Below are 121,896 nucleotides of genomic sequence, written 5' to 3'. Positions count from 1 at the left end.
ACTCCTCAGCACTCATTGCAACTGAACTAGGTTTGATTTTAACAGAAGTTTCCAGAAAGATCCAGTGGTAAGGAAGGACCTTGGAGAGAGTGAAGGCTCATACTCCAGCTGGTGTTGAGGCGGGCCAACCAACCCCACCTGGAGGAGCGATCGCTATCAGCCTGTATAAATTAGCCCAGGATTAGCTCCAGTAGCCCAGGATTGCTGTGGAGGAATCATCCAACTGTCTACTTAGATTGTCCAGGTGATTCCCAACGTTTTTAACACACATACACATATATATCAGGGTACATGTAAAAGTAACATTTTATATAAATATGTTTGTGTTCATACACATGTTTATGCATGTTTAAGCATAATTTTCCTGAGTAACTAGAGCTAACAAAATAAAGAAAAAAGGGGAAGGAGTAAGTATAAAAGAGAAGAAAAATCCTTGTAAGATACATAACATTTTCTGATATAATATTTCATGGTTTTATTCAAGTGACTACAATTTTGAGAAAACAGTGTAACTGTACTTAATGTTCCAGTGGAGCTCTGAGACATTCAGTTAATTATTGAGCTACCCTGGTTAAGTTGGTCACGCAAATTCAGATAAGGTCAGCTCTTTACTCGGTGCACATGTTACTGCCATGTGCACAAAGAGAGAAAAGCAATTGCATCTTTTAATCTGCATCTTTGAGCTCCTTGTTTTTCATTGCCATTTAATACTGAAAATGTAATCTAATCACTGAAAAATGGAATTTCAACTTTGATTTTTTATCTTTGGATGCTTTCACGTGTTCAGACAAGAAAGATTAGGGTCAAATATATACAGGGAGTAAAACTGTTTCTGAAGTCCTGAACTGTATTTTGAAAGCGCTGTTTGCTATTGGAACAGTCAGCTTGTTTTTGTCAGTTGTTTTTTTTTTTTTTTTTTTTTTTTACATCTCAAATTTCATTGAAACTAATAATTTGCATATAAAAATTTAATATGATTGAAGAAGTATTCATGGAAAAAACATCACTTTGAGTTAATTCCTTTCTGCAGTCTGCTTCAGCTATGAATCAAGTTTCAGAAAATGTGCAATTCCTCTTAAAAGGATCCTCTCTGGGTTGAGATAAATGAGAATGAATTAACCTCAATACTTTCAGTGATATATTTTCTCATGAAGTTGCCTAGTCAGTGGGAATTTTCCCTACAAACGGAAGATAGGATTAATCTGCGAGTCTATCCTAGGTTTCTTGTGAAGTGTCACCATATTTCAGAATATCTGTCATTGGAAAAAATAGTATTTAAAGAAACAAAATTATTTTCTCATAAAGATAATATTGGACACTCCTTAATCACTCTAAAGCCGAGTATCATGTGTTACAATGAAACATGAGGAGGTAATGCAAGGGGACATCGTATAATCAAGCTGTTTTTAGGACTGGTAAAATCATTGGCAGTCCTAGTGGAGAGGATGACTAGAATTAAACTGGTGTGTTTCTCTTAGCTGTCTTGTCACTTCAAGGTGGGGATTAATCAGTGGGGGTATAAATGAGCATCTCTGTTACAAATTTTGCCTTTATTTCTGTGCTAACAGCATGTACAGATGTGGTCACCGCACCAACAGGTATCTTTTGTCTTTTCTAACCAATTTTTGAATGAGGCTCAAAAGGATCAGGTTCTTTGCTTCTGGCTGCTGAGTGATGCTGACAATCTCTCCCTGTTAAGATGAATGCTGTCAAATGAAAACAAATACATACATGTGATGTGCTTATTTATGTATTCTTTTGCTATTTGCTTTATGTTTTATTTCTTAATTTGTATAGCTGTATTGCTTTGTTATTCACGGCATTGTAGGCTGCTTATAAGTAGATTATTACTTCTGCATATCACAAGATTAAAGACCATAATGGTATTGTAAAATGGAGGACACTAGCTATACAAACAAAAAGACTGCATTTCATCTTTATTAAACTTTTTTTTTTTTTTTTTTTTAAATAAAAGGATTGTGCTATTTAAACTGTTAGTAAATAGCAAAATTTACCACATCAATCAGCTTAGGACAAGCATTCATTTAGAACCGGATCTTTTACGACGACGTTTACATGAAGATAAGTGGTACAATGCCAAATATATTTAAATGTTTTTATTGAGTCTACAGAGATTTCATTGAATTCCAGTCAACTTTTCTCATTATATTAAATTTGGAGGGAGTTATTAGAAACATAAGTCTAAGTTATTTTTTCTAGTGTGTCACTGAATGGCGTCTTCATAGGTTGGGTTTAAAAAAAATCCCAAACACACTAGATAAATTTCCGTAACAGTGTCACTAATGGAAAGATATTTTTTGAGTACTGAGATTATCAGTCAACATTTCGGTTACAAAATATGGGGCAAAATGTTTATCCAGCCTGATTTAGAATCATTTTTATTTATACAAAAGGATATAATTTCCATACGTATACCTCAGGCTGAAATAACAGCTTTTACTTATGTTTCAGAATCCTGAAGCTTCCTACTGACTCAATGGAAATGTTAGACATTTGTATTCCTTGGGGCTTTCAGCGTATGTGAATACAAGCTAAGTTGGAATAAAAAATAAACTGTACCAGGCTTAAATGAAATATATACTAATTTGCTTTAACAGATACTGAGGGAAATGTATTGAAAAATAAATGAAATACAGCATATTTGGATTTTAGACATGTACAATATGATTTTAATTGCTGTCTAGAAATGCTTTTGCATGTTTGTGAAGGTGACATACTGTAGAAATATGGCCACTGAAGACGTGCAGAAAAAAATGGCAGTATTTTACAAAGTCGTTTCAAATAGATTGTTTAAGTAGTTTAACTAGACTGATTAAGTAGTTCAACTAGTCTCTTAGACCAAATCAGGTCTATGTTATTTACACTAGCAGAGTGTTTTGAAGCATTATGGGTGGTTAGCGCTTACAAGAATAGTCAGGAATAGTCAGCATGGATTCACCACGGGGAAAATAATGCTTGAGCAGTTTGATGGCCTTCTATGATGAGATGACTGGCTGGGTAGATGAGGCGAGAGCTGTGGATGTGGTCTACCTTGACTTCAGCAAGGCTTTTGACGCTGTCTCCCATAACACCCTCATAGACAAGCTCAGGAAGTGTGGCCTAGATGAATGGGCAGTGAGCTGGGTCGGCAATTGGCCTTACAACAGGGCTGAGAGAGTTGTGCTTAGTGGCGCAGCGCCTAGTTGAGGCCTGTAGCTAGCGGTGTCCCCCAGGGGTCAGTGCTGGGTCCAGTCTCGTTCAACTTTTTCATCAACAACCTGGAAGATGGAACAGAGCGCACCCTCAGCAAGTTTGCTGTCACAAAGCTCGGAGGGGTGGCTGGCACCCCAGAGGGCTGTGCTGCCATTCAGAGGGACCTCGACAGGCTGCAGGGTTGAGCCAAGAGGAACCTCATGCAGTTCAACAAGGACAAGTGCAGGGTCCTGCACCTAGGGAGGAATAACCCCAAGCACCACTACAGGCTGGGGGCTGACCTGATGGAGAGCAGCTCTGCAGAGAGAGACTTGTGAGTCCTGGAGCACAGCATGCTGGCCATGAGTCAGCAATGTGCCCTTGTGGCCAAGGAGGCCAAAGGTACCCTGGGCTGCATGCAGGAGAGTGCTGCCAGCAGGTCAAGAGAGGTGATCCTGCCCCTCTGCTCAGCTCTGGTGAAGCCACGCTTGCAGTACTGTGTCCAGTTCTGGGCTCCCCAGTACGAGAGGGACACGGAGCTAATGCAGCAAGTCCAGAGGAGGGCTACAAAGCTGATGAGAGGACTGGAGCGCCTGTCGTATGAGGACAGGCTGAGAGAGCTGGGCCTGGTTAGCCTGGAAGAGAGGAGACTGAGGGGAGACCTCATCAATGTGTACAAATATCTGAGGGGAGGGTGTCAAGAGAATGAAGTTGGGTCTCTTTTCAGTTGTGCCCAGTGAAAGGATGAGAGGAAAGGGGCACAAACGGAAGCACAGGAGGTTCCGGCTCGATATGAGGGGGCACTTCTTTGCTGTGAGGGTGACAGAGCCCTGGGACAGGTTGTGGAGTTGCCTTCTCTGGAGATACTCAAAACCCGCCTGGGTGCCATCCTGTGCAGTGTGCTCTAGGTGGTCCTGCTTGCTGGGGGGTTGGACCAGATGATCTTCAGAGGTCTCTTCCAACCTTGGCCATTCTGTGATTGTGTGATTCTGTAATGCTTCCTTTTCTGAAGTTATTATTCAAAAAAAGCTATGAATTTTGTGGAAAGCCTGCATTTTATGATTGAGGCCATATAGGCATTATGGCACATGAGCTATAGATACAAAGGTGGTTGTACCACCACTTCTAGGTCAGTACATGAAGCTTATGTGCCTCCCTTGTGTTAGTACAAGATTTCCTAGTCTTCTGCTCTACTGGACAAGTGTGATGAGAGGAAACAATTTGTTCCTTGATCTGTTTTACTATGCCCATTTGGGTGCCGGCCCAAGAGCTTCATCTTTGAAGCTCCATGGTAATTTTATGAGCTTATATTTAAAGTATTTGGGTTGAGGAAATACCTGCCACTGAGAAATACTGTGCCTGAGAAAAGGGAAGGTAACTGAGAAGTGGGGAACGTAAGAAGGCCTCAGTGAGCCTGTAATATAATTTCTGTTAATTTTGGGAGGGAAAAGAAGTTGGAGGGAATTTCAGTGGGAACAGTAAAGTTGTTCTATTGAACAAAGTAGAGGGAAGTCAAATCTGTGCTAAGGCTGCTGAGGTTTACATTAATGCTCAGAAACTGAGAAGGACCAAAGAAAGGATGACTGTGTGGTCACAGCAAGGACGCCTGACTCGGGAAAGCTGAGCTCACTTCCTGGCTGCGCTATCTCTGTAGCCTTGTGCGAGAGATTTAATCTCTCTCCATTTTTATTTATTTTCCCTTCCTGTACCACAGGGGAGTGATTACAACACGCACACCCAGCCGGGAGGCTGCACGCAATGGGTGCCTATGGCAGGGCTGTCACTGCTCCCCCCCAGCACGGCTCCCTCAGGGCGCTGCTGCAGGAGGCGGGCTGGGGCCGCCCGCGCTGACGTCGGGCTGAGGCGAGGGGCGCGGCGGGGAGGTGCCGAGCATGCGCAGAGGGGCGGCGCGCCCCGGCGGCGGGGAGGGGCGGGGCGGGCGGTACCTGAGGGCGCCGCGCTGAGGCGCTGAGGGGCGGGGGGGGGCGGCTCGGGCCCGGCGCGGTGCGGCGCGGTGCGGCGGGGCGGTGAGTGCGGCGCGGCCCGGCCGGGGCCGGGGGAGGGTGCGGGGAGCCCCGAGCGAGGCAGGGCAGGCAGGGGGCTGAGGGCGTGAGGCTGGGGGCTGGGGAGCGCTCCCCCCGCAGCTCCGGGCCATGAGGCGGCGGCGGCCCGGCCCCGCGGGCACGGGGGCAGGAGGTAAGGGGCGGCGGCCGCGGGGGGCTGCTGCGGCCGGGAGCCGCTGGGAATTGCGTTTTTGGGGGTAAAATGCTTTGTCACGGCAGGCAGCTGCGTGTGGGGATGCGGAGCCCCGGGGCTGGGCTGCGCCCGCGGGCTGAGGAGGCCAGCGCCAAGCGCTACCCCTGGAGCTGCGTGAGCATCCCGCTCCTGGAGACAGGGCGCCTCCAGAGCAGAGCTGCGATCCAGGGCTGAGAGCAGAGCTGCGATCCGTGCCTGCAGCTGGCACCTCGCTGCTTGGGCGCCAAGAGGTGCCGAGTGCGGTCTGCTCATCGCAAGGCTGCAGGAATGCTGCACGAATACATCTCTACCTTGCGCCTTATTGCTCGTGGCACCTCGTGTTTCTGCGTTTAGGCAATTAATAATGCATACGAATGTGTGGGAATATGAATAGTGATGATCTCCGTGCGCATAATGTGCTCGTTTAGCATAGTGTTGTACTAATGGGTAATCCTATTTAATGGAACTGCTGGTGTAAAAGCGTGCGAGAGTAAAACCTATTACTTTTGGACCTGATCATCCCTTAAGATGGATTGGTCACTTGCAATAAACCCGTTACGTAGAAGAGTTGGCACAGCCTCTCTATCTGGAGAGCCGTCAGGCCTTCTGTCCTCAAATGAGCATCGCTTGCCTGAAGTTGTTGGCAGGATGCAGCTCTGTGAAAATGGAGACAGGGCAAAAGGTACCAGTTATGGCAGCGATCGTGGTATTGCCTTTTTGCCACTGTTTGGAAACGTAAGCAGCAGTGCCCTCTTCCTAGTTAGAAGCTTTCAAGCCCGGTTAAATTCCTTGCCAATAGGGATGCTAAGAAGATCAAAATACTAATGGTGCTTGTGATAATTAGGTTTAAAATCCTGTGTTGTGTTTCAGTTGAAGCAATAAAAAACCTTATGTAAATCTCTGTATACCTGAATACATGGATGTTTGAGTAAAGTCAAGACAGTGTTATAATAACTATTCCAAAGACGCTTAGCTAGGCAGCGTGGGTCTTTGTGTTTCTTCCTATCTCTGGGACACAGACTGAAACTCACTTCTAAACTTCAGTCAAATTAGATGCATTTTTGAAGGCATTCTGAGAATATTGTATCCTCCTTAGTCCAAAGTTACTCCGTTTCCAGAGCTGCAGAGATCTGGGCTTCGCTTGCTAGCTATCCTCTCTCCTAGAGGGGAGGATTCAGCTGGAACAGTTCTGTGGATTGTCTCCTCTAGTAAGTGAAGCAAGAAAGTCTCCTTGAGTTGGGGGATGCTTATCTCTGGTCACATGGGGAATTGGTGTCACGAGTTGTCAGTGAAATGCCTTTCCCACTGGAAAGATTGCTGGGATTTTCGTGAGCACTTAGCCCGTGATGACTCGAGGTAGTGTTCTGTGGAGTGCGTTGTAATGGCTCTGATTGAAGCAGAAGTATGGCTAATGTTGGCAAGGTTCAGCCTGCACAAAATGTCCTAGTCTCTTAGCCAGAGGAAAATAGCTGATAAAGGTTTACTTTTATGTGGTGGATGAGCAAGTTTTCGGTCTCGAATAACCCTTAAATTGCAAATGACTTCTGAAATGCATAAGAACTCCTGTGTTTTTAGCCTAGGTGGCTTGTGACACACACAGCACAAGTTCAGTGTCATGGGAGGATGTCCTGAACACCCTGTGTTCTCTTGACTCAAATATTGTGTATGCTTTGAGCTGGAGACTCAGGCTCTACATTGATGCAGAGATTCTCCCTAGAGTCTGAATCAGTGTGATACACAGTTTATTTTTGTGAATCATATTAAAGATAGAAAATCAGGTCTAAGTAAATCCTCATCTTTTATCATATTATTACATAGGCATGTGAATCTGTATCTTTGATGATTTGGAGGAAGCTATGACTTTCAACTGACCTGCATCCCAGCAAGGCAAGCTTGCATAGGTTTAAGCTTTGCAAGGCCTGAGCTACAGCTGTTAGTAGCAGGAGGCCTGAGGAAAGCAGCAGAAGCTTGCATCCTGCACAGCTTGTCCATCAGACATATAAAAAGCAAACCCAAACCAAACAACGACAAAACAGAATGCCCCAATCTGTGTAAATCTGTTCGTTGTGGAAGTGCTCTGAAATGGTAATGTATAAAAATAGTGCTTTACCATGAATAAGTTTGAGATACTGAGTAAACAAAACAAATTGTACGCATCACCTTCCTTTAATTTCAAACAATGCGTGAGCACAGATGACCACGGCTGCATAATTTAATAAGATAATGTGGGAGAAACAGGTACTGTGGGGAAACTGTCACGAGTCATTAATGTTCTACAGGTCAGTTTCTTTCAATTTCTTAGAGAAACTGTTTCACACGCAAATTATTATATAATCAGTATCTGTGGCTCCAGCATTTTAAAAGGCTGGCCTTGATGGGTACATACAAATCTAACTGCTAATCAGAAAGTCAGTCAGAAGATACAAAATACTCAAGGAAGTTTTGTCAGTCTGTAGTTATAAATATGTTTATTTGTTATGCTGTGGCGGACTTGCCAAGTTACTTGGTACTACAGTATTCTTCCAGAGTTGGGTGTTCTGATAGGAAATTGATCTGTAGGAATCGAATCACAGACAGAAGCTGTAAGCGTCCAGCACTAACGAAATGGAATTCCATAGCAAGAGAGTGGTACGTCGAAGCTGTGGTTCAAAAATAAGCAAGCTTCAGCTGAAAGCTATTATATGCTTTTATGTGGCTGCAGTGATTTTGGTTAAGGCTGGATGTTGAAGAAAAGTCAAATTTAACTTCAGAGAATACAAGCAACCTAGTATCTTCTTGAAAGCACAGATATGGAACAGATTGATCCATGTAACTGGTTTGTTTGGTAGTTAGGAAGGCAGAAATCAGTAGCCAGTTCTTGTAAGGTGGGGCATTTACAAGTAGTGTTCCACAGGAGCGTGTGCAAGGACTCCTGTATCCCAAATGACCTGGCAAACGAGGTGAATGATGAGCTGACATGAGCAGCGTTCTTCAAAGTGTTGAAAAGATTATGTGGTAGAAAGACCTGCAGCAAAACCTTATTGCTTCTGCTGGTTGTTTGCATATAAAGTGGCATGTAAAACCAATCATAAACATTGAGATACGTCTGTGGGAGAGAAGAACAATCCTAGCTTTGTGCATAAACAAATAGGGTATGGGTTGGGTTTTGTCACTCTGGGATGAGATTTGTGGGATTATAATATATAGCTAAAAAAATAAACTCATTGGTCCGTGTCAGTTAGAAAAAAAAAAACAACACTCAAGTATCATTATGTATCGTTATGCCATTCCATAAATTCGTTTGTGCCCATGCTTGGAGATGGGAACTGTAGGCATTCATGGTTCCTGTTCCAAAGTCTGTGTGCTAATTAATATATGTAAGAGAGAGTGTTTTGAACCCAGAAGTGTAAAAAGATGGTTTGAGGAGGTATGATGTCCTCCTAGGACTTGCAACCTTGGAAAAAAGTGATGATCCAAAACCCGAGAAATATGATTTGTTTAATACTTCAAGCTTATGCAGGGTTTGCTTTGTTTCGTGAGAGAAGTTTAAGATTTGCTCTGTCACTCCATTTTCAAGTCTCTCTTTAATCCAGCAGTAGCTGATTTAAGAATATAATTTTCTCTGTCTGTAGCTGAGGTTTGACATTCTTTTCTTAATATCATGGTCTTCTGACAAGAAATGAGCCAAGTTAAAATAGCACTGGCAGCATATAGAAAGGGAATTCCTACAGTTTTCTTCCCTCTACCTACCTATCGTCTTGTCTGGTCTCGTTCAGTTGTTACCTGTGAACCTCTGAGGCTTATCTCAGTAGCAGTGTCTAGGAATTGTGTGCTGTCTCCTTGAGTTATCTGTACTTGTCCTCCTGCTTAACCTGGAACTAAACTGCTTACCTATTCACCAGGAAGAATGGGTGTGTGTGAGCTGGGGGGAGGAAAAATCTGACACGTGACTGGTAAGAACAGCCAAGCTGCGGATAGAAACTGATGGGAAATCTTGATTTTAAGATACCTACGTGGATAAAGTGCTCAAATGTGGTTTGTGCAGGTAGCGCTGCTTCCATCATTAGTTGTTGTACAGTCAATAAAACAATGTATTAAACAATATCTGCTTGTGCAATCGGAAGGGGTTTTAGCTCAAGGCAATTTGGTGTCCCTGTTTGGAGACCTTGCCTCAGATGAATAAATGAACTGGAGGGGAAGGATGGACAAGGTGAGAGGACAAGAAGGGCTGTTTCCATTTGTAATCAGTTACATTCCGTGCTTCATTTGGCTTCCAGCCTGCCTGGTCTTATCAGCAAGAAAATCCTGCTCCAGGTAGCATCACTAAATAGTGAACAGAAAACAGTAGCCAGCAGCTGGCTCTTTGGGTTGTTACTGAAGCAGTGGTGAAGTAAATCTCTCGGGGTAGAGCTACAGACAAGAGTGGGTGTGTTTGAATCCTTGGGTGGCAGTGGGTAGGTTTGAGGGAAACGGCACGCTCATCTTCACGAGTGTTCAACTGCGCAATGGGGAATGGTTCTTCTGTAAATGCATGTGTTTTGGACTTAAACCTTTGGTTTTAAGGTAACAGATTCCAGTGTGTTCATGGTGTATCTGTGAGTGAAGCATTTGCTAGACAACAGCGAATAAATCCCACTTGTTTGCAGAATGGCATCGCTCTGCCTCTTGAGTTCTGACATAGAAGCGATTTGTCTCAAGAATAAATTCAGGAAGATTGAAGTGACCAACATGAAACGTTGCTGGGGGAGTAACACCATCTGTGAGCAGAGCAGAACACAGCCTGTTCCTGGTATCGGTTGCTTTGATGCTGACATGATCACCACAGTCTTCGAGAGGAGGGGCCGAGACCTGCTGTTTCACTTCTACTCTTGTGTTCTGGCCTGTAGTCCCTGGGATTATTCAGTCAATCTTAGCTATAGAATAAAACTTAATTAGCCTTCATGACATTGATGGTGATGTCAGCTTTAAAACTTCTCTGAAAGGCTTTTGCCGACATCTAATGAGGAAGATAAATGTGTCACTCCTTCCCCTCCCTCCCCCGATTATTTACTTTCCAGGATAGAAGTCTTGCCAAACAGCGACGTGTGATGAGACTGCACAAAAGAGTAACTTAGATACAGATGTGCCTCATAGCTACGGTACCTGGGGGGTGTGCTTGCAGAGCAGGACAGCTCGGCTCTTCCCCTCTGTGTAGCAACAGGGCTGTGTCTGTAGGTTGTGGGGCACTGGAGCTGTGTGGCAGGCAGATGGGGTATGTCTCTCCCCAATTTGGATTTCCCTCTTTCTTTTTACCGTCCTTGTGAATTTGGTAACAATCTAAACCGAATAACGTCATCAAAGAATTGAAGCAAATAAAGACTCTTTGTATCTCCTCACCAAGGATTTTGAAAACAATACGTATTTCGCAAGCTAAGTGTTTAAGCCACCCTGCTGAAGCTGGTCGGTGTGACTCACTTTCTAAGGCTGAATCTGTTGTGCCCTGGGAGGCTGTTCTTTGTTGTGTAACAAATGAAGCAGTCTACCTAATCTAACTGTTTGTAGCATGTGTGTTTCCACTGGAGCCAGGTGTATCAGTCACGATTATGTCAATCGCTTCTGATTTATTACAGTGCATCTCATCCTCCTCTTGTAATGCTTTGAAACGTGTTCTTGCAGTCAGCACGCTTACTGTAGCACGCTTATCAGCTCTGCCTTGTTCTCTGGGTTTCTAGAGAAAGCTGTGCTGGTTTGGATCTTCCGTTTTGAGGAGCTGGTTATGCAGGAAGCACGTGGTGTTTCCAGCTGCAGGTACAGAGTTGACACTGCTAGTTCAAACTGAACAGGACGTGGCTCTGCTACATTCTGGTGAAGGATCAGAGGAATGCAGGAAAGTGAATTTAAGGAAAGCCTTATGTCCATCGGTGTCTCAGTCACCTTCAGTTCTTACTAAAGGAGTTTTCCAGAGATTTGCCAGAAGCCTGATCACACCTATGTTTCACCTCAGCTGTGGCCAGAAGAGTAAGCTTGTTGGAGAAGGGTGGAATTGGTGGCTCTCTGAAGATGCCTCAGAGAGCTGGCAGCTTCAGAGGCACGGTGTGTGCCTCTGCAACACTTCACTCGCTGCCAGCTGACCCCTGCCCCTGAGAACAGGCTGCCAGCCAGGAATGCAGGAAATAGCAAATACCATTGGATTTCACTTCTCGTTTATGAATGAACTGTAATGTTTGTACTATTTAAGAGGAATGTGATGGGAATTTAAGCAAAACGCAAGAATTTCAGGTTTATTCTTTCTGCAGGCTCTGAAATTTTCTTTTCGTTGGCGTAAAATATCGACAGCTCTTTGCAGTATCATCTTCCTTCTGTCCTTTCTTTGTCCTGAAGCTGCTCCCTTGTTGCAGCTGGCTCAGCCTCTAGGTGTTGACTGCCACGTGCCTCAACAGTCTGTTGTAAGAACAGTGAAAATCAGTGCAGGTTTACTTCTATGAGAAACCTTAGCAGAGGTTTCGCTTTTCATGGAAATTCATATGATTTTCAATAAAATTTTAAAGTATTTATGACAACTCTAATTCTGTTTGTTGTTCTTGTTTTCTTTTTTCCTATTTTTCAGGGTTCTTTTCTATGCCCTTGTGTAGTGCTGTGACTGAGTTTTCACTAGAGGAGATAGTTCAGGTTTCTGCGGGAGGAATGTTTTCACCCTCCTGTCCATGTTGTTTACATGCATACAAAAGTGCTTTTGCTTTCCAGTGAAAAACCTTTTAGTAAGGTTTCGTAGGAAATTTTGGCTTTGAAAAAGTATAGTCTCCATTTGACCGTTGTGTAAAGCTCAGGAGGGCAAACTATTACAGAGCAGAAATGTCTAGCAGATAGCAAGTAGCTCCCCCCTTCCCTTGAGGTGCCTGATACTCAATGTAAGTAGCATTAATGGTGGAGTGAACTGTGAATGTGGCCCTAAGGGACATGAATTAAGTTTTTGACTCTGAAAGTATTCTAGTAGCTTTCCTCTACAAAAATAGAGCTGCATTTTCCTGTTACTTCATCTTCAGTAAGCACTTATGTCCTCTAGCCGTACAAAACATTAAGAATCCATATTCTGATGAGTAACAACAATGCTTATTTTTAAACTGCAAGGAAAGCCACATCTTTCTGTTGTGTTGACCGAATATGTTGCTCAGGCATACAAGAATCCCGGTCTCTTTGTGATGTCTGTATTCTTTCCTCTTTCCATCTCCATTCATTATCATCCTCTGCTTTTGTTCCCTGACCTAGTGTGTGCTGACGGTATCCTAGTTCAGCACAAGAGCAGCTTGGGTGGCTGCTGTGCTTGGTGTCAGATACAACAAATTCACATGTGAGTAGAACATCTCCACGCCTACAGGTGAGGGAGGACGAACAGAAAAGGACTTCCCTCTAGGCTCTTGAGTCTGGGAAAGGAATCCTACAGCTTCGAACACAGAAGTTAAATAAAGTAGCATTATTAAGTGCCTTGCGATTTCATGCCGTACTTTGACCATTGTACTCTCAAAGGATGAGCTGTCAGGGATGCTGGGGTGAGTCACTGTGCAGCTTGCGCATAATAAAGAGGTGCACTGAGGAATTCGTAGGTGCCTTCATGAAGCATCAGTAACAGATTCAAGAACAGAGGTGTTTCAGAGACACTGAGGACAGGGGAAGGAAGGCAAGCTTGGAGGGTGTCACTGCAAAGCAGGTTAATCTTACTGGACCTTGAATTTTATAGAAGTTTATTTTGTCTATGCTGGAGCCAGTCTGCAGGGTAAATAATACAAAAGAACAAGCGACACCCATAAATACTCAGTTCAATCTTTCAACCATCAAAACTTTTAATGGTGTTCTAATTCATGCAATTGCACAGTTTCCTCAGGATGTCTCTCTTTTGATTCCTTTCAGATCAGGACTTGTCCTGCTCAGAGCTTGTTTGCTGAAACATACTTACACTAAAACTCACAAAGGCCATGTGATATATCTATGTCCAGCAAATTACAAGTAAAATACAATCTTTTTTGTTTTTTTTTACATTGATCATTGTGTATTTTGTGTGTGTGTAAGGCATCACAGAGTGAAAACCACTGGGATGTTAGGAGCAGTTGTCCTGAAGGCTTTTTGCAGCCTCTTGAATACCTGGTCTTGTGTCTGTGTGCAGCAGGGCAAACATCCTGCTGTAAGCGTGGTGCAGGAAGCAGGATGTAGCAGTGGCTGACGGGGGTGGATTCTGCCTGCCTGCAGACATCCATTCACTGCCTGCCAGTCTCCTTTCGGTTCTGAAGGCTGTGCATCACTTGTTTTTCATGCTTCTTGGATGTTCCTTACCAGTTCTTTTCTATGCCCTAGTGCAATGCTGTGGCTGAGTAGGTTTTTAGCTAGAGGAGATGGTTTAGGTTTCTGTGGGAGGAATGTTTTTGCCTTCCTATCCATGTTGTGTGCATGGATAGAAATGTGCTTTCGTTTTCTAGGGAAAAGAATGAAGGTCCCTGGAAACCAACGTGTCAAGTTTGTGTTGCTAAAAATGTGTGTAAAATGGGTAAACTGCTGCTTCAGATCACCTGCCACCGAGCCAAACAAGTAGAATTAGACAGTCTCTTACTTCTTGGTCTTTCTGGGGAAGGCAAATAATAAGACTATGAGGTTTGGCTTGGCAAGTGTGGTTACTGAACTTGGTCTTAAGTAACATCCAACATATGATAGCAGAAATGTGCATAACGGGGCTGAGCTCTGTGCTCGTTGCTCTGTCAGTCTGACACCACACCAAATACCGAACCGCCTTGACGGATTAATAATGGGTGCTTGCTGCTAAATGGATGCTGGTGGACCTAATATTTCTGGATGGATAAGCAAGCTCGTGTCCTGTGGCAGCTGCCAGCTTCCTGTACACCTTCAGGAAGGCACTGTTCCTGTTTCCCAGAAGTAATGAGGAGGTGGTGACTACCTTGGGTTTTCAGCACCGCCGTGAAACTTCTGTTTCTGGACAAACTTTCGTGAACTTCTGTTTGTCTCTAGCATCAAGAAGATATCCTTCGTGTGGGGAACAAATTTGCTCAAAGAAAAGCATCTAAAGATTGCTGCTTGGTAATTCTCATTATTGAAGTCTGCTTAAAATTGAGAAGATGAACGAAGGATGCATTACAAAACTGTTGGCATAGCAATAGTTCTGCAGAGCTGCTCATCTGTCACCTGTCTACTGGGTGTGTTCCATCTGGCAGCTGTTTGCTCCACGCTGCCATGAGAGTAAGAGGGGGTTTGGTCCCTCAAATAGCAACTTGTTTGGAGCTTCAGGCTGCTGTTAGCTCTCTGACCTGGGCCATAGGGGTAGTGATATTTTAAGGGTGCCCAAACGTGAAATGTGTGACCTTTCAGCTGTCTCGTGCTATAAGAATCCTTCCACAACACGTAGGGCAGTTTCAGGTGCAAAACTACGCTGAGATGATGATACAGGAAACTGCTTTCCTGATGGTGTTGAAACAGACTGTGAATGGCGTGTTTGCTACTTGGAACTAGTGTTGGAAGACTTGTCTGCGTGTGCATAAGCCTATATGGAAAGTACAAGGGAGAGTGAAAATGAATATCCTTCTTATCACCAGCATCTCAAATGTCCTTGAAGGGATGTAGGACCTTTTCTGTTCAGGTTGCACTTCAGAGGGTTTCTAAGTCTTAATTCCTTTTCCTTGGATTATCATGTGTAAAGTCTAGGCCCTTTAGTTTAATTCCCATTTAGACTTGTGTGCACTTGATAATGCATTTCCTGGGGCAGAATGTGTAAAGCTTGTTCTCCCAAATGTCTGTTTAAAAAAATCCATGGATTGCTCAGGTTTAAAAGTACTTTGAATTTTTTATAATACAGAAAAATACAATTCAAATTATACTGAACCTGAGTTTTGTGGAATGCATAACTTGCAGGTACTGTGTTTCTTGGTAATGAAATTTCACTGTTAAAACGTCATTTTTAATAGAAAGTGTTTGCTGAAATTCAGGAAGTTTGAGAGAACTTCATGAGAAAGTTTCTGGATTTGGGGCAAAATTATTATCTGCCAGACATGGTAGTGTGAAGTTTTTTGACAGCATTTGTACTTCAACCAAATGAATGCAACTTAGAATTGAAAATGCGACACAGTAGCTACAGCTCATAAAACATAGTCAAGTTTTTGTTGTAAGCAGTTTTTTAATTTAATTATCTGAAGCGTTTTAAGCAATCAGTGCAGTTTTCTTGAAGATAACATTTTGTCTTTCCCTAATTAAGGATAAATGAGCAAGCACCCTTCCTAGAGGACTGAATGGTCGTCCTTTCAAGTTTAATTTGCAGTGCTTGTTGGAGGATTAAAGTAATCTCATTAAATGGCCTCATTTAAATTTTGCGGTCACCTAAGAGATGGTAGACAGATATGAAAAGGGATTTATCCATAAAGCACGAAAGCTAAATTAGCAGCTTTCTAATTTAACTTTTTTCTTAGTTTTGAAGACTTCACAAGAGTTGAGCATTTTTTGCTAGCTTTGGGATATCTTTGGCTCTATAGTATGGTGCTTGCCATGACTGAATTCATCATAGTGTTCAAGCCATTTTTATGCATTGAGTATATAAAAAAAAAATAAATTAATACAACGTACCTAAATATATTTGACATAAGGTAATGTCGAACGTCAACCTCAAAGACATTATAAATGAAAAAATCTCTTATTCAGGTACACTGTGGGCAAGTTTCTTTTTTATAGGTACAGACACACAAATATGTTGCTTTAAGTACATTTTCTTAGCAGAAAACATTGGTCGTAGTCTTTTTTGAGATGATTAGGCACCTAAATTCACATACAGGCACTTACGTAAGGTCAAAGCAAACTGCGGAGTGCTCAGCATTTCTGTGCAGCTGGCAGGTAGGGGTCTGAACTGTGGGTTTAGGCGCTTCACTGCAGCAGTCTCCAGTCGGAGATGCAGCAGGGACAGTGGGCTCCCGACTGAATTTAGGAATCTCTTTGTGGTTTAGAGACAGTAGAGGTGCCAAGTTACTCAGCTCTGTGGGGACTGAGATCTTTTTTCAGCTCAGAAACAGAGTTTATGCTTGAAAATATTAATTCCAAAATTACAGTTCTAATTTTTTTGATCTGATTGTAAATCATCATGTAGTTCATGTGAAATTGTTTTAAATCTAGCTGGGATGATTTCTGCAGAGATCTAAGTGGAAGAGAACGTGTACGTTATGTCCCTGTCTTTGCTGTAGTATAGGGGGATATTAATGCATTCCAGCCAATAAAAATACTTGCAACTGCACAGCAGAAACTCTATAAAGAAGCGTGGGCTGCTACTTGTTTGCCAGCTGTATTGCAAAGTCAGCAAGCTGAGTAGTGCGATGGTTGTAAGCTCATTGCATCTTTTCCAAAAAAAAAAAAAAAAAAAAAAGCATATGATAATCATTGTGACTTTAGGTAATTATTGCTAAATTTGATAGATTTTTCTTCTCTTTTTTGTTTAAAGCTTTATTTCAAATATAGCTAACCAACAAACTTTGCATAGTGCATGCCTCTTCTCTGTTTTAAGTTTGCATAAGGAAGTATTTCAAGCACTTCTCAGCTGTAGCAAGCTAGGAACATCTGCATCATTAGTTACTAAGGCACAGTTAATGAGTGGTGATGTACTTGTGAGTGGCTCTCCATATGTTTTCCTTGACTAGATAGAAAACAATTTTATGTCGATTAATGGATGTTCTAAGGTACAAACTGGTGAGTCTTATACCAGCTACTACGGTTCCGTAGTATGGCAGCCTTTTATCATGTGCGACAGTATTGAGCACATCCAGCAATACATGCTGTTCTTACTAGCTGATCATCTTGTTATGACTCTAACTTACGTTCCTCAGTATAAAAATAAGAAACCACTGCTGAGAATGAAATGCGTACAGCTCTGGGGGCTACATCTCCAATGTGCACGCATTCACTTACACTCAGTATTTTGGAACTGTGGATTTGTGTTTCTAAATGGAATTGTGCTCTACCAGTTGCAGAATGTGGATCCTGATATTTTCACTGCATTAGGAGCCCCTAAAAAGCCGTCTTTCTGAGTGATTCTCTTTTTAATGTAGACCTATTTTCAGAAGTACAGCTCTGGGGCATCCTATTCATTTACGAAATCCTAAGGGTGCTTCAGTTTGCATGAGTTTTATGCCACTTTGATTTTATCTTAAATGTTTCTTAGTGAGGTCTTGCAGCTTGGGGAGTGACTCACTTTGGGTAGTGTTTGCTTTGGTTACACAGGGTGTTTCCTGTACCTCGAATGAGGATAATGATACTTGCTGTATCTTACCTCTCATCATCCTGCTTCTCGTGGTCCATGATTGCCATGGTTTAAAAGCTTTCAGGGTGCTTTTCAGTCCTGCTAGCTGTGTGTAGTAGGTCTGCGATGAAGGAAATACAGATATAAGTATCAGGGAATAACGTATGAACTAGTGAAATTAATTGTCTTGGCACCATTACAAGACCAGTGTGTGAAACTGACTGATGAATAAAATCTAGCATAACAAAGGTATCCTTTCACATCTGTATTGGTAAAAAGAGAAACCTCATCTTGCAAATAAAGAAATTAGTGTTGGAGTAAACCTTTTCTTTATATACAGTGTTGAATATACAACTTAGGAACTTGAAAGCCCTTATTATCTGAATTATTAGTCTTTGCTAATAGCATTTAGATAAATTCTTTGTATTGTATTGCCAGAAAAACAACAGATGAAGTGCTGTGCAAAAGGATGATGCAGACATCTGTAAAAAAAAAAAAATAAAATAATAGGATGAATATGTGGATAAGTGTGGAAGAAACAAAGAGATGGGGATTCTTAAGGCAGGAATTGAGGCAGAGATACGTCTGTAAAGCAGATGTGGCTTTATAAAATAAAAGCATGACACCAAAATGACATAAGTTCAGATGGAACAGATCTTTAGTGAAGGTGGCAGTGTAATGTTCCCAACTGGGGGTGGGGAATGAAAATTCACAGATGTAAGGAAATGAATAAGTACTGTAATTATCTTTTTAACTCAGAATCTGGGTCTAGGGCTGTGTTCACATACTACAGCACAAAAGTAAAGCTTTTAAATTCACCTTTGCTAAGAGTTTTATTAACTTGAATGCTGTAGGCAGCTGCTGCCATGTTCTTCAGATCTTGTACGCGAATAAAAAGATAACCAAAATTGACCATAGTTTCCATGGAAAGAGGAAGAATGGCCAGGATTTTTCATCCTGAATGGGGATATCCTTTAGATGTGGAAAAACAAGATGCTGAGGTGAAGGTCAATGATGAGTGATTATTTTGTGTCTAATAACATATAAATTGGGGACACCAAATTAAATGATCAGCTATTGAGTTTTAAACAAATCAAAGCAAACAGTTGTACCACAAAGTATGGAGTTCTGGAGCTCTAAGACTATTTGAAAAATAGAATAGATGATTCAAAGAATTAGTGAAGAAAAGCCTGTACTGAAGCACAGTTAAACAGGAGGCTATGAACTCAGCTCCTTGCTTGGGAAGTTCTGAGATGAGTGGAGTCTGGGAGGATGTAGTGGGCAAGTATCCCTGTTGGAATGAGGAGAAGATGCTTGCTGTGAGCATCTGCTAGGACGCATCTCTTGCCTTCGCAGTATGACCAGCTGACAAAAATAGTGAATTTTTGGATTCTGAATTCTATTGATGATGCTTATTATAAGTAGCTCTCTTCAGTAATAGGTTTCTTTCAGAAGTTGGTTATCATACTCATATGGTCTGTGCATTTGCTACTTTTACACTTGCTGGATTTCCTATACACTGTGCTGGTTCTGCTAGCAGAAACCTGATCCGCTAGTGTTAAAAACAAAACACCCCTGAATGTCTCAGTTTCCTCAAATCTTGTGCATGAAGATGCACAAGAAATTGCTTGAGAAATTCCCAAGGCAGTGAATAATTTGGAAACTTATTTTCAGTTGTTTTTCAAAAATGTTTCTTCTACTGCTATTTTGTATTTGTTCATACTTAAGGGTTATGTGTCGTGGTGTCTGTCACAATCTCCTTTCATGCAGGGGCTGTGGCAGGTCAGTGTGAACGTTTTGGCAAGGAAAAGTAATTTTGGAAAAAAAAAAAAAAGCTTTTGGTCAGGTTTTATATTAAAGATTTGCAAGTCCTATGCTGCTGACAGCAGACTTGTGCTATGTTCCTTTTTAAATATGAAGTCTTAAGTATATAGTTGAATAATTGTAGTACAATTGAAAAATTCAGTTTGCTGCTCAAAATAGGTAAAGGAAAAATATGCACCCTTTTTAAAGCTTATTTTAATGCTGTAAAGAAGGCAAAAAGTGCAGTTTATCTAGACAATGAAAATGTTGGGGGTGGAGAGTGACACTTGAATAATATTACTGCTAAATTGCTGCTGTTGATTAATATTTCTCAGGAGTTCACAGAATGCGTGAGTTACTTTATATAATTGTGGTATAGTCATCTACACAGATGGAAATGTGCATTAAAGAATATTGTTTAATGTGTGGTTATTTAAGGTCTAATATGTTCTTTCTTTTCCTTAGATTCAAGCACTCTTTAAGGACTAATGTACCCTGTAGCTCATGGAAGAAAAAAATCAAACCAGGACATCCTTGGTTTCCAGGCTACCGAAATATGGAACGAAAACTTTAGGAAGCGTCTTGCAACCTATGCCAAATGGCTCGGCTGTTAATTTAGCAGGCAATAACAGTGGCAAAAATTTCAGCAAGCACAATGGCACTGTGCGTATGTCTTCCTTTTCTTTCAACTGGAGAAAATCAAATAAACATCAACTTCATGATCAAAATGGGAGAGACATTGATTCCAAACATAATTGTAATGAAAAACTAATCGATTCTGAGAAGTATTCTTCATCTCAAGGAGCACTGAGTAACGATGTGCTCAGGGCGGGTTTGAACAGCACTGCTTCAGTTGCATCAAAAACAGTAAAGCAAAACAATATGTTTGTATCTTCTACAGAGGAATTAAATCCAAAGTCTTTGCCTGGACTTTCTAGTTCAGCAAAATTCGCCAAAGGTACCCTGTCAGGAAGGACCTCATATTCTGGACTCAATGCTCCAAAATCACACTTAAATGGATTTTATGGAAATAGGCCAATGGTAGGTTTGCAAAGACCTAGAGCTAATTCCAGTGCCACAAGGACAAGTTCAGGAGAAAGCCTTGCACAATCTACAGACAATAACAAGCCTTTTTCCTGTGAAAAAATGGTAAGATCACAAAGTTTTTCACATTCCATTCAGAATTCCTTCCTCCCCACTGCATCTTTAACCAGGTCACATTCCTTTAATAAAGCTGTGGATCTTACAAGGCCTTATAGTCAAAATCTATCTGTTAGGACATCTCAGAGGTCGTCTCTGCTGTCAAGAAATGCACGACAGTTGGATGTACCCAATGGAAACGAACCTATGAAGTACGGATTTACCAGGCCGTACTCCGGTATATCAGCTCCTGCTTCAAAGAAGCCCCCACTGTCAAATGGGTCTGGGCCCGCACCTTCTTTTGGATACAGATTAAGTCGACCTTCTTTGCTGAAGCCTACTAGGCAGCGATTTGCTGGAAATATCATTGTGGATGATGGCAAAACTACAACTCCTGACATGTGTATAGTGGAGAACTCTGAACTTGCAACAAATATTAATCGAGCAATTGACAAAAACAGCATTCTAGAGTGTGATGCTCGAAGAGCAGAATCTGTCGATGGCCATGAAAGCATGGGAAAACATGGGTCAAATGTCATGTGCATGAGTGATGACGGAGATGAAATATCTATATCTTCTTTGTCATCCTCGGAGAAAAATGACTTGAGTGAAGACTTCAGTGATGACTTCATAGATATAGAGGATCCAAATAGAACTATGCAACTACAGCAAAAGGAGAGCCGCGTTCAAGAGTTAGAGCATGGGAGCATAACGTCAATAGAGCCGTTCACTTCTCTCAAGGAAAGTGGAGGATCTTGCTGTAATGCTGATGACTGGCTCGATATAAATATGTCGGGTAAATACTTTGCATTCTGTGTGATATTTTACGTACTCTGTCAAGATTCTGTAATTGCAGTTAAGTTACGTTTAACCATTCTGATTTTTTTCAGAGTGGAACTATGCTGGCCAATTTATTTTCTCACAGTGCTTTTTTTTTTTTTTTCTTGCATGATAGTAAACATTTTCAAGCATGTTTTTTTTTTGTAAGAGCTCTTATTTCATTGGAATAAGAAATAGTGGTATCTCCTTTAGCCAAACTTGTTATAGGATTGTAGAATTCCTCTTAGCCTTACTTGGCATTCATTTCTTTTGGGCTAGTGATCTCTGCATATCCTCCTCTGTAGGCAGAGAACATCTGTAACTGCTTAAAGTAGCAGCAATAAATGTAGGGTGTCCTCTTTAATTAATTTTATAAATTGTCATGTTACTGTTTTTTTCCAAAAGCATGTTGTATTAATTCTTAAAAAAAAATAAAAAAAAAAAATCAGTGGAAGAGATGGAAGATGCTTTAAAAGCGAAGTTGCACTTTCAAGTCTGATGTATTTTTTTCTTAGTATATATTTACTTTGAGAGATGTTGATTGGATCCAAAGGTGGAAACGTATTTTATTAAAAAGATACAGAATTCTAAAATGTGTCTTTCTTGACAGATGAATTGCTGTGTTGTATAAAGCTAGGAAAGATGTAGTTTAAAAGGATACTTAATTGTAATGGCCAGTCCAGCCTGAGCTTTTTACCTCCTAGGATGAGTGTTCTTAATATTGTAGAATGCTTTCAGATATTTCTGTTAGAACACAGTTTATTATTGAGACTTTAATGTTTTTACACATCTTAATTTGTATTTTTTTTTAAATATTGTGTTGTTTTTTAGAATCTTGACTGTTTCTGTTTTCTTTAAGCAGTGGATGACAACAGTGAAAGTACAAAGAATACTGGTGAGAGTGTGATTTCTCCAGAGATAAATTACAGAGCTGGGTCCTCTTTTGAGCTTTCTCCATCTGATAGCTCTGATGGCACATACATGTGGGATGAAGAAGGGCTGGAACCTATTGGAAGTGTCCATCCATGTGGAAGTTACGAGTCTTCAGAAATGAACAGCATAGTATGTATTTATATGCATCATCTGAATCTCTGTAGTTTCTTTTTCATTTTATTGCTGATGTATATTTTAAAAATAATTAATGTGTTTTTTTCACTTGATAACTGTTTCTTCTTTCCTCTGTAGTTGACAGCTTTCTGAAAGAAACTTCTTGTTAAGGAGTTCCTCTTTCTGGACAGATGGCCTTGAATTAGGCTGCTTACATGCATTTTTTCCCCATTCTAAAGCTGGGACAACACAGCTTCTTCCTTATGCAATCTCATGATGGCATTCAACAATAAAGAAATTACTTCAGCAAATAAGTAAAATATCTCCTACCAGTCTTTAAACCTAGGAGTAACAACAAGAAAACAGTTGGTCCTTATCTGACTTCCATTGATTTGTTTCTATCCTATATCTGCACAGGACCCTTTTCAAAATGAATTTATTTTCATTTGTCTGTTCAAGCATAGCATCTTTAAAGTAGGTAGCTGACTAGCTCATCAGATGAACTGGACTCTTTATGTCTGGAAAACAGAAAGCAAGATAAGTAATAGCCATATTCTTACCACTAAACACAAATGACTTGCATCAAACGTTCTGTCTGGAGTAGACGGAGAGTAGTTGCAGCGCTCTAACCCTTCAGCTGAGGTCAGTTAGCCAGCCTCTGGGTTCTGGTAGGCTTGATGTAAGTTGTCTGTCTGTCCTTCGTTCTTTTCCACAGAAACACTGTTCTAACTTATTTGGGTTGCTTAATTAAAAGACGGCTCAGATTATATTAACACGATATTATTCATTCAGAACTTCCAAGAAAAATTAGGTATAATCAATCAATGTCTCCAGCTTCTTAAATTTGAGAAGTGCTAAGTATTATGTCATCAGTGCCATTATCAGTAGTGTAGATGCTGTTTTCTGCCTTTGAAAGGGCCTTGTGGCTCTAAGTCAGATTTTAATTTTTAGTTTTGTTAGGGTTGTCTAGCCCAACAGCAGAACAGCATAGATGTTTTTCTGAAACTGGGGCATAGCTACATAATTATATTGTTATATGTAACTACATAAGAGGAATTCCTGATATATTTTCAGCTGCCTGTGGTGCTGTTCATTTTCTGTCTTAAATTACAATCTTGGGATGTGGTGCTTAAAAGTAAGCTTAGAAATAGTTATTAACTTCTCTTGGTAATTATGGCCAGTTTGGAAAAGCATTTTGAGATTTCTTTTTCCAGTATGGACTTTGTAGTTATACTGATGTTTACAGGAAAAAATTTAACATAGGGCACTGCAAAAATAAACACCCTTCTCCCTGTCACATGCATGCATATACCAGGAAAAGTTCTTAAACTTTCTCCTTGATAAACCTGAAATTGATATTTCTGATATATACAGTGCAGTTGATCAAAACAAAAGGCACTGCTTTCATGGGCTTTTGGGCTATGTACCTTGTATTTGATGTGCATATCCTCCATGCGTTAATTTACGCATTTATATGAATTGAAGGTGTTGATTTCAGAACATTGATGTTCTGATTGATAGAAGCTGTTGTAAGCATAAAAGAGCAGAGGTTTGTTAGAAGCTTATGATATTTTTGTTCAATGTTTTGGTTAATTTCTTTATTGAAAGTAAATAGCTGCTAGAGAGGTCTTAAAAGTGGAAGAATAAACTTATTTGGTTTAGATGTAGTGGAGAAAGAAGGAGGGGTGTAAGACTTAATGCTGAATCTTAAAAATAAATAAATAAATAAATAAAATCGTGCTTTCCACTCATTTTGATTTTTATTCCATTATTTCTTTTCCAGAGTTGTAGTGCAGTAAGCACTATATTTTCATCTGAATTTTCATCCTAAGTAAGGGAAACATGAATAATACATCTTGTGTTCATACTTGTTTTTTAAGAGAGGCTGCACTCTGAAATGTTTGTTGAATTGCATTTTAGTGGGAGTCCTGTTTTTTTTTTTTTTTTTCCTATGCTTGTTACTGTTGGCAGAAAGAATGAGATTTAGAGGCTTTTTTTTTTTTTTTTTTTTAGCCTACAAATTAAACACTCATCACGTTTAGTCTTCAGATGTAGAAGAATTTCTGATACAGTTCTTAGTTCCGAAGAATCGTGATGTTGGGTGGGTTAGTATAAGCTTTTGTTCTCTGTTGTTGCTGCTTCTGTCTGAAGGCACTGAGTATAAAGGCAGCTTAAAAAAACCCTGAAGGTCGTGAGAATAATTATTGTGATTAGGCAGCATATGTTGATGTTTTGATTGCTAGGAGGTGTATGATCAAATTGTGCTTTTTCTGTCCTCTAGTATTGTGAAGGTGAAAGCAGTAAATCTTTGTCAAAATCCAACTGATAAGAGTCTTTTAAGCTAATATCAGCCTGACTGCCCCTGGGAAGTATTGCTTCTGGGGAAGTCTGAAGCAGATAGGTGGTTCTGGAGTTTCCCTGGCTTTAGGCTGGTGTGAGTAGGAGCAGTGTGAGCCTTTGTGATGCTTGGGATTCCAGCAGTACATCTGAATTACTCATAATAAGATGGTAAATATTGGCAGTGTTTAGTCATCTGTTTGCCATCTATAGCATCAACAAATGTATAGATGGCAGTGTAGACCTTGTTGGGTAGTCAAATGAGAAGTGGTTTGGCCTATTTGCCTAGGGTGGTGTTAATTAGGTCTGTGGAATGATAATGAGAGTGGTAAGACTTCATTTCATATACAGTAGTCTGCTTGACTACATGAACCTTGCTGAATTTTTTGCTTTCATTTATTTTTGTCTGGAAATAATATACATATAAACAGAATGGATGAAAACATGGGTCCTACCTGGAGTCTAATCGCCCCCTTCCTTAACAGAAAACAAAGTACTGTTTTGCTGTAGCAAGGCTTGTTTGAGTTGTTCTGTGCTATCCATTGTATTAACTAGACACATGAGAAACATAATCTTTAGTATGTGTTTGTTTGAGTAAAGCTTTGTTGTTTGTTTGTTTGTTTGTTTGTTTTTTTTGAAGTTTAAAGCTCTTATTTACATTGAGAATAGGATAGATAATCCAAGCAAGGGTCCCTGTATTATTATGAGGTATTACTACTTTTAAAAGATGCTACAATATTCTACCATACAGGGGTCTGCAAGAAGTAAAAATTCAAGATGAAAATTTTTCAATTAGCATTTTTAATGCCTCTAGAGAGTAAGTTGTTTCTTTTTTTCCTCTTTCAAAGAAATTTCATTTGCACTAATAGGTTTAGAAAACTTGTGTTTTCTTTATTATCAGGTTGTATGAAGACCCTCTCTTAGACAGAGATCCAATCCTCTGGCCTTTTGTTATTAGAGGCTTTAGTAACTGTGTATGTCTCTGCTATCTGAATTTTTACTGAACTAAAGCTGGTATTTGGGGTATACACCAAGTGAGCATCAATTTAGTGACAAGGATATAGGATTATGGAACAATAATTGAAATCCGTCTTGAAGAGACAGATGGGTTTTAGCTGCTTTGCTTAGAATTTAATTGCTCTTGGGATGAAATCTAGATCTCAGTGGAAAGAATCTGCTTTGTCATTTATCAGTGTGGCTAGAGTTTCAGCCACAGAGTCTGAAATGGTTACATTTTTCTCAGCTTCCTAGCATTTTTGAAATCTCATGACGCTTTTTTTTTTTTTTTTCCTCTGTGATGGCGAATTTGGAAAGGGAGATTCTGAACTAGTTTCTGAGATTGTGGCATGGCTTATTGTTCTAGAGGCACAGATACTCACTGAAATATGCTGTTCAAATGCATATACTTCTTAACTACAGAAAAGATGAGCTTGCTAAAATGACATTGTGTAATGTTCAGTCTGTGGTACTTGCTATTTTCTTACAGTAGTTTTAGTTACTTAAAAGTAATTGAGTTTTTAAAATCATTTCCTTCTCTCAATGACTAAACTTTAAATGACAGTCTGATGTACCAGATGAGTACTTTGTTATATAGGAATTGAGACTTGTAGTATGCATACTTCCAACGCGTTCGCTATTAAAGAGCCAAGTGTTCGAAGTATTGTCTTCTACCCGTTTCTGCTTTTAGTTGTACATCCTTTCTAATGGGATAGTGCCAAATCCATAGCTGCTGTTCTGGACTTTGGATTTTGGATTACTTTGCTACAGCTGCAAGCTTACTTGTGCTTGTATTTTTATTAAGGTAGTGTACTAGTATGGAATAAAAAGGCTATTCAGATAGACAAGAGTTCTTTAAGTAGTATTTGGATGGCTTCAATGAGGTTTGAACCCCATAAACTTTACCATGTGCGAGAAAGTGTTTTTTTTCCTCAGTGTGTGGTGTTTGTTTTATTTTTTTTATTTGGATATATGTCATACTAATATAGAATTACTGAATTATTCTAAACACTACCAATTTTTAATGCTTATTCCAAATAGGTGAATAACGAGTCTCCATACCGTGCTAGCAGCGCTGTGTAAGATCCATTGGAAGAATTTTCAAGACAGAGACCTTCTGAACTAATAGTGATGTTTACAGACTTAAATGCAATTTAAATAGTATGCTGAAAGTGAGAAGTGGTTGCATCGTGATATTTTTCATCAGAAGCAGTTGTTGAAATAATGAAGCATTCAGTACAGAGTATTCAGAAATTCTTGTGCTTCATTTTCACTTTTTAACAGGAGATAATGGAACTAAATATCTATATTTTCTTCATATATAGACACTTGTTTTTTGAGATGCTTTAGAAAGAAGATCTTTTGAAATGAGGCCTTGAGGGGCAAACTAGTTATAAGAAGCACACGAGCAGATTCCGTCTAATGATCTAATTTAAACTTGGTTCCTTTTTCTGCTTTTCATGCTGCAAGTGAAGTGTCTAAGATCTTAGGAAGCTGAAGGTAAATTTAAAAAAACCTTTGAAATTAACTGCTTCAATGTAAAAACTGTGTTCATAGGAAAGAATACATACATATTTTTTATTGAAACAAAGACTCTTAAATGTGTTTAGATTTTTGTGGTATCTTCATGTAAGCCATTACTGAAATCTGTAGATTTATAAAATCTGAAGCTTTTATCTCCCATTCCTGTATTTGCTTTTCTGTGTGCAAATTGGTGTTAAAATGCTCCATCTCTGTTATCAGAGATGTTCCAGTTAGGAAATACTTACGCACCACTCAGCTCTTCCCCTACTCCCCCATGTAAGAGACAGGATCAACCAAAAAATTTTGTCCACTGATACATTGAGCATCCTTGCAGGTAGTATATAAAATAGCTAGCTTTGTGACCTGGAAGTAGAGGAACTCCAGCCACTGATCTGCAACACTTCCTGACCTTAAATAAGTCTCACGGAGCCTTCATCTTATTTTTCTTTCTATGGGATGATGGATGAATTAAAAATGAATAATTTTACTTAACATTATCATCGGTGTATATTACATTATCAATGTATTTGTACTTCCTGCTCAGGTTCAGGTGGATCAAGAGGAAGGGTTTCTTATGATTTATTCCCAGTGTTTCACAGCTCTGATTTAAGCTGTGGGGGAATGTGCTGGTGTGGCCTCTTCCTGGACCCCATCCTGTCTCTTTGCTTTACTATAGTAGTATCGTTTGGGTTTTGAAGGAGACAGTCCTTTTTGTCACCAAAAGATGCTGCCTAACATGGCTATGAGCTCCCAGTCATTTTGGTCTTTGCTGCTGCTGCCAATTTATCTGGCCACTGTCGTGGTACAACTGGACCATGGAGGAGGAAATCAAGCAACTTTGCTCTGTAGCAATTCAAATAAAAATTAGGCTTCATTGCATCAGTGTAATGAGACTGCAAGTATAATGCCAGCATACTGGTACTATAGGTAGTGCTGGATACTTGGCAATATGCTGTACTTCTTTCTACTGTTTCCCTCTGGGCCCAGCACACTGGAGGCAGTTCTTGTGGAGAGAATTGTAGTGTGTGTAGCATCACTAATGTGGAATGGCAGTTTGGAGTTTTATATCTTCTGCTTCTGCTCAGGGAATTTTCGATTGTTGCATTTAGCACCAAAGAAATCCTGTCTTGCAAGGCAGATTAGGTAATCCATTGGTCTTTCATGCTGCTTTACCCAAAAGCATGACTGTTGGGTTTCTAGGTCAAGATATTTATTTATTTATTTATTTTTTTGACAGAGACATCAGAGTAGCCTGGGAAGTCTTTTATGAGATTTTAGCTTTTACTAATGTATTTTAGGTAATGACAAACACCGTGTCTGAATTTTACTTCTGATAGAAAAATGTTTCTTGGAAATACCTTACCTTGATAAGCTGGTATTTCTGCTTAGAGCGTCGTTATGAAAGAGCTTCAGCAGTTTTACTTAAATGCATAGTGGTTCAGACCTCCTGCTCAGAAACACAGAGAATCAGGGATTGGGATATCATACAAATGTCAGCCTGGGAAGGCATTTTTCACTGGCATGTGTTTGTGTGCCACAAATGTGAAGCTGGTGTTGCTGTTAACCTCACCACCTTAAGCAGAGGTTACATGTATATCTGAGCTCTTCTGGAACTGAGGATTCTCTTGAATTGTCATGTTCTAACTTTATAACTTTAATTAGATTGATATAATTGATATTTGGAGAAGACTCAAGCGTACAGCTTTCTGATCTCAGAAGATTCAGAAAGGCTAGAGAAGTGTCACCTTCTTTGCATTTAGTTTCAATTTGAGAAGATAGCGCTTCTGGACATAGTAAATCAGGGTGAGAGCATCCTTCATCAATGTGTCCCCAGTTAAGCTTTTAGTAAACTGTGCAAGTGCGATGTAAAATTGCTGGTAATACAGATTTAAGAGTACCTGCTTGTTTCAGTGCGTTTTGCTAGCAGTGATCCTTGCCCACTTGTTCAGGTGTGTTTGCTGACAGTCAGTTTTCTGCTTGTGGCGTAGATAAATGTCATGGAGGTAGGGACTGACTTCAGAGGCGCTGCCTTCTGAGAGAAAATAGCTGCTGTCTGCCCTCCCACCACCACTCCAGTCTTCAGCTTCAGAGCTTAATTGTTACAGCAACGGGAGGTAGTGAGAAACTGCACTGCTTACTGAGATGGCATTTCTGTCTGTGTCTTGGGTGATGTGCATGTCCCTGCTGTCAAATGTTATTAAGAGGTTATATGATTGTATTACAGTGCACAAATCTCTTGTGGTGTTGCTTTGAGAGGTATGACATTTTGTGAACAAGCTTTTATGGCAAATTACCTTTTTTTTCCTTTGGGATAAAAAGGTATATATGGCTTTGAGAGCTGTATGATGCAGAATTGACACAGTAAATCTTCTCATCCTGTTTTGGTTGGTGAAATCAAGGAAGGCAACTTCTCTCATGCTCCTGTCTTTCATTTATGGTGGCCATTAATGACAGCTTTGATTTTGTATGGTGGGGAGAGAGAGCAGCAGATGTGTTGAGTGCAATATAATAATAAATACTGGTAGAAATTAGTACTACTTTTAATTCATAAGCTTAAAGTGAGGTTTCCAGTATGAGTTTGCAGCTGCATATGCAGTGTAGTATTTTTAGTTAGTTTACAGCAATTCCTTTTTGATGTTTTTCTTTGTTCTACCAACCGGCATCAGTTTTCTATAAGGGAACTTCAGAAGTACTCTAGTGTGCTTCAGTTAATTGTGTTGCTGTCTTTTTTTCAAGTATCACACATTGTTTTCATTGCTCCTAGGAAATCTTGAAACAGGTAGGCATGTGCTCAAAGAACAGTAGAGTCTTAATTTTGGTGTACCTCTGGTGTTTTTTGTCAGTGCAAACAAGAAAATCACTTAAGAGTATACCAAATGAATTGACAGGAATCTAACTGGGTTTCTGAATGCTGACAGATAACTTGATAGAAAACACATGGATTGGCACACAGTTTCCTTTTTTTTTTTTTTTTTTTTTTTAACCTGAAGCTGTGTCCTAGTAAGTTATAAGAACACTGGTGTTGAATCTTTTTGTGACTGACTTTCAGTTACAAACCATCAGAAACTTTGAGGAAGGGCTGTATCTTCTATGTATTAGGGTCAATTATGTTTGTAGTATGTACAAATCTGGTCTCTCTGGATGAAATGTGCACACCCATTTCCAGGCTTACTGTCTCCACAGTTCTAAAGACATGATGCACAGTTCATTTAAAGACTGGTCAAAATAGGTTTAATAACAAATATTTGAGGTTTTTGTTCCTTTTTTTTTTTTTTTTTAATTAGAAACAACTGTATTAAGTAACCTGTATAAGAACACACAAATGCTGTGTAAAAAGTCATATTCAGTTCACATGGAAATTCTAGCTAGGGCATAACTAAAACTCAGTATACAGAAGAAACTTAATTGATCTCCTGGTAGCTACCTTGCCCATGGTATTCTTCTAAATTCAGATTGTTTTGATTTCATTATCGACTGGGAGTTGTTTGAAGCCTGAAGTTATTTTTATATAGCTCTTCTATTATAACTGAATTGCCAAATTAAACTGGATCGTTCTTGGTATTTCATGTTATGTGTTTTTCAAGTTCACCGCTGATGGTTGTACCTAAGAAAAGGCAGTAAAACCAAGTTCAAAAGCATTTGGAGAGCTGAAGCATATTGGTGTGTCTCTACTGATCCCTAGAAAAGAGCAGTAGACCCATCATACAGGATGTCTGGTAACCTGGAAGTCCTGAGGTAACAAACTACTTAAATTGTAGTTCCTCCTGATTCTCAAGGCCTTCTGCTCACCATACTCGTGTAGGCTGAACCTCGCAGCTCTAATGCAAGTTTAAGTCAGTGGCGAGAACATCATCATTCATAGTGGCTTTTGCCCTTTAAGAGTTTAAGTAAAAAATACATATTGCATCATGATGTAAAACGGTCCATTATTTGTACATTAACTGCAAGTAACTTAAGAAGTAAAGCTGAACTTCTGCTATTGGCAGACTTTTCTGGAAGCAGAAGCAATGAGTAGAAAGGATCAGATATGGCGTATGTTCATTACACTTAATGTTGATGTCTTTCTGTTACTGTGCTCTAAAGTGAATCAAACCAAAACTGGAATTACAAAACATTCTTAACCGTTGTTGGAATTCTGCAGAGAGAAGGTCAGACTGTTTTTCCCTCCTGGTGTGTTTTTGTAGATTCATTACTGGGGGCTAGATGGCAGTAAAGGAACGCTTTTTGTGGCTGTGGGATTTCACTTGTGCTGCATGCTTGGTTAGCGCTATTGCTTATTAATTGGTAAAATCTCAACAGAACAGTTAATATTTCAGGTTTTCTTTTTCTTTCCCTTTGTGCTCTTGAACTTTTTCTTTTTTTTATATGTTCTAGCATATAATTAAAATAATTAAGCAGCGAGCCTAGCTGCTCTTTGAGAAATAGTGGATAGTAACTTAACCTAATAATTATTTCCTGTCTGCGTTCTGTAAACCTAGATAGAACATACAATGCCCTTATAAAAATGTTTTCAAAGAGGAATATATCATTATTTAAGACTAATATCCAATAGTTAAAATGTCTTGGGTATTCAGAACAAAGGTCCTGTTGCATTTGTTGTCTTGGCAACACTCCCTAATGGAGCATGAACAAAATGATAAAACACTTGTTTGGATGTTGGGCTTAATTATCCCTAATATGACTTGCAGCATACTACATTTAAAATAGCTCCTTTCCTACCCTGTTCTTGGTATCTTGCAGAATTCTAGCCTTTCTCTCTGGCATACCGGAAGGATTACTGATATATTTTTAAAAAAAATGTGTATATATATTTGTATACGGTCTTGCATGTAATGAATAAGTAATGTTAGAAAAACTGAGGTATTATATGTAAAAGAAAATCTACTCTATATTTTTGTTTAAGGAAAAGAATACTTTTCACTTTCTTTAGTGATGCTTGCTGTCACCAAGAATTCAAATTGGAGGAATGATTGCAAAGGCTTCAGTTCACCTTCTCTGTTAAGGTTTTTGGAGCTAAAACTAAATTTTGCTATTTGCAAAATAGCAAAATATAGTTCTGTTTTGATGCTGCAAATGTGAAGACTCCCATTTCTGGATGAATTAAACGAATAACTGACTTGAAACAATTACTTACTTCTTAGAGCCTTATACATTAGACTGGAAATTTAGTTTCCTGTCCCAGAATCCTTCTACATTATCTGTTGTTTCAAGAGTGTTTTTTGAGAACTTTGATTACTGTTTCCTCCTGTGTGATATGAAGCAAAATCAATATTACTGAATTTGTAGTAATGTATCCATTGCTACAGGATCAGACTCATGTTAAAACCCATATTGTGTAGCACCTGTATTGTTCGCTGTTCTGCTAACACAGACACCGATGTTTCTATTTAAATAGTCTCTCTTTGGTCGTAGACAAAGAATGGAGTTGACGTCTGACCAGGATATCTGACTTCTCTTTCTTTTGTGGAATGTGACAAGTGCACCTGTTTGCTTTAAATGATTTAGGGACTTTGGCAAGCTGCTTTTTTGAAGTTTACGGGGAAGTACATTGTAATGCTAACAGGTGTTAGTTGTTTAGCTTTTTTTTTTTTTTTGTAAGATTTGGTTGGCGTCCTGCATGTGAAATTTTTAAAGATGTTTTCCTTATACTGTTCTGTCTTTTAAGTAATTAATAACTCCAGTATTTTGAGGGTTATGGTAGAAATTTGTTCAGAGGACTTTTTAATTTACGCAGTTTGTATGTCTTCATAGGTTGTAACATCTTGAGAATCTAGTCTTGTGAAATTTAAAAAAAAAAAAAAAAAGTTCAGTGGGAAGGGATCTCTGAAGGTCAGAGACCAGCTGCCTGACCACTTTGGGGCTCACCAAAAGTTACAGCCTCTTGAATGCTGATAGGCATGGGGCACCAACCACCTCTCTGGGCAGCCTGTTCTGGTGTCAGTCTAACCTCTCGTAAGTTTTTCCTGATGTTCACTCTGAGCCTTCCCTGGCACCGCTTTGAACCATTCCTGTGCGTCCTGTCACTGGATACCAGGGAGAAAAGAGGAGCGCCTCCCTCTCCACTTCCCATCCTCGGGGAGTTGCAGAGAGCAACAAGGTCACCTTTCAGCCTCCTTTTCTCCAGGCTAGTCAACCTGAGTGCCCATCCTCTCCTTACAGGAGATGCCCTCCAGCCCTTTTACCAGCTTTGCCCTCCTCTGGATGCTTTTTAGGACCTTAATGTCCTTTTTAAATTGTGGAGCCCAGAACCGCGTGCAGTATTCCAGGTGAGGCTGCACCCAGGCTAAACAGAGCAGGAGAATCGCCTCTTTTGACCAGCTGCTATCCACCTTTATAATGCATTATTCTTCTCAATGATACAAACCAAGTAGGATTATTCCCTTAATGGAACTCTTAGTACTTGCTAAAACATGTAATAATCTATAGGGTTGTAGCTGGTGTAGTTTGGAGAATTTCTACATCCTGTTCAAGGCAGAACTTGATGCTAGCAGCTGTTGAGCACTCTCAGCAACGTTACTGCCTTGTAGTTAAATTCCTTACACAGCAGTGAGAATAACCGAAGCCTGTAAATGGAGGTTTATATGTGCAAACTTGCTGATGAAACCTGAAGTGTATCTTGTAACTATTTCAAGATGACATTAATAGCAGTTCATCTCCTGTTATCTTTCCTACCTAGATAACAGTCGGAAATGCTCAAAGGGAACTCACATGGGGTCCAGATACTGCGAAGACTTCATAGTCAGATTTTGTTTTCTAGCGTGGAGTTGCCTCGGTGCGGTTCAGGAATGTATAATTAGGGAAACATAATGAAATGTGCTGTTGACAGAGAAGTATGTTTGGCATCTCAAATGCTGACCTTTTCTGACATCATTAGACTTCTGAAGCTCTGGTACAGGGATAGCAAAGTGGCTTATCTGGGTTTATTAGTTAACACTCTGACATACTATGTTTTTTTATTGTACTTTAAAATGCATTTGCATGGTAATGGCAATGTTTTCAACTTTCTTAAGCATTTGTGGCCACTGCTCAACTAATTTGTCATGTTCATTAAGGTTCCCACAGTAGGGAAAAATGGTGCTTCTTCGTACTAATTTTGAAGATCAAAGCATGGCATAGAAGCAATTTATCAACTAACAAACTGAATTTGCCTCTCCAACACCTACATTTTACGAAATTGCTTAAAAAATACACGTTGCTTAAAAACATTTGAGTTCCTGGAAAAATGTAAATTAATGGATGTAAAAATAAGTGAACATCTGCAGTCTGTTCCCCTGAACGGTAAATCTGCATTTTGTTTAAATTACTTGCAATTTCTGAAAGCTTTTCTCTAGTAATTTATTATTCAGTCTAGTAATTTATTATTCAGTGTCCTGATATTCTGTGCTTTTCTTCTCTTCTTTTTCTGTAAGTACTTAGAATGACACATGTAAGCAGTATTATTCAGGTAGGACTTCTAGAATATAACAAAACGAGGTGGTTTTGTCTCAAGTATTCAACTGTCCCTTGATATTGCTCATGTTTTATGAAGTGAATGTTAACTTTTTGTTTCATATCCTCTCTCCAATGTCAAGAAATGCATTTCCCTGCAGAAATGGAGAATGTTTATTGTTCTGTCAAGAAAAAAATCTTAAAATATCCTTAGCTTTTTCCACCATTTGTAATAAAATAGAGGAGTACATTGTGAACACTATAGGAATACTGAAGAAGAACAGTTGGGTCAACAGGTTAGCGATGCTTGTCAATGTTACTCGTTTCTGACATCTCTGACAGAGCAAATCTAACATGATTAGCTGGCGAAGGGATAGCTTTCCAATTGAATACAGTTTTTGCGGTGTATTGATAGTCTGTGTACTAGTATGCAGTTAAGTGTTTACTGATATCTGCAACACCCAGTGAGAAGTAATTAGCAAAACACTACCTTAATAGTTTTCACTATAGGTCCTGTGAATCATCTTTAGATGTAGCTGCTAAAGCTAAGAAAAATCTGCAGTTCTGTGCTTGGAAAAGAAGCAGATGTGAAACGTCTGAATCTAATCCTAGGCCTTAAAGCTATGACTTCTATTTGTGGGATTTCAGAAAATACAGATCAAGAGCTTTAGAGCTGTGTAACCATTAACAATTTCCTTAGACCTGCTTTGTATTATGATCACTTGGTACTAATAAGTTTATCTGTCTTTGAACAATCAAGTGAGAGAGGCTGTGTTCTCTAATCAAGTACCGCATTTTGTCTGACATAGCTTTCCAGCAGCATGTTGCTAGCAGCATCTGGCTACTCCAACAGAATATTCTGCAGCCTTGACCTCTTGAGTTTTTTTTGTACTGTTGGTGTTCTTAAAGGAAGAGAGGTTAGTTAATCTCTGTCTCTTTCACTATCAGTTGACTTTGCTGTCACTGCAGTTGTTTTCCTCTAATATACCTGACTAATTTTTTGAATGGAGTATTGGTACTAATGTTACTGCATTTTTGTGTTATTATCTTTCTTACAAACAAAACATCGTGTTGTGTAACTTTAGAAACAGCTTTATATAAGCACATTTTTAAAGACAAAAGGCAGCAGCACTTGGTACTGATAATTACATATTTTAAATTTTGTTGGCCGAAAAAGCTGCTGGGAGCTGTAAGTTCTTGTCAGAACCTTGGGACTATTCCAATCTCTGGCTGACAAAACATGTTAAGGGATATAGGTGTTCTCCTCCTTCTGTTCCACACTGAAACATGCTTAAAAGCCAGAAGCATGATTAGGTACTATTTCTCAGCTCGTTAAACAGTTAAGTTTCTTGTTTTTTTCTGAAGTGCTAGGTGCCTTTGGTAACATTAAGAATGGAGAGGCCTCTAGGCCTCTATATTCCTTCGTTTTAGAGGGGCAGTATTTGTCCTGAGTCTGGCTTTGGCTATTATTTATGCTGAAATATAGCAACAAAGTAAATCTGAATCTGAAAATATAGGTCCCTAACCCACCCTTTTCATTTCCATGACATGATGATCTTTTGATCAGTGTGACGTGAGAGCTGAAACAAGGTGATTTAACATCTTCTCACAAACTTGTCTTTGAATCCTAAGTAAAATAATTTAGTTTTACAATGGAGGCAGAATATTAATAAGTAAGAAAATCTTGGGAGCATTCCATAGGTACAAAGCAGAAAATTGTTTAAATCCATCCGTTACTGTACCAGATCAGTAGGAAGGTTGTTAGTTTGTGTAGACAGTCTCAGGTAAGGCTGATCTTGTCTCAAAAGAGAAGAAGCTGCTGACAACATCAGATATGCATACAGAAGAGATGTAACAAAGCTTTGCAATCAACTCTTTATGGCACTGGAATAAATGAGGTATCATGAAAACAGCTCCATCTGCCATTTTCTTTCTTGTAGGATATCTTGAATAATCTTGATTCATGTGATCTTGAAGATGATGATCTCATGCTTGATGTGGACCTGCCTGAGGACCCACCTCATGACAAAGGTTAGTAAAGTAGCCAAGCAATCTTACTGTGAAACTACGTTATGGGTTTAAGATATTTCTGGATTTCGTTGTTCTAACTTCTGCCTTAATAAGATGCACGCTTTCAATTGGTTTTTATTTAGGCAACTTTCTTTTCTGAAATGTAGAAATTAATACAACTCCTACACTTGAATTCTAATGTTAGAAATTTACTGCCTTTTTATTAAAAAGGAAAAGCAAAACCAACCCAAACTAAACAAACGTTGTTGCAGACTGTTTCTTTAAACTGTGTGTACAATAAGCTTTAAAATTGAAGGTTAGTACTTTGGTTTCATTTTCAGATATAGCTGAAGTATGTTGCTGGAGTGATATTTTCAGCTTTGACAGCATAATTCTTCTTGAGATGGTTGTCATTTTGTGGAAGAAAGAATTATCTCCTAATATATTTTGTATGCTTTAGGGTAACAGCAGCCTTAAGTCTTAAGATGCAGTATTTTGAGGAGTCTATTATGCGCTCGTTGTCTGTGAGAATGCTGTCAACCTTTTCATGGGGAAGACAGATGCCACTAACATAATAAAAATTCATAATAGAAATTTAGACCAGGATTAACTGGGTCAGGCAAATTAATGCCACACTTCTTCAAATTCTAACCTCCTTTGAGGCATTTGGTTTTGGTCATTCCAACTTAATAACAATTGTCACTGGCTGTGAGAATTGTGTCAATATCTTCAGATGAACGGAAAGTTGGATGTGGACCACAGTCATGTCCTACCCTGTCCAAACAGGCACTGAAAGAAAAAAGCTTTGCCTGTTTTGTGTACTGTTCAACTATGTGATGAAGTAAGGGGTAATTCAGTTGCTTTGACAGTATGTTTGAGTTCTTTGGATGAAGATTCATACAGGTATGATAGCTATGAAGCCAAATTAACAATAAAATAAATAGTCTGCCACCTATAAAAGCAGTGGCATATATGAAGTGCAATACTTAACCTTTTAAATCTCAGTAATCTTTCCAAAGGACTTGTGTGAAAGGTGCTTATTGATGACTATTACTGCTGTGCTGGTAGTCAACTTTTCAACTCAGACATTTAAGTTTCTTTTTAATTTCCTGGACTGAATAACAAACCAAGCATATGTGATAACTCACAGTGCTTGTGGTCACGCACTAAGCATTCTTTCAATAATGGTAATTGGTATCCTGTTGGAAAAACTAAGAAACAATTGTAAGGGATAGATCAATTTTTTTAAGTGTTTTTTTTTTTTTTTTTTTTTTAAGAGCCACGTAGTGTATCTGCATCAGTAATTTCATTTCAAACTAATTTAAAAAATGTTCAAAATACGTGCATTTTAAAGGTGAATGTTTGCCTCACAAAAAAAAGTTAGCTTGCTATTTAATCTGGCTATGGGTGAAATACTGTGTTTACTTCAGTGCTTTCTGAATTGCATCAGTATAATCTGTACTCACATTGCTACAGCAAGTATCTGTAGTGTTCACATAGCTGGAGTGTGTCTTGTGACTGCAGCAATCCGTGCTGTTTAAGCTGGTGGTTCAGGTGGAGAAACTATTGCTGTTCGGGATCGATTTCAGATAATTACTTCTGTTCTAGGCATTTTTTTCCATAGGTTTCCATATAAAATTAATGTGGAATGAATTGGGTATCTCTGCTATAATCACCTCACTGATAAAAATCCAGTGATTTCAAAATTAGTTCTGAAAAGAGGAAATCAGGCGTCATCTCATGCTTCCCCTTAAGCAAACATGACTAACCACCAGTGAAGTTTGTTCTTTGCTAGTATCCGTATGGTTTTCATTCCGTGTCTCAATTTATTTTCCAAAGCTGTGTATCATAACTACCAACAAACTTACTGAGGGCTTATTTCGAGCTGACCCGTTTGAGCTTTCATGCAGTGTGAGCTGTGGAAATATGCCTCTAAAGGAAAACAAATCTTTTGTTATTTTAGCTGTACAAGTTATTTTCTTACATCAACATTCGGTTATTGAACTAGTTGATTAAAACTGGAATCGGAGATATGAGTATTATAATACCTAGCAGCACTTTTTGCCAACCTTATTTCCGCACTTGTGTGCAGCTTCACTGATGTCAGCCTTTTAAGACTTTCCCAGGTCCGCGGAAACTCTCCTTGTTTCGTTTTGGAGTGGAGGATGCCGCTTGGACACTATTTATAGCAGCAGTTCTAGTTCAACAAGTATGCAGTGAGTGAGGATGGCAGTCTTAAATCACAGGGTAAAACTGGGCTGCCTTCCCACCAACACGCAGGCTGGGAGCTCGGCAGGAAGGAAGGCCTGTTTATGAGCGTCTCATGCGCAGCTATGTCTGAGTAGGCAGCCGAGCAAAACAATGTCCTCTTGTATAGGTTTATTCTTCTAGCCAAGGGCTGACAATGTGAGGAAAAGCTGGTTGGGTAAGTGAAGGGGACGGTGCGATGGCAGAATAGCAGTTTAGGACTTTTTCACCGTGCCTGACTGCACGGGCAGCAGTTGTTTTGGCTTTGTTTCTAGTGGTTTATAAGCTGTTGCCAAATATAGCACTTGTTTGCTTCAGAAGTTTGTGGAATTTGCTTTGCTTTACAGAAGTTAGTGTTTTAAAGAGATTTTGTTTGCTTGTTTTATGTTTTTTTGTCCAGGTAAATAAAGATTAAAATTCTTTGAAGTTTGATCACAAGACAGATGACTAGAGTGAGAGGGATATGTAATTTAAGTACTGAAACTAGTCTTTTTTTGTAATGAAGTTCTGGCATTTTTCTAAAATACAATCTTTGTGTTTGTTTTGTTCTAACTTTTTAAAATCCTGAAGATACTAAGAAAGAAAAGAACATGTTACTTTTATTCTGTTTTCTTTCCCTATAGCCTTGTCTCTTCCAAGTGATTTTCTTCTTAGACCTGAAATATTGTTAAGGCTGAGCTCTGTAGTTTCTGCTTCAGGTTACTTTTATTCTTGTAAGAAGTTTTATATGCTAGTAAAAACCTGAGTTCATTGCAGCAGTCTGCTGGATACTTCTAAAAATGCTGTCTTTTTTTTTTTTTTCTTTTTTTGGCTGTTTTAGAAAAAAAAAACAGAACTCATTTTATATTGCATTATCAGCACATAGTAAATATTGTTCCCAAGACCATGTAATACAATTTTTTTTATTTTTTTACTTTACATTCTGTAGAGGAATGTGAAAATATGAGCCGTTATGATAGACAAGACAGAAATGCTAGACAACATCCGGAAGGATTCTGGAAAAGAGCACCACAACAACGATGGAATGCACAGGATCACTATCATCTCGGCCATACTGAGCACTATATTCATGGCAAAAATGATTTGAACAGGTAAAGACTTTAGCTGCCTTTACCCCCATTAAAATACTATGATGGGAAATCCCTTTCATATCAAAGGTGTCAAGTGATAATAAGACGTTTGCAGAGTAGTTGTATGTTATCGAATAGCATGTCTGAGTGGGAGCATCCCTCGGATTTGTAATGATTTCTTTGTAAAACTATTTTGTCGTGGGTTTTTAATTAAAATACAAGTGTTTTGCCTTGAGCTGGAACGTACTTGGAAATGTTCTGATTTAATAGTTGTCTTTATAGGATACTGTAAATGGCTTGCTTATGTTACTGTATGTATTCCATGGGGAAATAATAATGTCTTATTACTTGCATGTTTGAAATTTGCAGGTTTTTTCCTTACCAATTTGTTTTTAAAATACATGTGATCTTGTACCTTGTACAGGCTATAGCTTGCATGGCTGAGTTTAGAAACCATGATGAGCAAACTGATTTTAGGGTACTGTAGATGCTGGTCTGTGGATTTGTGCAAGTGGGAAGGAAAGTGAAATAGCATTGGCATTTTCTGATTTATTTTCCTCTGTATACCACAGTATGTAACTATAGGCTACGTTATATAATAATTTATTTTACTAAATGCTTCCTAGCTCTAATTTGTCATCCCTGTGTGTGAGTATGCATGTAGATACATATATGTATATATTTTTTAATCAGGGGATCAAACTCCCTAGAGTCTCCTGTTGGTCACTTTGAAAGCTATGGGGCACCCAATTGTTACCAGGCTCCTAGACAGCTGGTGGGCTTACCGGAGAATACTGTGATGCTCGATGAAGTGACGCTTCGGCACATGGTCCAAGACTGTACAGCTGTGAAAACTCAGTTATTGAAATTGGAAAGATTACTACACCAGGTAAGCTGTTTAAATGGAACAAAAGCCAAAAAGTATGTTGGGGAGTTGTCTCAGTTGGTTTGTCATCTGGCCTTATTAAACTGTTTTCATTTTCTTCATATATTGATTTAGTATTTAAGAGTGCACTTTTTGCTATGTAAAATAGTAATTTTTTGCCTTTTCAGCACTTTACTGAATGCAAAAACATTACGTATTAGTATTCTGTTCCTCCGTGGTAATAATGGTAAACTAAATCAGTGGATGTGAAGACAGGCTTTTATTTAATCAAGTCCTAGAAGGCTAGGAGTAATGAATAAATAAAAATCTATCACATTGAACAAGCTTGCATTCAGCAAGTCAATGGCTATAGCTTCTTCCTTTTAAAACAAACAAACAAAAATAATAATAAAAAAAACCTTTCCCCTCCTTTTCATCATTTATTGGTGTTTCAGCAAGAAGCTTAGCACATCCTGCTAGGTCATCTCTATTGGAAGTACTAGAACTTAACCTTTCCAGTGTGTTGTCATAAGCTTTTAAGGAGCCTTTTCAATTTAACCTCAAAAATCGGCAAATTGTTGGGAGTTTATAAACTGCTGGATCATTCTGCAAAAGTATAAGATATCAGCTGCAAAAATTCCTTAGTCTTTAAATACATGGAAATCTATAGGACTTCCTCTTTGGATGCATTTACAGATCAGCATGTAAAAGTGTGCATGATGTTTTCTTTAATATTAGGTTTATGGTTGTTGTTTCCTAACAGCATAATGTAATAGAAACAACTTTGTGCCTTAGAAGTAAGACACTAAGACAAAGCACGACAAAACAGAAAGCATATCAGTCTTGGGGCTATTTGAAGGATATGACTCTGCCTTTTAGAAATGTGAATATTTGCTTCCTATGGTAACAGAACACTGGAGATGTTTTTCCACTGACAAAATCAGAAATACTATTGTACAAAGTGTCACAGAGGGAGGATGTGTTCTTAAAGCCTAAGTGGGAGCAGTAGGCTGCATACGCTGTGCCTCCCCAACAGCCTTGAGCGAGTGATTAGTACCTGAGATAACAGGGAACTTCTTGGCCAGAGCTCTTAATGCATTTAACACAAGGGCAATTAAATAACTAGACAAATGATCTGTATGCTTGTAGCTCATTGTGTAAAGGTGTGCAAGTTATAGCCAAAGAGCATGTGGCCTTGCAGAATGTTGCATTTTAAATGTTGTCCTAGTTTATAATAGTCAGAGTTCTCTGAAAAGTGTTAAAAGATGAGCCTTGCATCAAGCCTTGTTTTTTTTTTTAAAAAAAAAAAAAAAAAATTACAAAAGAGACAAGTAGCTACTCCTAAGGTGTATGTTCTTTAAAATTATTTGCTTCTCTAGTTAAAAACTTGGTTTGTTTTGTAATAATGTCAATGAATAAAAATATTTCATTTTTTTGCTTCATTAAGAAAAACAAATATAACTTTGAAAACATTACATGAACTTTAGCAGTCTCAACACTGAACTAGGACTTGATCTCAGTCAGGCTCATATAACAGGCTGCTTCTTAAAATATGTGAAAAGGCAAGATGCAGAGTGAGAGCTTCTTTCAAACACTAGCTTTAGTAAAGGAAGCAGAAGTTATTTCTTTGCTTCACCTATATTTACACAAGTGAAATACGTATTTAATGTATATTATGTATTAATGAAATATATACATTTAAATATATATAAATGTTACCTTTTTTGAGTTATTTCAGCAGTAGTTCTCATTTGGGTGAGAGTAGAAGCGTAGCCAGGTTTCAGGTGTGAGGAGTAGTTGTGTGTTTTTTTTGTTGTTTTTTTTTTTTTTTTTTAAGGCAAGATGTAAATAGACTCAGACGTTTATCTAACCAACTGTGGCATGCCATGCTACAGCACGCAGCACATAATGAATGTATACCTAGCAGTCTCCTGGGGAGACTGGAGGTGCTGTACTGGATTCACTGCTGCGGCTGTAGCTGACATAACTCTGTCGAAAGTATTGTCAAGTAACAGCTGCAGCAGCATGGGATTTGTGTTGAATTTGGAGTTCTACCTAGAAAAATAACTACTTATTAGAGTAGTCTGGCCTTCTCTGAACTCTGTGAGCAGGATAACAATGCCAGCAGTACACATGCTGTCTACTTGCTTCTCACATACTGCCATCATTGTGTCTTAAATCAAACAGTGAAATAGAGAATAAGGGTCTATCTCATGCAGGAGTTTGGAAATTTTCACCATGGTAAGCGTAAACTTCTGATTCTCCAGTAATGTTATACCAGCTTGTATGGAGAATACACCTTCTTTTTGCACTACATGTGATTGTAATTATTTATGGAGAGATGCTGAGATACTGGTGCATGTTTTCACTTAAAATTTAACCGAAACACTTTTTTGTTGTAAGCAGTCTTTAATTAACGTCTAAATGTTAATGCCTATTAAATATTGATTAAGAGTTCATCTGCATGCTTAATAGTAAATGTTTTATTTTGATCTTAAAGATTACTTCCTTCCTCATCTTCCTCCTCAATTTCTTTAATTTGTTGCTCTAGTTTGAGCGAAACTCATGTGTTAGAGCTTCCTTACTTAAATAAGGATTGTATTATTTAAGAAGCACTGGAGCCTTTGATCTAAGGAAGGACTGGCCTTGCTCTGTAGTAATTCCTCTCAAGAGTGGCATCAAAGATTGCTACTCAACTTGTCTTATCTCAAATAAGCACTTATGTTTTAAGGAGGACTAAAACATGAAGCAGGCTACAGAACTGTAAGATCTGTGAAGCCCTTTTCTGGAGTAGGCAAGGCTTATAAAAATGTTTCTTTCCAAATTAATTTCCTTTCTATTCAGGAAAGCTGTTTTTCAAGCACAGATCTTCATTGTAGCATCAGATATGACTATCTGAAGCATATGAAGAAGCATGAATGGAAAGATAAAATCTGTAGTGCAAAACTGTTAAATGTGTCTATATTTTTGCTGAGGGATAAGTTTCATATGTCACGTGAGTTCCTTTGAAATGTGTTGCTCTTTTCTCTTTACATCTGCAATTACTTATATGTTTTTCTTAACCCTGAAGTACTTCATCTCATTGATTTAACTTTTTGACAATTGCATGTATGTCAGCAACTGATTGGACTGTTCCTGAAAATGCATGTAAAAGATGTTTTTTCTTGGAAGCACTTTTTTTTTTTTTTTTTTTTTTTTTTAGGAATCTTGTGACCTCTGAACATCACTTGTGTGATGGCTTCGTGATTATTCTGAAATGTTAACATCTTAACCATTATCTGAATTTAGGAATTTTTACTTTTTATAAAAGCAATAATTGTCTAGTTAAAAGATAGTCATGAGGTTAAAAAAATTATATATATATATATATATATATATATATATAAATATTTCTCTGTTAAAATGGTTTATAGGAACTTAGTTAATATGACATACCAGATCTTCCAAAGAATCTTAAAAAGATGTTTAGATGGAGTTTGGAATTTTAAGATGATCATTAATGGATTTTGTGTCAACTTGAGAAAAAAAACCAAGTAGTTCATTAATATTTTGCTATACTTTGGCTGTTCTCCGAAATAAATTCCTAGCTGGAACATGCTACTGTCATGGAAACGTGGGGATTACTTCCCTGTTACTATTCAGCAGGGGAACTGCAGAACTTACTGGAGCCTGTCATTCTTTGCCTTCTGTGTGTATTTTGAAACTGTAAGCTTTTCTAAGAGACATGAAAAAAACGTATGGGGCACTGGTAATATCTGCTCGTTACTGCTCTAGGCTTGTGCGTATAGGGAACTGGTGATGATTACCATTTATATACCCTGCAGCCTCTTATTGCTAATATGCATGGAACATAAACAGTTATGTCTAGTCACTAGAAATGACAACGGAAAAAATGTAGGATTGTTTTGAGACCTTTGTTACATTTGCAGAAACCTTGCGCTCAAATCTGTTTCAGGATGCATAGTCTGTATCACATAGCAGACTTTCCATTTGCCAAGTGAATTTTAAAGGATCCATCCAAATGCTTGTCTGCTAACTCTTCTCTGAAGTCATTGCTTTCTATGGTACAGGAAAATAGATTACAAACAGCATTGATAGAACAAGACCTTCATCTAACTCCAAACATTTTGTCAATATAGTACTCTGTAGGGAAAAAAAAAGTGCTGATTGGAATTCGCAGGATTTAGAACACAGCCCAAAATGTAGCATTGCTAATTTTATTTTTATTACTCTTTTCTGGGGGCACGATGGAAGCATGGGCGGAAGAGTAATTGTCAGAGCTTTCAGCTTCTTCACAGCAGGGACTGAATTGAAAACAAAGAAAATAAATGCAGGGAGCTGAGGTTTGAGAAACTAATGCAAGGCATACTCCAAAGCCTCAAGTAATTCTAAATACGCTTAATCATGCTATATTATGATAAAGTGTAGTGCGAAGGTGATCAATAAGCTGAATAATAGTAGACGGTTAGGCAGACTGGTTTAAATGAAACCAAGTCTAGCCTGGGTTCAGCCTGTTGAAGGAATAAACTGAAATTTGGTCAGGGGCCACTCAAAGAGAAATGAAATAGAATATATTAGGAGTCTGTGAGAATTGGTGGCCAACCAGAGAGTGAAGATGATGGGGCAGATTATGTATGTTGTTGTAAGAAATACTTGTGTTTCCTGAACTGCCAATGGAAGAAGGAACTGCTTTGCTTTCATGGTTAAAATGAGGTTGCACCAAGTAAGATGTGCCCTAGGTTGACAAGGTCTGAACAAACTTCAGAAAGCTGTGGCTAAGGCCAGTTCACCAGTTTAATAAAAGTACCATACTAAATGATTAGGAGTCTGTCTTGAAGTAGGCACGGGTGCAGTTTTGGGAATTACAGGCTGCTGCCCTTCAGGCAGATATGAAGCTTGTTGAAGCGGTTTAAATGCAGCGTGCTCTAACTCAGGGCGCTGACGGGTGGGAATTCACAAGCCCTGTTGGGTGAAGTGATTCCTTGTAACCTGTTCGAATTTTGTCAGTAGATGAAGGAGAATGAATTGTTTGCTTACACTTGAAGAAAATTTTACGACCAGTTTCCTTTCCTAAGCACAATTTCTATTTCTGGATGTGTCTCCCACCATCTCCTGCATGCCCTGAATCACCTGTAGCTCCGGCCAAAACACAACTTGCAGGCTTGTGTGGGGCTTCACCAGTGCTAGAAAGAGACTGGGTGGATTTGTCAAAGAGGAGACAATTGTCTATTTCTGTGTGCTGCATTGGCCAAGAGCTGCCTTTCTCACCCACTTCCTACTCTGTTAAATAACTGGTGGTAAGTTGTGGGATTTGGAGTAAGGGTTCATGCTGCTGCTGACTTGTGCAGTTAGAATGCCCTTTAGGGGAAGGGCAAGTGTAGTGCTTCGGAGGCTTGTTTGGTGGCCTTTACTGAAACTGCTTGAAAGAAACAAAACCAAAGTAGTATTCAAGGTAGCAAATAAAGAAATGGTATATCTTAGGCTTAAACTGTTGGTTGTTAGCTGTTGGGCTGTCGTTATAACAGTGTTTGACAGTGGAAATGGAAACTGTGACGTTCATGGTTATATTTCAATACGACTACAGTCAAACACACAGGAAAATGTTAAGTAGTTAGTCGGTGAATAGCACCCTCTACTTGCTGAACACTTGGTGTGTTTTCTGCTTGCACCTTTGCAAAAATGCTCAACTGGCAAATGAGGCTCTTCAAGTGAGCAATTTGTAGTGTAGAGAACTTGGAATCATCCCTACTCCTTGTAGGAATTAAAGGCTAGAACTTGATTAAAGCTTTAAAAAATATTCATTACTTTTCAGCTTCTTCATGAATTTTAGCTGTTGGAACATTCAGTTCTCAAGATGAAATTATTACATCATTGGTAGCATGTTATCTTAAAATCCTGCATGTTAAAACATAGCTTGTGTTGTTAAGATCCACAAGACAATCACTGAAAATGCGCTTGATTGGATTTATTTTTAATAGAAGAATCTAAAATACGTTAGTATACTGAAAACAACTATTCTCTTTAAACGTGGAGCTCATTTTCCTGTAATGCAATATGGAAGACTTCTTCTGAGAGGATCTCCTTTGCCCTCTCACCTCTGCTCTTTTAGAAGTTCCATGTTTTCTGCACTTTGCATGTGCATTTAACTAAAAACAAACCTGCAAGTAACATCATGCAGAGAAATACAAAAATATTGTTAAAGAGGCTGTAACATTTATTTGTACTTGTTTTCGAAAAGTTAGCGGTCAAGGTTTTTTCAGAACAACCTTTTAGTCTGAATATTCTTAATGCTTGAAGGAAATTTGTGTGTTTATTCCACCACTTTTACGCGTTTAGTTTAAGTAGTTATTAATGAATTAAGGATTTTTTAAAAATCTTGCTGTTGAATTTTATAAACCACTTAAAATATATCTTGAAGCATGCGATGACCCCCAGTTTATGACATAGGGACCAAACAAAAATGGCCACAAGCTGCAGTGTGTGCTGTTGACCCAAGTCCAGCAGAAAGTGTTGAGTAAACATGATTGAACTAAAAATCATAAAAATCAGTATAGAAAGGTAGTGATTCAAATGCATTGCTGATATACAGCATCAAGAAAAGGAGGCTAAACTGATGAGTCACTGCAACGTTATGTGGTAGATACTTAAAAGAGAGCACACCTGATTGAGCAGTGCATGCAAATACACGCATAAATTTATATCAGGTTCAAAAATGAATCTCTAACTAAAGACCTGTTCCTACATAGCTATTTAAATGTGAATATTACAGCATTATTTCTCTGTCAATTTACACACTAAAGGCTATTTTCACACCTGAAGTGACAGTAATGTTTAAAACCAACTGTAACAGGAAAGCCAAAATGTATGTATTTTGTTGGTGTGTTGCAATGTTTAAAATTTAGGAAATAGTTACAAACATTACCATTTTGTCCTTCTAATGCTGCAGCTTTACAAAAGCAGTCGTGTGCTGAAGAAATAAAAATGCTTTATTTTTGCTTATATTTTCAAACAACTTATTTTTTAATGCCTTTGGTAAGCATTTGTTCTTGATATGTTGCTGGATTTGCAAGCATCTTTTATATTTGCACAAATGAGACCAGTCCAACTGTTTTAAATGTATGTTTATGGTATAATTATGTATTGTGTTGTTGGAGGGGGGAAAAACCAAAAAACAACACGAGCCAGTAGCTTTCTATATTGGTAATTGCAATGTGGTGATAAGCTTTTTAAAAAGTTCGTCATCATAATTTTACCTAGGGGTTAAAATTATATGCTCTCTCCAAGTTTTCTAAAGTTGATGTCTTAATGGGTTATTTCTAGGCTACCAAAAATAACGTGCATATAACCAGTTGCGTTGTTTTGCAAATCCTGCTTTGTTCTAATTTCTTTTTTTCTTTGTATATGGATAGCCTTGTTCATGCTGTTTTTTTCCCCCATCTCATTTTAGCAATGCAATTATGAAAAAAACAGCAAAACCAAAGATTTGTACCTTAGTACTAGCATATGTTCACAAAAGGGTACTTAAATTTCCATTGATGGTGTTAGATCTGTGTTGTGTTTTTTTTTTTTTAGTTGTACTGTGTTAATTGTATATAATAAGATAATTAAAACAACGGTAAGGAAATTAGTGCAGATGAACATAGCTTTTTCTTTGGTTATCAGGTACAGCACAGGGCTTGAGTATTCTAATTTAATTGCCAGGAAATTATTGTCTTGCTTTCTTTGCAATAAGGTCATAGCCTACTGCTGTGAATGTCTTATTTCTCCGGTTTTGTGCATTTTATTTGTATAGCAGAGGTATCAGTTGGAAGTAGTAAGTTTGTTTTGGTTTGTATTTTTCCCTCCACATGATTCCTGTCACAGATGTAACTGTGACAGTCTGATGCACCTTTCCTTCTGAGTGCTTGGATTTGAGTAGTTATAATAAATATATGAGTAGTTAAAACAAAAAAAAGTTGATGAAAACTGTTGGTTGCTGATCCTTTCCTTTAGCATTTTAGAAATGTTTGGGTTTAAATGGTTCTTATCTTGGTTCTTATCTCTAATGCATAGTGGGGCAGCATAATTCAAAATATTTCCAAACAGTATTAGAACTATAGACTGCAAATTGCTGCTTCATCAGCCTGTCACGGGCTGGCAATCTGCCTGGGATGGACAAACAGCTACTTGGGAATTGACCTAAACTATGTGTTGGACAGTGTAAGCTGAGATACCTGTTATGGACTCAGAAGCCTTCAACAACAAAGCTGGATAGTCTTGCTCAAAACAACCCCCCCCCCCCCCCCCCAAAAAAAAAGACCAAGATGGTTTAAAATATAGATTTAAGTAATAGAAATTAAGTTAACTGTCTTTAGCATGATGGAAGCATTTTGGAACTGTATGCTTGTTCTCAGTATTTTTGTCTCTAAGTTTGGTGATGGTTTTGCATATTTTGGCTGCAAATAATCAGTGCCTCTAGAAAAAAGTAAAGATTAAATGGTTAAAAATCACAAAATTCATTTTTTACTTTTTACATCCAATCAAACTCTTTAACGTTTAATTAAAAATTTTTAAGAATTTTATTAAAGAATCAAAAAAAAAAAAAAAAATCAGATATATTCCTCGTGTATATAAAGGACATAAATAGGGCTATCTTTTTTTCCCCTCAGGTGATTTTTAGCATTTGAGCTGCAGTTTTACCCTTGTGATTTTTTGGGACTTGCTGGCTCAGGCTTGTGGTTTTAGACAGGTTTTGAGACATGTTGACCTCATATATATGTTTCAATATGTTCTACAAGTGCAATCCTAGGCTGTAAGGTCTTTGAGTAAAGACTTTTTGTCATGGCAGTGTAGGTGTTTAAGGACATACCTAAGCAGTTATCCTGTAGTGTCATTGCTGGTTCTTTCTGTTTCTCCTTGCTCTGATTAATTTCAGGATTTATGGCTGTCATTATAGGGGTGAAGAACACCCTTCCACAGTTCCAGTTCTCGTAATCGATATTCAGTTCTTATGGCTGTGAAATAATTTAGTCTTAAACTGTACACTGGAAATTCTTAACTAGAAAAGCAATATTTACAAGTTGAAGTATACTTTCAAATAAAATATTCAGTACCCATTTTAGAATGGGTACTGAAGGAAATGAAGCTTTTAAAATTATGTAGTATTACTATTCCTTCCCGATTCAAACAAACAAAAAACATAATGGCCAATATTTGCACAAAATCAATACGTTTTGACATAGCTACCTGGACAGCTTCATGAGGAGAGAGAGGCTGTTTGTGGCCCTTGTTTGTGCAGTGTACACGTGCTGCAAGGCACACATTCAAATCAGATGAAAACAACAGCAAGAAAGAAAAACTCAGTGAGATGAGTCAGACGCTGTTGCAGGTTCTGCAGGGTTGATGTGTCTGTCTACATGTATATCCTTGAAAGAAAGTTGGGAAGAGTATGTTTTTTTTTCCCCCCAATGAGTAATTTGGTGATTTCTTCTTACTCTCTTAGAATGATGAGAATGTGTCACTCCAGGACATCACACTCTCAATTCCACCCAGTCCAGAACCACAAGAACCTGAGACAACTTACAGTAAGGTAAATGACACTGATTTACTCTCCAGAATAGATACAAACTTGCTTGTAAAAGGAAAATTAATTTTTATCACTGAAGTAATGTTTTTTGCATCTATTCAAATCTATTCTGTCAAATCAAATGTTGTTCAAATGAAAGGATTTATTTGACCTTCTGAAATACTGACTAATACTAATACCAGTACAGTTTAAATAATAACTTCTGATACTTGTAGCAGTTATGGCAGACTGAGTAACATAGAGTAACATCTTTCAAGATTTTTCTCAATTTGATAACTGTTAGAATTTGAAAAGACAGTTTTTGCTGGCAACAATTTTTGCTTTGAAGTATAATCATACCATAAGTTTTGTTACATGCTTTATTTCATGAGACTTTATGTTGACTTCTGCTGCGGTTTAAAATATCATTCCTCTAAAGCCAGTTTTTCCTGAAATACTGCAGGTATAGCAAACGCAAGAACTTAAAAATTAACAGAATTAACCCTGCAAAATCGAAGTTGACTTACTGTTTTAGATTGGGTATTAAAGAGAGAAGCACTCACAATGGTTATTCCAGAACGGATCATCTTTTGTGGTCACAGGATTGTGCTTTCTACAGTGTTGAAGTTTTGTGGAATTACTGGAGGCTCTTACTGTAAAGTCAATAGAGAAAGAGATCACCAATCCTACGCTACAGTAGGAGAATAATACTTGTTGAGGAGATAATGAAGTTGAAAATATATTTTGAAAGGGAAGAACACTTACAATCTGATTTCTGTTTGAAAGTCACTTGTCCAAATCCTGATTTCAGGGTTTAAGAGGTTTGCCAAAACCATAGATCTATATACGTGATCCTTTTAACAATCCTGACTTCAACATTATTAACATTTCATATAGGACTTATTTTCTCTTGAATTGTTTGTCTGATACATTAGTTGAGCTTGTACTTCAACAGCTGTCTCCCTCACAGTCTTAGTTTTAAATTCTAAAGCAAAATATGTTGGTTTTCAACTTCACAGCAAAAAACAAAAGCTAGGTTTAGCTGACACTTTGAATTGTCATTTCCTTAATTGAAGTTAGCATATGGTTTAGAAAAACTGCATAAGAAATCCATCTGGATGCTGTCCTAAAGCAGTAACTAATAACATCTAGTCAAAATAAAAGAAGATGAATGATACTGAATGAAAGAACACCCCTCAATGTATGGCCTTGCTATAATGGCAGAGCTGTGAAGTACGTTCAGATTACCATGTGATGAGAAAAAAATAATAAATCAAACTTGCATATATATATTTTATATATATATATTTTTAAGATTTCTGAACTTTACATGGTTTAAAGTTGTCAGTTTCTAGTAGGATGAATTCAAATCAATTCTGCTGTTTGCATTCTGGGGGCCCCAGAGCTGCATGCAGTACTTCAGGTGGGGTCTCATAAGAGTAGGGTAGAGGGACAGAGAATCATGTCCATCGACCTGCTGGCCACGCTGTTTTTGATGCAGCCCAGGATGCAATTGACTTTCTTGCCTGCAAGCACACATGGCCAGCTCACATTTGGGCTTTCATTCATCAATATCCCGAAGTCTTCCTCGGCAGGGCTGCTCTCTATCTACTCATGACACAGCCTGTTACTGATGTTTGAGATTGCCCTGACCAAGCGCAGGACCTTATGCTTAGCGTTGTTGAACTTCATGAGGTTTACACGAGCCAACCTCTCGAGCCTGTCAAAGTTCCTCTGGATGGCATCCTTTCCATCCAAAGCGTCAACACCACCACAGAGCCTGGTGTCGCTGGCAAACATGCTGAGGGTGCTCTCAATCCAACTGACCATGTTGACAACAAAGATGTTAGAAATATTTGGACTGGTATTATTTAATGTTGCTCACAGAAATACTACTAGAGGCAGTATTTAATGGTTACATTTTTTTGACACTCCATGACACCAGTTTCTTGACTGACAGATGAATCCATATTGAAATTGCAGCAGATTTACTTACACATTGTGAATGTAGGGAGTTGGTTAAACTCTCTTTAAAAGAGACTTCTAGTCAAGTTTCTTTGTTCTTAGTTGTATTCATCAGCCCACTTCACCAGGTGAAAAAAAATAAGGAAAGCATGTGCTAGTATTACTGCTAGGACACAACGAACACCTGAAGGAGCATGTCCTGTAGAGGCGTAGAGTTAGGTTGTGCAGCCCATATGGAAAACTTAGTATTGCCCAATGTTCTGTTGCAGACAGAAGATTTGGTGAATGAGATCAGGAAGCTTAAAGATGAACTGAAGAAAAAGGATGAAACAATCAACCGATTAGAGCATCAACTTGTAAGTATAATGTTAAATGCTTAACAAAATCCCAAGTACGTACTGCAGAGTACAGGTTTAATAGGTAATTCTTACAAAGAATTTAAGAGAGCTAAACTTCTGACTTCAAGTATTTTTGTGGGTTATCTTTAATTCAGTAGGGCCAGTCATGATTTTTTGTTTAATGTTAAGTTGACCAAAGAAAAGTTATGTCTCTGAAACTAGGGGACGCTTATCATAAATAGTGTCCAGATAAACACAGATACCCTGAGGCAAAATTATTTTATGCCTATTCACTTTTTGTTCCTGTTCAAAGTAAACTAAACTTTGGGTTTTGCCATGTATGTTTCTGCATTTGGTTCCGCCAAACTAGTCTGGTATGACAATTCTTGCAAAATAGTCCTATGTTCTCAAGCCATTTTCCGAAGCTATTTTAGATAAATTGCTTTTTGTATTTACTTGAAACTCATTGATTGATCTTATCTCAACCAAAACCACAAAGTAACATGGAGGGGAGGGTATGATGTCACCTAAATGTATTTTGGGCTTTAGAAGAACATTCCTAATAGATTTCTGTGATGGGAATAATTTTTTCTTTGTGATTTCCTGTGCAGTCCATACCATATTCCATGGCTAATGAGACTATTTATAACTGCTTTCATAACCCTTTTTAAATTAATGGTAGTGAAACTTAATTCACACTATGGGATGTGTTACTGGATATGAAATCTCATGCACCTTCCTTTTGTTAAATGGTAGTAACATTTATGTTTCAATTTCTTCTTGATACATACTGAGTAAAGCTTTTGAACATACTGTTACCTACCTGTTCATCTTGATTAATTGCATATATTTGCAATTACTGCATTTTTTTGCATATGCATATGTATGATGGACATCTTTCAAGTACTCTCCTGAGAGGGAGACAGTCCTGGAGAATTAATTGTTAGATAAGCAATTAACACTAGACCAATACTCTATTTGTATCAATACAAAATAAACATGGTATTGACTTCTGGGCCTCAGTGGTGCTTTACAAGAATCTTACCTAGTCGTTTTCTAACAAATTCTCCTTTCTCTTCGGGGGTTAAGGCCACTAGATGCAACTGCCAGAGAGACAACCAAAAACCTTCAGGGGCAACGTCTGTGTGTGCTGATAAATTTACGCAAACCTCCTGGAGAAGGAGTTCTGTGAGTAAAACTTGCCATTCCTTCTTGGTTATTACTTTGTGATTCACTCCCCAGTTTTATTCTTAATTTTATTATACAAGTTGGCTGGCCTTATTTAAGAGATTATACTCTTAAATGAGTGTTTTATTCATACATCCTTACTCCTGTGCCTACCGTACACATTCTTTTGCTGACCTTTTCTTATTTATAAGTTTAATACCAACTTCTATTTTAAAATGTATAATAAAATTTTAGAATTCTGTGCTTAATCATATTTCGCACTACTTATGTTACAGGCAGCCCAAGCTGTATATCTAAGCATACATTAAGACATTTTCCTATCTGATTTTCAAGTCATAGGTATTCATATCTGTTTTTTGTTGTTGAAGTTTCATTGCTGCTGTGCACATGTTTGTAGAAAATTGTGTGTTCTAACTCTCAGTCCCTAAATATAAAAGACAACAGCAACAACAGCAAAGTTAATATTTTTTTCAATAATTCACTTGAAGAGTTTAGCTTATTCAAAAACTTATTGGGTGAAAATCACTCTGACAAAAGACGTGTTCATTCCCATATGTTGTTGCATGGATCATATTTGCTTGTTATACAACATTGTTAAATTCTTCAAGGATCAGTAATAGAATACTTAAGATGATGTGAGGGGAGGCAACACTTCTAAAAAATAATGAAATGTCTTTGAACGAGGCTTTTATCAGTCACCAGCAAATAGTCTTCAGATCATAATCTCGTAGCTACTGCTTCAAGAGAGAGAATCCAGAGAGACTTCTTTGAAAGATGAAAAATGGATTAGAATTCTTGTTTCCTTTTACCCTGCCCCTAGTTACTTGATGTCAGATCGTAGTAAAGATGAATTGCCCCTGCCGGCCCTCTAAAACTATTCTTTTAAGTATATAGTGCTAGGATAGAAGTATGATTAGCAGTTGATAGCGAACACTTTTTTCCTGTTGAGACCTAGCTTTTCAACATTTTCTCTAGAAAGCACCTGAAATAAAGAGAACATAATCTTAACTGTCTCTTAGTTTGCTCTGGCACTTCTGTTCCAGTAAGTAAATGTAATGTCCTTGATGTTTGTTCCATTCTGTTATCCTATGTCTTTGGAGCTCTTGTACTATTTCTTTTTCCCAGATTTTAATTTAATCTGTGACATTCATATAACATTTTTCTACACTGATACTGTGCCTGAGTTAGTGGTTACTGTTGGTGGTCCTTTCTTCCAATCTCATTTTCAGTGTAAATTCAGAGACAGATTAGTAACAGTTAATTTTTAACTGCTGACTGCAGAAGCTTCAGTTTGAGCAACCTGTATTACTAATTTGTAAGACAAAGATATTGGAGGAGATGGAGAAAGGGAGGAAACTAAGACCTTAAATCTCAGGTAAAGGATTCATTTAACCCCATTATCTCTTTCTTCAGGATGAAGTACGCTACTTTGAACTTATTCAGTACTTCTGCTTGAGAATACACTATTGTCATACGGAAATTTATTCAGGTTAAGGGAGAATACCTTTTTAAATAAAAAAAAAGGACTTACAGCTTTGTTCCTGGTTGGGTGTGTCTTTATATACGTATATGTATACGCATAATAAACCTCTCAGTATTTTTGTCTTTATATGTGAAATTTCTCAAGACCATTGATAGTGGAACTGGAAAATGCAAAGTATTGACAAATGTTCAAAACAAACTGCTTTTCAGGAACTGTTATTTGTAAATATTAGCTCAAAACATTTTTGGGCAGAATGCTTATAGAATGACTCCATGAAACTTAAATAAGAAGACATTAAAAACAAACAAAACCCCAAACAAACAAATGGACAGTAGTTTAAGGCAGGACTTCTTAAAGGGCAGCAGTTTTGCTGCTGTAGCCAAGATCCAGTTCTAATAATCAGACCTCAGTTTTCTGGTTTAAGAGTTCCTCTGCTGTATGCTTTATTGCATGGTTTAATATAAGTAGAATAAATATAGATAAAGCCTTGACATTGTCATTGTCAATCTGGAACCCAATAACAAAATGTCACTTGCAGTGGAAAGCAGAAGTAAGCTACATTTTCTTGAGGGATCTACTTTATTCTAACAGTTCACAAATTCTAGTAGAACTGTTAACTGTGTGTTAATTTGTGAAGCATAAATAAGTCATAATTGAACATACTAAGTAACTTTTTCAATAAATGCTTCCAGAAACGTGCTTAAACTTCGTTAATGTAGTGGTATATAACAAATAGTTGCTGGAATAAGCTAGAAAATAGTGAGAGTGGAAATCAGCTGTTAGAAGATCTCAGAAATTTAAGACCATGTTAATTGCAGTAATTTTTTGCAACATTACAATCTACTTAAAATAGCTGATATTCATGATTGCTTATGGTTTTCCTAGTGAATAGACACGTAAGTATCATTAAATGTATTCTTTCAAAAATTTTATATTATCAGTTTGTTTCTTTATTACCAGATACAGTTCTACAAAATGGCCAATGTAGATGTGAAAATAAATTTGGGGTTATTCTTAATAGAGACTGCAAATTTTTTGAAAGTACTTCTATGGGGTGCAAGGGTTATATTTAAAGGTAAATATGTACATAAATATGAACTGTGTAACTTTAGGTTAATTGTTCAAACCTGTTTTGAAATGTTTTGAAAACTGGGCATATTAAAATTTAATAGCTACTTATTGCCCAGTCACACTCCAGTTGTTACATAGTACATCCCGTGTCCTGCAAGTATGCTAAAAATGACAATTTAGAGGCAACCATTCTTTTTGGTTAGCCATCCACAGAATAAAGTCTTGTGCAGGTATTGAGTGCCAGGGTAGAGCATGACATGTCTAGACGGATTTTATATACATCTCTTATAGTGAATTCACTTCTAGTCAGTCTATTCCTTCTGTTTAACTATCATGAGAATAATAAAAGTAAAAACTTGATGGAAATCTTGAATACAAAGTTACCTGAGGAATTTAATGTTGATGGAGAAAGCTTATAGGGAGAAAAATATGAGCATCTGTTACCACAATTGTCTTGCATGTTTTGCAGCATTGTTTGTGTAATACAAAATAGTGAAAGATACTGAGATTGTAAAGGTACTAACAGGGGTTAGATGTCTTCAATTTCTATTGTCAAGTTATTTGATGTCGTGAACTAGAAAGGTTGTTTGCAGATGCTGAGAAGTAAAGTACATTAAGCTAACTATAAACCCCTGAATTTGGATGAACATGCCTGTAAAAAAAATTCTGGCCCTGAGGTCCAGTTCCTTAGCAGAACATGATTCAAGTGCTCTCCTGTGCCTTGAAACAGTAAATAGGAACAGTAAGAGCTGACTTTCTCCACTGTCTCAGAATAGCAAGTAGTGATGAGATTTATTTTGCTTCTTAAAGGTTATATATAATTGCACTCTTGTCTCTGGTAAAACAATAGAAAAACTCAGTGTGCACAGGAGCATGCATATTCTTGTTCTTTGCTACACCTCTTTTCTACTTCTGTGCTGAGATACTCTTTACCTTCCATTAGTGTATTGTTCCAGCTGCTTGTTCCAAGGCCTTGCACATCAATTGTTTTGGTCAACCTTCATAATGCTTTGGTTGTCTTTGTATTGTTGTCTTCGAGTATTTTCTTCCCTGAGCTATAAATCTTCAGTATGCTTTGACTCTGCAACTTCAAATTTCCAGGTATTGAAGCCTAGTTGCTATGTAAGTGTTTATCTTCACATCTGACGTAGGTTTCTCCCGTTGTCCAGCACTTCTCTGCTGTGCTGTTCACTTGCTGATCTGTTTTAACATACTAAAAAAAAATACTACTAATGCATGTACTTTCTTGGCAACAAAGTACCGTGACTGGACTAGATATTCTTGTTGTGCAGCTGCTTCTTGCTTTGTTCCAGTGATGCTGCATGACACGTAGGCATGTGCAGAGCACAAGTCCTTTAAATCTTACACAGCGGTTCTTGTTTGTTCAGTCTACAACCAGCACATAAAACTCGGTGTTCTGTACTTCCAAAAATACCATTGCATGTCAGAGCTGCTCATTTATAATCTTCCTGGGTGGTAGGCTAGCAAAAGGAAGCAGCTGCAAAAACATTTTGTTTTCATTGATACTTGGAGTATGTCATTGTAAATTTGTTCATGAGGTAGTGCTCTGAGTTTGTGTGAGGCAGCTGGCAAGGCTAGGTGAGACAGCAAAGATAGACGTGGATAAAAGTGGCTTTTTCCTGCATTTGTTCCTGTAACAGGAAAGACATTCTAAAGCAAAGCAGTAGTGGTTTTGGATATTGGTGTATCCTTGGAAAAATAGCCGCAATGTTTGGCTGTTGGTCTAAGATTACTGTGCAGCAGTACCTTAGTACTATTTCTCTTGTCCTGCTCTGGCAAAAGCAGTTGCTTTTATTCATGTGATCGCTTATTCTAAGGTTGAGGTCTTTTCCTAGCAATGGAAAACTCTGGCCTTAATATCTTTGTAGTAGCAGTTTTCTAAAAACGAATCCTCCTGGCCCCCACCAGGTTTTGCAGTGCAGTGAAGGTCAAAACTTCAGGGTCAAATGTTTTAGCTGCAATTGTACAGTTCCTCAGGTTCTGTGAAAAACATTCATCACTTTATTCTGGTTTGTAGGCTGCTTGATGATCTCAATTGCTCTCGTTTTTCCACGGTTTTCCTGAGTATTTTGCCTGGTACTAAATTCTGAATCAGTTTCCCGTTGAAATGTTTTTGTTGTTTCACAATTTCGGTATCTGGGAAATGAGAGGAATGGGACTTCGGTGTTTAGGGCCCAGATGCACATAACAGCTGAGGGGAGGAACTGTGGGGACTGCTGGCTAACAGTAAAGTGCAGGTGTAAAGACCTGCATCACACTAAGGTTCAGGATCCAGAAGAATATTATTGGTTTTTGCACTTTTGCATAATCAATTTTTTTAAATAAACACTTAGATAAGTTGTGTTCTCATCTTTCAATCCTACCATTGTTTGCTTATTATATTTAGAGGCTCTTTAATAGTCAAGCAAAAAAAAATATTGTTTTTCACATTTCTTCCCTATATTCATTAGGAAACTACTATTTTTTGTGTGTTTTAAATATATGCCATAATCTAGGAGACACGCTTATTTGTGTGTATGTGTTTTTTTCCTGTTCTTTGGATTTCTTGGGAGCATCAGCATATGTCTGCCTAATGGGGGAGTGAATGTGAGTCATTCTAGAACGAAGAGCTTTGTAGATCTCTTTGCTGAAGTTCTGTAAAATACTATTAAAAGTAATCTTTTCTTAAGCCAGCCTTACTGTCAGATACCTCTCTTAATGTAATGTACTTGAGGATCAGTACAGTCTTTATCATTTAAAAAACAAAACAAACAAACAAACAAAAAAAAACAATTTAAAATACCCACACTAATAAATTCCCAACACTGTATTTCTTGTTCTTTATTTGGTTCCACTGATGTTGATTTTTAATTACTTTATTTAATGTACATTTAGGCAATGCTATTATGATTTCTACAAAGGAGAAATTTAGCTTTTATTTGAGATTACATTGCTCCATGCAGGCCAATCTCTGAAGACTGCTGTCGGAGGAATAGCTGGTTCTGCTTCTCAGCTTATAGAATGTTCTCTGGCATCAGTGCGAAGGGAACTGAACCATGCCTGGCGAGCGGTTTAGTTTAGCAGGCAAAACACTGGAAGAAGTTATTTGCCTTTTCTTCATTTCCTTCTCCAGTCAATAAGTAATGATTAAATACCATGAAGAATTATGGAGAAGACTGTATTTGGGGCTGTGCTTTGAAGTGCTAATATGAATGCTTAAAAAGTACTGGAATGTATCAAGACATCTAAATACATCTAAATACTTTTATAATAATATCATAACTTTTGTAGGTCAGCTGGCTTGTACTTGTCTTAATCTCTTCCTTTAAAGGAAGGAAGAGGATATCGAATTTTCACTACTCCTCTTTATTTAACGCCTTAATGTCAAAGAAATCTAACAGGAAAAATACCAAACACCACTAATGACAAAAAAACACCACCACACGTTGCCACGTTGAAGAGGCCTTTAGAAGATGAGACCTGTACCTGATGATACTGGGCTTTCTACAGTCTGGAGATTGTGTTTTATTTAGATGTTTAGAGAATGGAAAGAGTTTGTTGTTGTTGTTCTTCCACCCTGACAGGATAAAATGTGAGCAAACCTACTACAGCTGGCCTGAAAAATGTAGTTGTCTTTTGTACAGTGATCATTTCATCTTGTTTCTAGGAATATTTCTGTTTTAAAGACAATATATTACATTGTTTTGTAATACCGCTTGACTGAAACTAGTTATGTTCTTTCATGCAGCAGTCTGAAAATTGTGTGAATGTTGATGACTACTGATGGAGGACTGTAAGAACATGTTAAATAATCAATATCTCCATCTAGAGATAATTGGATAAAAAAAAAAATCCTTGCAATTTCTTTCAAGTAATTGTTCTGTCTCAGCTTCTGAAGAATCAAGTAGTCTTCTCAACTTTTTCCTTTATTTCCTGTTCTAGTTTGTGTTCTACCTAAAAAAAAAGTCCAAGACTTGATTTAAATGGGTTGCATTAAGTTATGTTTTAACAGGAATGAAACTTGGAGTAATGATGGGTAAAATCTAATTAGATGAAGACAAGTGGTAGCTTAAACTTCTGCTGGGATAAAGAAAAATATTTTTGTAGAAATAATTTGATGCTTAATAGTCTTTTAAAAGAAGCATGGAAATAAAATATTGCTGAATTATTTGTCCAGCCTTGGACAAAGGGCAATCTGATGTGCAACTGATAGGCCAGCAGAGAAACAAGAGGAGTGGGGCAGATGGTGTTCCTGTCACTTCTGATTGAGATGCTTGTTCAGATGTATTATACCTGCTGTGTAAGGGAATGCCACAAATGCTTGCTCTTGCTCTTTGGTGGTTACTGGTAGGCAGGAGGCAGTGGCAGTCCTTATTCTCAGCACCAGTATTCCAGAGTGTGCTGAAACAGATGTTTTCAATTGGTAAGTAAAGGGATAGTAAAGACTTAAACCTGTCTTACTGAAATAAGAAACCAAGATTGTCTAACTTAAAAGGGTAATTCCAACTTGGGTAGGTTTCCTTTAAAGGGAAAAATCATAAACTACATAAAGCGACTTTTCCTTGGGTCACTTCAGTTACCTGAAACATCTGACAGCCAAGCCTTGCGTGTCATTGACTTACATAGTCACAGTTCGCTGATCCTGTAGAAGAAAGCTCAAGCTCTTAAAACGAAACACAAGGAAAACATTTAAATGCCACCTCTCCTCTTTCACATTAAATAATACTATCAAAATGCACCAGGCTTTGCTAGGAAATGTATTTTGAGATAGAATCTTTTTGTTGTAAACTGAAGCTGGTTGTTTTCCTAGTGGCTTGGTATTGTTCACCAATGTACTAATCAGGGAGACATTTTAAAAACATTTCTGAAAGCTATGAAAATAACAATTGTAGCAGCCATTTTAACACGAAAAGTTCAGCTCCTATATTTCTCCATTAAAATAACAGAAATGTTACATACCTATTGAATTCAAATGGATGTGTATAAGACTTCTGGCTAGTTTAGGGTATTGTAATGTGGACTTTAAGGCTGCCTTAAAGTGGCAAAACTGTGAATATAATGATGCCTTTCTGGGGGAAAACAGAAAAGGTTGGTGTGGCTTTTTGGTGTCTTGTTTTTCCCTGTTCTCTTTTTTTATTATACTTCTCCCCCTCTCTCTTTCTGCACAGGGTGGGTATTCTGCTCCCTCCTTCTCTCCCTGGCAGGGCTCATTCCAGGGCATCCCTCGGACTGTTCCACCGCACCGCAGACAGAGTGAGTCTGTACCTCTCACTCATCTCCCTCACTGTGTTCCAGTAGAAGCTTTCCCTTTGCACGCACTGTTCATCTCGTAGTATCCTCCTTTTCAGGCAGATTTACAGGCATACACAACAGTCTGTGGCTAACCAAATTGCTTCCTTCACCCAGCATATAAGCAGCTACAACTTAGAGCTTTATAACAGATATTAAACGCTGATTTACTTCAGCATTTCCTCAGGCAAAACCAAATAGGCCCCCGTTTCCCGTCTCGTCTTAACATAATTCTTGCTTGCTGCATTTTTCCCTTTTTCATGGCCGTAATATACTCTCCTATTTGTGTGTTCTGTTTGCTCATGAGTCTGCATGTATGCATATGTGGATGTATTTACATAAATGTGTTGTGAAAGTACATAAAAATATTGGTGAGAAAAGTAATTGTCATTGCCTCTCACAAGAAGTTTTCTTAACTTACAGAAGAGCTTTCCTGAAACTAGTGTTTTTTTCCTCATGATGTTCATTGTAAAAAGACTTCTAATACACTGAAGTGGCTGTTGCAAAACCTGCATGATTTGCTAACATTGCTTTTGTGCTAGCTATAAGACGGGCTGTTTTGAGATGCTTTTGTTCTCTTGGCTTGGATCTGCAAAACAAGACAATTGCTGATTTTAAAAATGTGTGCTTACATAATCATAGAGAACTGGTAAGTCTTATTTTGTGCTTGGGTATTGCATTGTAAACGGTTAATTGTTCAGAGAAATATAACTGGTTAATAAAGCTAAAGTTATATTTTTAAAACTTACTGTAATTTGAAAATTACAGTGTTTGCTTAGCAATGTCTAAGAGTGTATTTGGACAGGAAATGCAGTAAAATTATGGAAACACTAAGATTTCCAGGCCCAGCAGAGATCTGAAGAATAAGCTGCACCTTGGAAAACTAAGCTTACATCTATTTCGTTATTTGAAATAACACTAAGATTATTTCAAATGCAAGAAAAAAAATCTTGTAAAATATCTCAAATTGTATTTCAAATACTCTCTTGACGTTTCTGTGACAGTATTCATTCAATCAACTCACCAGGAATGCACTCCGTGTCTCATAGGCTTTTCTCTATGCCATAGAGGGATTTGCTTTGTTTCTGTGTGTGCATATGTGTAAGTGTAATGAATGTAGAAGCCCAAAAGAATGTAGAACCCCAAAAGCTGATCATTGTGTGGTCTGGTTCTGGCTAGAGGGCAAGCCGTAGCACAGCATAGCTAGGTTGCTGTCCTGTCAGCAGAGAAATACTTTGTAAAGAGAGGTATTAGATCTGAGGAACATATAAATACCATGTTTTGGGAGCTTACCAATCATAGTCAGAATGGGATGGTGGTGTCCAAGCTGCCAGATGTGTGCATCTGTTGCCACATTATTCACACCGACTGTTTTACAAAGAAGAAAACTTTGCTCATCTCTTCCCTGTTCTGAGCCCTGACTTTGTTCTTCCAACAGCAGCAGCCTCTTTTTCAGGAACTCCATAGCGAACTTCCATTACTAAAGTTGGTTGGATTTTTTTAGTATACATCATATGTATTAAATTGTATGAATTGATAGTAATGGAAATAAAGTAGGTTAAAATTGATATGATTAACCTAACTGGTTATCAACCTAAACTCTAATTGCTGCTCAGGAAAATGTTTTTTTTAATAATTGTTTCTAGCATTTTTCTTTGTCGAAGTATTTATCTTTTTGATCAAGGCTGAGAAAAAATTAAATATAAATTGAGAGTTAGGTTGGAAATTCATCTGATACTCACAAGGTCAGTGACTTTTTTTTTTTTAGAGCAGGATCCCATGAAGTAGCATACTACTAGAATTATCATTAGCATCCTTCTGTCCCCACACTACATCTTCCCTTGGTTTTGTGGTTTTAAGTCTCCTGTCTTTTGAGTTGGCAGGGAATGCCAAAGGTGGGGTTTTGAGGCAAGTGGTGAGCTGGGAGTCACCACTAAGAACAGGAAAAGCTTACAGTCAAATTAATGTTGTTTTGCGATAATATAGAGAAGGTGTTGGGACCACAAAGGAATCTCAGTTTTGTTTGGCCATTTTTTTTTTGTCTGGAGATGCTGGAATTCAGGCACTTCTGTAAATTCTGCCCGAAGTCTGCATGAACTGGAGCACCAGACGTTCTGTCTCAACACCAGGGAGCATTTCCTTACTGCACAGGTGATGGAGCGCTGCCACGGGCTGCCCAGACAGGTGGTAGACTCCTCTTTAGGGATCTTCAAAAGCCACCTGGATGTGGTGCTGGGCACCCTGCTCTGGGAGGCCCTGAGCAGGGGGTTTGGCCCACATGGCCTCCGGAGGTCCCTGCCAACCCCGACCATTCTGGGAGACACTGAAATTCAGGATTCCAAACCTAAAGTAGCGTCTGCACTTGTGAATGATGTAGGTTTCTTTGCTGTCTTGTTGATAGGTGATGGATACATAAAACACTTGCAAACACAGTAGATTGAGGGTATAAATCTCTAAATTGTTCCTATTTAGTTTACAGCAGCCATAAAAGTATAGCATATACAGGACAGGTACTATCTCCCTGCTATGTAATATTATAATACTGTCATGTATACAGTTTAGTTAGCACCAGTTACAGGGTCACCATCCCTACTGCTTAAGTTGTCCTAAGAGCCTGCCATAACACCTTGTTACTGTGCTTTGGAATTGGATACTGTGTTTTGTAATTTCAATGAGAACTATTTTTGTAGTACTTTAACTTCCTGTTGTTTCAACAGCCTGAGAAACAATTCAGCATTTTATATTTCATAACCATTTCCCAATAATACAATTTCATTCTTAAAAAAAAAAAAAAAAAAAAAAAGAAATCAATGTACGGTTTTTATTCATATAATTCGTGTTGAACTCGGCTCTTATGCTGTGTTCCTTTTTTTTCTTGGTAATAGGATATATATCTTGATGACATAGCAAGCTTTCCTCAATGCCACTTGAAACTTTTGTGTTTGTATTCTGGAGCTTTACTGATGCAGCTCTAGAAATGCAGCATGTAGAATACACATTTTCAATGAACTGCCTATAAACTATTAAAATGAAAATATTATACCAGTTTCAGTAGACACCTAACCTCAAGTTCTTCTCCATGCAAAAACAGATGAAAACTGTTTTGTTGCTCACCTCAAGAATTGCAGTTCACATCTGTTTACTATGTACTTTGTGGGGAGATTTAGAGCTTCTGTATTAAAGCATTACAAATAAAGGTAATTTAATTCTAGCAGGTGATATGTAGGTTTTTATCACCAACAAGAAAGCTGCTGTATGCATGTTGACTATAAATCAGGTGCGTGCTTTACTTTTTCTCGCATTTTTTTAAAGCGGGGTATATTGCTTTACATTATCATGTGTTTCTGTGATTAATCTACGACTTTATTGACCAATTCAAGTTCTTGGTATGGGGTGCGAAGTGTTCATGTTAGGAGGACAAATTTGCCTCAGAAAACTGCCTTGGAAGTTTTATGACCCTCATGTGAAGTGACAAATATTAAAAATGTCCTGGAATGATTATATTATTGTCCTTTATACATAACGTGTTTGTGCTGTGGGAGATTAGTGTGCAGCTTGGACTACAGTGGAAATGTTTCTTGTACCTAATTGGTTGTGTTTGCAGACAAAACTCAATTTTATTTGTGGTCATAATTTTGTTTGTTGCACATATATCAGAGTTTATGGATGAAATACCTGCCTTGATATTGCTATATATAATTTCCAGTCATTTTTCTTTAAGACAATATTTTTCTTGTAGGAAGTTGTTTTTATATCCAGACTACACAGAAAAAAGTCCGTGCTATGTCATATTACTAATTATTGTACTACCCTGTACAAGGGGGAATGATGGTTTGGAGAAGGAAAAAAAAAACACAACACAATCAAGCCCAATAAGAAAATATTGGGCTTGTTTTGTATTGTAGTTTGAGGTAATACAACATGCTGTAGAATACTGTTTCATGATTTTGAAATACAGGTGTGGTACAGCTAGATGGAAGAGAATGGGGGAAAAAAAAATCCACAATGAAAGTATTGACAAATGCTACAGATTTAAGGTGCAAAATCTTGGATTTTGCCATGGCAGTGAGATAAGGATGTCAGATTGATCAGAAACTGAAACACTTACGGGGCAAGAAGGTTTGTCTTCTTCCTTGCTCCTTACCCCTTTCCAAAAAGAAGAAACTGATAGCTTGGAGTCTTCTCAGGCTCATGAGTGAGTTGCAAGCAAGATGGGTAAAGGCAGCGAGGTCAAAATATGTAATACAGTTTATCTTATGACGTTGCTATTCGTTAGATACCTAACGATGTGTATATACGTGGATGCAGACATTTCTGTTGTATACATTTTTAATCATACACAAATTCTATTTACTATTCTTAATGGTATTTGAAGTGCAAGAGATGAAATATGTTAAAGACTTCAAGTTTGAAGAACAAAGGTGTTCTGTGCAAGTCTTGCTATAAATATTGTTCGTACTGCATTACTACTACTGCAACACTACTGCTATTTTTGTTTCTTGAAGATGGATTAAAAACAAGTGGGGGATGTGCTAATTGCAATTTAAATGATGAAAAGTTGCAGTTCTGTCATGGCAATTGCTCAGTGTTTTGTCTTGGTCCTCTGACATCATTGTCCTTGTCTTTTTCTTGTCTCTGCTTTCCCATTATGCCATTGGCAAGGAGTTGAGAAGTTAGTCCATTACTTCTGTGATAAAGCGTGGTACAGTACAACTTCAGATTTTTTCCCATCTCCTCCTCATGCATTTTCACTTTTTTTGCCCTGTGCATGATGCATGTCTATTGGAGATGTGCATGCAGTTCTGATTTCCCATTGCTTCGCTTCCTTCGTTCCTCAAAATACCACAGGGAGAAAATGTCTATAGTTCATTCTGCAGAGTTATTGTATGGGGAACTGAGATGGGTATCCAGATTAGAGATAAAGAATAACCAAAGCAAAACTGAAGGGAATTTTATAGTAAGGATACTGCAACGACTATTACTGTTATGGCCACACTGATACAACTACTTTCAGTATAAAATATTTGTATCTTTATTGGCTTTTGGATAGTTTGGAAAACTATCTCAGTGGTTCAGTACTGAATATTAATGGTAAACCTCTTTGCAGATGTGTTGTCACTTTTCTCTGGATGATGAGAGAAACAAAAGAATCTTAGCCTAATGCGATAGGAACTGTAATTTAGTCTTTTTGATGCATCAGTATATCCAAGTCTTTAAAGCTCTTGCCGTTACAGAAAAGACTGTTCCCTCGTCTTACAAAAAAGAAATGCTTGCACGAAGCATTTTGTTTAATGTACTTTCGTTTTGGGGAGAATTAATTTTCCTCAGTTGCGTGGTACTAGAAATGTTTTAGAGTTCAGTTTCAGATTTCAGGAGTACCACAAAGGCATGCAGGTGTTTTCTGTCTCCCTGAATAGTTTACTTCTATTTTTGTCCAATAAACACTCCTAGAATGACAGTCTACACCAAGTCATAGTCTGTACCTCCCTGAAATATCCAAACAGTATTTAGAGCAAGGCAGATGACAAACTTGTTTAAGACTTCCATGAAATAAAATCTCCTTAGAAGGTGGAATGCTTCTTCCTATTCCCCCCCTCCTTCTCATGGTGGATTTCACCAAGTGCTTATCCTTCTGCTGGTGCTTTCATTACTACCTAGTCATAATTTAAGCCTCCCTGATACAAAGAAAATGTATGTATAAGGCAAAGATGTAAGCTGCGGATGAAGATAATGCAATCTTCAGTGTTGAATACTGTGTAAACATTTACTTGCATATTTTGGAAGTGTTTCTGCTTTCACTGTAATCTTGAGTGGTAATGTGTAGCAAACCGGATGGACTTAGACTAAATAGAAACTCAGTGTTAGGAAACAGTACGGTATTTAAAGCAACTTAGAGAAAGATGATACCATAGCTGTAGTGCCCTCCTCATGATTCTGTGCATGTAGCTGTTTTCTACTTTTGAATTGCTAACTTCATGAAAATTATACTGCTTAGACCCTTTTAGGTTATGAAAGATAATGAAGAAAGTACATAATTGGCTATTTTTCTATGTAAAGCATTAAATGCAAAATTGTCAAAATGGAAAAGCTCAAATATCTCTTATCAAAAATATCATTGAAATATCATTATAGAAACCTTGCTTCTTTGTTGTATTGCATTTTTCTGTTAACTTCTTGTAGAAGTTTAATTTTTTCTATAACTTAAATTTTTTATTTCGCTGATTAGTATAACTGGCATTATTTGATATAAAGCTAGGATTTATAGAATCAGATAAAATTATTTTATCTGTATTTTTTTTTAAGACTGGTGTTTAGAAACCCTTTCTAGGTGAGGGGAAAAAGTTTTTTGACAATTATTTTTATGTATTTGGATTTGACACAATACTGCTTGCTATAAATTTACTAATTTTTGCCTTTATTCAGATTAGAAAATCTGAATTACTTAAGTATTTATACAGTAATCAGGTATGTATTGCTTTGGTTTCTGCTCTCATTTTTAGCAGTTCTGTTATTGCAAGCATGGTCTCAAAACAATGAATCATTATGGCTAACATTTGTCTTTCAACTCCTAAGGTGGAAGGATAATGATTTCTGTAAACCATTACAGGAATACTGAAATTAGGAAAATGTCAGGAGGATTCTTTTTTTAAGCTGTAACTCTTAAAATATAGAACTGCTTCTTGTGCTTATTGCTTCCCTTCTGTAGGATTGTTTGCTTAAGAAGGATAGTTCTTCATTTGACAGCACTCACAGAAATAAGGTAGTTTTGGCTAAGTAAGGAAAAACACATTACTTCTGGAGTAATGTTTTGATATTCATCTGACACTTTTAAAAAAATAAATAATAAAATCTTCTTTACTTCTTTCCAAAACAATTTGTATTCAGACTGCTCAACATGTTTGCACTTACTTGTCTATCGCTTGCTGTTATCACCGGTCCAACTTAGATGTTGCCTTTCCTTACAGGCAGAACTGGTTATACTAAGTAGGAAACGCTCCAGTAAATCTGAATTAGATCAAGAAACCTTGGTATTTCTCTCATTACTATTAAACTTTTCTCTTGATGATGAACTTCTGAGGATTTGATTTTCTGCAGTAATCCTGCTGGGTGAAAGATGAAAATCTAAAGAATATTGAGATACTCTCTCTTCCTAGAATCGACTTTGGCACGCACAATTATCACATTCTCTCTGCTAATTCTAGTAGCTAAAAAGACTACAGTTGGCTTTCCCATTTACAAGTTGAGGATAATTCAAGAGGATGACTGAGGTGACATAATCCCTAAAGATAAACATTATTGCTTTGTCATAGAACTGTATTTCACTCGTAAACAAATGTTATAAATCTGTCTACTATGTCCGTACTATCACTTAATAAGAATTCAGGTAGTTTCAGAAAACTTCAGGGATAGGAATAGCTTGTTGTAGTTGAGTGTCTTCCCTTTATGAGGAAAATAAGAAAATAATTCAAACCTGAAACTTGCTAAAAATTATAGTTTAAAGTTTACTAGGTTTGGGGGTTTGCCATGCATTGATTTTTTATTTTTTTTTAAATAATTCTTCCAAGATCTGTGTACAAGTTTAAGGTCCAAGATGTGTTTGTGTACACATTTAGTTTTTTTTTTAGAGGGAAGAGCAAAAAAAATAAATGTAGAAGTGACCCAGAAAGAGGTATTGGCAATTCTCGTCTGATTCTAGAATGCCTCTTCTGGCAAAATGTAAAGGCTTCATCAAGTTATCTTTATCTCCTTGGTTATTAGGGTGGCAGTATGTGATCTGTAGCTTCACATGTACTTTGTACTGTTTTGTTGAAGATGGTTTCTTTATCAGTCCATTTGAATTCATTTCAGTATCAAACGGTTGCCTAAATCTGTTCAGTGACCTAAATTACAGCATATCTGTATCCAATTTTCTGACCTTGGTTAGGTGAAGAAAACGCACCACAAATTCATGTGGTCCATTGAACTCCTTTCATGCCTGTATAGTGTGTAGCACTGATGAAAGTTTTGGGACAGCTAATTTGAGTGTGCAGTGAATAGAAATTAAAAGATGGATACAGTCTGATAGCTGTTGCAGTTGTTTAAGAACTTAAGTCAGAATTTGATCGGTATTTGTCATTCGTAGGGTGTACTGCAGACTAGGGCAAAGCCATCAACCAAGCCTTCTTCATGTTCTTACTTTAAGCTAATACATTTTTTTTCTGGTCTTTATGTTGCTGTGTATTTCAGTGATGGTTTAACTTTGCACCTAAGTTACAAATCATGTTTGTACATGTCCCATGAACCATCCTGTTTTATCAAGTCAAAGTTTTGATTTTAAAAAAGATATACAGCTGTTATCAAGCATCCAATCAGCATACTTTGGGTTCAGAATGTTATCTGGAGTTTCCTGTGCCTAATGTGTTATTGCATTCTTCTCTCTTGAACAGCCTCAAGTACTACAGCCTTCCAGCAGCCTTCCCAGTTCCACAGACCTCGCCCAGGGAAAACTAGTAAAAATGCCACATATCGAGGCCCACAGTGAATATTCTAAATATGGTGTGCATGAAAATGGCAATCATGAGAATCAAAATGCTGCAAGTGTGTCTCTTACAAATAGCCTGAATGATGTAAACACTTCAATGAACATACAATTAAACATAAAAGATGAGAGTACATCGTATTTAGAAAATATGAAAAATAAAAACACTGAAGACCCTGGAGAGGTGGCTAGTAATAAGGAAGGGACGTTATCATCTCGTTCTTGTTTTCAGACCTCTGCACGAGGTGATGCTAGAGAGGTGCAGACTGAGTTAGCTGTGAAAGGTCAACCCTCATTCACATACCAGGCTTCTCGGCCAAAGACTTTAAGAATTACAAAGCCCCCAAATGCTTTAGTGCCTCCTACAGCGGCCGTACTCGCACGATCTGCAAATCATTCCGCTGCTTCCAAGGAACCTGAGCTTCTACCATCAAGTAGTTCGACTCAGCTACAGCCAACATCTGGTCCAGATGATCTAAAGGGTAAACAGAGTCAGAAGGTGTCCAAACTTCGCCCACCAACTATGTCCTTTGTTAAATCTAAGCAAACGAGCAGCCAGAAATCCACACCGGTGTCTCAAGAGCCTCAAAACACCTGTCTGAAGACGAACATCCCAAAGCCACCAGTACAGAGAAAGGAAAATGTGCAAACACAGAATACCGTTGTGCATTCTGGGGACAGTTTGCTCTCTAATCGGTATTCCCGCCTCCCTAAACCAAAGACACATTGAGAACATACCTACATCTCATTGAATGGTATCTCATGTTAAATTACTTCCTATATATCAACTGCCATCGAGGTTGCTTTATCTACAGCCTACAAATCCGGAGTGAACAGCAAAAAGAGCATCTTCCTTTTGTGTTCGCGTATGCTATTGTTATGTTCTGAAGATCATGTTATGAGCAGTGCAGCAGTTCCTGAGTGTTAAATTGTATTGTAATTCTGTATTAATGATTGTATTGCACAGTGATCTTAATCATGTACTGAAGTCCAGTGACCATGAATACCGGAGTGCTGCACTGTGTATCCAGGAAGGCAGAAATCATTTCTTACCTCTGTTAACTTGATTAATTAGCTAATGAAATTACTATTTGGTTTAACTTCTTGGTTCTGAGTACTCGTTAGGCTGGAGTGGTAGAAAATTAGACTTATTAGTGGATGTTTTATTGGCCATAATTCTGACTCTGTATTCCAGAGGCCTATGCAAAAATCCTTGTATTTATCATTATCTCAAGACTGACATATTTAATGTTATTTAATCTGACAGGTTGGGTGGTTTGTGTTGTTTTGTTTTGCTGTAATATGAAGTTGCTCTGTTCTTTATTTATCTCATTTTCACTCTTCACAGACAGTAAGCAGATTTCACAGGGTGAAACGGATCTTCTCTCTTAAACATCATCATTTGTTAAGATACTGTGGTATGTTTGTATTGTGTTCAATAGACACGTTACTGGCTAGATTCTTGAAATGCAGTGCTAGGGATACTTGTGCAAAACCTTATACAGGCTCTTATGAATTGGTGAATAAGGGGTCCATAACACCTATGTTGAGGTTGCACAACATGCATTTTAATTAATATATTTTAACTTTTATTGTACTACTTCTATTTATTGATTTCTGTTTAATATTGAAAGACTCTGAAGTACCTGACTTGAAATGTTTGCACAAACTTTGCCATATGGGTAAGGATTTGAAACTATTTTACGTAATAAAACTTGTATTAAAAAAAAACTGCTATTTTTAAATAATGATGATAATGAATTAACCCCACTTACTTGCTTTGAGCAATCCTATTGTGTCCTAATCCAGAGCTGGTACTCTAAGAGTTTTTCAGAGATGTGTATTTTGTTTTTGGAGTTTTTTGTAAATTTTTTTTTTGTAATTTCTGAAGAAATGCATGGTAACTGGGAAGGAGCACTTTGGGGAAATAAAATAACAACAACAAAATGTTCTTCTGCTCTCGAGGAGAAGTTTTTTTTTTTTTTTTCTGAAAGTGGTCTGGAAATATGTGCCCATTGTGGTGCAACTATGGGACCGTAACATATGAGCTGTGAGCTGAATATATGCATATCCATTGAGGAGTTCTGAGAATTTAACATTATGTCCCATCTCCTATTCTTCACTTCTTTCCCATCGCTGAATCTTAGATGTTACTGCTATTTTTTCTACTCTTGAATTGATTTTTAAAGTGAGCAGCTGAAGGCTGTTAAAATTATTTCACTCCAAATCTGTTCCCATATGTCATATAATGACAAAAAAATGAAATATAGTAATAGTTTGTTCTAGTCTTTGCCTACAGGACACTGACATATTACAGTATTTTCTTTGAAACAATAAAGCATAATGGGTATAGACATTTCATGAGTATTTTCCATAATCAATTTCTCTAATATAAGCCCTTTGACTAGGCATATCCTGATGGATACCTTAGTCAAATGGGTGAAGGATAAAATCATATGACTTGAATTTCTCAGTACTTAATGTCCAAGAAAGGTTTAGGATTTGTCATGCTGTCAATTCTTTTAACTGACAATGAAGTAGAAAAATGAGAAGCTCAGGGGGAAAGGGTAGGGTAGGGTTTCTATTTCAGAACTGCTGATAAGAATCTGAACTAAGAGACCTGCGGGAGGGACTTTCTGTTAATTGAAGGGCTGGGGTGAAGAGAACGTAACCAGGAAGTAACAAGAAGAACCTTGGCTGTTGTGTTTACTTTGACTTTATATTAACTGTAAGTCAAGATTGCTGTTACAAATATTCTCCAGAAAACTTACCTTTTCTTGCAAAGTATTGAAATAGATGGCCTTCAACGTAAACATGTGCTTTTGATAAGAAAATAATTTATTTTTTTTTTTTAATATTCCCCAAAATTAGCTCCTGGCAGCTAACTGTGTTTTTCAAGAGTTCAAAAACTGCAGAGGGAATGATCAGATTCCTGATTTGTTTTCCGGTCCGTGTAAACTTCCATGGAAGGTTGTTTTCTTTCAGGTTTACTTCCCTTGAAGAGAATTTATTTTATTTTTGGTTGTAAATGGTTTTGTTTAAAAAGATTATTTTCACTTAACGCTATTGACAGATGTTTCATCGTAAGTTCTGTTGCTTCTTACTCTGAAACTGTCACCAGTCTGTTTTAGTAGCGTTAAAATTTTTAGGTTTACAATTAAAAGTATAGATATCCATCAATCTGCACCCTTACTGAAAATTAAGGAATGAAGCGAAGAGATGATCAGTGTTTTCATAAAACAGAAGATGGTTCGTATTTTTTTCAGAAGAACAAAAATATTGTTTTCCCTGTTAAAGGAGCATAGCTAGATTATATTATTTGATGCAAATATATTGCATTTCCCTGTTTTGTTCTGACAGATTAGTAAGATGGAGCTGGAGAAATCATTATTTGATCACGGATAAGACGGATACTAGTCTGAATTGTTCGTATTCAGCTGCTGATCTCTCATATCGTTAAAGACAACTGCATAATTTGGCTCTTCTGAGTTATCCAGGGAAGGCTCTGTTGCATGTATAGTAAGTCCAGAGTACGAGCAAAGCCTGTCAGCAGATGGGCAAATGGGAAGAGTAGCAGTGAAGTTTGAAGCCTTGCTTCAGTGAAGGATGGGTTGGGAGGAAATGGGTAAGAGGGTGTTGTGTAGAGCTTGTCAAATGGGATTAAGGAAGTATTTTCAGGTAATTTATCTACTTTATGAAAATTGCAGATGTATTATCAGTATGTGTGCAGATTATCCTCAATGCATAAATCGAAGGATTTGATATCTTTCAATTTTTGTTTTTAGATATCTAAAACTGGTTTATTGCAATTTTTGATGTCTTATTCTTTTGTGCAATATTCACAGAAGTATTAAACTACTGTTCAGTATGTGTGTACAGAGGCAATTACATGTTTTAACAAGTGAATAAACACAAGAAAAAAACAGAAATGCACTTTAAATGAGCTTTATTGCTTGGAGTTGTGCCTAAAATAATCTAGATGCCTCCTGCTACGTGGCTTTTGTTTGAAACTGATTTCCCTGCTAGTGTTGCTGTTTCCAAGATATCTTCACATCACCTTCACATCATTGCTATGCACTCTAGCATGTTTAAAAACACTCATGGAGTGTACTGAATTTTTGTTGTGCAATGACATTAATTTTACTGTGGAATTTCACTCTGCTGCAGCCAGATGATTACCTTCCCTGAAGCCTGCGCTTCATGTTGCCAGTCAAGGCCAACAGCAAAACTTTCCTAGGAGTAGCGTAGCCCTTAAACAATAATGGTCTCAGCATATATTTTTGTTTGAAAAAGTGCAATACTGACTGTTACACTTTCTGAAAATAATCACAAAGGCCCTGAAAATCCAAAACTGCAATGAATTTTTCACATAGTTCTGGAAAAAAAAAAGTGGTCTCCTTAGTCTCTGCTATGAGATTAGAAGTTAGACATAGCAACTAGACTGCATCATAGGTCAGGAAAATTTATTTTGCCCTTGACCTAAAATTTTGTCCTTGATCTAAATGCTCATTTGCTGTAACAATGCTAGAAAACTGCATACCGTCTCTGTGATTTGGTTTGTTTGCATGTCACCACCATATGCACATTGTGAGCTGTCATACTCGGGTAGCTTGCATGTCGGGGGGAGGGGGGAGAAGTGTTTCTGTTTTTGCACAGCACATAATCCTCTTAATATGGACATTTTCTTGCCATTCAAATGGAATTCTGTTCTTGAATTGGGCTTCCATAGCTATTCCTTATCTTGTTATAGTGGCTTTTTTTCTGAGCAGAGTGGATTTAATACGGTTCTGGTGGTAGGCCTCAGTATAGTCATCTTCCAACTATGCTATCGAGGAAATTCAGTCACTGTTGTGGTAAAGCTGCTCACTGCCTATTTAACTGTAAAAGCACCACAATAAAACCAATATAATGCCAGTGTCAGTGAAATCTTAAATTCAGTACTAGCTAACAAGAGGTACCCTTACTATATCTGCTTTGTTGATTTTGTTTTGTTTTTTTTAAACCCAGACCAGAGTAAATACTGTATATTGGAATTTGCTTGTAAAGTTGATTTAAAACCTGTATGTAAAAATTCTTTCCTCAATGTTGCTCTAGTGAATAAAAATAAAAGTCATAATTCTAATCGGTAGCTATTTCTCCTGACTGTTCACTTTATGTATTTTTTTTTTTAAATCTATCATTGACTGCAGAATTATAGCACTGTAGAGAGGGGTTGAGGGAGGGGGGAGGAGAGATTGTTCTTAAGCTTACAGTTTTATGTTTTCTCATAGAATTTTATTTTATTTTTATATTTTTTCCAGCAGAGTTGCAGGCTTTTTTTTTCTTCTGACTTTAAGTATGAGAGCATTCAAAAACAAAAAGACTTAGAAAAGCTAAACATCTTAATCTATTGTTTCCAGCTGAACAAGGACTGATGTGGTTAGTTTTTACAGGTATGTTATTTCAATTCTAATGCACAGTTGAGGAAAACAGATGGTTATTTTGTAGTTTTCTTGTGTTGACTAGTTAAAATTATTACCACAGATTAATTTGAGCAAGTTGTTTGATGTAGGAGTTGAAATCAACACAGTGCATACATATGAACATCGGGTTCCTGGTCGTATATCAGTATTTTGTCCACAGTCTGAATGGTTTATTATCCTTGCAAGAAAAGGCCGTTTGTTTCACTAATTCAATCTAAGATGTTTCAGCAGATGGAAATCGAAGTTTGAAATTTCAGTCAAAATTTGGGGATCGGTAAAGGGAGAATCGTGAAGTTAGAAGAAAACTTTTTAAAAGTGCTGCAGACAGACGCTTGTAATCCTTAACCTAAGGTTTCATTTTGAGCTTCTAGATCTTTGAAGACTTCTAGAGGTCTTGGGGGTGGGGGGAACTCCTCGATAGAGCTTCCAAGTTCAAACATGTTTTATGTACCTTCCTCATCTGAGAGCTAAAAAGCCAGCTACATCTTTGTGGATCCTCCTGCTTTGGGTTTCTGCTGGATAAGTACGCTCTTCATTGATGACAAGACTATTACAGTGGTGTCCAATGCTATCAGTGATCATCAGATGATAAACAGCTGATGCAATGACTAAGTAGTATTCCTAAAAAGCAGTAATTCACGGGTCCCTCCCATTTTTTCTTGCCTGCCCTCTCCCATCCAGAGACAAAGGCCTTGCAGCAGTGCTGTTAGTGGACTGAGAGCAATGTTCTGCTCACACTGGGACACATCTTTACTGTCATTGAGCATAATACTGTATGTGAGAAGAGAGTATTTGGTGATGAGAAATTTCCAAAGGCCCCTTCCTTTTGCAACCCAGAGTGATCATTCTTGGCACCATTCCTGGTGCAGGAATGGTTTATTTTCATGAACACACTTGAATACAGCTGAACCATGAGACAAATTAATACCGAAGCATGTGTAATATCAGATTCATATGGTTGCTGTTTTCCTAGGTTATGAATATCAGCTGCTCTTTCAAATGAGAATTGATGTTTTGCAGAGGACATTGAACATAAATATCAGAGCTCTGAAAGTATGAAGCTAAAGGCAGAAGTAATTGCCTTATGTAACAGACCAGAAACTGGTTTAGGAACAATTTTGAAGTTGTTTATTCCAAACCAGAGAAAAATCTGAAAATTTAAAAGCTCTTTAAGTAAAATCCTTCCCTCTATCCCTGCCTCTAGAAATCATTTCAAGTTATTGAAAGCATTTTAAATTCATGACAGATACTGTTTTGTTGTTATTTTTAAAGCTTTCTGCAACACAAACCTCAGAAATACCATGAGCTTTCAGGCGTTTAAACAGCCGTGGAGCTAGGACACTTTAATAGTTACTTTACTTGCACTTTTTTTTATTTTATTATTTTCTGGAAATGTAGCAATTTCAGAGAAAAGTTTAGACTTTTGTGGAACCTCACATTCTGGTGGAATGTGCTTCTCTTAATACCTCTCCAGTCAAAAGAATTGTTCAAATTTTACTCTGAAGAGACCTGATTCATTACTTTAGATGTTACAGTTAAAAAGAGAGGGATCCTTGAAAATCAGCCTGTGTAAATTTGTCATTTCATTCTGATTGTCAGTATAAAATACACTGTGCACAAACAGTGCTAAATTTTTTAGGTGGTGGTAAATAATTTAGATATATCAAAACAGTATGCATATAATACATATGAGCATTTGAAAACTTGGGTAAATTAATCTGATAGATTTCAATGCATAATGGAATTAAAGTCCACCAATTCCTACAGTTCTTTATTCCATTTTAATTGCTCCTGAGTTTGACAAACTATACTAATTATCATATGCTATCTGTAATCACAGTACCTTACTTTCTATATGTATAAAATGAGAATAATACCAGTAATTGGTGAAGTTGAGAACTACATGATTCGTTCATGACAAAACGCTGACAACATGACAAGGGAGGAAACAAATCCTCCTGTACTTTCTTGAACATTATATACATCTCCCTGCATTTACCTGCTAGGTAAATGAGTATGTCTTCAGAAGCCTGAGCTGTACAAAAAGGTTTTATTTCCTCTTTTCAAAAAGGAGGAAAAAAGTAATTCAGTGTAGGGTAAATATCATAGACCTCACCGGAGCTATGTAATTAATACCAGATCCAGCAAGTTTCAGTCTTATTAGGTTCCAGACCAGTTATTTGCAGGAATCTTGTAAAAGTGTAAATGAGACAGAATAGTTTCCGTATGCAAGTTCTGTGCACCACATAAGGCAAACTGTGAGGCCCTAGGAGGAAGTTATCCTGGGCGTGTATATCCCAAACGCTAGACTAACAGTATCATGGGGCAGCAGGAACCTGTGTCCCTGGCTTCATGGAAGCTTCATGAATGATTCTAGAGCTGTACATTATGCTTTCCCCAAAAGTTTTGTGTGTGTGTGGTTTGTTTGTTTGTTTTTCATTCACTTTTGGCAAAGCAGTTTGTGTTGTTCAGGCTCCTTCCTACAGGTAAGTCAAAATTCAGTGCTGGTTTATGATCCTTCTAGAGTTCTGCTCTGTAACTTCTCTGGGCTGCTACAGAGGTACTTTTTTTGTGCTACAGCAGTAACCTGGAAGTCCCCAGTCACAGGTGAGAGAGCCCTTTCTGTGAGATGCAGCAAGCGGTAGTAGCAAAGCAGTTACTGCTACAAGATGCACAGCAGAAGGTTGTCAAGCTGAGTTGATCCTGCCAGGATCTGAACTTATGTTTGTAGAAAGTCTGATGTTCAAACCATATGCTTATAAGCTGTTGCAGACTTGGTATTACTGTGCAAGGAAGCTTAATGATACACAAACTCTTTGCTAATAATACTCTTGAGCATTTTATGCTGGCATTCAACTTCTTACTTCAAAAGAGTTAAGATCTGTGTGTGCACTATAACTGCTGTTGGAAGCTTTCTGTGTGGTGTTTCTGGGACATGCAGGGTACTGAAAACAATACTGTATATTTGTATTTCTGTGCAAAACGCATATTTTCTTAAGAATATACTTCCAGTAGCACTTTTTAAAGTTACTTCAAGGACATTAATTTTCTCCAAAGATAATGGATTATCTTTGACAGTTCTTCTGCCACATAATGTCTGATTTTATACCTTTCTCTTAAGGGAGGAAAAGGGAGGCTATTTTCACATTGCAGTACTGTCTTTTGCACTGCTGACGGACAGAACACTGCATCATGTGTAAAGTATGTTTTCCAGTCTTACCTGGGATGCAATTAGTTCAAGTACAAACTAATCAAGAAACTAAGCTGAGAGGCATGAGAGAAGTATTGTAGTGGTCACAGGATAAACGCTATGCAGGGGCTCTTCAACAGTTACCACAAGCTATAGCAAATGTCGCTACACAGAGCTAACTGCTTTAAACTGAGTCCCAGATGCACAGACCTCAGCAAACACATCCTAGGGTCTTCAGGGTAAACTAGAAGTCCTAATAGTATGCACTTTCTTCATGAAGCACTTGGAGTTCTACTGATGAAGAAAAAGGACAAGAATTAAATATTTTTTTAAATCATAAATGCATAGGGAACAGGTGGATGACAACAAGGAAAATGAAATGCTTGCTGGGAAATCTCATGGGAAAATACTCCCAGTTGCCTCCTTTTCTGGTCAGCTCAAAGAAGAACTCGTATTTTCATCTGCCACGATAGCCAAAACTTGAGTTCTTGCCCTTCCTCCACCGTGTGTTAATGCAGCTAGCAGGCTGCCTTTTGCTCCTGCAAACAGCAGAGGGCACTGCAATGCAAGCAGCTGAAAGTGCACGTTTATAAATATGTTACTTCAGAGTATGTCAAAGCACCTTCCCAGGCATAGGTGGGGCTATGCCTTTGACTAACATACAGATAGTCTGTCCTCTCACTCCGTCCTATTTGCTTTAATGGACAAGCCCCAGACTAAGCAATAGTGATTCATTTTATTCCAGTGAGCAGAAGCAACATTGCTCAGTCGAATGAAGCAATCATCTGTTTGGAGGTGGAGGGATTACAGCAGACATCGATAACCTTAACTGAGGCATCTGCGTCGTTTGAATGGAATAACAGAGTTGGTTTTCCCTGCTTGGTCTCTGTGACAGGCTGGCCTTGTTTCAGCCAGCTGTATTTATCATTCAGCTCACTGACTGCTAAGGCTGGAAATTCACAAGGGATATGGGAGATAAAGACTGAACGTGCTAATGTGTTTGCAACTCCAAGCCTTTGCAGAACTCTTTAACTGCTCTTTCAGTGCACAGACTCCTCTGAAGAGAAAATTGTGCCCGGGAAGAGTTGTCCTCTTCAGTATACTCCAACAATTTGCTGTGCTGGTGATGACTTTTGGAAAATTACTTAGGGAAAATGTTTTTTTTTTTTCTTTTTTTTTTTCCTAATTGCACATAAATGTTAACTACTGAATATAATGTAGATTAAATAATCAGAAATGACTATTGCTGTTGGGTCCTTGGTTTTCAATGCTCTTTAAATGAGCCTGATTTCTTGAGCATAAATTTGTTAAATCCTTTTAAAAATAAAACCAACCAACCAAAACAAAACACAACAACAACAACACACTCCTAAAATTTATTACTTGTTCCACAGTGGATAGGATTTCCTCATTGGACCTTCAGCAATGGAAGCACTTGTCACGTGCTTATACTAGCATAATTAATTTTCCATCTCTCAGTTTTCTGTTGTTTTATTACCACTTGCACTGTTATACACAGATTATAGTGGGCAGCCTTGTTTCAGTAAGCTTTTCATCCTGCAAAGGAGATGTTATATCTGAACATGTTTGACATGCTGGTTTAATTTTCTTAACACTGAGAATGAACTGAAATGCTGTGAAAATATGTAATGTGGAATAAAATTGGGGACAATAACTATACAGATTTTAGTGTGAAATTTGAGAGGTGTGATCATACTGCTTCACCTAAAGATTACATTTCTACAGCTAGTGAAAGTATGAATTAAGGTTAGATGAATTTATGAGTTGTATTATTGCCCTGAATCAGGATAGATAAAAACAAGCACTTTTTTTTTTTTTTTTTTTTTTCCAGAGAATTAAATTAAGCATAGGGCTTTATTTTGACCTGTTTGTTTCAGGAAAAACTTGAACTTAACTATTTTTTTCTAGTAGTTCTGTCCCAGTACACAAGGAAAAAGTTCTTAACGGCCCCTAAAATGCAACTGTCTGAAAATTTGGATTGAAGGTTCAAAGGGAATGTGATGACATGTGAATGTCATCACATTCTCATCCAAATTGTAATTTTTAGTGCTTATTCAGAAAACGTTTCCTGGCTACTTGTCTCTGAAAAGCTACTTTTTTCTTTTTCTTTTCTTTTTTTTTTTTTTTGTTGTTGTTGTCTGAAGGTAAATAACACACACACACACAAGCAACACATGTTAATTTTAACAGTAAGCAATCAAAACTCTGTCTTGGGTGCAACCTATGTAGAAACACGGCATGATATTCAGCAAACATGTTTTCTATTGTTCAATCTGTGTGATGTTCTCAGGACGGTAGTGCTTTGCACCACTACTGAAGAATAATTGATTTTTCCAGACTGAATCCAGCAGAGGGAGTTTGGGGGTCTTTTTTAAAGTAATGATGGCCTGTTCTCCTATGTTCCAAATGTGCTCTGAATTAATGTTGGTATTCCTCATTCCCCTTAAGCATGAAGAACAAGAAGCATTGCCAACTTGTGCTATTATAAAAAGTCTGCAAGTAGTTGTTACAGCCAGGAAGTCAGGTACATTATATAGAAGCTGCATAAGAAAGCTGTAACACCAAATTTTGTAAAAGTCTGTTGAAGGAAAGACTGGACATGCGATCAGCATGTCTTCTGTGCAGCAGAATACAGCGCCGACTTAACTGTAGTAACTGCATGACCAGAAGCAGCAAACTGTTAGTAGGGTTGCTATGCTTGCTCCATCTGTGTAGCAGTGCATGTTAGCTTACATTTATATATATATATATATATATATATATATATATATATATATATATATATGCGTACAAAGCTCAGCGTGATGTTGATTTAGGCATTTGTTCACCACACTATGTTCCTAGGCACATACGTGCCTCCTGTAAATAAATGTTTCTCTCTCTCTCCTTTCCACCCTTGCAAAATGAGTTACAGACAAGGCAGGCATGCAGCAACAACTGTTCCTTCTGAAAAATGCATCTGAATGCAGAATGTACCTGCTCAAGCTGGAATATGGCTGTATGTATGTGTGTATGTTTTCTAACAACAACAGAAAAGGGTGTTGAGTAGGGGAGGAACTTTGTTTTTTTTTTTAGTCTTTCCAGTAGTATCACACTCGAAACGATGCTGATGCAGGCTTTGGAATAAAAGATGCAGTTCTATCTACAGAAGTATTTTGACCCCACTTTCAGATCATTGTTGCTTCTCTTTTGTCATCTCCAGATTGACTGCAGACTTGATCTGCCTTAAGTTGGGAGAATGGTGCTGTTTGACAAACAGCTGATATTCTGCAGCTCTGTGGATGTTTTGTCCCTTGTCTTTTTTCTTCCTAAGATGTTTTCATGTGTGTATACAGATTCTCACTTGCCATGCATCTCTACAGTCCCTCTAGCTGTTTGCATATGTGGATTCATTTTATTTGTAATCATATATATAAATATTATCACAGTAACTTAAAAAATGCTGAAACGTTTCCCTTCCTCTTTTTTTTTTTTTTTTCTCCTTGTAATAAGAAAAGGTATCTGAAGACAATTTCCTTACCCCAACTTGAACTCCACATTGTCTTACCCATTTTTCCTGTCAGTCCTAGATTACATTTGGTCTTGGCACTTATTTATTTGATTATTGATAACTACTACTTTGTTCTTCTCTTCCATACTGACCCATGGGCATTACTGAGTTTTTCATCACATAACTACAGTTGACAGAAAGAAGTGTTTCAACAGCAGAGTGTAGACTGACAATGAATTAACCTCCTACTACTGGAACTAAGAAATCACTTTTCAGTCCTGAGCCTGCTCCTCAGAGACATTTCCTGGCTGTCTAAAGCCATATTGTCAACTTCTGTTCCATCACAGGTATGGGAGTAATTAATTCTCCTCAGCTTTGGGATGTTTTTTGGAGAAATAGAACAAACACTATCTGAATTCATTTTAAGTCAGTTATTTACTTTTAACTCTTTAAAGCTGCAGCTGTAATAAGGATTCAGCCTCCCTTTTTTCCTTCTGGTTTCCTCCATTAAAACATGCGTGATCTCTCATCACACCCTTGCTGCATGCAGGCTAGCTGCAGCAGGGAACTAGAGTGAAGAAATGCACAGCCCTAAATCTAACAGCAGCTGGACTGCATTTCAAGTTCATTCTCTGTATTTGAAAGCTAAGTTGCGTTTCTATTGTGAGGGAAGGTGTGTAGAGATTTCTGACAACTCGTCTAGGAGGTGTTGAGTGTCCTGCACACCTTACTTGTGTGTTCACCCATTGCCAGATGAGGCTGGGAGCATGCTAGGGCTTTGGTGTTTCTTAGTTGCAATATATGCCAGTCACACTTGTTCAGATGAGCCTTGTGTGACAAGTGTGACTAACAGTACTGGGGCCAGTAATTACTGTAAGCTATAAGGGTCTCTCTTAGTTTTGTTTCTGTAAAAATTTTTTGCTGTCTGTGGGCTGATGCCTTGCGGAGCCCATGGGTTTGCCAGAGGCAATTCTGAATCATCTGTGATCCCTAGGAGCATATTAGGCATTTGTAGCCCAGCAAAGGAGCCACTCATCAGAGCAAGGTCAGGGAAGCACAATACTGCCGCAAACTTCCACATCTGTGGAGATTTCAGGAAGGTGAATTGTCGGTGGTAGGCTTTATTGCAGACCTGTATGCGAGATAACAGCTAGTAAATAGTGGAGGGTTTTGTTCCCCCAAGTGCACTAAAGGCTGCCCAGATGTGAGGTAAACCCAACTGTGACTGGTTTCAGGCTACAGCCCATTACCACTGGAGTTCTCTCGCTCTGAAAACCCTTGAACCCTGCTTGCTGTAGCCACAAAAGCTGTGTCGTGCCCCCCCTGCAGCCACCCTGCTGGCCCTGGCCACCACCTCCACAGGGGGCGAGGGCCGCGCTCTGCAGCCCCACAGGGCCATTGGTGAGGGGCGGCGGCCGCCATTTTGAGTGTGCGTCAGTGGCCCTTTGGGCTGGGTGGCTGGTGAGGGTGAGGCAGAAATCCCGTGTGCCATCAAGGGAAGAATAAAATAAGGAAAGGTCTGTGAATAAGCGGCTGAAATTTGGCCTGCTGATTGCACTGGGGTGTTGGGGAGTGTGGTGGTGGGCTGATGTTGGTGAAGCGCTGAGCGCTTTGCAAGGTTTTAAACGTGAAATGTGCAGCTGGAGCACCTGGTGTTGCACAGGGCTGGGGAAACGAGATTATTGGAGAAGATTAGCGGTGTGTGTTACTGTATGTGGGTGTGATTCATGCAGGGTTTGAAAGGTACAAAAGGTTTCTTGGCACTTTTAAATGGCTGTTACTTTCTTCCTGTAAATAATGTGAGAAAAGGGAAAAAAAAGTTACTCAGTTCTGAAGAAAATATTTTTCTTGTTCTGGTGCTTTGTATGCTCATTTTCTGTACAGTTTCTAACAGCATTGATCAGTTAGAATACATTTGTATTTATTTCACCACAAGCTGAACAGGATCCTACAGCCTCTAAAGGAGTCTGGTAAGGAACACGGTCCTTCCTCTCAGCCCGAGTCTGAAACAGTTTACAGACATGAGCACCCTGATCAAAAGATGTTTCTTATCCCCACCTGGGCTCCAACATGCTGTTTGATCCAAGCAGACTGCTGGCTGTTGGGCTGACTGGGAGGTTTTGCTGGTGTATCTCCGGGAACAGATCTAAGGACAAAATTCTGACCCAGCATCAGCTGTAATTTGGTGTATGTAATTCCACAAACAGGTAATCTGTAACACAGGTGTGTAGCATAGCTGGTGTTGCACGTCCTGAGGCAGAATGGTTCCTGTGTCACGTAAGTTTTCAGCTGACTTACACTTAGTATTTGCAACTAAATGCTTTTTCATCACGTTATTTACTCATGTAGTGGCCTTGTTTTTTCCTCTTCCTTTTCACAGGTTGTGCCACAGAAAACAAATTTTTTTTTTTTTTTTGTTTTTGTTTTTGTTTTTGTTTTTCCTCTCAGTTACTGTAAACTGATGCTCACTACTGTCTGATAGTTTATTACGAAGCTGTGGCTATTCAACTTATAGATGAAATTATTTTGAGGTAGTTTCATGAGCCATGGTACCAAATGCTTTGCCAAAACCCGAAAAGGTCTTATTTTTGACAATGATTTTTATACAGGTGAACATCAAAAATCAATGTATCTGCTGTAAAGGCTCTCTTGCTAATCTCTTGGTGGTTCTGCTTCAGGCTGAATAAGAGTTGCCCACTGAGATTCCGGCTTCAGCTGGTGCTCCTTTGGGGTCTTAAAGGTGTGAGGCTCCTGAGCTAATGCTCATTATTATTAATTAAGGAGCAGCTCTGCTCTTGGCAACCCGAGGCACAGCTTCATGAATCAAATGCTAACTGTGCTGAGATGATCAACGAGGAGGGGGTTCTGTTGCTTTGTAAAACTATAACCAGGGGTTTATAGTGTAGTGAATTTTGGGTTAATTTATTTGTAAGTTAATTGCTATAAGATCAGCTTTAAAGAGTCCGGGAAGATCCATTTTCTCTTGATAACTTTTGCCTTATGATTGTCCTTTGTTTTCCAATTGAGTGACTGGAAGAAAGGTGCATGGTTTTTAATTGGTTTTTAATTCTGCTTGACTCTGGGGGGTGTTGACTGAACACATCTCCAATTTATTTATTGATCTCTGTTCACAGCTCCAAATTATTCTCTTAGCAGCCTTTATTGCTGGTTCTTCTCCTCTCGTATGTAGGAGGTGAACATTTCATTTTCAAATGAAAGAATTAATGGAAAACAAAGTGAATAAAATACCAGCTGAGGGTTTTGAGCTGCTGCTCAGCTGAGTTCTCTGCTCTTCCCCCCCCCCCCCCCAGAAAAAAAACATACTTGGGAATGAACACAGCTGGTATAAAGAATGTAAGGACCAGTCATTTCTTCTGGAGCAGAGAACCGAAAGATTGGACTGTAAATTCAGTCTAAGTGTTTGCTGAAGTTACACTCCCAGGAGGTCTTAATATCCTTCCTAATAGACAGTAGTGGTTTCTTTATGTGGTGTTTATTGTGTTGCAGTTTGAGACCCATACAGTTGCTACCTGGAGCTCGTTCTGAATGTTTGAAGAGCAGTGTTTTCTCAACAGGAATCCACTTGGGCTGGATGCACTGTCCAGAGAGGGCTGAGTAGTGTTGGCTTGCTTTCCAATCTCTTATTACCTGGATTTTGTCTGGGGGTTGTTACTACTTGTTCATCTTGCAGAATGAAGGCTGTACAGGACTGCTGTAGAGGAGAACAGGAAGAGATTTACACCATTTCTGGCTTCCAGAGGCATTGCTGTCTTTGATGAGCCTCTTCAGAACTGTTTAGTGGTTTTGCCTACCTAGGAAGATTGCAAAGATTTTCCTTGCTACCAACAGCACCCTAGTTGTGTGGGTGACCAGCTGTGCCTCCCCCTTGCTTGAACGGGAAGAGGAAAAGACAGTCGGGCTTCCTCCTCTCCACAGTCCTACCAGTAACTGCATCCTTGGATCTGGAGGGTGCTGCGGTACTGGAGAGTGGTTGTGTCAGTGACAGGATCTTGCTAGAGCGATTGGCTCCCACTGCACTGGGCCAAGCTGGGTCACTGGGGCTGAGCTTGGTAATTACATCTTGGAGGAGCAGCTAAGTTGTTTCGCCCCTTGTGTGTGTGTAGTAATTAAAAGACCTTGTAATTAATGGAGACCTGGGAGGGAAATCAGCTGGAACCTGTCGATTTCAGCTGCATTTTGATGGTGAAGACTCATGCAATGAAGAAGCTAGAGTGTAATTTTATAGTTTCTGTAGGTCAAAGCTTTACATGAGGCTTTGCAGGTGTATAAGACATATTCTCCCCATGTAACCAGGGAGAGAAAAAGGAACCCATTAAGTATGCTGAACAGTTCTAGATCTTCCAATTTACCTGTAAATAGTTGAGGTTGCCACTTTAGTAATACAAGATGCATTGAATTTGTAAAGGGGGTGGAATCCCTGGTTTAACTGTGTTTGTATAAATACATAGATATATATATATGTATATACATACCTGGATTTCCTTGGTGATGAGAAAAGCCTACTATAATAATTAAACCCAATAACTTCTTCCCCTTATTGTTAAGACTGCAATGCGGAGCACTCCGAACTAGCAAACTGCTGTGGTTAATTGCCTGTGTATTCTCTTAGGTGATCTCATTTTTTTTTTTTTCCTTCTCATGGAGGAAAATACTGAAAGGCTAGTTGTGTGGAGCTCTTTGCCACAGTCTCATCTTGGAACGTATTCAAGGAGCTTCGGAATCAAGTATGGTGAGGAGAACAACATTGTTTCCAGAAGAGGGTTCATTTTAGGTGACAGGAGACACGGTTGTAGGATTGGTGCTAGTTATTTTCCAGCAGTCTAGCCAAAACTGATAGTGGTATTGTGCTATCCCTCGTCTTCTACCAATAGTGTCAAGTGTACCCGCTCTGAGACAGACATCTGCAGCAGAGCCGAAGTTCATTTCTCTTGCTGTTAGGTTATAGTAAACAAATTGGAAGGAGTGCAGGGAATGGAAACAAAATTGAGCAGGACTTGAAGGATGGAGCCATAGCAGAGAATCCAGGCCAGGATCCCACAAGTACTTCTGGGAAGGTAATGTGTAACTGCGAAGAACACAGAGGTCAAAGAGACCTATGGGAACAGGAGCCTGGTGGGCAAGTGTGTGTGTGTGTGTGTGTGTGTGTGTGCCCTCACAGGTGTATGTGACAAAGCTAAGGGTGAACTCATACAAATACTTACAAGGTTCTGTAATCAAAGAAAAAGTGTTTCTTTTTTTGTTTGGTTGTTTGAAGTGACGTAATGATGAAGAAAAACTAGCTGGAACATCAGGCAAGATATTGATTTGTCTGTGAATTGGAATCATGCAGAGAGTGAAATTCTATTAGGAATACTTAACTGCCAGGTGACCATGTAGTTTTGGTAGACCTATGCTAGCTATCATTAGAAAAGTTATGCCAAAAACATCATTTGGCTTATTTTGGTATGTATCAACTTCAACATGAGGCTTTCATCTGCAATTGTCTGGGCTGTGAATGGTAGAGTCAAATTAGGGAACCTGAAGTACTTACGTGCAGTTTAGTGGCTCTGTGCCTTGTCCAGAAGCCTGTCTGACCAAAACGTGTTGAAGGTTATGGTCTGCAGTACTTTCTGGGCAGGAAAAAAGGTATTTGGGAAATTATGCTAAGTTATAAGATAAATTCATAAAATGCCATTATCAGAGGTTGGCAATTTCCTTGTTGGAATCACTGCTGTGCCCGTGAGACTGGCTGTGGTGGGTTGACATCTCCTGCAGGTTCTGTAAGTGTGAAGGCTGCTCTTGGGCAGAGGGGTCACATCATCAGTTGGGTTGCAAGAGATAAAGCGAATGGTAGAATCCTGCTTGTTGATGTGCCTAGGTATTACAAAGAAAGCTCAGATTATATTTTGGGATTTCAAATGTTTTTTCCTAATGCAAAGCTTTTGTCTCCAGAGCTCCTCTCTGCAGTGAAGCAGAACTGAAAGGCTGCCTACCTGCAGTCCTTCTTTCCATCACAGAAAGGTGTGAAACAGACTCCCTCTGTTTTCTCTTCATCCCCCATTGCTATGTTACTCAACAGCCATCCTGAATGCTGTGCAGTGGGGTGGGAGCTTAGACCTTGTCCACCATTTTACCAGAATTCAGTATTTTTGCTCCTTTTCTTCCTGTCTTGTGACAGAGACAAACAAATTCCCGGGTCTGTAGGACCTGTAGCTTATTAGTTCAAATCGCTGCTGTTGTTGGGAATGATTACGTGCCTTGGGAGCAGGCTGTTGAAGAGGTTTGAGATTGCCTGAACCTCCTCGCAGGAGTGGGCACAGTGTGGTTTCTGTCATAATCTTTCCAGGAACCTGCTTCCATAACAATGAACCTAAATTGGTGGATTTCACATCCGTCAGTGCAAATTTGTATAGTTTGTTCCCTGCATCCAGAAGTCTGCATCAATCAAGAGAATTAATCTGCAATAGGTTAAGAAAACAATTGAAGTGTATTGAGCAGAGACAAATGAGGCTCCAAGGCAACAAGAGAAAGTGAGTAGACTTGTCTATATTTGAGATAACAACCTTGTTAAAATAGGATGTCTCCTCTAGCACTTAGGAAGTGTTATATTGGAAGGCTTTTCTCCCTGTTCTTCATAGACCCTGTAGAGCGAGAACCCAGATGGGTCTTAGCCAAGACATGAGTTTCAGGACTTCCATTTGCAGCCAGAGATGTTTGCAGGATATATCCTGCTTCGGCAGCTGCCCAGGCAGTTTCACAGAGAGATCAGGTGTGAAAATGCATGATGCAGTGGGCAAAAAGCTGGAAAAATAAATCAACCTGGTTTTGAAGATCAGACTACTCTGCAGCTTTGGAAGGTTTGGTACCTTTTCTCACATCTGGGAGGCTTAGCAGGGTTAGAGAAGAATGGGCCCCATGGAATGAAGTGTGAAAGGGAGCTGCCAAATTTTTTCTTGTATTCCTCCCAGCCCCTTTCATGCTCTAACTGCTCTGCCATTCCTCAGTCCCCTCCGTCCCTCCCCATTTGCTCAATTGCTGAATTGTGAGGGGGCACTAGAACTTCTCATAGGTGACTTTCAAAGGCTTTTTAAGGATTTTAACTGCTCACTTCCTGCTGTTCTTAATGGAGCCAGGCAGGTAAGTCCTGAACTTGAAAAGGTCAAAGGAAGCTAAATTCCAGGTTTGTGGTGTTCCAGGAGCATCCCTCTGCACAGTAGGAGCAACAGTGACTGTGTTTAGTACATGAGCTGTCTACTGAACCTTTCCATAAGTGCCTCTGGTACTGATGTATTTGCACAGACATCATTCTCTGTGACCCTGAAAGCAGCACATGTTTTGGGTTGGTGTTGGTGCAATTGCTGTGGGAAGAGATGACCTGGATAATCGCATGTCATACAGGCACGGACTAAGCAACTATTGTTTGGGCAATTTTTGATCTCAACTTCTGAAAACTGAAAGAGTATATTTATTTGCTTTCAGCTTGGTTTTCTGACTAAAAGGAGTCTCAGCCAAAACCAAAGTTAACTGGAGAGAGAGACCTCAACTACTGGATGAATGACAGAGAGACTTTCCTGGTGTAAGCAGGTAGGGAAGCTTCCTAGAGGAAGAATCTTACAGGTTTGACCCATACCTCTGTAGAACTGGAACAATAATCACCTCTTTTGGCTGGCTGGCTGTGCTGTGTTTAATGCCCCCAAAAGCCAGATGCACTGCGAGCTCATATTGAGCCTGCTGTCAACCAGCAGAATCGAGTAACTTGGTTGCAGTAGCACTTGAGTAGGTCCACAAGGACTTTGTGTGGAAGGATCGAGTAAGAGGTTGATTCACTGAAGACTTTATATCTTCAAATATTTTAATTTGGTAAGTATTTTTAAAATAGCATTTTAATCCAGAATTTTATGGTAGTTTTCTATGGAATATCTCTTGAGTTGTTGAAAAAAAAATAGTTTATTTCAGCTACTGCTTTTAGCTGCCTGAGACTTCTGTTACATTGTGATGTATGCCTTGTTTTGCGACCCTTATTAGACTGTTAGACTATATTGAAAGAGCTGATAGATGTCCTTTTCAGAGTCTGGTCTCAACATCTTAATTGCAATATAATTAAATTACATCTGTACGTGATGTACTTATCAACATAAGGTGATCCAGGCAGTCTGAGAAGTGCTACTAAATGTAGGATTTTCCCTGTGCTGGACAGCATGAATCACTTCATATTTGTGTGTGATTCATCGGTGGTCAGTTCTGTTTTGACAGTTCAAGTCTTGCAGCTGATGCTGTAGGACCTTCTCATCACTGAAAGCTATAGGCTGGTTTCCTTTGGGATTTTGAATACTTGGGTGCTTCCAGTGATGTCTGCCTTTGATGTCATTATTGCTGTCAGTCCTGGGGTGAAAAACAAGCGCTAGATTCTTCTTCTGTCTTACTTGATGGTATGGTTTTGTGTATACAGTTCGCTCTGCTCGTGGACGTCATGGAACGTCACAGAATGAAGGTGTTGGATCCTCTCAAAGATGGAAGCAGTTAGAGGTGGAGGAGGATGCTGGAGCACTTTAGGTGCTAGCAGATATCAGGTTAGTTGTATTTCTGGACCATAACTCAGATTTTTTCAGATATGTTACCAGTGGAGTGCATTGTATGTTCATTGCCAAGCCTAAGTTATAAGAAGGACTTATAAGAAGAAGGGTAAGGAAGGAGTTGGTAGGGTTTTGTTGTTGTTGTTGTTTTTATCAACTGTGCACATTTCTTAGAAGAAATGTTGCAGCTTCTATGTTTCTCATAACATAGTTTTCAATACAAACAAGATAGTTTTAATAACGTGTCAAAGTAGTGTTCCTGAACAGTCCAGGTTAACAGTCTCTCAGATCTAAACAGGAAATTTTCTTTTTAATACTCATCTGATCACCGCTCAGCAGCAAGCTACTGATAATGCACTTCCATTCACAGGAAGTTGTTTCCCAGTCTCCTGGGAGGGAGTTGAGGGACATAGAGCTGAGCATCCAATCAAGCAGGAGGGCAGGTCTTTACAACTCGGCTGCACTCACTGCATCACCCTGTGGGACAATTGGGCATAATTTAGTTACCTTTTCCTTATGAAGTGATCAAGTGCTGAAGTGGCTTTAGATGCATGGATCTACTTTCTCTTTTCCAGAGGTTATTTTGCTAGTCCTCAACCTGTGCTCTTCATTTCACTGAGTTCTGGAATCTAAACCAAGCACCTTATGCCCTGGATCCAGGCTTGCTGATTAGCTTTAGAAGGTGAAAAAGCCTCCAGCTGAGGGAAAGTCTTAACAACACTTTGGACCATTCCCTGGAGTTGAAAGCTAGCCGGGGAGTGACTGCCTCAGAGGAGCAGTGCTGAAATGCACCAAACTTGTCACCTTTAGATTACTGTCATAATAAGAGAGAAGTCACCCAGCCTGGGTCAGGAACGATTCAGGAATGATGCTACGTTGTTTTATGAGGCCTGGGTCTGTCTGCTGCTTTGACCTATGGCCGGAGCCAATGCTTTAATGGCCAGTTATTTGCAGTTTAGTTCTGTTTTTCTGATCCGTGCAGATGCTGCCTAATGCACAGTTTCTCTCCCTCTTTAGTATTTATGCAGCTGTGATGAACAGTGTCCTTAGTGCCAAGTTAATGAATCGATGTTAATGAGTGCTCATTGTCCACAGATGCCCACGCTTGTACAGCAGGTGGAGAGAAGTCACTTAACATCGTGGCGGCCACAGGGGGCACCAGGGAGTTCTGCTTGGCTACAGCTTGCTGTTAAACACTTCCAAAGTACTATTTCCTTGCCTTGAACTGACACACCAGCATTCCTTTGTTTCTTTCTTGAAACAGCTTTCACCTCATGTATGCTGTTAAAGCAACGAGCGTCTAACTCACACCCAGCACCAGCCACTGGTTTGCTCGAGGTTCCCTTTGGCTGTGGAGCTGCTCCTTGCCCAGGGTGACCTTGTTTCTAACCACATCTGATAATCTTGGTGGGGAATTGCTACAAGGGAGTTCCAAGTTGGCTGGGGTGTGTGTGTGAGTTTAACATTACTGTTTGTGTGTTTGGAAATGGGACTGCATGGCAGGTATTGCCAAGGAAGGTGAGAAGTCTGCACCCACAGCTGTTTCTAAAGGATTAGAGAAAGTGCCCCAACTTGACATGAGCATGTGGGAATGAGAGTTTAGCTGTAGTGACACGACAATTTTAAACTAAAAGAGGGTGGATTTAGATAAGTTATAAGGAAGAAATTCTTTACTCAGAGGGTGTGAGGCACTGGCATAAGCTGCCCAGGGAAGATGTGGATGCCCCATCCCTGGAGGTGTTTTTTGGTCCTAACGTCTTTCCTGAGCTGGGCTTGAAGTATGAACAGTCATGATCCAGCCCCACTGCCTTACAGGGAGAGAACCCTTCACTGGACCAAATGAGTAGGTTTAAAATAAATAATAATAATAAAGTTGTGAAGCTTTTGCTCTCCTTACTGAGCTGCATTAGCAGTTATCTGAATGCTTCTGCAGTTTTTGCCTCATCTTCTGTGATCTTTGCAAACCAGCTTAGAGGAGACTTCACAGAGGCAGTTAAGAAGTGCCTTGTAAATGGAAGTGTGTAGTCAAGGCTGCCTCAGTCTGTTCACTTTTCATTCCCTTTGCTTTTGGGGGAAGAGAATGGAGCTAAGCAGCAGCAGTGATGGAAATGAGCGCTTCTAAATGAAAAGCAGTTACAGTGAAGACCAGTGTTTAAAGGTAGAAGGACAGTGGGACTTTACCTCTTAAATCCCACAGGTTTTTTAGGTCTTTCAGAGTTTATTGATTGCCAAGAAGCAGCCTCCAAGCTGAGTGGATTTTTTCCTCTTTCATTTTCGGGCTGTTATTTATTATTGCTGTAACAAAGACTGTGAGAACAGCTGATGCACACATCATGAAATTAGAGTGAAGCCAGAAGGGGTCTGTATTACTCTGTTCTTCTACACATTAATGTATCACAGAGACTGTTTAAAGCTGGGCATATCCATGTCTGTTTTCTCATTTAATGTTTAGTGAGGTTACTAATTATGAAGTCACAGTGGTTTTTCGGTGTCAGGTAGGTAATGTATTATTGGTGCTCTTCAGCTAGTGGTTAGAGCAGTTCTCTGATGAGCCATCGTGAGGACAGCACAGACCTAGGGCTTGACTATGTGCACTATGGAAGAGATGCACCAGAGGCGAGACTGGTGCAGTGGCACTTATACCCTGAAGATAAAAGTGGCAATGTGGTTGCTTCTGGTCTGTCTTACTGTGAACTCTACTCAGAACCAGTGTTGTTTTGTTGCTCTTTATAAGAAGCTGAGGCTGTGCTATCTTAATGCTGGAGTGCCTTATGAAAATCTTTTCATATGAAAAGGGTGTGGGATATACTCAGTAAAGAGTGAGCACAGCCGCTGAGACAGATCCCACTGTGTTGGGTCATTATTTCTGGGAGGCAAATTGTAGTTTCTGCCCATAGTTCCCATCAAACTGCTTGGGGGTTGGAGCTGGAGAGCCTGGAGGGGCTGCATTTCTTCAGTCCTGGGAAGGCGATGAGGAGGTTGTGTTACTATCTAATGACAGGGAGAGTGCAGAAAGGACAGAGGCAGCCTCCTCCTGGAGGTGATCAGTGGCAGGATGAAGTGCATCAGAAATGAATTGCAACAATGGGAATTCTCATTAGGCATTAAGAAAAAAAAAAGATCATAAGGGCGTTGAAACATTGGAACAAGTTTGCCCGAGAGCACACTCAGCTGAGTAACTTTCCAGGATTTGGCACTGAGTGGGAGGTTGTGCCGGAGGAGCTCTAGATTCCTCCCAAACTGATTTTTTCTATTTTTTTAGTGTGTTTTACAAACCAACTCCACGTTGATGGTTGGTGCCTTTTTGCCTTTTGGAGAACCAGAGCCAGCATGAAAAGTCCAGTTGAGGAAAATCTGGTATCTTTACCAAAGCCTGCTTGTGCCTTATGAACAGTCCTGAGGAAACAGCTATTGCAGAGCAGGAGACAAGCTGCGTGAGCTGGCCCCAACTGCTCATCGTGTAAGTATTTTAGTGGCAATGCAGTGATTGGTGATATAAATCAAAGAACTCCTTGAAACACAGGAAATAAGTCACACAAGACTTTTAGCCCATACCAGTGAGAGACAACCCCCCCCCAGAGTTAAACACATCCACATAGTTAAACACAGCTCTGTAGCAGCCCCCACAGCATTAAATACAACACTGTGCTGCATGTATCTTAATTGTGTTTCACACTGTAAGTTCAGAAGGAGGGTGGTTTCTCTGACATTTGCAGATATGCAGTAAAATATGTCAAGACCGTCATGGAAACCATACAAAAGGAAATTGCAGCATGGAAAAAAAGTCTCTCTCTCTCTCTCTCTGTCTCTCTCATCCCTTCTGAATATACTGAAATAAACTTTGAGTTAGTTGGGCTGCTTATAACGGGCAATGCAGGGCGACATGGGTTAGTTAACCTCTCTTTTTCCATAGTGATCCTTGAGTCAGGGTACAGGTTTGTTGTCTTTGGGTTCCTGTTTACAAATTAGTTTCATATGGCTATTTCCTTTGCTTCTGCAGACAAGGTAACACTGACATGGTCCATCTGAACGGTTCCTCAGTAGCAGATGATAGCTGTGCTCATGGGGATAGAGGGGGCTGGGCTGGGTCTGAGTCAGAAAGCAGCAAGAGGAGTTAAGGTGATGTTGCCAAATCTGACAGAAAAATGTGGAAACAAAACAAGCAGGAAAACAAAATAAAACAGCAAAACTGCTGACGCCAAACCACAGCCTGAATCATGGAGAACAAAGGGCTGTGTTAGTTGTGGACATCTTGTCTGCTGGGATTTCATTTTGGACATGTGGGTATGGGTGGTATGATGGATTTTTGAGGCAGAAACCATAACTTTAATGCTGTTTCTATTGCTAATTCCCAATTTAAATCACCCAGCACTAAGCGCTGCCAGCTGCAGACGACTGTTCACTTGCAGTCTGTTAACAAAATGATATAATGTCCCAGACCTGAAATAAAATATCCGTTGGAGCTTGTCAGCTTGGGTTAAACAGCTAAGGCTGGATACTTCTGAAGGCTCCCCGCAGTTGTGCAGCAGCTGGGACAGGACCTAAGGTCCTCAGCTTCTAAATTAGCTGTATTGCAAGGGAGGTGGAGGAATTGCCCTGTCACTGTATGCCTGGCAGGGTCTGCTTGGCACTGCCTGCCTCTCATTGCTCTGAGGACTGACAGCAGGGTCAAAGCAGCCAAAAGGAGAGTTCCCAGGCTGGTTGTTCTTGTTTGCAAGAAAGCACAGGCTAGCCATAATAAGTCTTTTCTTAAATGCTGCCCCTCTGATGTTTTCAAGATGTTTATTTACTTATTTTGGCTTACAGTGCATAAGAAGCAGTATTGTCTTCCACAGAGAGAGGGCTGCTAGATGAGAATACTCTGTATTTACCACTTGCTTTAGATTTGTCCTTTGTTTACTGGCAGTGTTGGGATATATTACTTGGATATAATTTGGTGCTTTGAAAGTAGGATGAGATGAATCCAGTCTGTTAGGAGATGTTTTAAAGACTTGTGTTCTGCTACTCTACTATAACTTTCATTATTAATGGTATTCCCTTCCATGTGGTGTATCTCTGAAATACAGGCAATACTAGTGGCATCTGTGTTGTGTTGGGATGCTCTGAGCAGACCCTGGCTGTTAAGACCCTGAAAACACCCTTACTTCTGATTTGAACTAAAGTTAATATTAAGTGGAGTTGATGAGAATCTTTCACTCTTCCATATTGTAGTTTTTCATGGGGAAAATGGGACGGGTGACTCACCTCACTGTAGTAGCATTTACTGCACGTGTTCCCTAAGCATTTTTTGTCCAAATACGTGGTTATATATTTGTATTTTAGACTTTATCAAACTATATTTTTTTATCAGAATTTTTCAGCACTCAGTCACACACTCATGCTGCTCAGTATTGTTATTTTTTCATCCCTTTTTATAATGACACCTAATGTTGTCTGACAACAGCATTTATCTTCAAGCATCCTACTTTTGTTCCATCATTGTACCAATAGGTTCAACCCATGTTTATGTTCCTTCTGCTAATATTAATGACAGGTTTCAGTTTGTGGAACTGCTGTGGGTGCTGGAAGAAATGAGTGTGAAAAATGGCAAAATTGATGGTCCTGGCTACATGTGCTGAGATGAGCTCAAATTGCTTCTGTAGCTCTCAGGCTCAGGACTGAATAGAAAAGAAAAGAAGGAAAAAGGCTTGTGCATGTGTGTAGGAAGGTGTGAGTGTGGGCAGGGATCTGAAGACACCTGGAGATAGCAAACATATCTGCAGACTGAACATGGTCAGACTTTGTTTCTAGATATACCTAGTTTGGCCTTTGCCTCGGGGAGTTATGGAACAGAGGATTTTTGTTACTTGAGAGGATTTATTTTTATGTTAATTTTATCACTTACCATAAGAATAACATAGCTAGAGACAGAATATGTGATACAGCCTACCTGTGAATGAATAACTAACTAGCAGAGGTCTGTGGGTTGTGCTCTTACAAAGCTCGTTTGAATTTAATATCAGGATAGGAGCAAATTCACAACGGTTTTGGCACTACAGCTGTCTCTGTCCTTGTCAGCAGAATTCCCTTGTCTTGCTTTAGCCATTCCTCTGTTGTGTCTCTGCAAACATGCCTCTACAGGGGACAAGAGAAATCTTGTGTTTACATGAAAGATTTTGTTTCACATTTGCACTGGCCTTTCTGTATGGAATTCTTCCCTCCCTCTGCTCTGGGAGGAAAGAATTCCGTTCTCCTTTTCCTTATAGTTGTCTCTTCTGAAAAGCATTTTGCAACGCTATATAGAAGAATGCTACATAAATTTAAATGCTATTGTATTGTCTCAGTCTATTGTTTGTCTTGCATCTCAAGCCAGGTTATATTTTCGCTAGGAACAAGGCAATTACATGAGAATCTAGTGCTGACTGTTCAGTGATATTTTTTATTACAGGCAAAATAATAGGCTCAACCTTCTGCCAAATGCCCTTTTCTTTCTTTACCACACCCTTCTTACCTTCTTCTGTTTGAATAAGATTAGTGAAGTATAGAGAATGTTTAATTAAGTTTAATTGCATGACAGCTTAAAAGTGGGAAGGTAATTACTCATTTAATTATTGTGCTGCTTCGTGCTTAAAGTGTGTATATAATTGCTCTTTTTATAAGGACACTCAGCTTTGCAAGCTTGCATGAATTTATAACAGCCTCATACCTTTTGCTATTGTTTAAAGTAAAACTAAGCAAGTGCCATCTATAAAACAAGAGAAGTGCATTCTGTCAGCTCAGCCATTCTCTCCCTTCTCTGCTCAGTTTTGATGGTGTCATCCTCCCTTCATCATGTTGCTGTACTGGGAAGGACTTTAACATTAATCATGTTTAACCACGTAACCCACTATCTCTCATATATTTTTTGTTAACAGTTGTAGAACATATTGAGAACTTGGGATTGCAGACATGCGAGTGTAAATTATTATTTCCTTCAATGTCTGCGTTAATTATTTCTTTGGTGGCAACCTGATAGATCACTGAATTTGATTGCTTGAAACAGTCAAAGGTTAAGTGACTCTCAGTTAGTAGTGCTGGTAGAAGAAGAGGAGTTTTCCAGGGCACATAAGGGCTCTCAGAGGTTTCTAAACAAGTGCCGTTCTTTGCAATAGTCTGTTTCTCTTCTCCCTTTACTAGTACTAGCAGTAAGGCTGAGTTCTAACAATCTAGTAACTCCCAGGGCAGCTAACTGAAAGATGTTTTTCCTGTAAGTGTCACCAGAGTGGAAAGAAGAAGAGCAGTGGAGGAGAACCAGCTAGCCAAACACAGTGACATTTGCAATTGCAAGGGGATTCAAAGTCTGAGGTAGTTGCAGGCTCTATACATTTTTTTGTTTAAATAGCAAACATTATAAGAAAATCCATTGCACGAAGTCCCTCTGTAGTCATCAGGCAAGCAAATGAATTTCTCTAACTCTATCCAGGTTACTAGCAAGTCAATTTCCGTATTGATGAGCTGAGCTCTCTTACCTTTCCCAAGTGAGAAGGGAGTAGGTGTGCATGTGGGGGGATTCATTTTGGCAAGTTAGTACTTTTTTTGCTGACCCTGATGTGACACACCTACGTAAAGTCAAGGCCAGTTGTGTGTGACCTCTCTGCCAGAAAGGTAAAGGACTCAAGCTGCCTACGTCCAGAAGACTGCATATGTCTGCACTTGGGCTTCCCTGCAGTCTGCGGTTATCCTGGAGCCTGTGTGTCTCCAGACACTTTTCCTCCTTGTCTGGGTAAGGAGCTCCTGAGTAACTGAGGCCTGTTTTCCTGGGGTTGCCCAGATCCCTGTGTGGGATTTCTCTGCTGTACAGGGGCGATGGTTCCTTGTCACTGTGAGCTGCTTTCAGCCTTCCCTGGCTCTTGGTATCTGTATCCATGTTTCCTTCCCATGTCCCCTCAGCCTCAGGTGTACTCCCACAACTTCTTGACCTTTTCAGCATTCCTCCTGTGTTTCAGACCTTTCTTTCTAAGCCGCTCCTTGAAGGAGGTGATTTGGCTGTTCAGTAACTCCGTAGGAACTGCTGCCATTCAGACCATATACTTCCCTTTGTGGGGTCTGTGGCTGTTAAGGAAACTTTTTTTTCAGTATGATGAGGTTTAGTGACATGACACTAAGCATATTTATGGCCAGTGCAATGGAATATGACAACTTTAGTTTAAATGTGAGACTTTTTTTTTTTTTTTTCCTAGCCTTTTTAATACCATCAATGGGTAAAAACACATGCTGCTTCCACAGAGAAAACAAGAGAGAGCTGAACTTCGTGTTTTGATAGTTCAGCCTTTCTTGGTTACTTGAAAGACCCGTGGCTACCTGTGAGAAGTAATTCTCACAAGTTCCCTAGGGAGGGTGGAAAGGTGGGGTATGGGGGCTGATGATCTTATGAAGTTTCTTTGCATGGTCTGGAAAATATGCTAAGAAACTGGTTTTAAAAATGGGATGGAGTAAGAGGGATCCGAACTCAACAGGACTCTTGCTTCTGCAGAGAAGGGGAATGGCTGCATTGCCAGCCTCTGATGAGCTCCTGGGAGAAGGGTCCTTGGTAACGCAGCTCCATTTAAGCACTGACTCCTGACACCAGGATGGCATAGCCAGGTCTGTGCTCTCTGCAAGTCAGCATCTCCCAGCTTATGGTGGGGTTCCACAGAGCTTTGTAGGGAAAGCTGCTCTGTGTAATGAAGCAAGTATCCTGTCTTCTTTATGGCAGTAGTCTGAGCCAGCAGAGCCTGAATGTAAAGGTAGGGCCTAGTGAAGCATAATGCTTACTGCCGAGTACTGCTGTTTAATCAGTATTACACTTAAAAAAAACTACAAGGAGGAATAGACAGGAGCAGGCCAGAGACACTCAGCTGTGGCAAAAGAAATTTTAGACTTTGTTTTTAATCACCTGCAAGAAGGCATGGCCACAGGGTGAGCAGATCTGGGAACAAGAGACGTTGTGCTTAAGTGATGTTAAGGTAATAATATATATCAGGCAGAATTGACTGAAATGAGCAAAAATATGTCTGCTGACATTAATAACGAATTAACCTTATATGACGACTGCTTTGAGAATAATGGCCTCCTTATTTGATGAGTGCCAGACGAGTTTGATTGTCTTTTACAATCTGCCAACTGAGTTTCCTCTGCTGATTTGGTTGTTGATGTGGAAAAGCAGATGATGAAGTGCTGTTTTCATTAGCTGTGTGTCTTGGGGATTCATAGTCTCTGGAAAGTTCTGCTGGCCATCCAGAGGCTGTAGTTTTGTGCCTAGTACGGGCTGATGCAGCATCACTGCAAAAACAAAGGTCAAGAGCAGTAGCTGGGAACGTGCTTGAATGTTTTGCTAAATAAAGGCCTGACTTCTCAGCTTACTAGTTTGAACAAAGGGATTTATTTTTTTTTTTACAGAGGAAAATAATTACAAATTTTCTTAGTTGGTGTTCTGCAGATTATAATGAAGTCAGAATGTCACTAAAGTCAATAAGGATGTTATGCTCCTGAGATGCTTTTTGATCAGAAGTTCTGTTGGTAATTGTTTTTGCATAAAACGTGCTAATCTTGTTGTGTGTTTTTTTTTTTTTTTTTTTTTTTTTTTTTTTTTTTCCCTCTCCTTATTCACTCTTCTTGCATTCAGCATGAATAAATGCTCTTTTGCTTACCTAAGTAGCAACAGGGCAGCATTGCCCTTTGGGAGGTACCACACTGGCACAGTAGTTGAACTGGGAGTTCCCCTGCCAGTATGCAGCAGAGTTGAGAGGCTGTGTTTGGCAGAGGTAGCAGGCTTGTGGCTGTTTGCTTCCAAGGCCTGCAGCGTTCTTCCTTAACTTATGCACCCAGCAAAGGCAACATGGGAATGAGACTGGAGAAAAGATGTTTTGAAACCAGTTCTGTTTAGGTTATTTTTCCAGGTTATTTTACCATAACCTGGAAATGTTTCTGCTGAATGTCTCTTTTGCATTGATTTTGGGGAGAGATGTTCTACTATGTCAAAATTAGGGAAACCATGCATCTCTGCAGCAGTAGCTCCATTAGCCTGGAAGTGCAATGAAACTGTACTGCATCACTGTAAAAACGGCTGTGCTAACATCATCCTCAGTAGTTTGAAAACTGATCGTGGCATGTTGAAATGGTCTAGTGATCTAGTTGCTACAGACCTTGAACATGCAGTCACACCATGTCATAGCTACTTCAGGCATACTCACTCCTAGTCACAGCATGAGGTGTAGAGGTGTTGCAGAAGTTATGACTCTGCTGGGGACAAGAAGGACAAGAAGTGAGAATGGGAGGCTTGTGGAAATTCAGCCAGGACTTAGTTTCCTTTACAAAAGTTAATGTACTGAGAACGTTTTTGAAAACAAGTGCTAAGCAAACTGTGGGATTTCTCAAAAAAAAAAAAAAAAAAAAAAAAAAAAAAAAGCTTGTTTGTTTGTCTTGGTGCCTTGAGCTTTCCAGTGCTTCCAAAGCCTTTATTGCACACTGTGTTAGTGTAAGTCTCTCCCAAGTAAATGGTTGTGATGAAGCACAGTAAGGGGTATTCACCACCACCAGACAGGGTGTGCCTTGAGCTCAGGTGGTGATGCTTTCCTTCCCTGGCAGAGGAATAGCATGTTCCAGCGTGCCCCCCGTCAGTCTGTCATGCTTCTGTTGAAAGAAAGCCTCTCTTCTCAGAGAAGTAGAAGATTCTGCATACTGACTTTTTCAGGTCAGTCTGTTAGGCATACTTTTTTCCTTCAAAAGTATGAAGGAAAACTTTGATTCTTAATTTGGAGTCTGTCTACTGCACACAATTCCCCACTGTAATTTAAATTCTGTTTCTGGACATGGATGTTAGCACAGTGCTTGAGGGTGTCCCTCTCAGATGATGGTGACTGTCAGTGTCCAGCTGCACCTTTCTTCTGGTCTGTAATGCTCCCTCTTCCTCCAGTCTTAAGCCTTTCCTGGCTGGGGGTTATTCGACAGATGAAATAACGAAACATTTTATAAAGGTGATAAATTTTCATTATACTTTTTTTTGGACGTTTCAATACATTTAAAGCTATGAGCCAGGCCTAAATTCATATTTTTATTTTGTCTGGAAAGCTGAAAGTCCATAACAGCCCCAGGTGTCCCTTTTATATGGGGGCTCTGAAAGTGTTTCCAAAGGAAGGCTGGTATCATCTCTGGTGCACGGCGTGAGACAGCAGGGGAATAGGGCTTGTCCCTTGTGACAGTAGGCAAAAGGAGCAGAAATAAGGATAAGAATTGTCTTTCTGACACCATATTTAGTATATGTTGCTTACTGGATGTGGGTGGAGATGTCTCAGAATGTGCGGTAGATATTTGAATGGACCAGAAAAATAATGTATTTTTTTATACTGGAAATAATGTAGGGATTTAAAAATAGAAAAAGAAAATCCAAAGCTTCCTTGAGGCAGAATCCTAAGAGATTTTATTTTCAGTATGAAATAGATTTACAGCGAGCTGCAGTCCCAGTTTAGATTAGCGACAACATCTTTTTTTGTCACAAAGAGGTCAAGATTGTTTTCCAGTATTTTTTTAGTCAATGTTGTAAACAGTTTGAGTTTTGCGTAGTGTTTTTTTGTTTGTTTGTTTTTGTGGGGTGGGGTGATGAGGGGCAAACAGCATATTTCAGTGGAATACTCGATGGTGAAGAACTGTGTGAGATGTCTACTGAGGGTGCTACGAAGATGTGCAACTGTACAGCATGTTTCTACCTCCTCTCTCTTGCTGGAAGTTGTAATTAGTTTCAGCCATGTGGCTGTTAGCTCTCTCCAGCAGTGCTCCAGTTCCCTCTGAGGGATGTCAGAGATGCTTTTTACTCTCATAATGACTGATAATGTGCTGCAGGACTGGGAAGGAAGATCCCATTTAGCTTTGTTAGGAGCATAATGGGCCCTATTTTGGCTTGTGTGAGCTCTAAGGAGCTTGCATTGGGGAACACTCGTTCACAGCGGAGTACAGCAGTGCAATGCAGTGATGGGGATGTTTCTGACAGGATTATGAGAGCATCTAATGCCACCAATAATGCCAATCTTTTGTGACAAACTGGTAGGAAAACAACCTGTCTATGCAGTCTGACAGCCAGACATCACCCATGGCTGATCGCTCTTCCTCTTTTTGCAGGATACTGTGAGGGACAGACAGACAAAATAAGAAATAAGTTGTGACAAAGCAGGTATCACTCTTCTTAGGATCCAGAAGTCTTTAGGATCCGGTCTGTTCTGAAGGTCTTTTTTTTCTGGTGCTTTAATTTTCCTGTGCCAGCCCCAGTGCCCTAAAACCTGTATCCATAGCTTCAAAACATCTAGAAAGAGTCACTTCTGCCAGGCAAAATAGAACCATTTACCATATGTAGCGCTATCACAGGGAAAGTGTATTGATTAATTCATGTGCAGGGATTATTAACTGATTAAGTCTCCATATATTACTTAGGAAGTTTAACATTTAGAAAAGTGAAGACAGTTGTAGAGCTTGGATTATCTGTATTTCTTCCTAAAACATTTAGTGCTGATACTAACAAACATTTTGCATATACCTATCTGGAAAAAGGAAGTGAACTTGCTTGGGAGAGGGGGTTATCAGTGTTTCAACTCATACTGAAAAATATTATTATTATTTATTTAATGTTATTTTTAAAGCAATGTGAGAAAAGTATGGATATTTCTTTTTGGAGTCAGAACTGGAATGAAGAACCATCCCATGACCCCATGTGCTGCTGCTCTATTTAGTGCCATGACCTATACCTTAGAACAAAAGAGTGTGGGGGGCTGTGAGGGAAACAGCATAACATGGCTTGTGAAGTCATGGTTCAGGTTATGAAATGTGCTTTTCCAGGCTGTTGCAATGGATTAATCAAAAAACAAGTGAGGTCTGGCCTCAAGTATATATGAGCTCAACTGCAGTGTGTATAAATAATTGGGATCCTATTGGCTAGTTATGCCTAGAGGATAAACATTGTTCTGGTGTGGTCGTTGGCATATGCAATTTAATTAAGCGTAGGTTTATTAAACTGAGGTGGTGCTAAAATTGCCTTTATCTAGAAGCAAAGTAGCTCTGGATCTCCTGAAGTGACTTGCGTGCTACTAGGTCCACATGTTTTGATCTCAACAGCTTTGTGAGCCCTTTACTTTGACTTTAATGACAGCTAAACCGTTCTGCCAGGTGAATTCTCACTGGTTTTGCAGTTGCAGTGCACACTGCCAGGAGCATGTCTGTGACTGCCCTGGCCTCCCAGGGTTGTTGTTGGTCAGAGTAAGCCAGTATCTCTGCCACTGGTGGGTTCCAGGAAGAAAATACTGTGAAGTGGAAAGGAGGCCTAGGTGGGAGCACTCCCTGTGGGGGACTGGCCAAGAAGAGGCTGACAGAAGCTGCTGTGCAGTATGAGCAATAGAAGAGCAAAGGTGATTTGTGGAGAGAAAGATGAGGGAAAGCAAGATTTTCAAAGGGCAAGTACTTGCAAAGATTAAATGTTACAGAGCGCGATCTGCAGCTGGTAAACAGGAAAATGCCAGGGTGATATTTCTGATGTGAACATATCTGCAGATTAGCAGTAATTAAAGCTGGGCTTAGTCTGCTTGGGGCTTTTTTTCCCTCTGTGTCCACATGCTTACTCATTAGTGTTAATCTAGTATATTAATGTCATTTTAAAATGTTTATTTTTTTCTCCTGTAAGTTCTCCTAGTGAGATTGTGGATGAAGCTGTGTTATCCCCGTTGCTCCAGTGTGTGTGTGTTCCTCTGCATGTTACGGTACTTCTTTTTAACTGTCTTTCATTTATAATCACACACTTACGTTCAATAGTGTTTAAACTTATCCACATGAACCACTCCAATGTCACTATCATCAGTTAGTGATGTTTATACAAGTTGTGTATAGGTTAGGTATCTGTTGATCAAATTCTCTTTTCTGTAGACTTGATTTGAAGCTTTTTTTTTTTTTTTCCCTTCTGCTTCCCACATTTATTTTCTTTTTCTTCCAAGAATATTTGCTTTGAAAAAGAACATGTTGGTGTCTAGAAGATGCTGTTTTTTGCAAGATAGTTTGCACTTGGGAATACAGAATGCATGTAGTTGCATGTGGTTTTTTATTTAATATATATGTATATATATATATATATATATATATATATATTTTTTTTTTTTTTAAATAGGGTTTTGACCTGCAGGATTTCGTTGGGTAGCATAAGGGTCAGTCTGTCTCCTAGACCTGGCCCCTCATGTGGTTACAACTGAGTCTGTCTGTCTGTCCCCAGCCCTGCTGCCTCTCTGCCCCAAGGATGAGGAAATAAGACTCAGCCAGCCTGGACACAACTTGTTGGTGTATCCACACCAAGCAATCAGCAGGTGGTTGCATTACTGTAGTATTGCTTATGCATGCATTCTAACACCATCAAGCAGTTTTCCAAGGTATGTTCTATAATAATAAAACACAAAATGTGGTTTTCATATAACAAGAGGTAAAGCAATGAACAAGAAGGAAGAAATAGAGAAAGAAGATGAGAAAAGAGAAATATGGATGAAGGAAAAAATTGTCCTGGTGGTCGTATGGCTTTGCTCAGAATAGTGAACCCTTTTGGAATGGCTTCCTGAAGTGACAGCCATTCATTCAGCAGAGGCATAGGATTTCTGAGTCACAGCTGCAATTCATGAGAGCAGAGAGAAGACCAAACTCTATAAAACACATCTGATGTTTTCATTGTGCAAATGGCTTTGAGGAATGTTTTATGATGACACCCTTGGTGACTGGTGCTTTGCCTGCTCATGCATTAGTAGCAGTGAGTCTGGTGGAGATTCCCTGTATCAACCATTTCCCATTTTGCTTTTAGAGAAATTTGGATTTAGGATTTTTATTTGCTTAGTCAAAGTTTTTGTATAGTTTAGAAAGAGAACTCCACTGAATTATCTTTCATGACAAACCTTACATATAAATGTGTTCTTACAAGACTGTTAGATTCCATTTATTTCCAATTCCTGCTAGTACAAAACTGGCATTTGCAATGAGCCAGTTACGTTCTGGCTGTTAAATAAGTCCTGCTCATAAGCAAGGTCATTCCACCAAAGTGCTCATACTTTTCAGAGCAGCTCTTTGGCCACTTTGCTTTCTTCCATGTGACTGTGACACGTAAAGAGAAGGAAGGTGGCATCTGAAGCCACGACAGTGTCAGTGACCAGATTCCCTTCGGGAGATGTAGTGGTGTATTCTCAAAACCTTGTCTCTCTCATGAAGCTGTTATGAGGGATGTAGGTTGACAACATACCCAATCTAGTTACCTGCTTCTTCCTGCCTTCCCTACCCCTTTTCCCAGGTGATATCCTGTTCCCTACATGTGCTTTGGTACTCAGTTCTAAGAGCTAAACTGGCAGAAAACTAATCTCACAGAAACCACCTTCCCTGAGAAGAACATCAATATGCTCTATCAGACTCATTAGGCTATAATTATCTGGTGGTGGGTAGGAACATCAGTGGATTGACTTTATGCAGCATTGAATCAAGAAGTAAGAAAAGTAAGAAGTACAAATCATTGCATGTGACTGCGAAATAAGGCCCGTGACAAATAAAACGGCCGTGATTCTTTTTCACTGAGTATATAATACCTCTGGGCTCCTTCCTTTTCTCACTGCCTGGTAAAGGTAAAGGGATGTTTCAACAATTTCTAATATAAAAGGTTAGGACTTAAATGCTATAAATATTTGACTGCAAGACAAGGCAGTGTAAAGTATAAGGTATAGCTGTAATTGTTTTGTGGGCAAGAGATAAATACAATCACAGAAATCAACAAATCAAAAAGTCTGGTAGTACCAGATGAAAAACAAAACATTATTTTATCATAGCTAATAAAACAAAACTTCTGCTATCTTTAAAGAAGAAGAAATAAACATAGAATGGCAAGTTTCAGGATTTCTGAGTCATAGCTTTCCAAACAGTATTTCCAAACAGGCAATTCAAGACCTCAGTGGTTGTCCTTCTGGTGAGTGTTAAATCACTAAACCCTTATCAGTGTAGAGTAGAATAACTTTTCTTTTAGCAGATTTATCCTGCCATTTCATTTGAATTTAGCAAAATCCATTAGCACAGTGTCACTTTCCTGAGAGTTACAGTAGCTGCTGTATATTCTGTCTCTCTCTCATGTCAGGGTTGGAGAGACTTTGCTCTGGGGCAGTGCTGTGTAAAACTTAATCTCATCGTTTTGTAGTAGACCATAGCCAGTCACTTGCACTGTTGGCAAGGGACCTGGGTAACCACTTCATGCTCTGCATCTGATGATGCTGTCTGCAAAGTTGCCTTTATTCTTTGGGGCTTATCTAAGAGAGCTCATGATACAGCTACTGTGCTCTGGCTTTGGTTGTCTGTTGACTTGTTTAGTGTGAACGTTACAGCGGTTTTCAGTTTTGGGGGAAATTAATACTTCAGGTGCTTTTTCGTATTCTCTCAGTCAGCATCTTGGATGAAACTGCAAGCTCAGAAAATATACAGCCATGCATGATCTGACAAAGGACAGGGTATTAGGTTTTATGTAACCGTATCTTTGTTCCTTGGTAGTTTGGGGCCATCCTGGTCAATGTTATCTGTAATGATTCCTGTTCTTCCTGTAAGTCAACACGGATGGGCCTCGTTCTTTCCTTGCAAGCTAGTAGTTCTAGGAAGAGTAACATCAGACAAGGGAACTGCATTGTTTTGCTTTGTCTGTTGGGCCAGGAGAGGAACACTTGGCTGAACTTTTCCTTAGGCTGAATTGTGGTAACTGTTGGGATGTGGATTTAGAACTTTAAACCCATCTCAGAACAAGGGCTATGAACCTGTTAATCCCTCCAGAAATAGAGCGAATTTCTCATTTTTGACCTGTTTATGCTGCTCTCTATGTCCCTGTAGTCCCTCTGGGTATCTAGGAGTTGCATTCTCTAACATATTGGCTGTGCTTAGAAGCAGTATCTCACCAGCTTAGGGAATAAAAGTCAAAACCTTCAGCCTCAGAAGTGTGATCATTGATTGTGCTTTCAGTCCCTCCTGCCTGAGTAAAGTCCAAAGATCTCCTTATGTATTGCTGCTTCCAAAATTGCTCCGACATGCTGGATGTTATATTGCTGTTAATTCCCTCAGTGCAATTGAAAATGCAGCAAGCTTCCAGTTCTTAAATTTGGGTAGGACGTGAGATGACACCGTGATTTTGTTATTGTTGATTTTTTTTTTTGTTCTCTCTCTCTTTTTTTTTTCTCCTGTGGAATCCTTCTCTATGTGGGGAAATGAAAAATGTATTTTAAATCTAAATAGCAACTGGAAACAGTTGTCTTAAGGTGTTCTTGCCTTTGAGACTAACTGTTTTTGTCGCACATGTGGTTAAATTCTGACATCAGATATAAAAAGTTGCCTGAAGATTGCAAGATTACAAGAGAAGAAAAATTCATTAATTTCCTTGAATGGCGAAATGACATCAGATGATTTTCACGGTATCCCTGACAGGAAATAGAGTAGACTCACTGGTTTTCAGCTATTCAGGGGAACCAAAGTGCCTTGGCCAGTAACGCTGCACCCAGGCTTCAGGTTAGGCCAGGGTCTGCAGGTAGCTCTAAATATCCCTGCGCAGTTTTAGAGAGGCAAATGCAATTTGTTTGGCATATTCTGTTTTCACTTTACACAGTTTTGCTCTCTCTTGTGGAGGAGATTTATTAGCTCAAGGGAAATTAGCTCAGTCTGAATTATTTATATAGTCTTGAGTTCTGTTCCAAGTGACTTCCAGAAACCTAATGACTCTTCCTGTTACATCTTTCACGTGCACTCTGCCCCTCATGTGGAATTGCAGTGACTTGCTGTAATTCAGAGCCCCGGGTTTGTTGGAGGGGTCTGATGCTGTGGGGAGTTCCAGTAGGGATTCCCAGAAATCTGGAATCAGTTTGCACATCCCTGGTAGACTCCGTGATGTGACAGTGATATATTACGTTGTTTTGCCTGGCCCTCATTGCTGTAATGAGGTTAACGTTGTTGTTGTTGTTTTTGTCTTGTATGCTTAGATTATTGTAAAGTTTGAAGCATGAAAAGAAGCACTGAAGTAAATTGGCAAGGGCGGAGCCCCAGCAGTAGCAATTTCACACCTGTGAATGGCTACTAGTCCTATGGCTTGAAGCAGGTAAAGCTGACCAGGTGCAAATGACAGCCACTTTGCTCCCTTGCATATTGTCTGGCTTGAGTAGCTGCCGAGTGTTAACCTCCCTGATCAAGCGAACCATTCCTGCTCAGGGGTGTCGTGCTTGACTGGCAATACTTCTAGGTATTTTCACATTGTTCAGCACTAATAGGCTCTGCTTTTAACGGGGGCCTTTAGACCTGATGAGAACTAGCTCGAAGAATTAACTAAATAGGGCATCTGAATAGAAGCTACAATAAGGGGAGTGAAAGTTAAAGAATAAAATATTTCATAAAATGCAGTGTCACAGTGCAACCAGTCGCCTGCTTGTAATGATGTAGACTGCTTTGGCAGCCTTAGCAGCTCTGTGTTTTTTTTTTTTTTTCCTTTCTCCGTGGTTTCTGTTTTAGTTGCTGCCTGGTTTACCTTTGCCCTCTTCCAGCTTAACAGTCTCTTGGGGGGAGTTTATAACAATCAGCTCAGTGAACAGGAGGAATAGGAGAGCTGCTGAGCTGTGTCACTGGAAGAACTTCGACAGCCTGGAAATTGACATCATTACACTTGCATTAACTGCTCAGATAGACACAGGATTACATGCAATAGGGAAACAAGTACGTACACAAGAATAAGGTTGTTCAAGGAATATCAGCATAGAACAGAGATGACACTTACTGAAACAGACTCACTATAAAAGCTTTATTTTTTCCAGGTAGCACATTAACAAGGCCAGCTTTGGGGGACAAAGAAAAAGATGGAAAGAGGAGGTGTCGGGGAACAGTACAGGCATTTTCCAACACAAACAGAAGATTCCCTCCTAAAATAAGCAAAGCAACCTCTGGCCTGAAGATTCCTTGGAAATATATGATCCTCTAGTAGCTTAGCTATAAGGGAGTGACTGGAAGGAGCCCCACAGCAAACACCATGGCAGCTAGCAGTGAGTGGATCAATTGCAAAACATAGTTTTTATTAATTCTCACTCTAAAATGAAGTCAAAATGAAAGCAATGCATTTAATGCGTATACATCTGAGCCACAGCTTGGGGTAAGAGGCTCTCTTATCACCTGTGGAGCAGAAGTGAAAAGATCTATCGGTGTTGTATTCTGAAGACATTTAGCCGAACACTTGCTGCGAGACTGCACAGATGGTTTCACAGTGTACTGGTGTTACAGCTGCAAGTTCAGCCTGTGCTTTCAGACATACATTGACAAGGTCAGTGTTGGATGAGCACCAATCCAGTCAGAGGGAATGATGGTGAAAAGCTCAGGAGGTCCAGCTGATCAGACACATGGGCAGCCGGAAGATACATTAGAGTCCTACTGCGTACAGGACTGTTGAAAACAGTACGTCTTCCGATAGGGTTTGGACAGATTGTTTTGGCTTTCATTAAAAACCTGATCATCTGACACTTTTTTTTTTTTTTTTTTCTGGGTTCACATTCCTCATTGTATGGATGCAGTTTAAATGTTTAAATATGTGACAACCTCTGCTTTCTTACATTGCAAAATCAAAACCAGAAGAACCTGAAGACATATTGGTACTTCTGATTTAATGTTGCATGAAGTGCATATGCTTGCTTCCTCTGGTTTCTAACAGATTTTGCTAATATAACAGTTTGAGGAAGGTATATCTAGAAATTACTACGCAACAGCCTCCATAAGGCTGGCTATTCTTCTTAAAATAAAATTTGAGATTAAAATAGTATCTGCTTTCCAGCAATTTGCTAGAGATTTGAGGCTGGAAGAGAAGGCTGCAAGGGTCTGACCAGACCACCTCACACTCAGACACCAAAGGCGTTCTCCTAGTAATCTCTGCATGAAACCATAATTTCTGCTTTGACTAGAACAATTCTTTGAAAAGGACAGTTTCGGGGGTATTCTGGTATTAATATAATTTATGAACAGTGTTCCCTAGAGTAAAACACTTAAATACACAGCATCAGTATCTTACTCTAGCTTCTCTGAATATTTATTTAGAAATGACTGTTGGAAAGAGAGGAAAAAATAACATACAAAATATTATACAAAATAAGCATAAGACCTAATGTAGTCATGTTAAAGGTGAACTGCTTTAAGCACATATGTAGGTTTAATGAAGTTGATAGATTTATTTGTATTTCTGTACCACATTCTCTAAAGTCCAGCTGAGTGGAGGATATGGTGGTTGAATTGTAAACAGCTTCTTCATGTGGGGAGGACACACAAAAAGGGAATAATCTGAACTACCATCTGAAGTGGAGTAGCTAGTTCAAATTAGATGTGTTGTGAAGTCTTGCACACATAATTAACTGGTCTTTAATTCAGTTTGTCTTTATTAATTTGTAAATCCATGCTAGAGACAGACATTTTTATTAATGACTGAAGTTCAGACATGTTTGTTTAGCAAATGGTTGTCTTGTGCTGCTGCCAAAGGCTACCGCTTCTACCCTGCTACAGAAAAGATAAGTGCCTTGCAAAGGTATCAGTCCAGCAGCCCAAACTAACCTGAGGTGATCCGACTAACCTGCTAGGGTATGCTGAAACCTCAGCCTAAACTCCAAACTGCTCAGATCAGACCGTTATCAATGGCTCACTTGCTCTGCAGTGCCTATTTGCAAAGGCTCTTGTGACAGCTTATACAAATCTTTCAGTTTGTGCAGTTAAAAAGATGAGTAATGCACTTGAAACACTGAGGAATCTTTTGGAGGTGGGAAAAAAATGAGAAAGCAAAGATATAAAAGATTTCAGCACTTCAGGTTTCTGCTATTTTTGGGAAAGAAGAACATTCAGTTTTTTAAAGAGTTCCTTATCTGGCTGTTATTGTCCTCTGGAGAGGAAAACAAAAACAAAAACCAATGCTTATCTTGTCTGGGACTGTAATTTTCTGAATTTTGATGTGCAGGCATGACTTTTTTGAGTTATGCGTGTTTGAGTTAAAAACAAGCCATAAAGCAATGGAGGCACAAAGAATCTGTTCTGTGCTTTGTCTACTGCATCTTGAAGCAGGTACTTCACTTTTTGTGTAATCTTTAACTCAAGTTGTATTGCTGGGGGGTGCATTGCATTATCTTTAAGCAGTTAAATAATTTAAAACTAATGGCAAAGCAAATAAAATTAAACAATTGTGGCATGGGAGCGGAACTGGGTAAGAGAATAACTTCTCTAACAGTCCTTTGAACAACTGTTCATTGAAGACTTGTGAGCAAGTACTAGCAAACTGAAGATCCTTAGTCATTTCATAAACATAGAGGTAATTTCTAGATATGGTTATGAGAAATATGCACTTGCGGATAAATAGGTAATTTTGACTGTGCTCATTAAAACATCAACCTTGGAATAATAACTTTCTCCAACCTCAGTCCATTGTGACAATTGTTGGCAGATATTTTGCAAATATTGCTAGCTGATAGGGTACATTGTATTTATGTGAGATATTTACAAGTACTGTTATTGTTGGCTTGTTTCTATGGTAATAGAGGGACAAACATCACTGCTACAAGGAAGCTAACTGGATCCTTTAAATATTATGATATTCCATGTCTCTATCTATTAGTTAAGATCAAAGGCTTGTCATGACTACTGAATGCATAATACACAAGTGGAGTTTAGTTTTAGCTATTGTAGAAAGAAAATATTATTATTATTATTTTCTTGCATCTCATTTGGAAGACTCTAAAAACTGTCTGTTCTTTCCCCTTAGTTGCTCACAGTATTTCCTCTTTCCCACTCTTTAGTTATGGTCTCCTGAGCAAACCGTTACTTATTGGCTGTTGACCTTGTGACCATGAGAAGCATTGACAAGGCTCCAGAGGAATTCCCTCTGCAGAAATGAGTTCAAAAGTAGAAAAGATAATTAGTTAATTGAATTAGATATACTTCTGCTCTAGACTTTCAGTGGGCTATATGTTTGTTAATATTTGTTTCTGAGGACCAACTTGGAGAAAGTTAATAATAAATCTGTGAAACAGAATGAACACTGACAAGTCAGGATCAGCTGATACTAAGAAATAAGTGAACTACTAATTGTGGTATGTAACCTCTCGCTTAAGTTTCAGGCAACCAAAGGAAGTGGAATGCTGCTAGTGGGACATCAATTTATGTCTGTTTGCAGGAATATAAGGAAAAGTACAAATTAGTAGCCTCAGTTCTGCAGTGGACTGATAAACAGAATCAAGTGGAAGGATGGAGTTACTGAGCACATGGGGAAAATGGACATGTTGGCAAAGCATCTGCATCATTTTTTCAGAAGGGAAGTTAGGCCTCACAAATTTGTCGAAGTTTTTTTGCAGTACTCAAAAAGCAAGTGGATAATGGCAGTCCCAGTGATACAGACTACCTTAATATTGGTAGTACTTGGCACTTATGCTTCAACAAATGAAGGTGCTGAAGGAATTACCATAAGTTGCATTACCTTGCTTTTGCATGGATAAATAATTAGTTAAATGATAGAAAGAACTTAGAAATGAATGATCAGTTTTCAAAGCGTAGAGAAATATTGATGGTGTTAGAGGAGTCTGCATTTGAGTCACCACTGCTCAACATACAATCTTGAAAGTGGAGTGAATAGACAGGTGACAGTTTACCAACAGTGCTGAGAATCTCACTATATTAATGATAAAGGCCAACTGCACAGAACTGCAGAGAAATCTTATGTGCTGAAGTCATTGGGTGAAAGAAATGGCAGACGAAGCCATGGAGGTGAATGTAAAGTCATGCACATAAGACCTTGTATGTCCATATAAAATTATGGCTTCTCAGCTGTCTGTTTCCAGTTAGGAAAGAGATCTTAGCATCTTGATGGATGGCATGAAGAAAATACTAGATCACTTCTCAGTGTTAGCCAAAAAGCTAATTATATGCTAGGAATATTAGGGAACAAACAGCAAACTGAAACCACGCCTGTTCCTGGTTCCCCTTCCACATAGAAAAAGGCTTCTGGGTATAGCTGGAAGAGATAACAGAGCAGTGCATTAAGGACCTCCTTAACTTCTGCACAATCAATGGTACAGAGAAACATTCTTCCATTTGGAAAAGAGATGGCTCAGAGAGAACATAATGGAGAGGCAGAAATAAGGAACAGTTTGTACACTGAACTTCTCCTCCAGTACAAGAATTAGGGGATATCACGGCATCAGCAGGTGATCAGTTCAGCCCAGATAAATTAGCAGTAGTTGATCACATGACTACAAAATGTTCTGAATGCTTTTCTGAGCTCATGCCAACTTACATGTATATCTGGATGCATAAGCAAAAGCAAGAAAGTGCCCTGATTCCTATTTAGTCCCTCCTCCTTGAAAAAAAATCCCAATTTACCTTAGAAGATGAAAGAAGCAAAATCTCTGACTGATTTAAGGAGAACAGATTATGCAATTTCTTACACCATTTCCTTTTCGGAGTGTTGCCAAATGGATAACTATGTGAACAATGGAAAAAGCTGACTCCAATGATTTTTCTACTTTAAAAAATACACTTCTGAAAGCTCGTAACCGTTCCTGCTTTGCTGGCTATGTTGGAAAATGCTATCTTTAATGGAGCATAGATTAGTGTTTCATAAATTCAAGTTCAAAATTAAAAACTGAGAAGGTAATTTCTCCTGTCTAACCCACAGGGGAATGTTGTTTTGTTCAGCATGCTGGAGCAGTCTTTTTCTGAAAGCATAGCTAATCTATACAGTAAGCTGTATTATTTCCTATTCAGTCTGCTAGCTGTTTTGTTAGATTGTTCATCCTCTGGCATGCAAGGAAAAAAATTAAAGTTTAATTGTACAAGGAAGATAATTTTCACACAATTGCTTGTCTCAGGAGATGAAACGCGATCTGTTCTTACTGATATTCATTTCTTCAAGCCTGTTTTTCTCTTGTATGGAGAGCCTTATGTGTGTGTGTGTGTGTTGGATCTGAATCTACCAGTGGCTTCAGCAGTAACAACCAGCTTGATGATTGTCCTTGTGGACGAGCAGAGCGTATCTGACCATCACTGCCATCTGATCCTCTTTGGACCAAGGAGCAATTTCTTATTGCATACAATCATCCAGCAGGGCCCTTTTGCCCACCCGGCAGAATGGTTGTTCTCCATCCTCAGCCAAGCAGGTCATCTGAGGTAAAGCTGGGAGAAATACCCAGAGAGGCAGTGGTAAAAGAGGCCTGATTCCTATTAAGTTTGTTGTATTGCTGAAGGTTCTCTCTCCTAGGCTCACAGCTCTGTGCTATTTGCAGTTCTAGGGGACACAACTGTATTCTGTATCTCCTCAGTGTGTATTTTGTGATTTGGCTGGAGGAAGCACTGCAAATGAGCTAAACAGCTGTTTTCTCCAGCATTTCTATGTTTGGGGAACAAGAGAATAAACCAAAGAAAGACTGGGAATAATTATGTATTACTGTTATTACCATTGCTTTCCAGACTGTGCAATCATTTATCCTGTCACGACCTGTCTGTCTTCTCTGAACTGCTCAGTGGGACTTGAGTTTCCTTAGAATTAATCCCATGTTTAAGGGGTTTCCTTGTTTATGTGAACGCACAGGAATGCCTACCAAGCTACCCAGCAATGAACAGTTTTATAGAAAGTGCTGTGGAAAGGCTTATCTCAGAAAAATACTCTTTAATTTATCCTCTATTTTCTCTGCTTTTCTGGCCTTTTATGTGTCATCTTTTATATGTTTTTTGACTTGTAGAATCTACTGAGAAATGGCATTTCAAATGTCTGTATATGTACTTATAAGGCCTTGCTTTCTTACAAAAATTCTAGCTATATTTTTCCAAAGAATTAGTAAAATGGAAGATAGGGGGAGAGAGAGAGAGAGGGGATTTCATTTCAAAGTTTCATTGCTAAAGTTTACTGTATGTTAAATTTAGGGAGTTTGTTGCAGCCTAAGTAGGCTGAAATGGATACTTTTCTTTCTGGTTGTTTTTTCAATTGTGTGCACATCATTGATTCCAATGACTGCAAGGGTAATTATTTCTTTGTTTGCCAGGAACATTAAAATTGCTGTGGTTTCTAAAGAAAATGTGCTTAGGCTTCTTGAAAGCAAGTGCACAATAGGCTATCATAGCTACCTTTTCTACTGGGATTATTTCAAGTAATAGTAGTACACAGTAATTAACCCTTTGTGCTTGAAGATGCACATCATAGTCTCAATCAATGAGTGCTTAAAGAATAAAGGGGCAGGGGATGAGCAGTTTCAAGATTCATTTTTGAAAAGTGTCTAGTTGAACTGCCAGGATCTTCAACAATAGCCATCTTTCAATAGCATATTGGATTTCTCAGACCATTATCTCATGTATTAAGTCAATAAAATGCTTGGTTTTACTTCCTTTGAAAAATGTGTGGGTGAAGTTAGAAAAGTGCAAACCATGTCTGCTGTTGGAGACAACTCTCGTAAGGGGCAGGTGCTGTGTAGACTTCTACCTTGCAGCCTTGCCTGAAACCTGGCCAAATCACAGGCCTACACATTATGTGCTAACATCCCCTCTTCTTAATTTGCCATGCAGGCCATTTCCCATTTCTTATCCCCTGAGTGGAGGTAGCTTCTTGTTAAAATATCTTTTTTTTCCTTTTATTGAACGAATGATCTTGCCCAAAGGTTGTTTTCATTCCCTGGCTCTCTGCAATATAACCTGTTTTCCTGCTGTTGTATTCAGTGCCACTTTGGAATTTCCACAGAGGGATTTTAAAATGCAGAAGGAGCAGAGCAATGGATCTCTTAGAGAATAAAAGACAAGTTTGTCCTTATGTAAATATCCTGTAAAGAACTAGAATTGGGAAATTAATTTAATTTCGTGTTTATATGGCTGTTTAAGATACTTCAAACCCACCAATTAATCCTAAACTCATCTGCTACACTAATGCAACAAAGTGGGGCACTTTGTCTTTTTCAGGGGCTGATACCACAAAGCCCACAATGAAAAAACCCTTAGGTAATGTTCCCAGTTGACTGGCCCTGAGCCCCTGTGATTAGAACCATCATAAGGGACAGAAGTTAATCAGTTAATCCAGCTAAAGGTATTTGGTGGTGGATATGAGGGAAGTAATTTGTTACTGTATGTTCCTCAGGAGGAATGGTCCTATATAGGGCATTGGTTGCAGTTTGGAGTTTGTGCCCAGAAAGATGAAGACCAGAGCCGTGTAAGAGAGGAGCACTCCAAAAGCTCCAGGTCCTGCTTATTTCTGTAACTGTTCTGCACTGGAGATTAGTGCTTAGCAATCACTGGGATCCTCTGTATCCTCAGCATTGGAGGCACATACATCATGGAGGCAGGAAGAGCAGTCACGTGCTGATGTGCGTATGCAGGTCCTGTAGCTATGAATCACATCTCTGCAAAGAAGGGGAGAAAAAAATCTTGCTGAGATAAAAATTTATGGCAGTAAGAATTCTGAAAAAGGGGATCAAAAGAAATCATCTTGATAAAGCAGGCCTGATATCTTCTTCCTCACCGTTTTCTACCTCTACATAAACAAACAAGTATGAGAGATGGGTGTGGGGAGACTGGTTTATTACATGGCATAAATATTCGTCACCCCTCAGAGATTTTGTAGGCAGAAGCCTTGTCATTGCTAATGTGTGGTTGCTTTGCAAGTGGTCTGGCAGTATGCTTGAATTAAAGCCAGAATAAATTTGAAATTAAGATTTGAATGTGTACATTATGGAAGGCCCCCCAAAGGCTCATATTTCAGTGGTAAAATATTCAAATGGGGTCATTTCTCTGTAGCAGGTTTCTTTCTGGGGGACAGCAGATCAAAAGCAATGTCTCAGTGTACCGTACAGGTAGTGTTATTTGTGTGCAAGCTGCGCAAGAGCTATATCCCTCTCAGCTTTGGCTCTGTAACATCGTGTATGTTTTACCTGACAGACAGTACTTTGCATAGGTATTTACCTTCATTTATACATTCTGGCTCATTTGCATTTTCTCATAATTTAGTGGTGATAAAGAACCAAAAACCTTTGGAATATTTTACAAACTCTAAATTGCACATTTCCATCTTCATTTCTCTTTCCCTCCTTTCCTTTGGTGTATTCATCTTTTCCTCCTTTAGATTTTTCTAGTTTATCTGTTAGATTTCTAATTTATTGTCTAATTTGTATTTCTAGTTCTCCTATTAGTTTTTTTTTTTTGGTAGTTTCCTATGTTACGAATTTACACTTCTACAATTGTCTTTCCATGTAGACCTCTCACCTTCTGAAAACAGACTTAAAGCCATTTCTGTGTAATAAGGAGCATTTCACTATACAGTGATATTCACTGAGTGCTCTCAAACGTGTGGTGTAGCTTTTTGCCTCTGAGAGGAGGAACCACACGATACTTGTAAACGTTGGTGGGTTGTTTTCATCCCTCTCTTTTCTTTCTGTTTAAGCAACTCTTGTCAGAGGCTTGGATCTTACTGGAGAACAATGTTAGAAGAAAGACACCTCAAACAGAGCAGCTAAACTGTGCTATTTCTACAGAAGTAATATCCTGAGAATTATTGTTGTACAACAGTAAGAACGAAACAAGCTTCAGTATTATGGCCCAGGTCTGCAAGGGCGATGTTGTGGGTGTCATGTATGTTGTGAAGTCCTAGGACAAAGGAGAGATTAAGCTGCTCTTTCTGTCTGGGACTGATACTTGCCAGTGGGGGAACTAGAATAATCTGTCATTAAGCTTTAAAGAGTTGAGCTGATCTTTGTTGTAGCCATGAGAATCTAAAGATTAAAAGAAAAAAAAATAAAAATAAAAAGGAGCAGCATAGAGAGATGGTGTCTTTTGTTTACCAAATTGGCAGAGTGGTAGTGGCTGTGTTAGCTGTATCTCGGGCTGTTGCTTGATTATTTTCACAGGATTTTAGAGTATGTTGTACAGTGTTTGGGTGTGTTTTTGGGCCTTATGATGGTATTTACTTGAGTTCTGCCAGTAGGGTAAGTAACAGACAGGGATTCTCTGCTTTTCTGAACTTCTCCTACAACACTGCATAGTGTCCTTGAACTTCCTCATGATAGTGAAAGGGCTGCAGGTGCTGAGAGCCATGGGAATTATGGTGTTCCATGGTGAGGAATAAATGCTGCTTTTCAGTTTGGCCTTTTTTCTTATTTTTATGGTATGCAATCTTCAAACCAAATTTAGATGACATTTTCTGTAAAAGTAGCTATGGTGGGTGAAGGGTAAAACTATGGCAAATCTGTAGGGAAAGGTATGTGTATATATATCTGTATATGTATATTTTTAAGACTGTCTGATTATGTGTCTATAAATCTCTCCTGGAATATCTTCCAATATTTGGAAAAATTATCTGACTTACAGAAACGCTGACAAAGTAGTAGTTTGAAATCTGTACTTATCTCTATGATCATTCTTCAAGATTGTATACTACTGGTATGCTTTTATCTCTCCTTCTTACTCATCATCTTTGCGTTCATTGCCCTGTAGAGCTGAGGGAAGTAGGGTGAGTTGTCTTTTAACAGCCTTGCCCCCTCTCTACCCTTCCAAGACATTTCATTTGGGTATATGAAACCCATTTATACAGATAGCCTGACAAATACAGTTTGTTTCCACAGTACAAAAAGAGGTGAAAGGTCTTGTTATTGTAGGGCAATAGTGGATAGTGATGAAACAGAGCTTTTATGCAAGCGAAGTGATGTTGGCAAGCCTGTGGGAGGACACAGCCAGTGAGTACTTTGGTGACAAAACAAAATTCCTGTTGCATTTGAAATTACCTGCATTTGAATTTTAATGCTGGCAAATTAGTTCAGAGTTCAAAAGACAGATGACCTTTAGGGTCTTCTGGTTATGACAGAAACAGTTATGTTTTCATTGTGGCACTATGGCTGCAGAGTAGTCCTTTTCACCATTTGACTCTGATTTAAGGTGAGGTGAGTGAGGGTTGAGAATATCCGGTCACTGCACTCTTCAGAGTCATTGAGAGAATGCTGTTTGTACAAGCTTGAAAGCATAACGACGGAGGAGCTTCCCCACCTACCCCCAGATCTCTTAGTGGTTGCCTTTGGATAGTTTCCCTTGCCACTTTGAAGGAGGTAAAGTCAGAACACTGTGTAAAAGCAGTGATAAAAGTCGCGTAGCCAAGTCCCAGTGACTGTTGGCAGCAGCATTCTTTAAGGACCTAGCTCGAATACATATCCCTGTGGTGGAAGTAAGTCTTCTGTATCACATTTTTTTCCTATATCTGTTTTTCACAGCTTTGAGGTAATTTATCCTTGCCATGCTGTTATTTTGCCCTCTTTCTTTCTATAAGCTTTGATTCAGCATGGGGCACTTTGTTTTGATTATTTCTGTTGTGCCTGTCTTTGTGTACTAACTAATCTCTTCCCATTTCTGACGGTTAATGAAGAAAAGTCACCAAACTTCACAGCCCAACCACTTTGGTTATGCAAGAACAATCATATGCAGCCCTGTAAACCCTTCTAATATTTGTGTCTGTCTTGCAGGGTTATATTGCAGGATAAAAAGCTGTACAGAGCAACAACACTAGACAAACTTTGACTTTAAAAGAAGAAAAAAGAGCTTTGAGTTCCATATTCGGACTGAATTTTGGGGCATGAAAGCAATTCATCAGTTTCTTATAAAGCACAGCATGAAATGAGCTTACATCATAATGATGCAGTGCTTTGATCCCTCGAATTAGCACTGCCATGTAGAACAGCCTTGCAGACAATGAGCGGGGAATAAGCATAACCAACAAAAACAGGCAAGCCACTAATGGCTGGATTTCATTTTTGATTTGGCAAATAAGGCACCAGTTAATGTCAATGGGAACACTTCTTATATGCAAAAACAGATTGCATGCCTAATTAGAGACTGAAGGCTATAATAAGCTACCAAAGTGAGAATGTTCACTAGAAAAGGCAGACTAAACCCACGTGGTTTGTTCAGGGCAAGATAAACAAATTTAACACAGATTAAAAAACAAATAATAATAATAATAATAACAACAACAACAATAACAACCCTGTGCCTCAATTGGATAGGAATTGACCCTAAATAACTTCTGAACTTTGCAGAAGTTCAGCTTCTCCTTCATCATATAGTTAGCTGCCTGCCCGTGATGGAATGGAAGTGATGAAACAGGCTAACCCCCTTGAGAGAAGGAAATGGTTGTACTCATGTTTGAGAGCTGGAAATCAAAGGGCTTTTCTGACAAGTGAGATTCAATAAAGTATCTGAAGGTATTGAAGGACTAGATGGATGCCCCAATAATGTCATCTTAATCCTTCTCATCATCAGAAACCTATTTTGTTATTGTGATCCACATCTCTTGGTAGGTGGGTCACTGAATTTAAATACTTTTGTTTTTATGAGTGGCTTTCTCCTCCATGAAGCAACCACCTAGCTATCTCAGGGAGAAAATACAGGTAGCTAGAAATAATTTTCTTTTAAGTGATCTGCTCTGTGCCTGAGGTATGGAGGTAACTCACTGTATAGGATGAATAGATGAGTTCACTTTGCAGACAGTATGAAACTACTTACAGGCCAGCAGAAAGGCTAACGTTGTATTTCCCCTCCTCACAAATTTATCTCTTTGGGAAGTTTTTCACCAGTTCCTACACATAACTTTTTAGAAATATGGAATTTTCTATGCAAAATGCTCTAACTGTATTATAATTAAATAATAAGATATGACCTTGAAACCAACAGTTGCAGAAAAAAGCAACCCACGTTTATGTTTGGAGTTGACAGTGTAGCTGATTGCTTAATTTCCAAGAGTCCGTGTGATATTACAGTACTTGTGTACTGCTGTTCTTTCAATTACAGAAA

General features: G+C 38.9%; 1 protein-coding gene and 2 long non-coding RNA genes across 10 annotated transcripts; 2 read left to right on the top strand and 1 right to left on the bottom strand.

Annotated features, from left to right (window-relative positions):
* The first annotated feature begins 219 nt into the window (after window positions 1–219).
* Window positions 220–75,466, top strand: CCSER2 (coiled-coil serine rich protein 2). 7 transcript variants are annotated; one of them, XM_084526148.1, is made up of 12 exons: window positions 5,149–5,219; window positions 19,925–21,395; window positions 22,278–22,480; window positions 36,691–36,781; window positions 39,936–40,098; window positions 40,771–40,966; window positions 50,424–50,510; window positions 52,721–52,807; window positions 53,879–53,977; window positions 61,700–61,784; window positions 66,483–66,522; window positions 70,247–70,450. In XM_084526148.1, the coding sequence occupies exons 2-12, from the start codon at window positions 19,964–19,966 to the stop codon at window positions 70,308–70,310; spliced, it is 2,547 nt and encodes an 848-aa protein (XP_084382274.1). In that variant the 5' UTR covers window positions 5,149–5,219; window positions 19,925–19,963; the 3' UTR covers window positions 70,311–70,450. The 7 variants fall into 7 exon arrangements, with proteins under 7 accessions (XP_084382271.1, XP_084382274.1, XP_084382275.1 ...); XM_084526149.1 differs by lacking the exon at window positions 66,483–66,522; XM_084526145.1 differs by lacking the exons at window positions 5,149–5,219; window positions 61,700–61,784; window positions 66,483–66,522 and adding an exon at window positions 220–244 and having other exon boundaries at window positions 70,247–75,466.
* Window positions 75,467–85,063: 9,597 nt separating this feature from the next.
* On the bottom strand, window positions 85,064–86,583 carry LOC311439758. Its single transcript, XR_014694977.1, has 2 exons — window positions 86,314–86,583; window positions 85,064–86,213 (listed from the first exon to the last, which is right to left on the bottom strand). It is a non-coding gene; the product is annotated as an uncharacterized lncRNA (long non-coding RNA).
* Window positions 86,584–87,488: 905 nt separating this feature from the next.
* LOC311439569 lies at window positions 87,489–112,998 on the top strand. 2 transcript variants are annotated; one of them, XR_014694823.1, is made up of 4 exons: window positions 87,489–87,576; window positions 89,981–90,085; window positions 90,951–91,071; window positions 112,890–112,998. It is a non-coding gene; the product is annotated as an uncharacterized lncRNA (long non-coding RNA). The 2 variants fall into 2 exon arrangements; XR_014694824.1 differs by lacking the exon at window positions 87,489–87,576 and adding an exon at window positions 88,857–89,031.
* The last annotated feature ends 8,898 nt before the right edge of the window (window positions 112,999–121,896 follow it).

Source organism: Aythya ferina (genome assembly GCF_964211825.1).
Source record: "Aythya ferina genome assembly, chromosome: 7".
NCBI classification, from domain to species: Eukaryota; Metazoa; Chordata; class Aves; order Anseriformes; family Anatidae; genus Aythya; species Aythya ferina.
The sequence above is the reverse complement of the archived record's forward strand: the minus strand, read 5'-3'. Positions and strand labels throughout refer to the sequence as shown.

What these genes read in the sequence shown, in the direction of transcription:
- CCSER2 (XM_084526145.1), top strand. Translation starts at nt 19,964, where the DNA reads ATGGAAGAAAAAAATCAAACCAGGACATCCTTGGTTTCCAGGCTACCG. An exon ending in CTTCAGAAATGAACAGCATA is followed by an intron (nt 22,481 to 36,690) that starts GTATGTATTTAT and finishes TCTTTCTTGTAG; the next exon opens with GATATCTTGAATAATCTTGA. An exon ending in TGGAAAGATTACTACACCAG is followed by an intron (nt 40,967 to 50,423) that starts GTAAGCTGTTTA and finishes TTACTCTCTTAG; the next exon opens with AATGATGAGAATGTGTCACT.